General features: G+C 38.0%; 1 protein-coding gene and 3 long non-coding RNA genes across 5 annotated transcripts; 2 read left to right on the forward strand and 2 right to left on the reverse strand.

The window, feature by feature from the left end:
* Positions 1 to 11425: 11425 nt before the first annotated feature.
* LOC136991112 (uncharacterized) lies at positions 11426 to 24015 on the reverse strand. Its single transcript, XR_010883145.1, has 3 exons — positions 23979 to 24015; positions 13569 to 13689; positions 11426 to 11470 (listed from the first exon to the last, which is right to left on the reverse strand). It is a non-coding gene; the product is annotated as an uncharacterized lncRNA (long non-coding RNA).
* A 6654-nt stretch (positions 24016 to 30669) lies between these two features.
* Positions 30670 to 57629, reverse strand: LOC136991111 (uncharacterized). 2 transcript variants are annotated; one of them, XR_010883144.1, is made up of 5 exons: positions 57557 to 57629; positions 56600 to 56671; positions 48927 to 48978; positions 46165 to 46300; positions 30670 to 30959 (listed from the first exon to the last, which is right to left on the reverse strand). It is a non-coding gene; the product is annotated as an uncharacterized lncRNA (long non-coding RNA). The 2 variants fall into 2 exon arrangements; XR_010883143.1 differs by having other exon boundaries at positions 46165 to 46303.
* A 6224-nt stretch (positions 57630 to 63853) lies between these two features.
* Positions 63854 to 77219, forward strand: UFM1 (ubiquitin fold modifier 1). Its single transcript, XM_067291501.1, has 6 exons — positions 63854 to 63956; positions 64037 to 64093; positions 64414 to 64471; positions 70711 to 70750; positions 71165 to 71197; positions 75930 to 77219. Coding segments are annotated over exons 1-6 (258 nt in total). The 5' UTR covers positions 63854 to 63954; the 3' UTR covers positions 75998 to 77219.
* A 1486-nt stretch (positions 77220 to 78705) lies between these two features.
* LOC136991113 (uncharacterized) lies at positions 78706 to 81336 on the forward strand. The gene is made up of 3 exons (XR_010883146.1): positions 78706 to 78797; positions 79679 to 79885; positions 80448 to 81336. It is a non-coding gene; the product is annotated as an uncharacterized lncRNA (long non-coding RNA).
* Positions 81337 to 144179: the final 62843 nt, after the last annotated feature.

A 144179-nucleotide genomic window follows, 5' to 3' on the forward strand; every position in this document is an offset into this window, starting at 1 on the left:
GCAGAGAAGAGACAAGAATCTTTTTTTCATAAATGAAATTTTATAATTCTGACTTCAGTTGAATGGTTTGAACTGTATGTCTTAAACTTTATCACACTGGTAAGAAATGTCAGAAAGAGAACTATTAAAAACTGAATACTTCACTTTATAGAGAACAAAGGATGAAAAATAGAAACTCCAATGTGCTATAATGTGTGATCATTGGAAATTTTTAGCCTGTATGCTAATAAATTTACAGATCAGAACAAATTATTAGAGAACTTAAAATGCTTTTTGTTTTAATTTTTTTTTCTAATTAGATCTTTGACATGATATCTTTAATATCTTTACTTCAAAAACAAAAGTTACTAAGAAGGCTTTCCCATCAGTTTTGAAAGACTAAGCCTGTAAAAACAAACAAAAAATCATCTCAGAACTGCAAATTGTTTCTGTATCCATAGGTTTATCAAACTCCCTCCCAACATGAAGCATTTATTTTGATCCCTACATTTTAGATAAACAAATTAAAAATCACTTCTGATCATCAGTCTGCTTTCTTTCAGATTCCTTAGAGCTTATTCTCTAAGTTACAGTACAGGTAATTTTTCTAACTTACACTTTGAGAATTAATGAGCTGGCTTTGATGAAATACTCTGTCAAAATAACTTTTCCAAACTAGTTCCAAAGCTAGTTATAAATGTGATACCATTTCATTTTGGTGTACCTTAGAACATAATATTTTCTTTTAAAAAATTGACTGTAAGAACTATAAAGTAGTTGGCTATGGTCTCAGATTAGTCTTATCTTGTTTGCCTGATAAAGTCACACTGTAGAGAAGCATGCAAAGCATGTATAAGCAACCAAAAGCAATTCCATTACTGCAAGAAGTATAAAAGACAAAGCTGTTCTTTCTCATCAACACAGAGAGAAATAGATCAGGGAAAATGAGACATATGTCAATTAGCTTAGGAATGAGGTTCCTTCCCACCATTTGGCATCCACAGCATAGTTACTAAAATGTATTCTTAGAGCAAAAACAGGAAATGTAAAGAGTAACTGACTGAGAGATATTATTTTACAAGCTAATTAGTCTTTTTGTACATCATTAAGAGGGCTCTAAAGCCAATCTGCTTTAACAACTGTATGCCTCAGTAAATTAAAATGAAATCAAAATCGTGAAGACTTCTTCAGAAGATCTCAAAAGGCAGCAAGTATTTTGGGCTAGTGTCTGATATCTGGACTCCTCAGACATGCGTAGTCATGGCTATCTGCAGCGTTGGCACACTCTGGGACAGAAGAATATCTTTCTCCTGTCCTCTCATGGCACCCAGCCATAATCTCATCCAACATTTTTAAAAAGCCTCTGCTTTTTAGATTGTGAGCTAAAGCCAGATATAGAGTAAATTAGCCAACTTCCTCTAAGCTGTGCTCATTTATAACATAAACAAATTTGGCACCTGGTCTTATCTCTAGAGTCCATTAGATTTAATCAAGAGTGGATTTTCTCAGGAGCCAAATGAGCTAAATATTCTTTGTGCCATATGACTGCAGAGAATCTGTGTCTGTGCATATGGAGATACACCCTTTGCACAGTGCTGCAGCTACGTTCAGAACTAATTAAAGAGCTGAGCCTGCCTACCAGAGGGAATACATCCATCCCTCCATACTTAGCTTTAACGTATGGAGTTGTCCACAGAGGCAAACTCTAGAAGGTGATCAGCCACTGTTTAAACCCATCTTCCTGACCAGCTGTGGTCACCACCAGAAAGACTGTGTTAAATAACTTTTCAAAGACTTTTCTTTTTCCTCTGATAGTAGTTATTTGTCTGATATATATGCTTCTAGATTTACAATTTCATATCAGTTGTCTAACAAAGTGAGAAGGAGTAGGAGAAGGAGGAATGAAATTCTGATCCGCTAAAGCCACTGCCATTTGAACTGACTTCTGCAAAGCCAGGATGCTATTTATTTTGCTGAGGATCTTTGCAATCACAGGTTATTTCTGCATTGACAGAACAGAGGCAATTTTATCTTCTCTGTAAGAGCCTGTTAGCAGCAGACCAGTAGAGAAGATTTCTAGCAATCAGGATGTTGAATTTCAAGGAGTCAGAATAATAACCAAAAGGGCAAGTATTTAGCTTACACTGAGGCTTACTACTGCTGTCTGTAGAGGTATCTAGATCCTCAGTCCTGGACCAAGACTTCATTCTGGATTCAGTAGTGATGTGGTTGATTAAACAGCAAGGGGAGGAACCTGTAAAGTGCTGTAAATGCTCATGCTCATGACATGAATTAAAGCATGAAAGTTAAAAGAGCAGTTCCTTCTGGGAAGGGTGGCACTTTGCTTCCCCTCCTGCTGTCCTTCCCTGACTTCTCCTGGTGAATCTGACCAGGCAGGAGAATATGTTAAAACAACATATGTTGTTTAGCTTTCTTTACTGCCTTGTATTTGCCAATTCTTCCATCTGAACATGAGGAAAAACTTCTTCACTGTGAGGGTGACAGAGTACTGGAACAGGTTGCCCAGAGAGGTTGTGGAGTCTCCTTCTCTGGAGATATTCAAAACCCGCCTGGACGCGATCCTGTGCAACGTGCTCTAGGTGACCCTGCTTGAGCAGGGGGGTTGGACTAGATGATCTCCAGAGGTCCCTTCCAACCTCAGCGATTCTGTGATTCTGTGATTCTGTGAATTCATTTAAAAGGCAGTTTCTTAACTTTGCTTCTTTTATCCAATTTTTAACCTTTAACCATTTTTCTGAATTGTTTAATAAATGAAGTAAGTCCTTTATTGCCTCATCAATTCTTAATTACTTTTTTGCAAGCATTACAAAATGTCATCAAACTGCTTGATTTTCCACGTTGGAAATCTGTTGAAAAAACAATGCCTGATATTTTTCTTTTTAAAGACAACTGAACAGGATGACTACATACTAGGGTAGACAGGACCATTTTGATTACCAAGTCTGGCTTCTGGTGAAGCACAAACCAGAACATTTCATGCAGCCATTCTTGCACGAAAGCTAGTAAATTATCAAATCCATCTGTGACACCAGTGGTCAGTGCATGAGGGTTTACATAAAGCACACAGAGAGTCCATACTGCACCTTTTTGATAAAACTCAGGCAAGGAAGGCATAAGCTGTAGTATTTTGTTTCCAACTTTTTGATCCTGAGCAAATTCAAGCAGGGTGAGGAATTCAGGTGTAGTTTAAATAAGATTTAAGTTTAAGTTAGGGAGGCTCCTAGGGTGCCTTTGGTTCTCCTTAGACATCTGATACCTGCTGTCTCATCACGCTCTTCTGCTGGGCACATTCCTCGTGTCACTTCTCAGAAGGGAGGAAGGTCTTGAAGAAATTCTCAACTGACTGGACATGAGTGACCCTTTTTATTCCTCATTTACTCTTCTGGGTGATATATGCAAACAGAGGTTTCAACTTCATGGCACAGCCCTATACTACAACTTTATAGAACATTTTCTTTCTAGATTTTCCAGTATGCTTCCAACCACTGGATAGCAAAGATTTTATATGACATTGTAAGCTGCCTGACAATGTAGAGTTTCTAGACTACAATCAAATCAATGTTTAACCTGGTTCCCAATAAGATAAATAAATAGACCATGAAAACTGTTCAGACTTCACATTATACTACCTCATTACTAGGAGCCCCACAAGCCAAATTAATTTCTCAGATTTTCTATAAAATGCATGGTGATTTCCCCCTATATTTTTGATAAAAATATCAAAAAACTTTGGTTCAAAAATAAATGTTTGCAAGCCCTTAGACAAATTCACATTCCCCACTGTTCAAGTTCATTCTCTGATACATCCTTTTTTTAATCTCTGATTATTTTACTCAAGAATTAGCCTTATATATCAAATGTCAGGTTTTACAATCAGATTTTTGGAGTTCTGAGAGAGTAGCAAGATTTCACACATACTTTTCAACATTTTGCAGTTAGCTGGCTTGTGCAACATTGAAGAAGTGTTTAATTTTGTATGTTCAGCTGAAGACACTTCCACAATCCAATACTGCCTGTTAAAGTAGGCCCCAAATACTGTCTAACCCTATCTAAGACTTCAACCTTCTGTAAAAATATTCTTGGCTTGATTAGGGAGAAAAAGGTCTCTTTTTTTTGACTTACACACTTGAATGAATCCTAGAGGTGCTTCTTAAAATCAGGCTTTGCTCAGAGATAGCTCTACATGGGGTGCAGGAATTCTTGAAGGTTGACTACACATATGTTGTCTCAGATGAACAAAGTGAAAATGTTACATAATAGTTGAACACTAAAAAAATTCTTTAGCTCATAACTTCAGAGAAATTCCCACAAAGAAACAAGTGAAGACTAAACTGTAGCACTAACTGCAAAGAATTTCAGAAGATTGCTATTTCTCCTGAGTAGAGGAACTATTGAGTAATGATGGTCAATATTTAGAAAATAAGCTTTTTTGTTTGTTTGTTTTTTAACAAGGGTTAAATTCTCAGGAGAAAATTATCTGGAAATCTATAGGTGAAAAGAGATTAAGTAATTCAGATCCAGCAGCTGGGTAATCTTTTTCAGTGGTATGGCAATCAAAATCAACAGAAATCTGTTGATAAATGCAAAACAAGGCAACTGTTAAAAAGGATCTAGCTATAGAATTCTCCTAAAGAAGGTAGGATCCAGTACAGCAAGGGAACTTAAGCATACATCAAACTATAGACGGGTATACTGATTGTGCTGAAAAGTTTTGCTGGGTCTAGTCCACAGATTAGTTTGCTAAAAAATATACCTTAAGCAAAGAGGAGAGAACTGCACAGAAAACAGGAGGAGTCCCTTAATAGATTCTGAATAATAAAATAATTCATTCTAACAATTTTTTAAAAAATGTTGCTGACACACTCCAGGAAAAACAGTCTCAATTGCTCTGAAAACTATAGAAACAGGTCCAATGCTGCCTAAAGTATATATGTAAGAAATTGTGATGAGGAGTTCTCCCTTCAACTTACACAAAAGGCAATTTTATTCTTGCAAAGGTTATTTTTGGCTAACTTCTTCTGTTATTCTACTTTGCTATTTACAATATCCTAACTGAATTTATGTAAATAATAGAAAAATATTAAAGCAAATAATACTTTTGTACAGAGCATATTTTTAGCTCTGTTAACTGTCTGTCGCTATCAGGCTGTCAGCTACTCTGATGTGGAGGTGTGTTCTCAGCTCTTTCTGTTGAAGTAAGAGACATTGGAGGAGAAACAGCTGGGAGCATGCATATGTGGTCTAGTAATAAGGTCCATCAGCTCAAGTCACGGAGTCCTGTGATCTACCCCTGTACTAGAAACTGTCTCAGTATATTTTATTCAACAATGAGGTCAGGCTCAATGCATAAATATATTTTGCAAGAGGAACTAGTACCCAGGTTCTCCTTACACCTCTGACTGCCCTAGCTGTTAAGCTCAGCAGTCACATGTGCTTGTGCTCATTTTCTCTGTTAGCAGCCTGACATTTAAAGTGCTTTTGCAGCTGATACAATTTTGAATCTCCTCAAGCGGAGAAGAAAACTGAGCTTGGGTCTTTAGCATGCTCAGAGATTTCTCTACAAATGAGCTTTTGTAAACTGGGAAAGCATTGCCTCATCTCCAGATGCTTTTTAAAAACTAAGGCCTGTGGCTGCCCAGTTTCTTAGGGGAAAAAAAAAAACAAAAACCTTCAGCTGCTTCAGGGGATGAATCTGAGCTCACATCCTAAGCAGGAGACACTTCCTGGTATTACAAGATGCCTAAGTCCTATCAAACAGTAAGATTGAAGCTACAAAGGGGCCCTCTTCTCTTTCTGTTTACTCAGATAATTAAATTCTTTTGATCTTATTTTGGCTCAGTTTAGAACATCCACAAAATTACTGGATTCTCTTTCTGAGCTTCAGAAAATGTGCTCCTAAATGATATAATGTTGACCAAAGTACAAAGCAAAAAATAAATACATATTAGAGAATAAGCCCAGACCAGTCAAAAGAAAACTGTAGGATATTTTCTACATTACAACATACAATGTTAATATCCATTAACACTACAAGAACTCCCCCCCCCCCCCAAAAAAAAAAAAAGCCAACCTGGAGAAAAAGGTTGTTTTGGCTGTACTGCTGTGTGAACAATGGAATTCCCCAAGTAGTTATTCTTTTCTCTTAAAGGCTGGAGAGGTACTTGCAATTCATTTGGTATATCAGGTGAACTAATATATGAGCAAGTTTGGATATTTATTGATTTTTTTCTTGTTTTTTATCCATCTTGTTAGAAACAACAGAAAACCAAGCATAAGAAATGGTACTGTTTTGAGGAAGTATAATTGAAGAGGAAAAAAGAACTAAAGTACTAATTTACATGTTTTATTTTATTCTGTTGTTTAAAGTTTCATTTTTATTCATTCTGTAGAAATATTTCCTGACATCATACTAGGAAAACTGCAAAACTATCTATCTGTTGAAGCTCTTACAGAATACTTACTGACAAACACAAACAGTAAGTATTATTTTGCTGATAATAGTAGTATAATATGAGAGAAGAAATGCCCTACCACTTTCATTCAAATTCTCTTAAAATGCCATCTTCATCTTCATCCATATTTGGATCCCTTCAGTACATAACTGTGAATATTTCCATAAAAGTATTTCTATAAAACTCTTACCTATTGAACATCACAAACCAGTCTTGTACATTAAGATGAGCAGCTGTCTGTGACGAGAATCATCAGTAAAATAGTTTATGAGTCACTTTTTTATACTACCTACAGAATAGTTTTAAATAATTTGTTTCGATAAAATCTTTACTTTTTTTAATTCCAGAACTAAGTTATCTCAGTGTCTCTCCAGAAATGTTTAAGTGCAAGTGAACTGTTTGCATTGTTTTATTTTGTTATTTAATCTTCCTGCTAAAAACTTGAAAGATATTTCTTTCTAAAGCCAGTGAGGAGTTTCCCTTTCATTAAAAGCATAGTTTTCCTGTGTTGAATAGAACTGGATCAGATTATGTTAGGGCTTCACTTAGTACATACAGCATCTTTAGAATAAAGCTCAGTGTAATTGCAAATGTATGTTATTAGCTGGTCTGTTCAGCTATTCCTGGGTGTCTGCTTAAAACATGTGAATGCCTGGTTGTTTTTAAAGAAAAATATCATGCTGAATTTTCAAGGAGGTAATGAGGTTGGTCTTTTTTCTGTCCTGAGGGAAAGCAAACTTTAAAAGGTGGTTTCTGTTGACTTGATCAACAAAGACATTTTCTTGAATTTTGAGTACCTGCAGTTTCAAAACTTTATTAAAATGCTAACAAACTCAAAATCTGGTTCTCCTTTACTTCAGAGTGCATTTCTTAACTTCCCATTTCTCCCTATACCAAGTAAGGGATGGTCTCATTTTAAAACATTTAATTTATTATAGCACCTTTAGATAGTAGAGCAAGAGAAGTTAAGTTTCACTGGTTTCAAACAGTGAAAGAAGAAAAAAAAATCGAACAGAGACTGTAAACAGTAGGCATCCAAAAAACTGTAAGAGGATATTTGAAAACAACTCTGCAAAACTGGAGGATCCAATAAAGAAAGAAGTACCAGGTAGAGTTTAAAAAATATATTTTAAATTAAAATATTATTTTACTAAGATTCTATAATGTGGTTCAAAACCACAACAAAAGTTAATAGCTTTCTGGACTGTCAGGATGCTTCAGCAAGGGGAGGCAACTAAGCATCCAGCTACCTCAAGATTATGGCAATTATGGACAGGTAGAAGAGACATCTGTAAGCAACTGGAGAACGGAAGACTAAAAATCAATCAATCAATAAATACATAAGGCCTTTATGATATTTAGGAACTTCCAAAGTTGGCTGATGAGAAAATTTCAGAACCACAATTTGGGATGCAAGTAACCAACTTCCACCTAAATCCATTCTCACTACAGAAATCCTTTATTGAATCTAAATTTCAGTCTCTGGTTTGACAAATAAAAAATTCCATTTTAAAGCTTTTAACACAAGATGGAAAAAAATGTCAAAACCATGTGCCACAAAGTTCTGATCCATAAAATCTATGTCCACTTGTTCAAATTTATTGACAAAAAATGCAACCAAGTAACTTTAACTTCAATGCTAGAACAAGCTATCCTATGTTCTTCTGCAGCTAATATAAAGCCAGCATAAAAGGGTAATACTGTTTAGAGCTCTAGCCAATTTGATAAGAATGCAGTTTTGTGCTCCTGTCTGATCTGGATTACTTATGTAGAGTTGCATCATCTGATCGTGCACAAAGCCAGTATTAACGGTCACAGAAGGGTGGCTTTCATCCCTCTGATTACATCCATATTTCTCATCTGAAAATGTTCTTGAGTTCCCAGGTAAGCACACATCCAGGGTGGATCTGAGCTTCATCATAAAGCAAGATTCAAGTGCTCAGCTGCTCTCTCTCCCTTGGTGCTATGTACTGTGATTTCCAGTAAGAGAAATCTCCGATGTGTAAGGTGGGAACCTTGGCACAATTCACCACATTCCCCCACCTGGACTGCCAAGAGGCCCATGCTCCCGGTTGTATTTAGGCACTGGTAAGTCAAAGTGCAGTGCCTCAGTGATTTAAAATAAAAATCCCACTCTAAGAAGGATAGCATAAGGATAAATGCAGTAAAGGCTGAGGATTGGTCAGTTCCTGTTATGACAATGAGTTACATACTGATATTGCATGTTGTTTCTATCAAAACCACACATCACTAAACAGGGTATGGGAGAACTTGTTTTTATTTTGGTAAGGGCAAATTTTGTCTCCATATTCTTTTTGCAGATATGGATAAGATAAGAGTACAAATACTCTCATCTTGTTACACGCAGCTGCAACCTGCTTAGCAGACAAGACACGTAACAATAAACATAACAATATGAGAAATATCCAAGAGCTTGACAATTTTAAACTCACAGACCAGAGCAATGTAAAATGTAAACAATTTCATATTCAAATCACCAATAAATCTATGATTCTAAGATTATTCAAGAAAAAAAAATACTGTTCCATAAAGAGGTAGAAAATGCATGGAGTCTTCAGAGAGTGGGCTATCATATCACCTAATTTGATCTTGTGTATATCACATTACGAAATTTAATTCATTTGTTCCCATAATGAGCCCAATAACTCATGTAAGACAAAATGATGTCTTCCAGGAAAGCATAACATCTTGTTTGGAAGATAATAAAAGATGCAGAATCCACCACTTCCATATATAATTTGTTTTAGTGCTTAATTGTCATTAAGAAGCATTGCTCTATTTATAATTCAAATTCATTTAGATTCAACTTCTAGGCCTTAGGTGTAGGACTATCCTTTCTTCACTAGAGTAACATATCATTTAACAGTATATGACAGAATTTTTTTCCTGTGAAGTTACTTTTGCCTGGTAATTAGGTTTCTTTTATTGGTTTTCTTTAAGAACTTTACCAGACCGAGCTCTGATGAGAAGAGCTATTTTATTTGCTTTCACTGATTCATTGTCTTGGGTCTCCTCTGTTTTATCAATATCCTTGTAAACATGTGTATACCAGAATTAAACACAGCATCCAGCACTACTGGATTCACAAATGCAATATATACTTCCTCTGTCTTACTCATTACTCATTTCTTTGTAAACATATATTAGTCTTTTTCTTTTCTTAACGTGTCTCTGGGAGCTTATAGTAAGATAACGTTCACTGAATGTTTCTGCATTAGTGCATTAGTTCATATCAGGAATATACTTTTGAAGGAAATTGCCCAGTTTTTACCACTTACTGTGCTTTGGTTTGTCATCGTGTGGTCTTGGAGTCCTTTCATCCTTTTGGATGAAATTAAACTGGAAGATGAATTCTAGGAGGGTACCTAATACAATTCAGGCACAAATGGACATTCTGTCCTTGGTACAAGGTTAGAGCTAGTTCTAAGGGGAAAATATATATATATTTATATAGTGTGGATGTCAGATCTTCAACAGCCACTTTATCACTCTACAGATTCACTTCTGTGGGTTCACATTACTTGCTAATGTGGCTAGACACAGCCATAAACCCTGGGTCTTACTCAGAGTCCTTACTCTTTAGTACACAACTCCCCTCCCAAAGGCATGAGCTATAATCAACCTTCCTAATGTCTAAATGCATTTAGGGAAAACACAGTTTGTCTAAAATGTCATAGAGTAGCAAGTGATTCCTGCTTTCTTTTATGTGGTTTATTGGTTTCTTCAATAATTCCCATACTGAAAATTTTTGTAATTTGCAGATTTGATCTACAATAATTTTATATTGATTTACAGAACTTTAATAAAAATGTAGAACACAGAGCCTGGTTCTTTACAACGCATCTTGTGGCACCCATGCTCTGGAATGAGTTTCTTTCTGTAGGTGCCTCTTTCTCTCTACTGACTTAAGAGGAAGCCTAAAAAACTAGCTTAGCCTAGTCATCTAGCTTTTAGACATCTCAAATTAGCAGAGATGAAGTTCACACTTATTAATGTAGAAATATATCTTAGCTAACTGAAAAAGAGAGGAAGCAAGTATTTTTAGAGATAATATCCATTTAAAGTTCTCACAACAAGTATCTTGAATAGCATCCATCTATTCTTATCAGCTGTTTACTCTTGATGCTTATTGACAGGAATAGACCTTATCAAAAAATGAAAGATAAGACACAAAACAGTTAATAGCAAGCTCATGGAAGATGTTCCATAAATAAGGGTAGAAATCAAAAACATCACGGTGATCTTTGAATCTGTGATCAAGCTGACACTGCTGCAATGCAGTTGAGAAATGGGGCAATGAGAATGGGAAATTTATCATCACATTATTTGTTTAAATAAATGTTGGTAAACAGAAAAAAAAATTCTCATCAGACACAGCTGCCAAAGTAAATATCTAAAGCACAGTAATTAGCAATGATTAAACAGGTCAACTTTACTATCATTAAATCATTTGCTGTGACAGAGTCACTGTCTGTAACATTAGAGATTTAATTGTAAAGAAATTAACTCCAGGGTTGCTTACTGAACTGTATGAAAATATTTTTAATTAAAATTCAAATTGTCAAAAACATACTCAGATTTTTTATCTATTACTGCACGTTCAACTAATTTGACCTATAGCAATATTCTGGATAATGGTGATATAAGAACATAAGAGTGACTGAACTGGGTCATACCAATGTCCTTTTTTCTTACTATTCTTTATCCAAGAGTGGCCAAAGATGCATAAAGAAAAGTATAAAACAAAAGCAAACATATATTGTGCCTGATTCTCAGTGAAAGTTGTGTTCATGGTAGATAACTTGTGAGCTTTGACATTGAAGTCCTGAGACTAGTATGAGCATTATGGATAAACTATCTGAAGAACTGGTTTCTAAATGACTTCCATGGTCCATGGACAGACATGAACACCTCCACAGGGCAGTTCAACCTACCTATTTTAGACACCTACCTTTGCATGAGACAATTTACCTTCTCTGAATGTTTCTCTCTGCTCACTGAAAAAAAAAAAGGGGTAGAATGTCTAATTAATATATGCTAAACACACTTTTTAGAAGGTTAAACTGAGTATTTCCCCTCCATGCTACGTACAGCTTTGTCCCCCCTCATTCCTAGCAAAAGAACCAATAGGAATAAGGAAAAAAACAATGCAAGGTTTTCTAAAGCAAACCCATATAATGTTTATTTCATTAATAATGAAAGAAATATATAGAGGAATATGGACAGGCATATGGAGCTAATGCAGTGACCCCTGTGATAGGATTTCTCTTATTTTTTCATCTTGAATTGATCAAGATTTCATGGTCCAAGGTCCTGTTAATGTTGATTTCATGTTGTAATGGAAAGAAAATTTTTGGTTTTGTTGCCTTCTTGATATACAAGAGATTTTTTAAAAAATATGCAGTGGCTACAAAGCATAACAAGAATGGAGGCCACAACTACCAAGTGTCCTGGCCCTTCAGCAAAAAATTATGAAGTGTTGCTGATGGAAAAAAACAAATAGGAACTGGTAAATCAGTTTTTCCAGAGATTTTTTCTTTTTTTTTTTTTTGGTTTAGCTGCTTGTTTGAAGATGTCTTACCATTTCTGTGAAGTGTTTTATACAGATCACAATCCAAGAAATGCAATGGCCCATGAGCCTAGAGGGTGGTCATGTACAGGAATTTGTACGTTTCTGTGTTCTTTGGGTATTTAATTCACAGCTGAAAATCAAATAGAAATAAGTCTGCCACATGTAAGATATGTAACAGATTAGCTGGGATGGATTAGGAAGTCAGTCAAAGAGATTCAATTCTCTCAAAAGAGGACAAAAAGCTACTAATGACTTCATGCAGTACTATTTGGCTTCAGAAAGCAACACCAGAAGAATACTGCCAGATGTTTTCATTTTTGTTTAGCTTTGTCACATAAACATTTTTTGCTTGACCTTTTTTCCCTGCTTAGTGCAGGCCTCTCTTTCTGTAATGCAAATGTACATATTCAATATTTTTAAATACTTCTTGATTTTGATTACTCATCTACCTTCTCTAAACCAGACCTGTTTTCTTTTAAATAGAAAATAACTCTGCTACCATTTAAGTATCACTTCTTGAGATACATTAAATTCCACTGAATCAGTAAATAGCTCTTTAAAATATTGACTTGTATTTCATCAGATTTTCAAGACATCCATCATTGTCATTCCTCTGACTGCACACAGTAAATTATATAACAGAAACTGCAGGCTGAAATCATGCAGGTACAGCAATAAGAAAGTTTCTAGGCCTGTCTACTGGTTTATATCAGAAAATTAAATATGTTTTTTAAAAAAAGGTTTGTCTTATAATGTGTGGTTGTCATATTCTCATTATATTCATTGCTTACTTTCACATCTACAGTGAAAATGATAGCAGACAAAGAAATCTAAGCATTTTTAAGAAAATGACTTTTTTTCCCTCTAAGGTTCGTGCAGAGAAAACAGAAGCATAAAGGAGTGATAAGAGTGAACCAAGAGAAATAAAAGGAAAAACAAAGCCTGAATGATGGGAAGTTTAGGAAACCATTGTTAATATAACAGCAGAACTAGGAACTTCTTTCTTGGACAGCAGAGTACCATGTAACATGGGGACAGATTCACATAGAATCAACCACTGAATGTAACTCACTAATCAAAAGAAATTCTTCTTGCCCTTAACAACATTAACAATAATTCAAACCGGCTGTTAATAGTTTGAGTCTTATTTCTGTAAGTGTAGAAAAAAAATCTTTTTAAAATTCAGAAAGTATTTTTAAATCACTGTGCTGCATTAGAGTGATGGAACAGTTTTATTGGGCGAACTGGCCATCGGAGAGCAACACCCGCTGTTTGATGAGCCAGCCAGCTGATCAACATGCATTGGCTCCCCAGCAGGCCAGACAAGAAAGGGAAGGTGTTGCAGCAGAAGCGGAAAAATAGGTGACATGCAGTGGAAAAGGTGTAGGGCAAGAGAGACAACAGAACCCGAAACAGTAGGAACCAAGGGAGACATTGGGACAGACAGGGTGGCTGATGCTCCAAGAAGGTATGTGACTACCACCCACCTGAGCTGTGCGCTACATCTTCAGGGACCTCCTTACCTAAGCAAACGAAGTTACTGTTACTGACATTACTGGAGTTAGTGAGAAATATACAGGAACAAATCTTCCTCAGCTTTATATGCAGATCTCCGCAGTTTTGCAGGACGTGAACATGAGGATTCTGTTAAATGGAAAAGCCAGGCTCCTGGAAATGCTTTAAGCAATAATAATTTAAAAAAATCAAAATGATCCATGCCAGTTCTATTTGCTCTGCCCAACAAAGTCTATGTCAATTATTAAGTGAAAGAAATAAGCTTTGTTTTATGTATGTTCAAAGTGTTTGCTGATAGGTTGTTCATAAACATTTATTAAATGAAACTTAGCAATTCATTTTAGTCTTTGGAACCCCACTTCATTCTTGAAACATCTTTTCCTAAGCAAGTAGAAATCCTACTAGTTATACTAGACAGCAAAATTCTCTTCATAATTCAGACTGCAATCTCGCATCTGAATTTCAGGCATCAGGTGAACCAGTCTAACTTAAATTCCTATGTTCATATATAATAAATGGTGTCTCCAAAGACTTGTAGTGAGGGACTCTTCTCCCTAAATTTAACTGCCTAAATTCATTCAACATCACGTTGCTTTGCTTCAAACAGTTACCATCAGATTTAATCTTTATGTGGCACTGCGATAGAAAAGGGGAAGGAAGAGACACACAAATGGAGAGGGGATATATTGCAGGAACTGAGGTAGAAACAGAGGCTATGGCAATGAACAGGGGACAGATTGTGGTGTGGAAGGATAAAAAACTGTCACAGATCATGTTCCTAGGAGCATTTCCCCTTTGAGTAAAGAAAAAAACTGAAAACAAAATAACTGCTTGTCCCCATTCACCCACATATATTTGAGCAGGGATGAAAAAGGATGTTTTCTTCTTAGCCACTTGTGCAGGTATACATTGCAGAGCATGACTGAGCCTTCAAAAGACAGCACAAGAGCAACCTTTCAATATTAATGCTGAAAAAGATGACCTGGAAAGAAAGCTTTAGAGAGAGAGAGAGAAAAAAAAAGAAAAGGGCACTGTTTTCTACAGCATCTTCCACCTTTAGAAGGTGACAAGTGCAACTTGCTAGGCAATTGCTAAGCATCACTTCTTGCTTTTGAAACTTTGGTCTGATGCTATTTCAAGCCAAGTTCAAGTTATCTCTGGTAAATCTTAAAGGAACAGGTTGCTATGGCACCAAAGGTGCTTTCTGCAATTCATCGAGAGCAGTAAAAGATCTACAATGGCAAATATCACTGGAAAAAATGGACTGAGGTGCATTTTAGGAGCAGAGAAACTATCATAATAGCAGAGGAATGAGAAACTTCCTATAGAAGGATATATATCTCCAGCCACAAAAAAGTCTGTTCATAGGTAAATTTATATGGGGAAATCTGTTGCGGTTAAAGGTTGTTGACAAATTTCAGTCAGGACTGGGACCTGTTGGTCTAGTTAAGAAATTCCTTAAGTAAGAAAGATTTAAAGCAGTCTTAAATGTGAACTTCCACCCTCCCTAAAAGTAGCTTCTCTGATTAGTTTGACAGGGAGGGCTTCCTTCTGAATGAGCCCAACTGCTCTAGCTCTCTCTCCTGGTGGAGTTATTCTACCAGGCATAAAGTCCCCCCCTTGCAATCAGGGTATTTTGAAGGACAACCAGTATCCAAGGAAGCCTGGATCCAGAGGCCATGGAACAGTGGTGGGACTCTGATAGCCTGTCACGGAAATACCAATAAAGCCACAGTATTAGATAAAATGCAGTCCAAAAGAACAGACATTGTGAGTTTGGATGTGTTTTTTGAAAATTAATTTTTTCAGACAGTAGTGCCTAACAGGAATATTTGCCTCCAATTGATTTCTTCAATACAGATGATGATATACTTCAAAAATACAGAAAAAAAATGTAATCTGTTCTTAATGATGCCACTGAGATAGAAATAGATCTGGAAATACCACTTGAATATTCTTGTACAAGAAAAAAAAATGGAAAAAGTTATTAAGGGAATAATATGCAACTATATGATCCAAAGCTTAAATCTGAAAAGGATTTCTTTTCCAACATTTCATAGATACAACATTAGCCTGAACAACTCTCTGAATTTTCATATAAACGCAGATTGTTCTTTGATGTCAAATTATGAAGTAATTTTATGGGGTTTTTTTTCCTGTGGATGAGTGGATTCATATGAAGTTCCAAGAATTATTGCTAACCAAAAGGACTGACTGTGACTTTGACTTGTTCTTACTATCTCTAATAAAGTTATTAGAACTATTATAAATTACATTTGATATATCTTTATTTAATCAGAATTTGTAAAGTAGGCAAGGCTTAAAATTAAATTCATAATGCAGTGGGGAAAGTGATCAAGATTTGCTGTTCTCACAGAAGATCTAGAATTATCACAGCACGAATAAACAATTTTGTCTGTAAAAGATTTGAAAAGATACTCCTGAAATGTTATGTGAAATTTGAGATGGTCATTCTAACTAAAGAAGTCTATCTATATATAAACCTAGAGTTTCTGCTATTATTTCCCATTGGTAGGTGAATGGGCTTTATGTTTGGTATTATTTTTCAAAGGCACTGCAGTCTGGATTAATCCCACTTATTTCTATATTCCAGAATCATTTGAATAAGCAGCATATTTGCTCCAGATTTCCCATATAGGCACATCTAGATAACTGATTTGACTCTTGTTCTGGAGGTATCTCACACTTTTGACTAACATTGGAGCCAAGTGTGAATCTACTCCTACTCTAATCATTTAAATTAGAAATGAGGTGGGATGATTCTACATCAAAACTCTTCCTTATTTTTATTTATATTATTACAGCCTTGTCACCTAGCAGATAGTCAAAATGTTGAGTCTTGCAGTTTTTGTTCGCAGGAATATTTGGTGATGGGTCAGGTATATCTTTCATGCCATCTTGTTTGCTCATAAGTAATGTACAAAGCTGTATTTTCCAAGACATTTGGGTGAGAATAAAGCAGCAGCAGACAGCTCCTTTACTCACAGATCCAAGTTTCTTTTGGCAGGGCTCCACTAAAGAACAGTTTCCTTCACTTTTTCTCAAATCACCCTACAAGTGTGTCTCCAGTAATAATCATCATCATATTTTAGATGGGAAAATTTGTTTCCCTAATGTCAAAGATCTGTTCTGATAGGCCAGGGCTCTTGTTTAACTTCTAAATTTGATCCAGAATCCAGATGGCCACCATTGGGCATGGGGTCTATGAGGCTGTTTTTTAATCTATGAACTGTCACTAAGGTTCAACTTTGGAAAACTCACTTTTACTCAAATCTAAATGATTTAACGTCTAAGCACAGGCCCCAGTTTCAGAACTTGGATGGTTACAGAACTTCTTCATATACTCTCCATCAAACTTTTCTCCAATTTCTCCCTTTCTGAATTAATTCACTCAGGGAAAATAGCTTTAGGAAATATTTGTTTAAAAAGTGATTAATACAACTTCTCATACTTTCAGTAAAAATCTTTAACAAACACTTCCTTAAGGTTCAGCATTTAACTTAGGTTTCTCTTTTGTCTTTTTTTTAGAAATTTGTGTTCAATTTTAGACTAGATCACCTGGAAGTTCTCTCTGTTCACACAATTCCTAATCTTGTGCTGGGAAATACCAAGGAGAGAGGAATGCCTCCCCAAAACTTTAGTGGAAGAGAAGATAATTGCCCCTCAAATGAATTTTATATGAACACAAAGTTCATCCTTTATGTAACACACAATTTTGTATGAAAGTGAGATGCATATTTTATAAAAGAAAACAGAATCCTTGAGGACCATGCATTACAAAGATTTTGTTTGTTTCTTACAAGAACTTAAAAGTTTAGCTGTTTTAGAACTGTAAGCTGTACAATATCATTTCTAAATGACTGTTTGCATCATAAAACGAAGCAGAAGCTCCTTGCTCTGAGCAGCATCATCCTTTTGAAAGATTGTACAAGAATCAGAGATGACTTAAAGCTACAGCATCCTAGAGCAAAGGCTTCAAATGTATAGCACAACAAAGAACATTCTAAAACTGTTCTGCCTTAGGGAAATTAAATTCCTTCCGGAATATGAGGAACTGGCCTACCATCACCTTCCTTCATGAGCTGTGATGCCATACTTATCATGGTTTAAACATTGCCATGAAACTTGTATAAATAGCTCTCTTATCCATCCCTCTTCTTCCCAATGCAAGGCCCACACTTCGCACGTTTTCAGCAAAGGACAAACGCCTTTCTCCCATCATGTTGACCTATTTACCAAGTATAGTTTCTTAGTATATATTTTCCAAAATGGCATGTTAAAATATTGGAAGAGATCAGAAGCTTCAAATTAATTCCACCAAAGGTGGAGAGAGTTGCCTGACTAGTGATTACAAGCTGTGCAGGCAGGAATGAATTTATCTATCCAGTCATCACAGAATCACAGAATGTTTGAAGTTGGAAGGGACCTCTGCAGATCACCTAGTCCAACCCCCCTGTTCAAGCAGGGTCACCTAGACCACATTGCACAGGACTGCATCCAGGTGCGTTTTGAATATCTTCAAGGATGGAGACTCTTCAACCTCTTGGGGCAACCTGTTCCACCACTCTCACAGTAAAAAAAAAAAAGTGTTTTCTTATATTCAGATGGAATTTCCTGTGTTTCAGTTTGTGCCTGCTGCCTCTTGTCCTGTCCCTGGACACCACTGAAAAAAGTCTGGCCCCCTCTTGACATCCCCCCCTCAAAAAAATTTACGCACATTGATCAGATCCTTCTGGAGCCTTCTCTTCTCCAGGCTGCAGAGTCCCAGGTCTCTCAGTCTCTCCATGTATGTCAGATGCTTCAGTCCCTTAATCTTAGTGGCCCTTTGCTGGACTTGCTCCAGTAGCTGTATGTCTCTCTCGCACTGGGGAGCCCAGAACTGGACAAAATACTCCAGATGTGGCCTCACCAGGGCTGAGTAGAGGGGATCTGCTGGCAACACTCTTCATAATGCACCCCAGGATGCACTGGCCTTCTTGGCCACAAGGGCACATTGCTGCCTCATGCTTAACTTGGTGTCCACCAGCCCTCCCAGGTCCTTCTCCACAGAGCTGCTTTCCAGCAGGTCAACCCCCAACCTGTACTGGTGCCGGGGGTTATTCCTCCCCAGGTGCAGGACCCTGCACTTGCCTTTGTTGAACTTCATGCGGTTCCTCTCCGCCCACCTCTCCAGCCTGTCCAGGTCTCTCTGAATGGCAGCACAACCCTCTGGTGTATCAGCCACTCCTCCCAGTTTTGTATCGTCAGCAAACTTGCTGAGGGTGCACTCTGTCCCTTCATCCCAGTCACTGATGAATAAGTTGAACTGTATTGGATCCAGTATTGACCCCTGGGGCACACTGCTAGTTACTGGCCTCCAACTAGACTTTGGGCCACATATCACAACTCTCTGAGCTCTGCCTTTCAGTCAGTTTTCAGTTCACCTCACTGCCTGCTCGCCTAGCCTGTACTTCATCAGCTTCCCTATGAGGATGTTATGGGAGACAGTGTTATGGCGTTACTGTTACTGGAGTTTTGATCTAGATGATCTGTGTGGCATATTTTCTGAAGAAAAAGGAGGATAGCACACTTTGTTTCCCTAATAATTGTCTGTCAATAAGTTGATAATCAGGCTCAAATAGCCAGGAAAGATGGTGGATTGAACAAAAGAAAACAATTTCTAGTCCAGGAAAAAAGAGACTGTACCTGCTTAAGCTCACTGAATTGCTAAAAGAAAGTATTTATACCTCTGTAATGTTCATTTCTGTAATGTGTGAAAAAGAATCTATCTAACTTCACCTCTGGTCTATGTGACTGTGACTTTACCTGGAGACTTTCTGCTTTTTTGTTGTTTAATCTTTCTTTCCCCATTATTGCACTCTTCTAATTACTAGAGAAATAATACTTTGTCATAGGAAGGCTGCCACCGATTCCCAAAATGAAAAGGTATCGGTATTGGGGATCCAACTGTAGTGGCTGGGTGCTGAGACACTAGTGTACTCAGAGTATAATTGCCAGATTAGGATTCCATCTGCAGGTAGATCAGGGGAGAATAAACATCCCCAGAGGTGAGGTCCTCAACACGGAAAGCACATCTAACTGAACAAGTGCCTTCCCTGAATTAAGGCTATCCCTACCTCATCTTTCACAATCTTTGGTTGGCTGATTGTGCATTTGCTTGATTGTTTTTAGGTCTCAGGCTCATTGTCAACTTGACAACAAAAAATCAACCAATTAAGGATGGCTAGTTTAGATACCACTAGTTGTTTAAGCAGTATCTGACTTTTATTTTAGCCAGTTAATTAAACAAACCAATCCTTTCAAGTGCATGGATTAATCATGCTGTCACTGAATTGCCTGTTATAATGTTCTTCCCTCTTTCAGACTTCTTGTTTATTCCACATTGTGTCTTGTTTCCAAAGAGTTTTTAAATACATCAGGGCAGAAACTGATGTTGCTGTGAGACATGAGATGTACATAGCTGACCTACTTAGTACAATCATTGTTATGCATGGGAGTTTTATTCCCCTGAAAGGTCCAGCATTAAACAATGTTGAAAACTACCAAAGCAGATTTGTTTCCTCTGTTATAATAGATCCACATGTTCCTAATATGCCTGGTATCTTACAGATGGCATGTGTGTCATGTTTAATGTATTTTAAAAGGCATTTTTTCTGTGCAGCCTTTAGGGTGCAATCAAATAAACCCAATACACCCAAGACTAGTGTATGAAGACAATGCATAAGCACTTTGTACCCCAGGGCTGGCACTACATGTGGATCCTCCTTTTCAAAATTTTTAGATTTTGTCATAAATATAAGTGGTTTAAACAGGAAGTAAATGCTTATACCTGCCCTTTTTTTGACCTGAGTTTCTCTTGTAGGGCTCGACATTCTTGGTGCACATAAATAAAGATAACTAAAGATGCACAGGAGAAAAGATGAATACTAGAAACTGCTCTGTATACTACCTGGGGGGGAAAAAAATGATTGCAAAATTCAGACTGAATTACCAGTCTCAAAGTTATGAGCACTTTCCCCTGAATATAGCCATTGTTTGCTCTTCTTTTCTTTTGTAATTGAGTTTGGGTCTAAGTTTGGGAGATTCTGCATGCCATCAGCTCAATCAGGATCTTATAATTATCAGTCATTTTATTTATCCTGAGATGTTTTAAAGACAATTTGGTTCTGCATGGGGGGGAAAAAAATCACATAAATGTTCTTTTTGCTGTCCCACTGATGCCACTGACAAGGTTTCAAACATGCAAATTTCATACAATCTGTAGGGAGGGTAATATTTTTCATTATTGAAGATGGCTGGAAAAAATAGATGAGGTTTGGACATGCAAACATTTTGTCAGAGCTTTTATTAACTATATTAACTAGTCTGATAGTATTGTCACCCCAAAAGTTACATTTTCCTTATATTCTTTTACTACTGTGACCACACCACAACAGTAAAAAGTCTCAACTTGTTAAGTTAAAATCTGAGATTTGGATTGCTTTTGAATGACTCAAGATGTAGCGATACCTCGAAATAACACTGTCTCTGGGTATCAACCCTCTGGTGCTATTCTCTGTCAGTTAGGATGAGTATGTTGGTGCTTGTGTTGTGTCGTGCCTGCCATAGATCCCTGGATATATTACTGTGTCCTTCCTGCTTCTCTGCTTACTTGTCTGCCCTGGGTAGCCCAGGTGGAGGTTAGCACTGAGGTGGCTGAGGTTTCTGGTCTGAATAGCTACAGCAAAGATGGGAAACCTTGTTTATCCCTTCATTCCTTCATCTCCCTATGAACCTTCAAAGGAGATGGTGAGAAAGAAACCAAAAGACTACAGGGACTGAGTGATGTTTTCCAGTGTCCCCTTCCAGAAAAAGGCCTGATTTGAGGGGTGTACACCTTAGGATCTAGGCTTAAACCTGAGTCACCTTTTTTTCCAAGGTGAAAGGCAGAGGGAAGAATGGTTTGGTGCAAAGCTCTTGTAAAAACTAGAGTTAACTGTATGATGAAGATATAATCAAATTGTTAAATCAGAAGACTTCAGTGAGGCACAAAATGTTCCACCCCAACCAGCTGCTTCACACACGTTTAAAACTGAAAGTCCAGGAGTAGTTCAACTCAGTCCCAAATAAAGGCTGCTCCAGTTGACCTGATTCATTTAAGCTGAGAAATGAAAGGCTGCCAGCTTTGATATTAGTCCTGCCTGTTTTTGTTACAGAAAATAGTGAGCACTGACTGAGCCAACTGAGCTATCTAAGCATGGACTAACCTTCGACATTTCATTACAACATGAAAGCAAGGATCAACCTGAAGTCTCTGTTCTGGGTTTTTCTGATTTTTTTTTTCATTCAGCTTTGTTTTCAAAAACATAGAACATACTATATCCACTATCATTCACTCAAAATCTCAAGGAAGAAAGGGAATTCTCTATAACGTCCTCAGCAAAAGAGCAAGAAGTAATACCTTTGACATGTTATTCCCTCAAGATAAAACACCTCTCTATTCAGGGACCTTGGTTTTTTTGATGTTTTTGTTTGTTTGTTTGTTTGTGGGTGGTTTTTTTTTTAAAGCTGATTCTGGTAGTTGCCAGAAGATCAGACAAGTTATTAAGACCATATGGAGAAAATTATGTGATTATGTGGAAGATGACTATAGTATTGCTGAGCAAATGTGTAACTTAGCATTATAATCTTTGTTGTAGCAAATCCAATCCCAGCCCTTCTTTCACTGAGTTCTTGCACTCTCCATTTGTGCTATAGTTCTATGTTTCTCACCACATTTATTGGCTTGGAATTTTCTGGCAAAAAAAAATCTGCTGTACATATAATGCTGTACATTCACCACATACCCTTATTTTTCTTTATGAGAAATTCTCCTGTTTGCAGAGTAAAAATCAGGGTTAAAACTTTTCTTTCTTGCTTCTTTTTTGTTCAATAGTCAATTAATTTTCAGAGAGGATCAAAAGCTTCCTCTGCCTTTTAAAATAAATCAATGAGCACTGTTGAAAAGTCCATGAAATTACATATTGTTTCACATTAGTATGAAAAGAGCTCATCATGATTTAATATGAGGAAATCTAGATCTGCCACTTACTCGGAGGTGATGCATCTTGCAATTGCCTGTTTTTAAAAGCTGAAGAACGCAAAATGCTGGCTTACAGATGCAATATTATGAACAACGAAACTGGCTGCAGAATGTCAAGGACTTGGGACAAGAACAATCTGTTCAGGTCAGGTATGACTTCAGGACTTATTGGACAACTGCATGACCAGGTAAAGGAGTGAGCAATGAAGGTTACTACATGTATCCTCTGTTTCTTTTACAGGGAGATGCTCTTGATCTCCTGTTGATTGCTATAACTGTCTAGCATGTTACCTGAAATGGCCTTTGCTTTCAGGGACACTCTGTCCTTTTACCTGCCACCAAGAGAAAGTTAAGAGATGACACAGCCACAGTTTAGTTGGGTGGGATTCACCTCACCTAATTTTAGATGTTTCTAATGTATGCATTTATATCTTGGCTTCCATTAACAGGAGGCTTCATTTTTAGTCAACAGAGAGGAAAATGAACTTTTAAGGTGTTGTTCATTTGTTTTGCCAGTCAGTGCTGTTCAGCTACATGCTACATTAGCAGACAGACAGCTCTCTGATTTCAGACGGACAGCCACCATGTGGGCAGCCCTACCAATATGAGTAAGAGCAAGGTAAGGGCAACTAGCAAATGTTCTAGCCAGTCTTTGAGAGTATTCAGTTAAGTATTAATATTTATGACCTGTTTCATAGCCATGGGTACAATGTTATTGCTAATATGCAGCTTCCTGTTAACACATCGAATAAAACTCTCCAGAGATGTTGCTTTTAAGTAGTATGTGGTTTGTAAGGAAAAGTAATATCTTTTATTACACTGAGTTATATAGATGGATAAACATTCTAGCTTTCAAGCAAGCGAGGCCTATCTTCAGGTTTGAAGCACAAAATGCAAGTTTAAAGCTAAGCACAGGTTAAAAAAAAACCAAACAATCGCTCTAAGTTTAACTTTTGATGTCATTTTTTTATTTATATTTTAGCACTTGAGTAAGCATTTGACAGCTTGTGAGGTGGTAGGTGAGTGCAGAGGAGGCTGAGAAATAGGTATTGCTTTTAAAAATGCTTAGCAGGAGAGCTGAGAAATTCACAGTCAAAACAGCCTTAAGGGCCCCAAAACATGGGTTTATTATGTAAACTAGCTTTAGGTTATCCCATAGGATCTTACTGAGCCAGTAGGCTCAGCTATCAAGCTCAGCTCACAGAGATGTTTCCAAGTCTGACTGAGAGGGTATTTGAACCTGGGCTCAGGTTTTTAACAGTGTGAATAGCCAGTGGATTAAGGCTTCAGCCTACTGTTCTGACCAAGGTTCAATATGCAATGTGAAAGGACTCACCAAACTCTGGACTTGCCTTTCAGGAAGGGCCAAGCCTATATACATACACAGATAGTAAAAAAGAGGAGTTAAAAAAAATAGCCTTTAAAAATAGCAGTTTATTTAAAGAAATTAGATCAATCAGAAATGTGATCCATTTTATCCAGGACAGTTTGACATTTCAATTAGACATGGATAATTTACTTCTCCAAGTAATTAAGTACTTTCATATATCTAACTCTAGAGTATTTGAAGCATACAGTTCCATCACTGAGATGTAGCAGTTATTTATTCTGTACTGACATAGCATAAATAGATAATGACTAATGGCCTACTTAAATATATAGGTGAAAACTAATAAAAAAATAATGTACAGCTACAAAAAGACAGCAGATATGCAAACCCATGTTCATGCTCTGATAAAATTAATGTAAAGTATAACTTACAAGTTGTACCTGCAGGTATTATGGATAAGGAGTTATGACTGCCTCACATCTCCCCATCATTTCTCCATCAGTCTGACCACTTAATCTTGTCCTAAGAGGCCTCTATAGATTCCCTAGAAATGTCTTAATTATGAACATATTCTTACATCTTGTCCTCCTTAAGTCCCTCTTACACTCCAGAAGGATTGCTGCTAAAAATCAAGAATGGTCTCCAGTTGCTGCATTTCATTCTCCTACAAATCCTTCATTGGTGCTTACCTGAGTGATCACATCATAAGAGTTTTTCCCTGACCCAAGATAGCTGACCTGCTGGACAGGGACAACTGTTCTAGATGCCTTTCATCTCCTACAGTATTATAAGGACTTGTAAATATGCGCAACTGATCTACAAACCATCACTGTTACTAGAGTGCGTGGGCCTTCCATGCTCTTGAAAGTTAGAGGTGTCAGTGTTACAGCAAGGCTGCACACCCAAAGCTCTGCTCCTGGTGCTAGTAGTGCTTGGCCCAGACATCACAGGTTATTATTTAGAACTGCTCCTAGAAGATACCACTATAACCCAGATATGAATCAAGAGATCTGGGAGACAGAACGGTTATGGACGCACAACCATGTGTCCTCACAAATGGGTATAACTGAGTAAATAGTACCTTTAAAATGCATAATCCTGCTATTGCTGTTTCATGGACTTTACTACAGGTGTAAATATTCTGCACAACATAACTATATCTGGGCCTGCATCTCCATCATGAACACCAATCTGATGAGTTTTGATGATCATCAGACAACCTTCCAATGCTGTCATCCAAGGATAGTTTTCCACAAAGCTTCACCATAAGGATTCAGGGCTCATGGCATGTACAATGCTTGCATATATACTAGTGTTCCAATGGTTCATTTTCCATGGCAGGCAGTTCAGCTTTCTCTATTGACTGCAGTAATATCTAAAATGGGTACTTGAAGGTGAATACTCACACTTACATTATCCATCTCTCCCTTGGTAACAGCTGGCCATTCTGAGATGCCGAGCCAAAATTCAGGTGACTATAAAACTTTCACCTGCATCTGCATAGTCCCTGTTTCTTCAGCCTTCCTGTGTTGTTCTTGTACCATGGGCAGGGAAAGGCTGCATATAAAAGAGTGTGTATCCACAGCTGCAATACTCCCTTGGGTCATCTCCCATAGGGTTCTTTAGCTGATGTTCTCATTTGGTGTGGAGTATTGCTCTGACTGATGCGGGGAAGGCAATCCTAGGGCAGGTGAAAGCCCCTCCAGATGCTACTACTATGCTGTGCCGCTCCAAAGATCCTCTTCACCCTCTCAGCCCTATCAACATCACCTACAGAGCCACCAGCTGTGAAAATATGTCAGTAGCATAAGTAGATAGTATTTTGCCCTCATCTTTGCTCAGGGGAAGGATATGTAGGGATGAGATTTCACTAGGCAGAAGTGGTGTGGGCTCAGAAGCATGATCAGCTCCTGTCTGACTAGAGACAGCATGGATTAGAGAAAACTCCATTTGCAAATAGCAATGCCATCTGTATAAGGTACTCCATTCTGTGTCTCCTGGACCTGACTGAGCTTCAGCTTGTTCCTTGGTAGACTCGATTTCTAAACTACTGAGTCTGGAAACACATATATATATACAGAATAGTCCTTTGTTTATTTGCAAAAATGGATTTTACAAGGTCCATGAATTAGAAATTTAAGCTTTGAAAAGTACAAATGCTAGTGAAATGAGAGATACCATTTATGACAGTCTTCACACTGCAACAAATACATTATTATGTAAGTTTTCAAGTAATCAATGGTAGTCCAGATAATTCTTAGAACTTAATCAGTCAGGGATGTAATCATGAGTACACAACATCTATAGCAGAAAGCATTAAAAAGACAAACCACCTTCTGGGTAAGCGTTAAGAGACAGTGGAAGAAAGCCACAATATTCCTAATTATTGCTGGAATGGAAAAGCTTTTAAGAAATGTAATTACCCCAGTACTGATAACATCTTTTTTTCAATGATGGAATTTCTAATGTTCTTCAAGGCTATTTGTCTTTATGGAAAGATATTCAGCATCATCTGAGATGGAAGGCATAGAAAACTAACAGCTTAGTTTTAATATGTTACATTAGAGAAAAATAATATTACACTGCTAGGTTCAGCACCTAATGAACAAAACATATTGGCCATAACTGAAGTTACTGGTAAGCTCAAAATAAATACATTGCATATATATAGTAATGGTGACTGAGAAATAAACCATACCTATGCTTTTATGATTGATTTATTTTCAAAGCTTTCAGCCAAAGAACAGAAATGCTGAAGAACAACATTTGACCTTAGAAATGATCAAAAGTGTCTAGCTTAGAAATTCTCTGATGCAGTACTTAGTGACTCAGTTTGAATATATATAATCAGATGACTGCTTCTCCTTTAAAAATGTTGAGATCATACAATGCAAAAGATGCAACTTACTTGTGAGACCTATTCCAGTATCTCCCACATCTACCAGACTGACACTGGGGTACTAGTAAACCCAAATATATCACCAATTCCAAATTTTTCAGATCTCTATTTAGAACTGGTAATAAGTTCTACTTCTGTCTTCAACTATATGGATCATATAACTGATTCTCCAGTCATGTATTTTGAAAGATTATGCTCCAAAGCAAACACCTGTAACAATTCAGAGGTTTTTCGTACCTGCTGCGCATTTTACAGCAAGAGTCACCTTTTATCATGTTCCTTGCTTACCAGCAAGCCGGGCAATGAATCTGCCTGTAACTGCCCAGCAAGGGGAATGCAGATTCATTTCTAAAGCTAACACTGTCACAGCCGGCATCTCATTAGCAGTGACTACAGTTTTATGGCTTGGCTGAATTCAAGACTAACGCTTGCAGACAGTGTCCAAGGACGCCTGTGCAGTCAGTAGCCTCCCCATCTCCAATAATTGGGGGATTTATAAAGAAAAAGACGCTATCACATATCACTGCTTCTTTCAAATGACTGCATCTGTGAGGTGATGTTTCAACTGAGATGACCTTTAACTGTCAGAGGGAAGAGAATGCTGCAAAGGTTCCTATACAGGGATGACAGTTCCTGGAGGACCTGTGACATAGGAGCTGGTCATCTTGGAGGATATAAGCAATGTCAGGGAGTCAAGACTCACGGTATACAGAAGACAAAGCAAAGATGCAGTAAAAGAATGAGGCAAAGACTCAGAAAAATTGAATTTCAGTGAAACTAAGGTCAAGACGATATCTGGCTCATTGTATTGTGCAGATTTCAGAAGATGAATTCATCTCACCTGCTTCTAGGCATCTGGAATGTAGGACTTCACAGCTGAACTACTTAGTGAGACATCTTTTATAAGTGGAGAGAAACAGGCACTTCTAGGGAATTTTTCTCATCCTAAGATAGACACTTAAACTAGATCTGGTATTTTGTCCTAGAAATGCCTATTTTTTTTCCTTTGACTATGAGGATCCCTGGTTCCAACATAGCATCTGCATTTATACAAGATGAAACCCACTGAAGCTGTGTAGCTTCAGAGCACTGACACTCTTGAGAGCTTTGTCCAGGAGACAGTATAGACCAGCAAGCTGCAACACCATCTGATGAAGCATCTGCTATTGGACTTTCACAGTGCAGTGTGGAGAGATTTCACTTTGGCCCAGAAAGAAATGATGAACTCCTCAAAGATAAGTGCCAGATAGTCTATGGGTCTATGGGTCCTAAAGACTTTGTGGAATTCTCTTCCTGTGTAGCTGCAGACTAGTACACAAAGGATGAGATCATCATATAGCCAACTACATCTGAGGAAGGCATCTAGATCCCTTTATCAACAAGGGAGAAAAATAAGCACTTTCAGGGCATAGCTCATCTCCTCCAAATATGTCCATTTCACATAGAACAGACTAGTCCTAGAAAATTGATGTTTCTCTCCTTTGAAAATAACTGGAGTTTGAGTTGATAGCTCAGGTGTTGGCCTCTAGTCTGTAGACATCTAAAACTCGATGACATGAATCCTATACCAAGTTTGAGTGAAAAGTCTCCTTGACATCAAATTTTAACAAGCAGCAGAGGAGAGCTCAGAATCTGAGGATGTATAAAGACACAGATATAGGTATGATAAAGAAGACAAACTGAAAGAAACTCAAGTCAGAGCCCTTAATGCTGAGAATCTCTTTCTTCGAATATATAAATTTGTCTTTAGATGAAATGTACAGAATGAGATGACAGGTTGCTTCAACTGACCATAACGTAGATATGCATGAAGCTAAGAAAAATCAAATTGAGTTTACCAACATGAGGTAGAAACATGCAGTTACTGAAGGGGAGACTGAAGTTTCTGTTTTGCTGATTTTGTAGCACCGTTTGGAAAACAGATAGCTGTACCTCTAGTAATCCCCATAGCCAATCCACCAAAATAAAGTTTGGAGAAATATATGCGTTTTACTGGCTTTGACATCAGGAATCCACTAAGCTTTATTAAAAACTCAATAACTGTACTCAGTAAATGCATTACTGGGAACTACTATAGACTATTCAGTCAATATCAAAGACTGAGTACCTTATAATTAGCCCAGTTTAGTTGCAGCAATACCCCAAAAGAGAGAACAACCAGCTTCAGATCCTTAATATCACAGAGGAGAGCATTTTAAGATCATTTTTTGGTCAGAATGATTGGGGCAGTTCATCCATAAATCCAAGGATGTGGTTTAACCCAGCAAAATTGTACTAAAATCCTTAGCTTCATTTGCTTAAAGCCAAGCAAGTGTTTTCAGGGTGACACAGTGAGAATGAAAGAAGATATAGATGGACCTTATGAAGTAACCTCCATTCCAGTATCTTGGTGTTGGAGAGACAAGCAGACTTAACTAAGAGCTGCTTAGGAAAACTATGCAGCAGCTGTATTCCTGAGGCATATTCCATTTATACTGATTATTCCTATTTTTATGCACACTTAATATTTTCTTGTCTCTCTTCTGAAAGGGTTAGGACCCCTAAGATCCACTAGTAGACAGGATCATCTGCCTAGAAACTGCATCTCCAAATTGCCTTCTCCACTAACCCATTTACACAGGCTTTATCACTTGTCAGAGTTCCACTGACACCAATGGAAATGGGACATGGTCCATTCTTTGAATAATTAGATGCAAAATTTCCTCAGGAATAAAATTCAAACACCAGATGTAGTGAACAAGAAATGCAGTGAAAAGACCAGTCTCAGAATTTCTCTTCCAGCTTCTTGCTAAAGCCTGTCAAAGTGTGAAAGAAAGGTGAAGATATTTTGAAATGGACCACAGAGGACAGGGAGGGAGGCATGCCACTAGCAATGTGAAGACAGAAAATTGTCAGCTTGTTCACATACACGCTGTATGTCTAGAGAGGGCTATCTTATTAAGATCAAACATTTTAACTTTGCCTTTTTTGCATCGGGAGAGGGAACTTTGATTTGGGCGTTATTTCCTTGTGTATAGGCCTTTAAAATCAGTTATAAAGGTACTGATAGGACTAAAGATACTGAAAAGGCACAGAGGAAAAAAAATCATTTTTACAGAAATCTCACTTTTCTACTTAATCTTTCAGTGAATTAACAATAACATAATTCTTCAACATCACAAACATTATCTACATGGACTATGAGACTTAAAATGGGTGCTATATTTCAGTCTGCCTATATCTCTGTCTCTTAAAAGAAGAAGAAATAAATCAGCTTGTTTGATGATTAAACACAGGAGAGTATGTCAAGGATATTCAACCTGCTTTGGGGCCATGCCAGTAGCAATATTGAGGTAGGGAGTAAACATCTTGTTTACATAGCTATTATACATCTACTAAACGACAACTATTAAGAATAAAGAATTTTCCTTTTCCATAGAGACAGAAAACTGAAAAACTCTGTTTTAGTCACTTAAATTTTTGTCAGCTAAATTTTCTTCATACACTGTACTTTTATCTAATTACAAACAGCTAATTAAATAGTAACCTTCAATTTTATTTGCAGTGGTACTAATGGATAACATTATTTCAAATATTTTCATGGCATCATATGAATGTTACTCAAAAGATTTTGAGGGAATTACATTAACTAGACTTATACACTTTCACATTTAGTAGCCTAATTATTGTTGGAATCTCATTAGGATGATCGCTAAGTGGATGGAAATCCTTAAATAAGATTGAAAAACAGTGTTGATACAGTTATACAGGATATAAGGAACAATAACCCAAGAAGCCTAACAAGTTCAGACGGCTGGTTTAATTACTGAAGTACCGTGATATTTACAATTTTACATAAAGATAGCAAGCTGCTTTGTACACTAGCCATCTGTTTGCAATTGTTTTAGCAACAGCAACAGAGAAGTATGCCTGACACAAAATCTTTCACTCTTCCTTTGCTTCAAGGAGGGTACATGGCTACAGTACTAAAAACATTTCAAGGAGGGTCCTGCTGGACATACAACCTCTGGCATACTGAGGAGAAAGCTCAGGAACATGAGCTTTTCATGCTTTGCATCATCACTCAGCTCTGCTGCATCAGCTTCAGTCTGTCATGCATAGAGAAAGGGAGGAAAAAAAGGTGTTAAAACCACAGCCCTCTGCCAAACACCATGTAATGCTCTGTAATACTCGGCACTTTTGAACCTTTGTACTCAAGAATCAAAACGATCAGGTTTGTAATTAGCCGTTACACTCGTGTAAGGAAGAGAAGGTTTCCTAGTCCCATTCATCTTTTTGATCATCTATAAGGCAATAGTGAGATTCTAGCTGTTAATCTGTGCAATGTCTTAAAATAGTTCTTAACTCTTTTTAAAGTTTCAAACATCTTGAGACAGCTAGTGAACAAGCTGGTCGCTCAGAAGAAAATCAAATGGAGTCTTCTGTAAGCTGATGAAATTCAGTGACTCTTTGCCATCAGAAGTTCAAGTGGGCACATTACAGGGGAGCTAGAGCAGCAGTTGTTTTAGGGGAAAAGATCTGAACTGACACTCAAATTTCATTTCACAGGTTAAGGGAGAAATTTTAGGGAAAGGAGGCAAGCATCAGCCATCTGAGGGCTGAAATTATAAACCCTTCTTCAACCAACTCTGCTAAGTGTCGTTCAGCTGTCAACGTCATTTGCTTAGGTAAGGAGTAAGGTATCTACAGATCACTATCAGATCACTAACTAACAGCAGTATTCAAGCTACTCTTCATTGTTGCTGCATGTACACATAACAAACAAAGAAGGACTGGTGGAAGATGTGAAGGTCGGGGGCAGCCTTGGCTGCAGTGACCATGACATGGTGGAGTTGAGGATCCTGCGAGGAGGCAGCAGGGCACTAAGTAGGATCACAACCCTGGACTTCAGGAGAGCAAACTTTGGCCTCTTCAGGGACCTACTTGGAGGAATCCCATGGGTTAGGGCCCTAGAAGGAAGGGGCGTTCAAGGGAGCTGGTTAATATTCAAACATCACTTCCTCCAGGCTCAAGAGCGGTGCATCCCTATGAGTAGGAAGTCAAGCAAAGGAGGTAGGAGACCTGCATGGATGAGCAAGGAGCTCCTGGCAAAACTCAACCAGAAGAAGGAAGTATACAGAAAGTGGAAAGGGGGACAGGCCACTTGGGAGGAGTATAGGAATGTTGTCAAAGTATGCAGGGATGTGACGAGGAAGGCTAAGGCCCGTTTGGAATTAAATCTGGCAAGAGATGTCAAGGACAGCAAGAAGGGCTTTTTCAAATACATCAGTAGCAAGAGGAAGACTAGGGAAAATGTGGGCCCTTTGCTGAATGGGGTGGGTGCCCTGGTGACGAAGGATGCAGAGAAGGCAGAGTTACTGAATGCTGCCTTTGCTTCAGTCTTTACTGCTCAGGCCAGCCCTCAGGAACCCCAGACCCTGGAGGCAAGAGAGAGAGTCTGCAGAAAGGAAGACTTTCCCTTGGTCAAGGAGGATCGGGTTAGAGATCATTTAAGCAAACTTGACACCCACAGATCCATGGGCCCTGATGGGATGCACCCACGAGTGCTGAGGGAGTTGGCGGATGTTATTGCTAGGCCACCCTCCATCATCTTTGAAAGGTCATGGAGAACAGGAGAGGTGCCTGAAGACTGGAAGAAAGCCAATGTCACCCCAGTCTTCAGAAAGGGCAAGAAGGAGGAGCCAGGGAACTACAGGCCAGTCAGCCTCACCTGCATCCCCGGGAAGGTGATGGAGCAGCTCATCCTGGAGGCCATCTCCACGCATGTGGAGGAAAAGAAGGTGATCAGGAGTAGTCAGCATGGCTTCACCAAGGGGAAATCATGCCTAACCAATCTGATAGCCTTCTACGATGGAATGACTGGCTGGGTAGATGAGGGGAGAGCAGTGGATGGTGTCTGCCTTGACTTCAGCAAGGTTTTTGACACTGTCTCCCATAACATCCTCATAGGGAAGCTCAGGAAGTGTGGGCTAGATGAGTGGACAGTGAGGTGGATTGAGAACTGGCTGAATGGCAGAGCTCAGAGAGTTGTGATCAGTGGCACAGAGTCTAGTTGGAGGCCTGTAGCTAGCGGTGTCCCCCAGGGGTCACTACTGGGTCCAGTCTTGTTCAACTTCTTCATCAATGACCTGGATGAAGGGACAGAGTGCACCCTCAGCAAGTTTGCCGACGATACAAAACTGGGAGGAGTGGCTGATACACCAGAGGGTTGTGCTGCCATTCAGAGAGACCTGGACAGGCTGGAGAGGTGGGCGGAGAGGAACCGCATGAAGTTCAACAAAGGCAAGTGCAGGGTCCTGCACCTGGGGAGGAATAACCCCCGGCACCAGTACAGGTTGGGGGTTGACCTGCTGGAAAGCAGCTCTGCCGAGAAGGACCTGGGAGTGCTGGTGGACACCAAGTTAAGCATGAGGCAGCAATGTGCCCTTGTGGCCAAGAAGGCCAATGGGATCCTGGGGTGCATCAGGAAGAGTGTTGCCAGCAGGTCGAGGGAGGTGATCCTCCCCCTCTACTCAGCCCTGGTGAGGCCACATCTGGAGTACTGCGTCCAGTTCTGGGCTCCCCAGTACAAGAGGGATGTGGCACTACTGGAGCGAGTCCAGCGAAGGGCTACAAAGATGATTAGGGGACTGGAGCATCTCTCTTACGAGGAAAGGCTGAGAAAGCTGGGCCTGTTTAGCCTGGAGAAGAGAAGGCTGAGAGGAGATCTTATTAACGTGTACAAGTATCTGAAGGGAGGGTGTCAAGAGGATGGGGCCAGACTCTTTTCAGTGGTGCCCAGCGACAGGATGCGAGGCAACGGGCACAAACTGAACCACAGACAGTTCCATCTGAACATGAGGAAAAACTTCTTCACTGTGAGGGTGACAGAGCACTGGAACAGGTTGCCCGGAGAGGTTGTGGAGTCTCCTTCTCTGGAGATATTCAAAACACGCCTGGACGCAATCCTGTGCAACATGCTCTAGGTGACCCTGCTTGAGCAGGGGGGTTGGACTAGATGATCTCCAGAGGTCCCTTCCAACCTCAACCATTCTGTGATTCTGTGGTTCTGTGAAACACATTAAGTATCAATTTCAGCGTTTCAATGTTAAAGTTCTCCTGGGTTAAGAATATTTTCAAAGTGCTTCAGGCTCAGTGCTTGGGGGAAGGAGGGGGCAGAAGTGCCTGGGGTGGTATCTCTTTTACTTATGATAATGACTCTAAATTTAGAATCTGGTTGCAAAGGGCATGCTGCTTATTATCTTTATTGTCATCCATTGCAAAGACTGTGCTGAGCCATGTTTGGTTATAGATGTTTCCTGCTCGCTTAAAATGATGATACTTGTTGCTCTTCCACCACCCACGAGAAAATAATTTCACTTGGTAATAAAATTGTAATGACAAGACTATTACGATATTTTTCAGAGAAATTTTCCTAGCAGATGGCAAGCAATTCTTTTATACGGCTTTTGATATGGACCTGAGAACAGTGCTAGCTATTGCTATATTATATTTTGCATTCATAGAGAAAGGCAGAGATCTACTGAAGAATGAATGCAAGATTAGATGTCTTGTATACAGTGATTGCAGTCTGATTAAAATGCCATTTTCTTTCTTGATATGATTCATCTGGGCCTACAGCTTATTATTCACTGTATTGATCACCGTATGGATTGCTTTATTCCTCAAAATTAAAAAAAAAAAAGAGAGAGAGAGAGAAATGTCTGTAAAGTTGGTTAATATTCTCTTTGTGAAAACTTTGCGTATCTGGCTGCAAAATGTAGATTTCTGTGGGTAAAATTAGATCACACTCCACAATGTGAACATGATTTGTCTCCACCTGCCATGAATAAAATGATTCATCTGTCACCCTGAGTCTAGAGAGCGACTTCTGGGAGGGACAAGTATTGAAGGCAGATGTTCCCGCTCTGCAGATTCAGATGGGCAAATGCATCAGCAGGCTGAAAAGCATGACTTCTGGCAGGCATATACCTTAGCAAAAAGGTAAAATGAGGAGCATAAATAACGGGCTGGAACAGATGTGATGCTACTTGAGAGAATAGTTCCCTGGAATGTTTTTCTTGGTATAAAACACGCCTGAAGAAGTCCTCAGCCAACGTTTCTGACTTCAACAGCAGGCCAAACAGCCACGGGGGGTCAGAAAAAGCAGTTGCAAAATGCCAGCACCTGGGAAATGAAGTTTTAAGCTGTCCTCCCTACCTAGATAGTGTTTGCTGGAACTGCTTGTACTGTATCTCCTTGCCTTGTTTCACTTATCCAGAAAGGATTTTGTTTTCAACAGTTTTCTCCAACTTTTTTTGTTTGGGAATGGGAAGATGAAGTGGTGGAAATAATACAAAAGAGAAAAGAGATTTTGTTTGCTTGCTATTTGTCAATGAATCTACTAATACAAGATGACTGATTGTGCTTTGAAGCTGAGGTAAGATCGGTGAGGTTTTTCTGCCATTGGTATCTGTAACCTGTTCCTTATTCTATGTTCTCACCTGTGAAATTTATAATAATGGAGTTTTCAACAGTCTGCAAACACCACTAAGGTAACTGCAAAACTCACCTGTGCTTATTGTATAAACTGTTCAGTTGAAATACAACCTTTGACAATGACTTTTCTTCCAATTTTCTTGGTCCCCAAGTCTCAAAACACTTTACTAAAGTATCCCAAAGGTTTTACTCTTTAAAAACAAAGAACTTCAGGCACATTTTTAAGGATCTCAGGAAAGAGTCTAAATTGAAGGTTTTTCTTTTATACCAACTTTTAGGCTGAATAAGGAGGTTCTTGAGCCTTAGGGACCAAAGCTGAAAATCAGGAGATGGCTTTAAATCACTCTCATTGCCTTCAGACACTGAGGTTTACTTATCAGTAGGCAGAGACTGGTCAAAGAAAAAAGGGCACTTTGGGTTGTCCATGGTCTTAAAAGGACATTCTGAGAGCTAGGAACTACTGCCAGGTACCAGGACAGTCTCTTTTTGTAAGACAAACTTGATCCTCATTTACAGAACTTGGAAAAGGAAAAAGCTGTTCTTGGCAAGAGATGTTCCTCATTGACCAACAACACCAAATTTACACCTGTTTTTGTGCATCCCTGGAAAACTGCAAACAGCTTTATAGATTTAAATTAACTTTTTCAGGGTGACAGGGTCCAGAGCTCAAGCTGAATCTCATTTAAGTTGCAGGAGATTGCTCAGTTCAGATCAGTGCCCAGATTTTTGGATGCCAAAAATCTCTTTGGCTGAAAATCTGTTGCAAGAAGAGTTTCTCAGATTTCTTGTCCACCCTACTTCTAAATGAGAAGGAAAAAGCACTATAATAGCAACTTCTTTGTGTTAGGTTAACAGATTTTATTTCTTTGATTTACTGCAGTACTAAGAAATTCAGAGAATGTGGAGATCTGCAGCACTGGAGAAAAACAATCATTAGCAAAACATTCTTAGATGTAGAGAAATCACTAGTTTGCATTTAGATGGTGACTTAGGTTAGAATTATTTCTTGTTTTGAGTAGGAAGTTCTTAGGAACAGAAATTTCGTACAGCAACTGGGATGATTTTAATGAGTTAAATAAATTGTAATTTGCTAACTCACAAATTGAAAGACAGTATGAAGGTTTTTTAAAAATAACTGCCTGCTTTAAAAATGCAATTTTAAAGAAAAAGATACTGATCTTTATCTGTCTGTCATAAAATATAAGCATGAATGAATAATTTCTCACAAAGAAAGTGGAAAATTCCACAGAAGAGGTTTTAATATCATTTCATGATACAAGTAACTGTGAGGTGCTTATGTTAGATTTTATTTTGATTAGTTATTATGCAAATTATATCATAGTAGTCAACTCTATCATTTAGCTAGTGCTAGAACACTAGCTTGATATACCATATTTATTGAAATAGCCAATCATGATCTACTGTCCTGTAAATGTATTCCTCCTTCATTGACTATGCATATGCATTTGACATATACAAAGTATATATTAACTGAATTTTATTTATTAAAATACAGCCAGCCTGATTCTTATATGCCACCTTGTGGAAAATCAATGAAATCTTCATTTCCAGCAGCTGATACTGGAAATTCTGAACTCATAAAGAATTATTGGAAGTTATAGAACTAGCTATTAGAAAGAATGAAAAAATATTACTGCAACTAGATATAGTTTGCTGCTAATACATTTGAATAATTCTATTAGCTATAGCAAATAGTGGATGAGAAAAAATACCACATATTTCTGTCTGAATCTTCTTCCTAGCCTATTTTCACCATGAATTTCTTTAAATGAAGCCAAAATGCATTCCAGAGCCAAAACACATAAAAGGTGTCATTCTTAACCAATGGCCATAGAGGAAAATTTGTTAATCTTGTAGGAAGAGCTTTCCAGAAAACCTAACCCTTTGAACATATTTTAAAACCGTAATTATGATAGTAGATTTCTATACTAGATATCTTTTATTATATTTATATAGCTTCTCCGCAATCTCTGATTAGTCCTCAAACATAACCTGCTGGAAAAAGTTGAACATACATTCTTTACAGATTAATCAATACAAGATCTCAATGCTACATTAAAAAGGTTTTACAGTATGAAAATCCAGGTTCCACAGGCAGAATCAGAATGATTTCAGCAGAGGCAAAAATCTCACCTACTACATATAAAATTGAAAATGTTTCTAGTTTTACCTACTCCAAAATTTTGAAGTACTTTCTCCGAGTGAACTGTATGGCCTTTCAAACAAATATCTGAAAAAGACTATTTTGAAAAAATAAAAAATCAGCAGGATTATCATGCTTTTTCCTTTGTTTGCATTGATTAACCCAGGGAAATGGAAATAGAGATATTTTCTGTAATTTTTTAATTTTAAGGGATCTACTAACATTAAAAAAAAAAAGTCTAATAAAAAAATTCAGGAAAGTTTATTCTCCACTTTCCAAACAGGTTTTGCTCAAAGCCGTAAGGATTAGAAACTTGAATTTCAAAAATTATTTAAAATATATTAATGGTATTGCTTGTCACATGGTTACCCACAAGCAAATCTCTGGACAGGAGTTAAGAAGAATAACTAAGGAAGTAAAATGGACATCTTGTAGATCTTTTAAAAGACACTAAGGCAAATGATAGATAGCATCATAGCAGTGACAGGCTCAGATTGTAAAATAATGAGCTACCATGTCAGCTAGAATGACCAGCAAGTTTTTGTATCACATCCCAGATAACATCAAAGAAACAAATAGAATAGTACTGTGTTGAATCAGAAGATTTATATTTACTGGTTCAAAAAGAGTGTTTAATCCTGAGAATTTTGCCAGTTACCTTCCAAACTCAAACTGCATTCTTTGTCCCACCATATAAGCCTTTTTATTCTTAATATACACATTTAAAAGACTCTTGTGTATGAATTATATACTGACTATTAAGTAGACAAATTATGGTAAAGTTATTGGTGCTTTTTGATTTCTTTGCAAAAATTATGTAAATATGGAGTGAAAAGTATCTGATTTGCATGCAATTTCACATACTTCTTGGTATGTTCAGAGAAAAGATTTGAATTTCACTATGAACCCCTCAATTTCTGGGAGGAGGTTAGTTTGGGGATTTTTTTAACTTGTAATTTTCATAAAAGTACATTGCCAAAAATATTCCAGTCTCCCAAGGACTCTAATGAAAGGCTGTGTAGGTTAATGGATTAAATTGAAAATCCAGTGTGTTCAAATGTGAAAGAAGGGGGTGTGGTTTTTTTCTTTCAATTTCTTCACATCTTTTATTCTTTCTGAACCAAATGGCTTGCTAATGCATTTAGAACTCTATCCTGTTGAAAACAGCTGTGGCTCTAGCTGTGAAACAGGTCAACCTATCCATCAGAGTAGTTGCTCTTCCCCCACTTCCCACACAGGGCTGTTACCCTTTCCTTCCCAGACTCTGTATCACCCTGTTCAGTGTACGCAGAAGCCTGAAAAAGTTTGGAGCCCTTTTGTGGCCTTCCTGGCTAAAACGATAAATAATAATAATTTAAAGACTCCCCTAGAAGTCTGAAAATGCAGAAGAACAAATCTTTATTTCTTCCATTTGCCAGTGTTTCTTATGGCAGATGCAGCAAAAAGCCAAATCTTTTGCAAGTTAGGAGAAATTCTGAGGAAACTGAGGAGGGCAAACACAGTATTTAAATGCCAGAAAACTACAGAAAAAGACACATAAATCCTTCTCTGGAGGGCTAACGCACCTGCCCAAATGTATACCGCCTCCCTGAGCCAACTGCCTGAGCTATTGCAGAGGGAAAGAATTTGTTCCAAAACAGCTACTTTGCATGATATTTTATAATTACTGTACAAGTTGTGTAAATTGGTTCAATCCCAATGTTCCTGAGAGTTCTTTTTTGAGGAAGCAGCTCAAGATATAAACTAGAGATAATACATACTCTTTAAAAAAGGCTGTCTAAGGAATCTGGAAATCCCTTCTCAAGATACTATCCTGATGATATTTTGAGGTGGCCAGTTAGATTTGTCTGAAGAAAATCAGCAGAAGAACTAAAGGACACTTTCAGTCTTCACTTATACCAATGACTGAAGTATAAAACAACCTTTATATATCTTCAGTAATATGCCTGTGAAAGAAAGTTATTTTCTAAGTGGTGTTGAATCTTCAACTTAACAAATTGAAATATAATGTACTTATTTAGTTTCTGGTTCCCTGTGGCTTTGTGTCCAGGATTTAAAGTGTTTGGATGTGAAAGCAGAGACTAAATTCCCCAAAGCACCAATTCTAAACTTCTCGCTGGGAAACTCTTTGAGACAGATTGACAAACTCTCTTTTTGTCTTCCAAAACGCAGTTAAAATTGGTCATCACTAAAATGCTTCTCAGTGAGGCAACTGCCTTCTTAGGTAATTTATTCTTCTTAGTAACGGAGGAACATAAGAATCACCTAATGAAGAAACTGCCTGAACATGTCCTGGACATATTCCTTTCTAAATGTAAACTGTTTCAAAGAGCTGTCTTGTATTTGGGACCTGTGATCAGACCTGAAAAGGGCAAAACTATTGTGACAGAAGAGCATCCAAGATGTAATATTATCCAGGCACTGACCTCCTTCTTGGGATCTGCCAGATTATTTCCCTGAAGTATTCCCCCACTGAAAAACCACTGAGTTAGAAGGGCCAAACGATAACAGAAAGAGCTAATTTCATTATGAAGGACATCACAGTTTTGTGGACGATGGCATGTCAGAATGATTTCAACAAATCGCTTGAAATGGAAGTTAATATACTATACTGGAATGTGGGAGGTGGGCTCTTTCAAAAGACTGCAAGCAGCATCTTTATGAAATTCAAGAAAGCAAATCCTGGGCAGATCTGAAATGATCTCAACAGATCTCAAATCTTTTTCAGCTGCCCCCTCACTCCACCCCACCCATCTCTTACAAAGAAATAAACTGCAGTTTAAAGGTTTCAAGTCCACATACCTGTACATGCAGTAGAATTTGAACTGACCACTAAAAATAGCCTACTAAAATGCTCTCTACTATTACTTACTTTAGATGGTGAGTATTCAAAGTCACACTATCAAGCTTAACAGCATCAGAAAAGCTGGACATTGAATCGCTCATGCAAAAAGGTTTTTGGGGAGTCCATACAAGTCTGTAAAAAATGAATAATGACTCAACTGGAAAAAAATGAGTTGGTCAAATTATTTTCAGGGCCTGACCACAAGAAGAGCACTGTAAGTCTTAAAGACTTGTTGCCTTGTGAAATTTGCATAATTTTAACAGTTGCAAAAGAGAAAGTTTTGAGAATGATGGCTAGCAATAAAAGTTTTCCTGTGAAAAAGTCATACAAGAAGAATAGCAGGGGCTAGAGCAGGGCCATATAAACTAAGGAGTTTACCCCAGATTCCACTGAAAGAATGGACATATTCAAATGAAAGATGAATACTTCATCTTCTTCCATAATTTAATCATTTTTAATAAGTGTGAGGAACTAAAAATATATTCAAATTATGAACTCTGTAGATGCAATGAAGATACCAAACTGAAGGAACACTCTTCCATGAAATTATATAATTTAGTTTAACATGTTAAGATGACCCATATATATCTATGAGCTTTCTGCTTATGATTTATAGTGTAACAGGCAATCTAGCAGGATCTTTCAATATGCAGAATTGTTATAGAAAGGTCTGCTGAAATCCCAGTTATAGTCTGAGCAATAGTGCCACTTTCCCCTGCTATCTGGAAGGTTGATCACTCCCTTGTTCTTTATCCACACAAAGCAAGGAATGCCCATGGCAAGGCTTGAATGGCTTTTTATGTAGTGATCTTCAAGTAAACAAATAAAACTAGGCTTCATATATAAAATGATTGCATTTTTATGCAACCTTTATTGCACTATAAACAACGATTTTATAACAATCATTCTGGGTTTGGTCACTCTTCATATCCTTAAAACTAGCTACCACATAAATTCTCACTTCCACTGAGATAGACAGCCCCAAGATCTGTTATTCAAGCAATATTCCCCACAGATCATATTCAGAGAAGATAAATATCTTCCCAGTTCCTAGTAGCCCAACAAGTTGAGCAGGCAAGTGAGGGAACTTGCTCTGCCTTGAAATATGCCTTTGTATGCATTTCCTCAGTTGTTAGCAGGCTTGCCCATCCTACCTTCAGCAGCATGTTTTAGGAGATGACATTTTAACAAAACACTCTTTTTAGTTACTGATTTAGCCCTTCACAAACTTTCCCACTATGGTCTGGCTGTTTGAAACAAGTGATTTAAATCTTCTATCATTAAAAAAAAGTCTTTTAAACATTCAGAAATCACCTCTTTTGATCCAGTCTAAAGTTTATCCCCTAAAAACCATGGTTGCTAAGATATGCATGTCCGGAACATACACATTCAAGTTGCATTCCCTCAGCCTATTCTTAACTGCAGTAGTTTCCAGGGAACCAAACAGAATGTAAGAATCCCATTGGCATACAGGCAATTTTATTTTGTTCCTCATTTACTCTAATCCCCAGGACCTTCATTCCCTTCTGCCACTCAGCTGTAATTCCAATCTGCTTAATATGCTCTGTGCTATCTTGTCATTATAGGCAACATCTTGAATTTATCACAATGATCCTAACCTTTTATATTTTTACTAAGATCTGTTAGATTTTCTTAATTTCTGGAAAAGGCTGTCCACGTCTCAGACAAATATTGTAGTATTAGTCATACAGAAAATAGTCTTACTCCGCTACTACCATAGCTATTTCCCTGTGTCATTGACACCAGTGGCAAAAGTAGGCTCACAGTACTCTGTGGGTCTCTCTATAGCCATTTCTTTATAATTACTTGCATATTTGCAATAAATCAAAACTATTCCACTCATGTTTGGATTTTTTTCCCCTATCCAAACTTTTTAAAAGAGTTTGATTCATTTCATCAAATGTTTTTTCTGTAGCAAAAGAGAAAGCTCCTGGCCCCTTTGAACAGACACATTTAATATTTTCAGTTGTACTTTATGTGGGATAAATCTAGTGGACCACATTAATTCTTGACAGAACCTATGATACAGACAGGATAATACCTTGGAGACCTTTAACAATGGAGATAAGAAGCTGGAATTTCAGCTAGAAGGAGCTCAGGAGTTATGCAAAATTTTTGGTATGTTATTATGATTCAACTGTATTTAAAAAAAAAAGAAGAAGAAGAAGAAGAAGGCAGGTAAGCCTGGGAAGAAAGCTTATAGCTTTAGCTTAGCCTTGGACAAGTCACTTCCGAGAACCATAGAACAACTTAAACTGGAAGGGACCCCTGGAAGTCATCCGGTACAAATGCCAAAGGGGGTCAACTAGCTCAGAGAGCTCAGGGCCTTGCTCAGAGGAGTTTTTAGCATCTCCAAGGATGGAGATTCCTCAACCACTCTGGACAGCCTGTGCCAGTGTTTGATACCCTCCTGGTAAGATCTTCTTTTTCTAAAATCTGATCAAAACTTCCTTTCTTGCAAACTTGTGGCTATTGCCCTTTGTCTTGTAGCTGCACTCTTCCAAGAAGTCTGGCTCCATCTTCCCTACACCTTCCCATTAGGTAGCTGTAGAGAGCAGTAAGGTCTCCCTTTCACCTTTTCTTCTTAAGGCTGAACAAACCCAGCTCTTTCAGCTTCTCCTTGTAATCACGTGCTCCAGCCCCAACTATTTGGGCAGTCCTCTGCTGGACTCAGTCCTGTATGTCAATATCTTTCTTGTACTAGGGAGCTCAAAAGCAAAATATTCAAATGTGATCTCATACACATTGAATGGAGAGGGGTGATCACTCCTTTCAACCTGCTAGCTACATTACTGCTCATACAGAACTAATACTTCTCCTTTTCCCCTTCTATAAAATGGGTTCAATGATTCCTCTCTAAATTTCCAAGAAATGTTCTAAATAATGGTTGTCTCAGGATTTTAAGAATGAAATAAGAATGGGGCACTTTTTATATTGAGATACTTGAATATGATTAGTGAGTGTATGTCCAGATAAAAGAGGAAATATTTGATGGTGATATTCAAAGATGTCTCTTTGTGATGAGAAATACAGTTCAAAATTTGAAACTCAGAAAAGAGGCAGAAGAAATGGAATGGGGGAAGACAAATCTCAGAGTTGATATATTTAATATGGAAGAGAACTAGCTTAAATTATATCTTACCTTTTTGATACATGAGAAGATTTTCAAGATGTGAAACTAACAGGAGACTAATGAAAAAGGAGCTCCTGTGCATAGAAAGACAAATCTAAGAATTTTTATTGTAATACTTTTGTAAAAGTAGCCAATTTGAAAACAGTTTTCCAGTGGCAAAATCACCAAATGAATGAGAAGCATATGGGAAGACCAGTGTTTACCTAAGAATTAAATATTATTAAGAAAAACTATAAAAAAGAAATTAAGAATTTTTAGCTTGTTATGCTCAGTGATATTCATATGATAATTGTTCAACAGACAAGTAAAAAGTGCCTTAAAATCTTAATTTCTGAATTTAATTGCAAAAATTTAATTGTAGGTATATTATACTCCTCAGCATCTTCATTACCAGTGATGATACAGAAAAATGAAAAACAAACAAATGAAATTCGTGATTAGAATGCAGGGCACAGGCTGAGCTTGTAAAGCAGCTACTTCATGCTTATTCCTCCTAGTAATGTGACTTTCAAGGTAAAAATAATTTGTGAAAATGAAATAACTCAGAGAAAGCAGTTGTAATGGAAATTACAGTTGCACTGCATTGTGGAGATGCCCTGTTTATGTACACTCTCCACACTACAGCAAAACCATAATTTGTGTTATAATTGATCACTCTGAACATATTCTGTCTGCAAATATCTGTTTCATCAATATTCGTGAAATTAAGGAAACAAAGATGTAATACCACTATGGAACTCTGCAACCAGCATATGTTCTACTAACAAGTTTGCCCTTCCATATATAAGAACAGTTACCAAAAAAGACAGAATTCATATTGACTAGCACAACTAGATCCAAAATGTAGCATACTACATATAACTTCAGGTGCGGTATCACTGAAATGAATGAGGTCTTTTTAAGTTTCATTACAGTAATAAAATACTTTTGTTCTCAGCTCCCAACCCTGTTGATTGCTACTCAAATGACGAATAAATAACATTTCTAATCTGAGTGACCTCTGAATTTTCTTCACTTATATTTCAACAAGTATTTTAACAGGCTTGCAGAATTTAAATGTAGTTAAATGAATTAGTATGCATTATATTCAGTCATACCAATACCTTTATACAAATAAATGTGTTGCTGTGGGTGTGAAAGAAATCATATTCCCCTTACGAAAACAACTTGAAAAAAAATAAACCTGTACAAAAAAACAGGCTTTTCGTTTAACCTAACATTTTCAGCATTGACAAATGGGAATGAAAAAATCAGAAATGAGCAAGAAATCTCTGTAATTTGCAAATATAGAGGTTTTTTTAAAAGCTCTGCAAATAATGATTTGCCACTTAGCCTAAAGTTTTCCATAGATCTAGGTATGCTTAAAGCATCTAGGTTAAAATAAAGCAATGGCAGAAAGGCTGGGAAGGTTTTTTTCTTACCTTTAATATATTAGAACAGAGCCTGGAGGCCCACATCAGAACTAATTAGTTGGACAATGCCAAGTTTAAGAAGTTCAACAAGGGACATGCTTAACTATCTGAACATAATCTGCAGAGTCACTGAACTTGCAGTATCTGGAGCCTACAGAAATTTATGTTTTAGATAGCACTGCTATCTAAACATCTCTGGCTAAAATTGTGTAATTTCTCCATTTGTCTTCACAACACAATATCCCACCCCAAAACAGGATGGCTGATATTTGGTCACACGACAAAACCATGATATTTTTAGGTCAAACCACACTGAAAAGTTGAATGCAAGGGTTTTTCAAATTCGCCTGTCAACTACTCTGAATTAAAAAAAAAAAAAAAAAAAAAAACCACAGAGGTCACACAAAACTACCACTTTCAGGATTGCCAGTCTCAGAGTTTTAAAGCAAATCTAAGTCTCAGATCACAGTAATTTTCTGATTCATAATGAGCAGCTATGGTGTTAATGTTAAATCCATTCTTTAGGTGAATTTGTTAAGAATGACTGCAGGAAAAAGAAAAAAAAAAGATTTTAGCAAAACTAAGCTCTTCCTGTTGAATTTGACGTACTCCACTGCCATGTCTCAATTTCCCCGCTCCTCCTTCATTCAGTATTCCCCAGCTCAGGGAAATATGACAAAAAAAGATTATTGAGTATCATTACACTAAAATGTCATATCTTGCTGTCTATTTTAACATTTCTTGATCAATAAATTGTCAATGAAAAAAGACACTGATATTTAACTATGTGAAAAGAAAAAATATGAGCTATTACCAGACTTCTCAAAGGCCAAGCAATGGGATATGAAGGAAGCAGCCCATGACAGCGAGAGGTCTTAGCTGGATGAAGTGGGACAGAATATGCAGAGATACCATGCATTGGGAAAAGAAACAAGAAAACAGGTTTGAGGAAAATGTTCTTCTCATCTGAAGCCTTTGTCTGGACACTCAAAATGTTCTTCTCTCTCTTACAATGCAAGATGTAGTGGAAGAAGAGACAGTTCTGATCACCATGCTTTTACTTATTGGTAATATGAAGCTCTAGATTCTTTCTTGCTTCTTACCTGGATTGTCCATACCCACCTTTCCAAAAAGTTGGGACACAGAAAAAAAGGACTGCCTGTTATTTGCAGTTTGTACAAAACACAGATATTTGACAATGCAAGGAAATAGGCAGAAGGGAAGACTGTAAGAGCCATACCTAAACATCCTCTTGGATATGCTTTTTCCATCTGCATTCAATTTATCTTTGCTGTTGTAACAAAATGGAACTTGCTTCTCTGACACTTCCAGTTGCATTACTGCTGTCTGGTTTCTCTATGAAGACCGCTTTGTCACTACTGACAGCAGAGACCATTAGAGCATTTTACATATATGACTTTCAATCTCTCATTATAAATCAGAATTTTAGTTTCAGTCTTTAAAGTTAGGTTCTTAGCTACTTTGGATGTCAACAGTAAAATAAACTGTGTGTATGGCTCCAACAATCTGATGGCCCTGTTCCTTTGCAGTTACAGAAAAATTGCATCACATTCTTGCCAAGGTCAGTGAGTCCTTAGGAAATCTGCCAATGAAACAGTGCCCAACTAGGAGTGACTTTTCCAACTCCATCTACAGAACAATAAGGTAGAAGGACAGCTCCTTTGTTACATGTTCACCACTACAGCTTAGAACAAAAAGCCTGATTACATTTTTATAACACTCAGCATATTTGCTTTGTAGGTTTTTTTAAATGAATAATTGTGCTGTGTCATTTATCACTCCTGCACAAAGTTCCAGGTGCATCTTTTCCATTTCCATAGCAGACATAGGGTATTATGCATGATAAGACTGTTTTGTCCTGATTTTATTTAGACAAGATACTATTTTCCATTAGAAATTTCAAGAAAAAAAATACATAGCATCCAAGCAGAATTCTTCCACAAAATTGTTATGCAACTGCTAACTGATTTAACTGGTGTGAGTATTTAAACATATATTGGCTAAAATGATCTTTAGCACCGATAAGTGGGTAAAGACTGGATCTGGAAATGGTTTAGAGAATTGAATTAGTCCCAAACACAATTCTGTGTCTTCTTCTTCATTCTTACTTATTCTCCATTCCTAACAAAGTAGGATGTGTTTCCTAACACAGTGTTTCTTTTTCAGGCGGGAAGGTTTTATGCTGATGTTCTGCTCCTCTGACTACTGGAGAAGTTACTAAATCAAAAATTGTGAGTGAACTTCATATCACAAGGTACATACCTATTTTAATTACTTTTCCACGTGCTGAGAATATCTGCAGGGTAAGTAACACAATTTGGTTTCATCTAAAATCAAGTTAATGAGAAAGACTATACTTCTCAGGCTTTCCATGTGGAGAAAAGTCCTTACTAACAATAAAAAAGTAGGACTACTAAACTGGATAAAAACTATAGCAGCTAGATATACATCAGCATCCTTTCACACATGAAAAAACTTACAAATCCTAAATAAACCTGGATGAGTTAGTTACATCTGGATATTTAATATTGTCTCCTGAGGGAAAAAAAAAGCTGGGAAATGGACTCCTCTCACTTCCTTCTAGATAATTAAGGTGAACTTAGTTTTTAGACGGAGCTATTTTATACCTAATTCTCTGAGTCTGGAGACTTAACAGTGAAAAATTATGTTCTTAATGTTTGATGTTTGGGCAAGGAATTTCCAATTTTCAATTTCCATTCTTCTCAACTACTTCTATTTCAGTCCTCTTTTGCTAGACGGAAGGGCTATTTTACTGAAACATCCACATTTACTGTATTATTGTATTGCACAATATCAATAATAGTCAAGGAAAACCAATACACACAAAATATGATTGGAGAGACAGACTGGAAAGGCAATATAAGTAGCAATAATTAAGGTACAATAAGTAATAACAGCAAGCCATTAACTAAAAACATTTGGAGTGCCTTTCTATCTATAAAACATATGCAAGTAGATGATGACATACTCTTTTGTTCATTTTTTTGGAAGACCAGTAATTTGATAAATCATGCAAGGAGAATTTGACAGCAATATTCAGTATTTTCCATACCAAAACCAGTCTGCATTGTTAAGCTGTACTGCCTAGCCAACGAATACAAACAGGATGGAATACACAGATACCAGATAGACACCTTTATGTAGCATCCCTTTATAGCGAGTAAAAAGAAACAAGAAATTTTGAGGATGTGACTTATCTTAAGGTAAACATTTAAAATAGCACAGATGAATCTTACATTAGAAGAGCCCTCTTTTCTCTATTTACCATAATGGGAATCTGGAAAACCAGAGTGGGATTCAGTCTGAGGTTATGACCACCTAAATTGAGGTGTCTTAGCTCCTGCTGTAGTCAGTGGAGACCCAGACACTATGCCAGAGCCTAGAGAGTGATCCAGCAGACTAACCCCTAGATGCAAGTTTCAGATGCCTAATGCAGGCAGTTAGTGTCATTTTAGCTGCCATTGGGTATCCTGCCTTGCCTCCCACTACCATGCAAGAAGGATGCAAGTCTCTGTAAATTGTTTCATTTACCAGCCCCATGTAGTTGGCTTAGATCAACAAGAGGGTTTAAAATGGCAGTAGGCAACCTATTTTTAGGAAACTGAATCCTTTCCTACCTGAATGCTACTGCCCTACAACAACCTGATTACGTGAACAAAGGACAGCTTAGCAAAATCAGAAACTTCAGTTGGTTTTGCACCCTTTTTACAGCCAGAAGTGTGTGTGATGGATCATTCAGAGGAATTCTTGGAGACTCTGGAATAGGCTAGGAGCCACTTCAGTAAGATATACTGTACTTAAGAAATTTGGCTTTCCAAGCAGGATCTTCAGCTGAGGTGTCAGACTGATTGACCGGATATAGCTGAGATCCAAAAAAAGAAGTCCATGCAAACATGCAGCCATGAGATGTGCATGCCATACTACTCCACACTAAAAGGACACAAAAGCCCTTTGTCTCACCTTCTTTGCCTCGTTCCTCCACTTTAGATAACAAAGCAGGAGCTACTGCTTCCTGAAAAAAAATAGTTGATGAGAAAGTCATACCATTGCTATTAACTTTGATCTTATTGGGGAACTGGGTGAAAAAATCCCTTGATTTGATCAGCCAAGTGTTAATATGGGGTAAAATAAGCATGGTTTGAACAAGCACAGCAAATTGGTTCTGAATATTTCAAAATTCAAGCTAAAAAAATAAAAAAAACTAACTGAACTGTTGCCAGCAGCAAGAGTGACCCTCCCCAACCAAACAATTTGCAAATATTAAAAGTAGGATGTGTTCATTTTCAGTTTCTGTTAAACAGACTGGTGGAAGAGCCCAGTTGCTCAAGCATAATAATTTCAATGTCTTTTTAGCTGAATTCCCTATTTCATGCAGATCAAAACTAATTCTTTCTTTTTTTTTAAGGTTCTGTGGAAGCATGTCTTACAGTTCAATAAATGTGACTAGTGAAGTCTATATTTAGAAAATGTTTTTCTTTCTTTTTGTGGAAACTTAGTAGCTTCTAGCCTGAATATTAACTAAATGAAATTGCTCCTCCTGCAACTGTCTTTGGCTCTGTCAACTTTCATTATAGACTAGTGAGAATATTGTACCAACCTTCATTAGGTTTTCCACCAATTTGCTTGATCTTCCACTACCACTGTCTATCCCTCTGATCTTCATTATATTGAGGCAGTGAGGACATTCACATCTCATTTGACTCCCTATTCTAATGTGCTGAATCTTATTGCATCTGCTCAACAGTATTAACCGTAATCTCTGTCTCCAGTGAGACGCCATGCTTAGGTGTAGACTCAGGTTGAAAAAAATGGCTTAAAATGGCTGACTCTGTGTTCTTCTTAAAAGAACTGTTTTAGAGCTTAAACGTGTTTATATTCTTTACTGTGTGCATATCATTCTACCATCAAAATGGTTTCTTGGTACACTTCTGATTGCATAAGTCTGACCAAATAAAACATATGTAACTACTAAGCCTCTCTCAGGAGAGGCTGCACTTTCACAGTCATAATCTCTTTTGGTCAGCCCCTCCCCTGCTCCTTAGGATTACATAAAAAATACACATTTTTGTCCAGAAGGGGATCCTATGTACAGAATTCATACATATGGAATTGAATGTATGGAAAATGACTGACCCAATAATAAGTTTAAAGATCTGATGTCAATCAAAAAATGGAAATGCATTTTCATGAAAGTCAACCCCCCTTTTTAATAGTTTAGAGAGGAAAGTGTGAATGCTCTTTCAGTCTGTTTCCTCCACTTCTGATTTATATTTAATTTTTCTCTCTAAAAGTTAAGATCAAGATTCAAAGAAATTTCTACACTTGATTCATAAGCAGGTTATATTCCAAATTTTATAAAGTCATAAATACTGTGAGTGAAATCCTGGATCCATTGAAGCAAAATAGCAAAATGTCCTCTGACTTCAAAGAGTTCATGAATCTAAGCTGTATTCTCCTGTAGTAACATTTTCTTGAAAATCTAAATTCTCCTACAACTGGCTTGGAATTTCTCTCTATATACATGTTAGCATATACATTTATCTTTTTTTTTTATATACGTAGCCATATGCAGAGAGAGAGAAAGGCAGAAATATATATGCTAATACACAGTCTATAAGGTGAAGATTCTTTTTCTTGAACAACTTGAGACAAAGGTGGTTCTGAGGGAACATGCCAGTGTCTTTGCAAGGCTACACTCTAACATCTTTGAAAGGCTGTGGCAAGTATGGGATGTTCCTAATGACTGGTAAAACAGAAACAACACACCCACCTTCAAGCAGGGTAACAAAGATCTGGGAACTACAGATCAGTCAGCCTCACCTCAGTCCCTGGGAAACTTATGGAGTGAATCCTCATGGAATCTGTATCCAGGCTCATGATGGACATGAAGGCGCCTGGGAACAACTAGTATGGATTTACTAACACCAAACTGTACCTGAGCAACTTGATAGCTTTCTGTGATGAGATGATCAATATGTAGATGAAAGCAGTGGATGTCATTTACTCTGTCTTTAGGAAAGCCTTCTGTATGGTCTACCATAGTATTCTATAACCAAATTGGTGATACGATTTCAACAGGTGGACTGTAAGCTAGATGGAAAATTAGCTTGACTACTGCACTCAAAAAGTTGTGGTATGAAGTCCAACCAGGATCAGGTAGCGGTGTTCCTTGGGGGTCAACTACTGGGAAAGACAGTATTTAACATCTTTATTAACAACCTGGATGATGAGACAGAATGCCATCATCATGAAGCCTGTTGATAATACCAAATTCAGTATGCTCAAGGGCAGGGCTCCTATTCAGAAGGACCTCAACAGGATGGAGAAAAGGACAGAGAGGAATCTCATGAAGTTCAAGAAAGGGACATGCAGAGTCCTGCACCTAGGGAGGAATAACCCCAAGCACCAGTACAGGCCGGGGGGCGACTGGCTGGAGAGCAGCTTGGCAGAGAAAGACATGGGGGTCCTAGTGGACAGCAAATTGACCATGAGCCAACAATGTGCCCTTGTGGCCAAGGCCAAAAGCCTCCTGGGCTGCATTAGGAAGAGTGCTGGCAGCAGTTGAGGGAAGTGATCCTTCCCCTCTGCTCAGCCTCGGTGAGGCCACATCTGGAGAACTGTGTCCAGTGCTGGGCTCCTCAGTACTGGAGCAAATCTAGGAAGTTCCATGTGAATATGAGGAAAAACTTCTTTCCTGTGGGGGTAACAGAGCACTGGAACAGGTTGCCCAGAGAGGCTGTGGAGTCTCCTTCTCTGGAGATATTCAAAACCCACCTGGATGTGATCCTGTGCAATGTGCTCTAGCTGACCCTGCTTGGAGCAGGGGGGTTGGACTTAGATGATCTCTGGAGGTCCCTTCCAAACTCAACCATTCTGTGATTCTGTGAAAGGGCCACAAAGATGATTACAGGACTGAAGAATTTGATATATGGGAAGAGGCTGAGAGAGCTTGGACTGCTCAGTCTGGAGAAGAGAAGGCTCCAGAGGGAGTGTGTATAAACGTGTATAAATACCTGATGGGGGGTGGGAGGTGTAAGGAAGACAGCTCCAGACTCTTCTCAGTCTTATCCAGAGACAGGACAGGACAGGACAGGAAGAAATGGACACAAATCGAAATACAACAAATTCCATTTAAAAGTAAGAAAAAAACTTTTTTTACTCTGAGGGTGGTTGAACACTGGAACAGGTTGCCCAGAGAGGTTGTGGAGTCTCCAGCTGTGGAGATAATCAAAACCTGACTGGACATGGTCCTGAGCAACATGCTCAAGGTGACCCTCCTTGAGCAGGGGGGTTGGACCAGACAATCTCTAGAGGTGCCTGCCAGCCTCAGCCATTCTATGATTCTGTAAACAGTACTGTAACTAACATAGAAGGCTTCAGCATGTCAGAAAACTGCAAGATTACCTCTTTGCTATAACCTTCATGTTCTGAAAACCATATAAGCAGCTTTAACATAAAATAATTGACTCAAGAAATCAACTGGGTGTCTTAGAAACCAGCTTCTGCAGTGCTGATAGAGCACTTGATAAAACAGACCTCCATGGGCTTTGAAACAGAGTTAATCTCTCTGAAATGAAAAAGACTAGTTCAGTCTGTTAAAATATCAATACCAAACAGGAAAGGTTTTGTATTCTGTAATAAGTAACCGAACAAACACAATCAGGGAAAGTTCTACTTCAGAACATTAGTTTCCACACTTCTTTCTACCAAAGAAGTCAATAGGAGTTCTACCTGAATAACATGTTCTACCTCATGCTTTAATTCAGTGTAGATTTTGCAAGATAACAGTAGGAAATTCAGAGCAAATGCACTATTATCCAATCTTGGCTTTTCTGGCTAATCTGATTCTGTAGAATATGGCATAGACATCACTTACTACCTATGAATTCTGCTCAAAAATCTAAGCTTAACTAATACCTCTCAGACATTCTCCCCTAAAAGATGAACATTTGTAATTAAAAAATAAGTTTCCTAACTCCTCTAAAATCATCTGAAGCAATAATTCCCTATGCTGGAAAATAATTTTCCCCAAAAGACTCTCTCTCTTTCTCTAGCAATAATCTACCAAAAAATTACATGTTGCAGGACCATTTGAATAGATGCTACTTCCTTTTACTAACAAAATTTTACTAACAAAAGACCTACTGGGAACAGCAAGTCTAACAAACTAGTTTATTTGTGAGGGGATTTGTCTTTCTTTAATTGTTATTTTGCTTGTGCAATCATGATTTTCGAATCTACTAGCTCTTGCATGCTCAATTTTACGAATATAATTCTTATTATAATTTGTGTATAAACATTCATCATCATTTCATACTGAATGTTACATTACCACTTTAGTTTCTGACATCATCTTAAAATACAGAAATTTAGAAATACCAGATTAATTATTGTATTTCTTAATAAAAGCATACAAAAACAGCATGCTCCACTGTGTACTATATAAAAATAAGGAAACGTTAATATGATACATTTAATTATGTAATGTATTCGTTCTGTTTCTTCCATGTGGTATTTCTGCATTTTTAGAGTAGGTGTTCTCTGCTGGGAAATCTGCCCTTTTTATAGTAGACTGAATGTGGATATAGTAGACTGAAAGGAATAATTACAGAGGAAACACACTAATCCTTTTTTAAACAGCCTTTACGTTTCTTCTTCCATACAAGTGATTCATTCAGAATACATTGACTGAAACTGTATCATTGATTGCTGCATATGGGAAAACATACCAGACCCATGAGCTTACTACCTAGAGCAGACAGCACAATTTAAATCTTTTTAATGTAATAGGTAATGCTATGAATCTAAGGTTGCATAACAACCTTGTAGCAGTCATTTCTGAAACACTTGGCTTTCATATATTAAGGAAAAACAGATGGAAGGAGAGAATTTGTGAAGATCTGGTAATTTGTGAAATGAAAACAATGTGATTGGATACAGGGAGCACACCACGAGGAAGGCAGAGAGATAAGAGGCAAAAATATGCAGAGACAGAGTGCAAATAAGGTACAGACCAGCACAAGAGACTAGAAAGCAATGAGAAAATGTAAACAGTGCTAGAATTACATGGAATAAAAAATTTTAATTTGATACAGAACAGGAAGAAAAAAATGAATACAGTGGTACCAGAAGTTCATTGCACGGCTACAACAATAAAAGAGAAGAATGTCCAAGTGGAGACCATACCTATGTAATCAAGAATGAAACGAGAAAAAATGTAAAATTCAGAATTTTTTTTTTTAATCACTTGAGTCGTGGGTAGATTTTGCAAGTTAACATTGTGTTTGATTTTACCTCATACTTCTCCATTCTATTTTCCCTTAGTATGCAGTTTCAGTTAACTGACTTGGGTTCCTTCCATATAGGCAGGAGACAGGTGTTTCCCACAATTTTTCTTCATTCTTTTCCAATCATCTACTTTGTACTTCCTTTTTCTGTCATCACTTTCTTTCACAGGTCATTTCCTTTGAATCATTGCATTGATGTCTTCTTTCCAATCAATTTAGTTCATCGTTCTTTTGTCTTTTTTTCCATTTCATTTCCATTATTCAATCCTAAGCTACCATTTATCACACTGCTTTGTATTCTCTGTATATCACTCTGACCTTTTAATATACATAATCCTGATTTCTTTCTCTTTGGGAGTGTTCCCAAAACAATTCTGAAGGGAAAAGATTTAATGGAGCTTTCAGAAAAAGAGAATTATCTGCTAAAGTTAACAGGATAATAGCCCAAACTCCCTCCACAGGGTGAGAGAACTGATCTGAGAACGCGTGATGGGGACTCCAAGTTGGAGGGCATGAAGGGCACATAGCTGAATGAACAATTGCTTTACTTTTTTCTCTTTTTATAATAAGAAAACCTTGAAAGTTTAATTCTGGAAGTCTTTTATAAATTAAATCTATCATATTCTTTTTGAAAGCACCACTTTAGCCTCAGCTGATGTTATTCCTGAGATGTGAAACATATTTATTCTTTTGCTCATGTTTGTGGATGGTATTATTGTCTTTATCCAATCACTGTACTTATCGACTGAAACCCTATTTGCACTTTCTTGTTCTTCCATCTCTAAAGGGACTGCCTCTTTATCTGATTTTACTTTCATGCAGTGAATAACTGTTAATGAAGATTTTTTTGCATTGAAGATTGAAGTTACCTGTCTCTCCCCATTGTCTAATGAGAGAACCACAGAAAACAAAGTTGAGTTCAATTGAGTACCTAAAGTTATATGGGATGAATGGTGGGCCAGGGGCATGGGCCGGGATTGTGGAGATCAAGGACAGCTTATGGACATAACCATAGGGTGGAATCCATCTCACCAAACTTTGTTGTTCTACAGATAGGATGTCAATATGACAGCCAGTCACCCCAGGCTCTCTCTATAATCAGTTTGGAAAGAAACAAGCACTTTTAGGAAACAGTTCATCTTTTTAGAGATCTACTTTAGGCAGAGATGAATCATGCACTAGAAATACCTTCTTTGCATTGGCTATAAAGAGAGCTCAAGGGAACTAGCTTAGATATTTACAATGTTGGCACCAACATTTGGTCAGCTGAATCCTATCCCTTCTGTCACTAGTGTTGTATCTGTAATTAAAATTTATTGCAAATTAGAAGATACAAAAATCTTCATGTATTTTCTTAAGTCTTGGTAAACAGTAGTGTATAAGAGATGGCAGAAAGATATCTTGACCAGATAATATGCCTTATAAAGAACTGCAATGGAAGGCAAACAAAAAGTTACCAAAAGGGATTATACATTACTCAAAAACTCAGTTGGCACAATGCAGCTCAAGTCTTCGTCTGTTATTTAAGGGTCATTTTATGTTTTCTGTCTTGTTTCTTGATTACTTCTAACAGTGTTACACTTCAAAGCTTAAAGACTTTTTTGTGCCAATATGATAATTTTCTACTTACTAGGACTAATTCTGCTTTACGGATAATGGTCCAGAAACAAGAAGTTTCTCACTATGTGTAATATACAGGCATCTTAAATATTCAGATGAATTCAGCATTGTGTTATAGAAAGTACCGAATGAGAAGGCATGTTTCCTAGGTCAGAACATTCCAATTAAGCCTCTGATCCATTAAGAAGCCCACAGGAAAGCTACATGCAGAGAAATTCTTGGCTTTGTATCCAAAGAAATTAGAAGGCAAAGCCTGATAAACAGAGCCAAGATTTGAAGTCTGGTGTCCTGAACTATAACAGGTTAGAAAGGCCTGTTCTAGATGAAGAAAATTAAAGGTCATGTTTATCTTTTTGCCACACAAAGCAATTTAGCAATTTAGAAATCCAGATCTCACAAACACAATGTAGGTTCTCACTTCTCTTTCATTTCCACAGAGATGCACTACCTTCTGCCATCTCAGTAAATCTCTCTTCTAATCCCTTCAAACACTAAACTAGTGGTCTGTGTAACTTCATCTCCCTGTCAGTGAAAACTGTTCTCCTGCAGTAATACTTGCAGACTATATAAACCCTTTTCTGGGCTTGACATCAAAGAAAACAAAAAGAAGAGAAGGAAAAGTACAAGAGGTATCTTCATAACAAATGACTGAATAAAGAAAATATACACAAAATGACCTTGTTTAGAGAACTGTGAGGGATATCACAGTTGACATCTCATACTCACCCTGTTGGAATCACAACTTCCAGGACCTGAAATTAATTTCTTCTTAGATAGTCTCCTTCTCTTTGCCAGTCCCTACATTTAAAAATGGAAACATAATTTGGCTTTATTTTTTCCTTCACTTAAGCAAGTATCTGTGCATTTATATTAGTTAAATATTAACTGTGAAGTCACTAGAATAACCTAATCTATTTATAGTAAAAAATGTATCCCTCTCATAAAAAATCTAATAGGCTAGACACTTTATGAATAACTAAGTTGCAGTAGGAGCTGAATCAGGATTCTTCCTGGGTACTTTATGATGGCTGTTTGTGAAGGAGAAATTTTGGTCCCCCCCTGAATTCTCATGGACTTAGTTATGATTTCATTCTACACATGGCCTGCTTAAGATGTGAAAAAAAGAACATAAAAAGGCTACCCTGGTTAGCATTAGAGAAGTACCTTCGCTGGAATTGTACTGATGTTCTACAGAAGAGAAAGATACTACAATAAAAGCATTCTTAGCCTGAATTTATGCCTTTGTATACTCCTGTTTCGCTATAGCAGTCTGCAATATGTCTATGTATATTGTCCAACTCTCTGAATCATCTTGTAGTATAAATAAGCTATAGGACTGCATAGCTTGATAAGGGATGCAAGGAAATCAACACACAAGAAAGCTTACTGCATAAAAGAATCTGCAAAATTAGATGAAAATACATATTGGGTCATCTCAAAACAGCACGTTCATATCACAGAATTTGCTGCTTACAACAGGCAAATAATAAAAGTACATGTGTACTTGAGATTGGTAACTGTAGCTGATCAAAATATAACCCTTTAACAATTCACCAAAATATAGCCAATAAAATATTCCATAAAACCCTAAGCTGACTGTGTTTGCAGCCTGTACAAGCAAAAAGGATTTTCATATCATTGTTAACAATTGCGGAAAAAGGTTAAATCTGCTGATCTGGACACCTTTTCTTTAAATTCAAATCTTCCCCAGTATGTCTTCCCTTTGTCACCGGGGGGTTGGGAGTCCTCCAGATCTGATGAACAAAAATGCATTAGACCTCTTCAAACCAAAAGAAGGAACTTTGTTTCTTAGTGCATATTTAAAACATTATTGTTAAGGCTATGATTCATATAGAAACTACTTTAAAAACAAGTTTCCTGCATATAAAAACAAAATATCACATAAGCATTGATATCACTAACAAAGCTTTCATAATTCTTATCACAACAAAAAATATATAAATCGAATTGCAAGTAACACAAATGGACTACTGGAAAATTATTCACCTGGAAAATTATGCAACGTAAAAGTGATTTCAAATACATTCTGGAAAATAGGACACAGTACCTGCATATAATGATGTTGCCCATCTATTACTTATATTATATTTCCTAAAAAAATTCATATATAAGAAGAAAGACTGCCCAATTTTGCTTCTTCCAGATGTTTTTCCCACCAAATGCTTGTTATCCTTTTGATTTATTTTTAAAGATTCTTTAATAATCAAGTTTTTCAAAGCAACTTAGAAAACAAGCAAACCTTCATACATGGAAGAAGGAACACTATCTACTGGTGACAAATACATTCAGTGCTGATGCTTCAGAAGATCAATTCCTGGGTTGGTATACAGTTACCCATACTATCTAATAAACATGTAAAATAAAACTTCTGAAGTCTAGACCTAAAATTACGATCTTCTGTATGACTAATACGACATCCTTGTATGATTTTCTCATTTTGACAGACTATTTTGTAAAATATTTGGGACACAGATGAGAGAACTGTAGTAGGTTTTAAATTATTATTTTGTTAAGAAAAGTTATGAAAGTGTGTTAAATTGTATAATTACTAAAATTACACAACATTAAACTCTTTCATTCCTAGAGCGTTATAATCTTTCTCTTTGGCTTAACAGCTCCTCTTAAAAATCCTATGTATGCCTGTATTTGATAGAGAAGCCACTCTTTTTATAGAAAGTCACTGAACACTGACTTGTTACCTAATAGAAAATCGCTTTTGTCTCAAGTTGCAAGTCCATGAAGGTAGAAACACTCTGTTTAAAGAAGGTTAAAGTTTGCTCAGTGGTAGATACCAAGAGGCTAGCTTAAAGGGGCTAAATTTAATGTTGTAAGTTATCCTGCTATTTCTGTTTAAAAGACTGAGAAAACATAGAATCTGTAATTTTGTGGTCAAAATTCATGGCAACCCAATTACACCTGATGTACTCAAACCGAGCAGTCATCCTTGCCTAGCAGCCATCCTACCCACAGGTTGTAGCCTTGGAATACAGAAATGTTGGCAAAGACGAGAAAGGGGCACAAAGTCAGAGTTTCTATGTTCTGCGGCAAAAATGCCCCAGAGATCATGCAATTGTTACAATGCAGGAAACAATGCAATCATGCTATTGTTTCCTTTCTGAAGGGCTGCATTTCCTACAGAAAGCTCCCAGCAGAGCAACAGGGAGCAGAAGCCAGCTAACAAAGATGATTTAGCAGGAGTCTGTAGCTGAGAAAATGTCTCTGCCCGCTGGGAGGAGCCACGAGTCAGAGTTACCATCCATCAGCTTGACCTGGAGCAGGCGGGAGAGCCATGAAACACATTGCCCCGCTGAGCCAAAGGAGAGTTAATAGGGTGTATCCATCAGAGGAGATCCTAGTCCTCTGACTGCAGGAAGTAGTTTCAAGAGGAAACGCTATCTTGTGTTTCACTACTGACAAAAGGGGAAGATCTTATTGCCTCCTCCAGCTGCCAACCACAGCCATCCCGCTTCCTCTGCCATGCCAGCCCTGGTGTTCATCAAACCCTTTACTGAGCTGATTCAACACTCTGAGCCAGCAGGAAAACGCCCACGTCTTTTGCTGATTTGAACTGGTTCACAGGTGGATCCAGGGAGCGACAAGGCCAGTGCAAGCTGAACTGCAGGCAGGAGGTCAGAAACAGAGAATGGGGCAGATGTGAGGAATAAAATAGGACCTCTCTTTTTCTCATGGTGGTTAGAATTGCTCAGTCCATCTGGTGAAACTACAGACTCACTGAGAGCAGACAAAATGGGGCCATTATCCCTGTACTTAGTAGAGAAGTAGTTGGTTGGTGAAACACTGTTTTCCTTGTCTTCCTCTCTCCTTCCTGTAGGTCTTTGTCTTGCAATGCTTATTTGTTTAATTGTTTGTGACCATAGAAGAAAAGTTTCCTGAGTGCCAAAATTTAATTTTCTGAGTATATGCTTAAAGGCTTAACTCAGTGCTGTTTCAGTAAAGATTCCTGGAAGTTAAATGTTCCTTATTCAGTCAAAAGCTGACAACGTTAAGGGTACTTTTCGCACATAAGAAATACTGCATTGCATTTTTTAAACTTTCAGTTGAAATATTTCCATAAAGTTCTTAGGGCAGATACGTGTGTGGTAATCTTCCTCCACATGGGTGCTTGTTGTGTAGCATAAAAGATGCTGTTCTTTAATTGGCACATGCACTCATCAATGTCAGAAACACATGTAAGGGTTCAAAGCCCATTTATTTTAGACATACTGTGAGCTTCAGAAACATGGGAAATGATTTTTAAAAATCAAAACATTGCAGCTTAATTTTTATGACCAGATTCTGAACTGTGGCCACATTTACTTGTTGCTGGATGAATAGGGAGTGCGTTATGATTCCCAGTTCTGCAGGCTGTATCACAGGGCTGCTCTGATTTAACACTCACCAGTATATGGTATCTAATAGAGACTATAATAAGGGATGATAGGAAAAGAGGTAGGAGGAAAGAACAGGCTTGAAAAAAACTGTTTCAAACACATTTCTCCAGTGTATTGTACTCTACATTATCTTTTACTCCTCTGAAAGCGGGTAGAAAATACTGTACTATCAAAGAGTATTTTTCCTCCTGGTTTTTATGTAAGTAAAATAATTATGGTAATTATGACAACTCAAACATTTTTAATTAAGAAATTGGATTCAGGCCACAAATATCTAGTATCTATTGCCTCTGTACAAAATGTCAACCTGTAACTACCGAGGAAAATGACCCAGAAAACAACCCAGGAAAACAACCCCTTTCCCTCCCCCCAAAGTTTGTAATTTTACATGTTCCACCTTATTTCAAGAAAAAGAGTTTCTTCTCCTTCTAGAACAATTTCACCCTTCAATATGAAAAAAAGCCTGTCATACCGCTCAGGAAGTTAAACAGTGATCAACAGACCTCGTTAAGGCAAAACTGTTGTACCTTTAAAATTCTATTTCCTTTCCTACTGTTCTGTTTATTGCCCCTTTCAACACAATTAAACTAGGTCCAGGTAGGTGGCTATCTGTACATTACAGGTGTGTGAGAAGAATAGCTTCTCTGCAATACTTATCTCTCCTGCAATGCTATTTACAATTACAGGGATTACCCTGAAGTGCTATCAGAGGCATTTCAGCTCACCACAGTCACATCTTAGCATTCAGAGGAATATATTTTATGTCAATTTTTTATATATTTTCTGACTTAAAAGCTTTGTTTTACTAATGTGTTTACAAATTGCCAAAGTTCCCATTTGTTTTAATTGCTCAAATTGTCATTCCATTTGTCATTTACACAGCTAGAAAAGCCAAAGCTATGTCTCATTGCTATCACACAACATATTTAAGTGTGGGTAAATAAGAGCTGTAGGGAATACAAATTGAATAAAGAACCCCAGCCTCTTCCCTAGTTTCACTTATGTAGGGGAAAGAGGAGAGGCTTTGTTGGAAATGTGTATTTCTGGAGTGGAGGAGAATTTTGTTGTGTATAAATCCATTAGCGAAAAACAGTCACCTCTAATCCATCCCTGATTTGTTACCAGATGGGAGAGCAAGGGCCGCCAACTCTCCCAACTGACAGAGAAAAATCATACACATTTTGCCTTCTTTATTCAGTGTAAATTCTAAGAAAAATAACAACCCTGTTAGCCTTCTAAAAAGGTTTAGACAGTGCGGTGAAATTATAAATTTCCAGCACCAGACATGTTTTATTTCAATGTAAACACTTTAAATCCCGAACCTAATCTTCAATGCCCTCTGAAGTTTCCAGCAAACAAGGATACCATCCCACTCTTGATGCCTGCTCCATGTTAAGCTGATTTAAGGTGGAGTGCAATAGTACCGCTACCCAGATGGGCTTCCTCATGTCCTTCATTATGCTGGCTCAGAAAGCTAAACAGATGAAAATGGCCTAAAAGGAAAAATTAATTTTTCTGCCAAATCAGGAATTCCCGGAATTGACTCTCCACCTGGTCACAGGAGCACTGGTTTCTATGCATAGCAGAGAACAGGACTACATGGCCAGAAGGCAGGACTACCGCAGCTTAGATTTAGGTTGTTCTTAGCAGCATTATGGTACACATATACTCAAAATGTCTTTAAGCAAATAAACTTGGGTACTAGAAGCAGTCCAGCTTCAACATGGAGTTTTGGGTCAATGGGTTCAGAGGGAAAGTTCTTAGGGTGAAAGGCAAGTAATGAAGTTCTACAAGGATCAGTCTTTTATTTCACATTTGCATTAATGACCTGGGCACATAAACCAGCAATGCATTAATGAAAGCTGCAGATGAGAGTTTTATAAACTCAAGGCATAATAATATCACACAAAAATAACTATGTGATTTTGAAGAGGGCATGAATAAAAATGGGATGACATTTAGCTTTACAAGTGGAAGGTTATGCATTCAGAGATGACAATTGTTTCTAACTTAAGGTGTGCTCTCTTTACTTAGAAGCAGGGGGATGAAAAAGCTCTGAGATCACTAATGGATTACAAAACAAAGATGCACCACTAATGTAATACAGTTGTGAAAGGTAAATTTGATGAAATAAAAGTAAATACAGGAGACACTGGGAAATAGTAATGTCACCATACAAGTTGCTAGTGAGTTTCTCCTCATTCTTTTTTGAAAAAGCTCAGTTCTGTGTCCAAATGAAAGCAACAGAGGGGTGAAAAACTAAATTTCATAGGTGAGCATTGAGCCAGTCCTTAGATAAGAAATTAGTGACTCCAGTGTGTCAATTGCCTCTTCTACAGTATTTCTTCTACCACCTTATTCCCTAATGAGACCCCCAACCAACATAGACATGCCAAAGTGCTTGCCATGATCAGTCTGGCAAGTGTGAAGTGGTAACAAGCAGCTCAGTCCACAGTGAAAGCCGTTTTTCCTGCAGAACGTAGAGGCCGGAAGAAAAATGAAAGCAGTCCGGCCAAGCATTTTTTCCAGAATAGTAATATTTATAATACCAACAGCTGGAAATTTGGTCGTTACCTGTATTAACAGATGCACTCAAAAACAAAACAAAACAAAAAAACACCTTTGTGGTTTGCTACTCCCTCTTCATTTCTGTGCAATCTTATTTAGTCTTCAGAAGAAATTAGCCTGTCAAAAGCCAAAGCCAAGCAAAATTGGAAATTATTTTTCTCCCATAAAAGCATCCATCACTACCCAAAAGCATCTAAACAAAACTTCAGCTCTTAGCCTGCCCCCTCTCTAGCAAGCAACACGTGAACAGCTGGATTTTAAGTACTTTGGAGTCAGTGCTTTATTTGCTGCTGTGTTTCCTGTGTTTCTCTGCGTAGCTTCAACAAGCAACCATGGGACGTTTTGGTTTTCTTTTGTGAGTGACAGACTCAAACCCCAGGTAACCAGCCCCAATGACGAATCCCTCCCACATTAAACATTTATATATACGTATATATGTATGTGTATATATATAATATGTATGTATGTTTTATATATGTGTGTATATATATATGTTTTATATATACAAACACACATATACACATACATACTATACACACACACACACATATATACGCGCGCACACACAAACCCTGTTTAAATCCAGAATTCTTTTGCTCGCTTTTATTGAAAAGAGATGTGGTTCAGCCCTTTTCAAAGGCTCCTCAGCCCCACCCGCCCCACGGCGCCGCCGCCACCACCACCGCCCCGGCCCGGCCCGGCTCCACCCGCTTCTCTCGGGCCGCTGGCGTCACACCGCGACGCCAGCGGAAGCGCGGGGCCCCGCGTCTGGGCCCTGCCTCCTCGCCGCCGCAGCCCGCAGAGTGGCTCCCGCAAAGGCCTTGTTAGAAATGGCATCCCCATCTAGCAGGGCACCTCCTCTCTGCCTCGGTCTCCCCCCTCCCCGCGTCTCTGCGGCGCCGAGACAGGAATCCCTCTCTCTCTGCCCCGCAGTGGTCGGAAGACCTTTTTCTCCTTTTCCTCTTTGCTCAGGCGCGGCACGGGCAGCCCGGGAGGCCGGCACGGCGCGAAGGCCCAGCCGCGCGGCTGCCGGGGCTGACGTGTCGGTGGGGAGCGGCGGCGGCGGCGGTTTGGCCAGGCGCGGCCCGGCCCAGGGGGATCATGTGAGTGACGGGGCCGCGGCGCCCCTCCCCCCCGCCCCGCGCTCTCCGCGGCGCCCCTCACCCTGCGCTCTCTCCCCCAGGTCGAAGGTTACCTTCAAAGTGACGCTCACCTCGGACCCGCGGCTGCCCTACAAAGTGTGAGTGCGGCGGGGGGCGGCAGCGCGGCGGGGAGACCCGCTGCTCTGGGCCGCGCCGCGCCGCGGGGCCGGGCTGGGCGGCCGCGCCGCGCCGCGGAGGGAGTTCGGGAAAACGGGCGGCAGCACAAGCGTGAGCTCCCGAGCCCCGTGCGCTATGGCTGCTCGTGTTGCAGTCATTTCCGCTGTGCTTTCCCCTGAACGGGAAAGGCATTTTTTCCCTCTGTGTGAAGCGAAATACAGTTTTTTTGTTGTTGTTTGAAGTAGTCTGTAGTTTATCTTGGAAGTCACGTGATCTGTTTTCACTTAAATTGTCATTTCAGGCTGAGCGTGCCTGAAAGTACACCTTTCACAGCTGTCTTGAAGTTTGCTGCAGAAGAAGTAAGTAGAGAATGGTAACATTGTTTTTTAACTCTGAGTATTTCTGAAAACAGGGACTTTTTACTTGAAAAATACAGTGGTTAATTCGGCATAAAATAGCTTTTTTCCTGTTGCTAGATATGTGTGGATACGAGCATTACCAATATCTGTGTGGACTTGCCAAATCTTCCAGAATTCAAAATCTGGTAGTTCTTACACAATTTGCATATGTTAGCAGTAGATATAGACAGACTTTCAGTTTTTCTTTGTAATTAAATTAAACAATTTTATACTAGCAGCACAAAAATCTGTGATAGTGAACACAGATAAGTAAAACATATACTGAGCATTTAACATTTTAAATAATTTCTGTAGACTGTTCATAATATTCTTAAAAATTAATCAGAAAATTCTTAAGTTCTTTTCACATACAGTTCTAGTAGGCTCTGATTGTGGAAAGCATATAATTTCTGATTATAGAAGGCATTGAGATTAGGCACTTGAGCTAGGTTCAAAAAGAGACTTAAGCAAATAAGATATGGATACTGTATTCTTAGCTTCTGTGTGTTTGATCTTTCACGTGGAATCCAAAATCCAAAATTAGGTCCCTAAACTGCCTGTAAAGTATGCTTGAAGAGGCATATCCTATTTATTTCAGATTAAATATACAAAGTTTAAGAGATGTTCAGATAGGGGTAAATAGTAAAAATCGCTCAAAAACACAGTTGTTTTTATTGTCTAGTTAGCAAAAAGTTTTAACTAAGAGTCTGTTCCTGCAGTCTCTCTTTTTTTTAAGATAAAACTGTGAAATCTTGGGATATTTAAAATTAATTTGTTAAAGGAGTGAAATTGTAGTAAAATAAGTAAATAGGAAAGATAATGGATAAGGTGTCTTGAGTTTCCATATACTTTTAGTGTTATAACAGTATGTGACAAAAGTTCTTATGCTGGGGGGAAGCTATGGGTTGGTTGTCTGTTGTAACTTTTCTTGAACAGAATAATATATACATTTAAAAGACATTTGCTGGTTTAGTTGTCTTTTTTTTTTTTACTGTCAGTTTTGACATTATTTTTTTATGATCTGAATTAATGCAGCTGTATCAGTCAATTAAATTTATTTCATTCTCTGTGTGAGACTCACTTTAATACCATAGTCTGCAAGCAGCTTAAGGTGCTGTAAGGTGTTATATCCTCCAAAAGCGACCCTGGCTCTTGCTTTCTTCTGTTCTGTCACCCCTTTGAACACGCCAGCACAAGAATGCATACTGCCACATAGAGACTCAGTTTGGAGAAACAATGTGAGTTAAAACTCAGACCTTTTTACTTGCTGGGTTAATCTTCACACACATTTTTTCTCTAATCTGGATTCATGCCTTAGATGCTGGATGTTAATGGGTGATATGAGGGAACAAGGAAGACTGGGGCGGGACTGAGCAGCTTGAGATACCAGAGGTGAGGGGACACTTCTCCTGATGGGAGAGTTGCCGTCAAACCTGTTAACTTCATCTACTTATAAAACTGCATCTTTACAGTCAGTGATATGGTTCTCTGTGAAGTGGATTTAGAGAGGGATTATTTAAATATTCACATTTAACAAAACATTCCTTTAGTTTAGAATATTTTGAGTGTCCATGGGACCTCAGAGGACTGTGGATCAGCCCATTTTTATAGAATAATTGTAGATGTTTTTTGGATGCTTGAAAGAAAAATGGAAAATGTGTGATGGAATGGAAAAGAGCCCATTATTGTTAGTGCTCACTTATGTAATTGCATTAAATGCATATAGATTTTTTTTTTCTTTTTTTTTAAAGGAAATTGCAAATAATGCCTCTATTTCTTTCCCCTAAAACAGTGTTAAAGTACTTAGGCTTTTGTATCAGCTTGTGTTAGTGCTAAATAGAAATTAATGAAACAAACATATAATTGATTTTTTCAGAATATAATGCTGTTTTTAGTTGTCTTTGCTGATGTGTTACTGAAGCTTTTTACATCTCTGAGACAAGGCAGGACAAAATGCTTTGTAAATAGAAGGGGAAAAAAACATTCTTAGCTTCATTCCTGGGGAAGAGTGTACTTTATTTAATTTTTAATTCAGGCCCTTTATTTTTTCTGAATCTGGTGTTGAAGGAGAAAGAATTTCTGTCTTTTTATGTGTTTCACGTTCCTTGAGTTGAATATCTTGGCATTAACTTATCATATCACATCATGATCCAGATAACAGTTTCAGAGCATCTTATACAAAACAGATAGGGAAAGGTTCAAACTGTAGTCTGGATTTGGAGCAAAGATGTTAGTTGCTCTTCAGGCTAAGCGGACTGACAGTGTCCTAAGCGTCTAGAGCTCTTGGGGCAAAGTAGGACTTAATCTTGGGAGCTTTTGACTGTTAAGCCTTAGCAAATTTCCACTGACTTCTTTTTCAGAGTCTTACAGTTTTCAAATCAGAATTTCTCTGGAACAGTAGAACTAAAGTATGATATAGAATGTTCATACTGTATTTCATGTGTAAGTCACAATGGTTTGGATAGTTACAGTTTTTTCCAAGAAAAGTTTTCTGAATTATTTTCATTGGGCAAAACAGTATGTATTCCTTCAGTCTTTGCTTGGAAATGCATTCAAAGCATAACAAAGAAACATGTGAAAGTTCAATATACACAATTGAAAGTTGGCACAGTTAAATATGAAAGAAAAATGGATTAGATATGGGAAACTCTCAGGAAGTTTTATAGTTTGTAGCAGTCTCAGCCCTTCCCAACTTACATATTTGAATGTGATAGGTTGTATAATGCAAATTTAACTCCTTGAGTTCTTTTTTTTTTTCCATGTGTGTCTTATAGACTATATATAAAAACATTCATTGAAATATAGAGTATAGGGAACACTGTTCTTTTCAGTTTGCATCTATTTATAGATTTCTTCACAATTGTCACAGTGTATTGTGGCAGTATTAATGTTTTCATTTAGAATTTGTGGTACCTGTTGGTGCTTTTTTTATATACCTATCAGTTATTTAGTACATATTCCCTGAGTACACATTTGCACAATTCCACAAATGTAAGAGAGGTTTTTATTACCAAAATTGTCATCAGTTTCCAATAAATAAAGTTAAATTTTATTGCTTCATAAATATACATATTTTTAAAACTATTCTTTTTTATTCTGTTATTGTTAATAGATTGGTGCTAAAATACTGCATTGTAATACACTTACCTGCTTTATTGCTCCAAAAGGAGATGAATTTGTTGCTGTAGGAGATTTTTATCGTCTTTTTAAGAAAGGGATACAATTGTTGGCATAAGATTGTCCTCTTTTACTTATAATTTGATTGTAGATATTGACAAATGTATGTATTAGCACTGCAGAAAGTAAGTTGTGCAGTAGCCTCAGTTATTGATTCATAAGCCTTTTAAAGCGGACATAAGCTGTTTTTAAAAATGTGAGAATTTGGGGTAGGGGGCAGGGTTTGTTACTTTGTTACCCGTTCTGGTTTCAGAGCCAGCCAGGGATTATGAACTGAATATGGTATTTCTTTGCCACTTGAGCATCCATTTAACTTCCTGTCATAAAAAGCTTGTGTATTTTCAGTGTTGGAAGTGTATGCTTAGCAAGCACAGGAAGGATTTTCTATTTAAGGTCAAATAAAATATTAGGCATGTAGTAGTAAATCATGTTGCCCCCAAATTATGTGCAATTATTTCCAGTGGTAGTTTCCATTTGTATATTACACTTGCGATCTTTCTCACTGTAGTGAATACCTAGCTGGCAACTGAATGTAGTAAACACTATTGCTGTTTGGTCCAGTATTTTGGACTAAGATAAGTGTTTCATCCTCTTCTAATACAGTATCATATGAAAGAGTATGTTAACTACTGGATCTTTGACAGTTTTCCTGGATGACTGCCACATAGTTCTTACGTGCACCTAGTGTGACTGCATCAGATATGTTCTCCTCCTAAAAAGCAAAATGGCACAAAATGAGTGCAAATGTCCAATCTTCTGCTGTGAATGATCCATCCCTTTCAGGCATTGTCATATATCAAAAGAGATGGAGAAGAAATGAGCAGAGGCACTCAACATTCTAGAAATTACTTCTTTTTTTTTTTTGTCAGATGACGTAGGATGAAAGATAGGTGGTATCACCTATTTACATTAGAAATCTGTTTGTTGAAAAATAACTAAAGTATTAAATTAACCAGATGTTTGCTAGCTTGTTTGGGGTTTTCTTTGTGTTTTATTCCTTTACTTTTTGAACTGGAGATGAACTCATTCCAGAAAACAGGATTTAATATGATTGACATTAATAATACCTCAGTGTGCAAACCTTCTAAACTTATTTTCTCCTATTATGTAAGAAAATCTGTTAAGAGACTGTTGCTAAGATTGCTAAGTGAAGAAACCCAAAGTTAGTGATCTTTAGAATGAAGGCTTTATCTTTCCTGTGTATGATATGTACACATTAGCTATTATGAGATAGAATGTTATTTTTTACATTCTTACTGTTAAATATGTAGCCCTTATTTTATCAAGTTCGTTATTCAAATCTTGCCCAGAAAACAAGTTTATTTATTCATGGACCTTTCTACAATGACACTGATAACTAATTTATGATTATCTTTTTGCCAATATTAATGTTTTCATGCTACCCTGCAAGATGAGAGAGTGACATTATTTACCTGCTACGGATAAAAAGCTAAGAGAGATTAAGTGAAAAGATTTCTGCTAATTTTGTGTGTCTGATTGGAGATAAAAAAAAAAAAAATGTTTTCCAGTATGCTAAGAATTATGTACTGTATTCAAGCACAGTTACCATGAGCTTTAGGTATTGTGAGTGCAAAGAGTTTCTGCAGATCAGACCTCAAAATCTTGAGCTGAGCAATCAGAAAATGAGGAAAGTAGTCAATGACTGTCATTGAAAAGTATGGCTTAAGTGACATGCTTAGCAGATGGGAGAACTCTGCACATCTTCCTGGGAAACATTCAGTAATTCCTTAGTTAACTCCTTTTTCTTATGCAACATAGAGAGGAGGATGCACAGATACCTGCTGATTGCTGAGACATCAGCCTCTTACCTTAGAGGTTTTTCATTGTGCTAAGTAAAAGAAAGCAAAGAAGCAACCTCTGGTTCTCAGACTAAGTAGCATTGATTAACTTGTACCCACACTGCTTTACCCTTTCTATTCTGACTGGTCTCGTCCATGGTACAAAGGGCAGTATTTTTCTCTGGGCTCAGTCTGGCTCCCTCTAGTACTAAGACATAATTAACTTTGGCTTCTTCATCCCAGTTCAGATCTTCTGAAATAATTTGAAGCCTGTGTGCAATGCAGCCCCACTTGAGTAGGGCTCATACTGTGAAACTTACTGCATATGATGCATATGGGGAGAGGGGTAGCATGAAGACACATGATGGTAGTTGAGGGTACAAAGCCGCCTAGGCTGATGTCAGAAACCTAAGAAGGGAGCCAAATGGGATGCAGTCCTATTAGTGCTTCCTCTGCCCTTCCAGTAAATCCTGGAGTGAACTCTTCCCCATAACTTTGGCTAGGATTTGTCTTGGAAAGATGCAGTTGGAGAGGTCCAAACAGGGCCAAGGAGAAAAACAGGAAATCCATTAAAATTATCCAAGATTAGCTCAAGCTAATTCTAGCTTAATTCCCCTCTGTCCACAGTCAGGGCAACAGGAAGTTCTCATTGTGATTATCTTTGTGATGGCAATAGATGCTGAGTACTCACAGAATTGATTTTGTATGATGAAAGATATTCTCTCGATGCAGATTCTGTTTTTGCATCAGATACAATTTTTTCCCCCCAACATGTAATGTCCTTGCTTTAACTTTTGGTTTTGCAAATGCTTATATACGTCAAGAGCACTCAAGTGTGAAGTCTGTATGCGTATGAGTATATACATGTGTTTCAGGTTTAAGATTTTATGTTGCTCAGTTTTATTCCAGGAGATTTTGGCATCTGCATTCTTAGCCTGGTCTCTAAGTATTACTTGTTCACAGTGTTTGACATAACAGGTATACTTTCCAGAAGTTCATTTATGTTTTTTTTTTCAGTTGCTCCTTTGTATATAATATAATCAAAGCTAGTATTTCTTAACTTTGGGGATACTTAACTTTATATTTTGTCTAATGAATAAAAATAATTGCTTTTTTTTTTTTTACCCAAACCAGCTAAAATTATTAGTTTGAATATTCCCCATTTATTTTCAACTTTAATTATCTGTCTCTTATGTTATTTTGTCCTACTCTTATTTCCTTTAGTTCAAAGTTCCTGCAGCAACAAGTGCCATTATAACAAATGGTAAGAGTATAATTTTTATATTGTACTTTCAGTTAAGAGATATTGATAAAAGCAGAAACATCTTTCCTCTCACAAACTGTACAGACTGCAAACTGAACTTAATAATATTGCAGCATTATTTATACTGCTTGTGCAAGGGATTAAACCATTAATATTAATTTGAGTGGTTTTGTCCTAGCATATAACTTGGATTTTCTATGCTGAAGTTTTCTTGTCAGCGCTTTAATGAGACTGGTTTTCATTATAGGAAATAGCTGCTCGAAGGACTGATATAATAATTATATAGGTTATTATTTAGCATGTTGTATTTTTGAGCTGTCAGTTTGGTATAACAAACTGTCCTGATGTTTGTTTTTCCTTTCCCTTCTATTTTTCCCCTTCCCCTCACCAATAAAAAATTTAATTCTTTTCTAGATGGAATAGGAATAAACCCTGCACAGACAGCAGGTAAGTTGTTATTTATGGAGACCAATGTTAAAAAGCTCAATTATTTTTCTTTAATTCATGGCAGTCCAGATTGTTGTATATTTTAAGTTTTGATTTCTCAAATGGAGGAAATATTACCCAGTAATTGGAAACTATAGTCAGTGCTGTGTAAAATATGTTAATTCCATATAATTTTTCTTCAACATTTGGTTATTTAAGTCTCTGAAAGAATAAGGCATTTGTGATCTTCAGAACTTAGTTATTTAGTGCAGTTTTAAAAGAGCAATGCTGTATTACATGTTACTAAAATAGCATGTACTAGCCATATTCTTTTTTTCCCCCCTGTACCTAGTCCAGTAGTATTTGGTACTTCAGCAGTCCAGAAAAAGTACATTTAGAAAATAATACTCAGTTTCAGTGCAGGAACTATGGGTAGCATGTCTTCAAAAAAAGAAGAATGTTCTTGTGTGTAGCCCTCTTGTTCCCGTTAAGAAGTTTCTAGATGAGGAACCTGTGACTTACACGTGGAGGCCTACCATAAGTCAAGAGGTCGCTTCTGTCACAGAGAAGTATAAAACCTTTGCCCATCACCTCCTGGACTGTGTGGATACCTAGTACCGATTTTGAATGATACTAGTAGTAGTTTGTAGTCCAGAAGCAGTCTTCTGTCGACCAGACTTGTTTTTTAAAAGTTATGCTTTAAATTCATTTTGAAATTATTATGATAATGTAATCATGAGCCACTTGAGGCATGAGTTATGGTGGGATGGGATATCTTGTTGCGGAAAAAATGGTAATAACTTTCTACTAAGACGTAATAAAAATTGCTTTGGTGTTTCTTGAACACAGTCATACAGTGAAAACTGTGAATATTCCTGCTTGTAAATGTAATCAACAGTTAATGGAGACTTTCTTGCCACTTCTCTGTTGTTTGCATGGAGTCTCTGCCAGGTCTCGTTCCTTTGTGCCTTGTGTGTCTGCCAGATGTTATCTATCTTTTTGGATCTAAAGAGAAAATCAGAAAATGAGGTGTTATCAGTGTACTTAGCAATGTAAGATAAATAGTATAAAGTAAAACCCTGCAGAGCATATAAGAAGAGCAGTTGCTTGACATTAGCTTTGGGTACTTCTTGGAGAAGTAAAAAGATCCACTTAAGTGTAGTGACCTAATTCTGAGGTCTGTGGTTCTATCGACAGTATCTGAAAATCAAGATCGAGCAAGCTTTTGCCCTTTTGCTCCGCATGGGTTTCTCTCCTCCCAGAGCTCACCTTAGGACACCTGCTTTACCGTTTGACAGGTGTACCGCCCCAGTCAGTTTCCCCACGTGACACTCTCCCCGTCATGATCTCATGATCAAGTGTATTAAAAACAAATGATAAAGAAACAGGTGATAATAATGTAGATTAGGTACTTGATCATCACCAACCCGTAAGGCCACATCTTCACATGACTATTCAGGGATGCTTAGGCAAATCAGTCAGTTGCTTAAGTTAAAGCATACTTATGTAATTCCTTCTCTTCCCCAAAAGTATACTCTCATTTTGTATTATAGAGCCCAAGATAGTTGCAGCTTAATCCTTTGAAGCAAGTGGACCTAGAACTGCTTTACTCCTGAATGAAAGCACACAAATGACATTTCAGTATGCTTCAAGTTATGCTCATTGAATTCACATCTCCAGTTGACTAGCTTTAGCTCTCCTAAGTGCTGATAAATGTTGAGGAAATGTCCATCAGTACTACAGAACAGGATTTGAGTAGTCAAGGATCAGGTAAATCAAAAGCATCTACGTGTAAAATATTATCATCACAATCTTACTCTTACCTGCAAGTGGAAAAATAGACACATGGACTTTTAAATGTAGAAGATAACATTGCCCTGGCACTGCTGTGTGGTGTTGCCTGTAAACTGGGGGAGAGGGGTGAGGGAACAAACAAACCCAGGACTTTCTATAGTGATGAGTATATTCATCCTTAGATTACAAGTACATGTGGTAATTTAGATACAACATCATATTCAGCCATATTAATTGCTATCCCAAAAACTTGGTGTGAAACTTTCATTTTAAACACTTTTTGCATATTTTAAAGTTCCTGTAGATTGAGCAGTCATTTTAGTCTTCAGAAACTTCCCAAAATAAGACTGACTAGGAATAAAATCTTAATAATCCTTGTAGATTTCAAAGTTTTGTGCTGTTCCATTATTTCTTCGCCCTTCTGAGCAAAAGTAATGCCTCATTCCTCAATTTCATTCTTCCTACATGATTCTGCAAAACAGGGGAAATGAAAGTTGAAGAAGCAAGGCTTAACACTTAATTCCTGTACTGATTTCAATTTGAAAGCCTCGGTAGTTCAGGGAGTAGTATGCCATAACTTTAATAAATCCACTGTGATATTAATGATGGAAATGGATTGAGAGGCGAACTGTTGTCTGCATAAGGTGTATCTGTGGCCTGTTTTAAAATTTTAGAATTTTGTAGTGGACATTGTAACACAGATACTTTTCATCTAGATTAGTAAGCTTAGTTCTCTGGTTTGCCAGAGACAGATTTTACAGAATCACAGAATGGTTGAGGTTGGAAGGGACCTCTGGAGATCATCTAGTCCAACCCCCCTGCTCAAGCAGGGTCACCTAGAGCACGTTGCACAGGATCGCGTCCAGGCAGGTTTTGAATATCTCCAGAGAAGGAGACTCCACAACCTCTCCGGGCAACCTGTTCCAGTGCTCTGTCACCCTCACAGTGAAAAAGTATTTCCTCATGTTCAGATGGAATTGTCTGTGTTTCAGTTTGTGCCCGTTGCCTCGCGTCCTGTCACTGGGCACCACTGAAAAGAGTCTGGCCCCATCCTCTTGACACCCTCCCTTCAGATACTTGTACACGTTAATAAGATCTCCTCTCAGCCTTCTCTTCTCCAGGCTAAACAGGCCCAGCTCTCTCAGCCTTTCCTCATAAGAGAGATGCTCCAGTCCCCTAATCATCTTTGTAGCCCTTCGCTGGACTCGTTCCAGTAGTGCCACATCCCTCTTGTACTGGGGAGCCCAGAACTGGACGCAGTACTGCAGATGTGGCCTCACCAGGGCTGAGTAGAGGGGGAGGATCACCTCCCTCCACCTGCTGGCAACACTCTTCCTAATGCACCCCAGGATACCATTGGCCTTCTTGGCCACAAGGGCACATTGCTGCCTCATGCTTAACTTGGTGTCCACCAGCACTCCCAGGTCCTTCTCAGCAGAGCTGCTTTCCAGCAGGTCAACCCCCAACCTGTCCTGGTGCATGGGGTTATTCCTCCCTAGGTGCAGGACCCTGCACTTGCCTTTGTTGAACTTCATGCGGTTCCTCTCCTCCCAGCTCTCCAGCCTGTCCAGGTCTCTCTGAATGGCAGCACAGCCCTCTGGTGTATCAGCCACTCTTCCCAGTTTTGTATCGTCGGCAAACTTGCTGAGGGTGCACTCTGTCCCTTCATCCAGGTCATATGGTGTTACGATGGATTTATGTTCAAGCCCTAATGGGCTTGAACAATCTCTTCATTATGTGGTCTTGGGAGACCTCTAAAAAAAGAATGTATTGTGATGATACACTCTTTGAATTGGATTTTCTAATCCTCATTATGTTGAGTAAGTAGAATAGTGTTGGTCCTGATCCATGTGCCAGAAATGTGAAGTTTGAAAAAGGGGGAGTTTTGTTCCACTATATTAATAAATTGAACAAATGTTAAATATCTTAATCTTTTGTTATGAAAGCTCTCTGCATCCATGAAATGGGGTGTTTGGGAGAGAAATATGATGGTTCTATTTTTACAAGACAACATGAAGATGAATGAGTGTAGGTAGATATTATCAAAACCCAGTATTGTAGAAGTCCATATAGTATGCTTTATATAATAACATAAAATTATTGTAATAACAGTATGAAGTTAATTTAAAAAGTATAACTTGATACACTAATTAAATAAGGCATCACATGTTTAACAGTGTGGTTTCATTTTCAAATGTTACACATTTAATAGAAGAAATTAGCAATTTAATGACAATCCTGAATACACACACAAAATGTTCTAGAGCTGTAAGTTTTAGATACTTCTAACTTCTGTACTTTCCCTTCCTGAAAAGGCTATCATGATTAGGACTATACAGTAACAAATATGAATGAAGTCCAAGAATTTTTCATGCCACAGTAAGACCGACTTACGTTTTGAACAACAGCAGAGCCTTTCTAAAAGGCAGGTACAGTTGAGGTTCTGAAGTTAGAAGCTGATGAGAGTTGTACCACATAGAGAATTCAGAATGAGTATATGCATGAATGACTTAAATAATTGTGGAGAAGTAAAGCTTGTTTTCCTGGTCTTGAAACCATTATAATATGTGAGCAAAATCAGGTATATTCAAGTACAGAACTGCAAAGTTTGAAAGACCAGAGCTTATAAGCTTATAATATAAGACTCCGGGTTTGGTATTTTTACTTATGATTGAGTTTGGTACTTTTACTTACTTTACTTCTCTCCAAAGAATTCAAGAAGAGTTCTTTGGAGAGAGCAGATACAGGGAGGACAAGGTAAAATTCTGTAAGAACATAAATACATTTCTGATATATTGGAGAAATTACTACAAAGATGTTAAACACTGACCTCATGATATTGTTGTCCTTTAAATGTGTATGCCTTTTCAGGTAACATTTTTCCTGAAGGGCTTTTATTTGATATATATGTATCATATCTAACTTAGGCATGACCAGCTTTGTTTGTTTGTTTGTTTAGGAAACGTATTTCTAAAGCATGGTTCAGATCTACGGATTATTCCCAGAGATCGAGTTGGGAGTTCTTAACGACTACTGAAAGCTTTGGAATAAGTGACATTACCATGCAGCCAAGTTGTATTTATTTTGGAACTCAGCTAATGAATTGGCCTTCTTTAAAGCTATCAAAAATGACTCCCCAGGGTTTGATCTTCCTTTAAATAGAGATAAGGTTTCACTTTCTTCTTTAAAAGGTATTAAATCATACACTCATTCTTCTTTGACAAGTAGAAGAATGGACTAGTTATCTTCTTGAAGGAAAGATGGAGCTGTCCAAAAGTGGTACTGAAAGCAGAAGGGCAAGCCCACAACCACAATCAAAAGATTTAAAATATTCTGTATTTTGAGCCTACTCGGTGGAGAGATGTTTATGATTTTGCTACAAAGAAATTGTTCTTTACTGAGTGCTAAACATTTTTTTTTTTTTATAAACCGTGATACCTACTCCCACACTCAGAAGAACAGTTTGTCCCATGTTCAAATATTTAGCTCAAATATAAGGGAAATTTCAGGGATTTGTTACTGAAATAAGTGAATAACTGCCAGATGTTCCAAAGTAATTGTAAGATGCTGAAATTATTTTAGATAAAGGAAAATACAGGGATATCTGTGCTAAAATTTCATTTGACATTTAGTGAAATTAAATAAAATACAGTTTCATAGAATTTGAGATCTGATCTCCTCAAATGAAGTGCTGTCAGCTGAAAAGGGTAGCATCATAATTTGGGAATGTATAGGTATTGGTTAAATATGTCATTCCTTTTTCAGTAAACTAACTTTGTTTCTTTGTAAAAGTCTTGTTTTGTTACTGTGTGTTACAAGGGAACCATGTAAAATTCACTGAAATGTTTGTGTTCAGGTAATACGCTTGTTTATAAATTGCCTGAGGTAAACTATCAAATGTGTATTTTAATTAGAGAAATTAATACTGCTGTTTTTCTTGAACTGATAATATTATTTTGTAATTTAATATATTTGGCAAAATCTTACTCTTTTGCATTTTATCTGTCTTATTGAGATTGTTACCAATATAACTGTCCTGTGCAATAATCATGCTCCAAAAGGATGTTCAGATAATAGTGGCAGATGTTATAGAAGTACAAAATGCCTTTCTGAGTTGGCACAAAGTAAGCACATAGAGGAAAACTCTTCTGAAAGTGATATCTGAGAATAAACGTTTTCCAACTCTAAAATGTAATTGTAAAATCCTGGGTTTTCCTTTACTTCAATAAACAATATGAACAAAAAGAAAGTTGAAGCTGTTCGTTCCTTTGTTGTTTTCTTAATTAGATTTTGACAATAAATTAAAAACTCTGTCCTTTGACCTTTTAATCAACATGTGATAGTCAATGAGAGACTCATTTCAAGCCGAAAGATTCTTATTACACGGAATTCTACAGAACACTGATTTTTAAGGGCAGAGTTCATAGTTTCTATTAATCTAATGCCACAGTATAATTAGGATGGAGAAGATTAATTGCTTCTAATTATTGTCTGCAAAATTAGTGGAAACACCTGAAAAAACACCTGGTATTAGAATATAGCAAATAGGAAATTTCCTTTCCTGTCTAAAGGTGCAATATAGTTTTAGAAAGGCTATCATGGTTAAATGCAATTTGAAACTGAGATAATTTGATGTTTTTATAGAAGAGGGCTGGGTAAAATAATTTCAAGTGACTAACATTTATTACACTCTTATTTAGGTAAGAACACCGATATTGTAAATATTTGACATTTTGTGTTGTAAGTTTGTATATTTTTATATATATATATATAAATAATATACGTATATAAAAACATGTAAAGGAACTGCCCATTTGGAACAAAAAATTATCTTTGTAGTACTTTCTGTGTGCATTATGTGTTTCTCTCAATATGGGCTCTAAAACCTGAACGTATCTTTCCTGTTTGGTAAAGCAGCTTGGTATCAGTGGTAAAATGTACTTAGTAAGATATTTGTAAATTGTTTTGATGTTGGTAAGCTTTTTTTGTTACATCTATATTATGTGTCAAACATGACTTAGGAAGAATATAAGTGTAGGACAAAGCTTTCTAGGGCTTATGAATCTTCATAAATTATCAAAAGTATGCTGTATTCCCAAACTTTGTCTAACTGAATTTTAAGTCATACTTTGGAAATCAACTCTACCTGGAATTGATATTATCTTTGACTCTGATTAGAACCTGACTGATGTTAAGTGCAAGACTTCCTTTGTCTTTGATCAGCTTTGTCGCTCCTTTGGTGAAGATGTGAAGTCAATTTGAAGGTTTGTTTTTTTTTTCTCCATATTTTACATTTCAAATGATGGCTCTTTTATGTTAACAAGTTATTTCGTGAAGAGGAATTTTTGCAGAATCCTAGACCATTGATGTGAAAAAATCTCACCAAAACTTTAAAAGAGCTGTAAATATTCTTTTGATTTTATAAAATGTTCTAAGAGAACTAAATCTATTATTTGACAGAATTTGAAGAAATCACAGAAATTTATCTGGGAAGGAAGCACAGTGATTTGATGTAATACAGAACTGGAACAGTTAGAAAAGGCCCTGATAACAGTTCTGTCGGTAGTATCTGGTTTCTTCTTTGTATTCCCAAGCCACAAAATCCAACTTTATTCAGTGTTGGAGTTTAAAAGGCCATTTTCCTCTCTTGTTGTTAATTAGTAACTGTGAAAATTGTTCACAACAGGTCTCAAAGTTCAGGATTTTTTTTCTTCGTGTATAGGTCAATGGTGAAAACCCACCTCCCATTGCTGGTCCAGTGATTAAAAAGTGCAGTCGGAGTGAGAGAAGGAACTGTGCCAGTGTGACTGCAGATGTTAGAATGAAGGTACTGGGGGCACAGTAGCCTTTGTAGCGCAGCATGCAGGTAGTGTCAAATAGAGCAGCTTAATGGGGCAGTAGAAAAACTAATTCCTGCAGTCATCTTAGTAGTGCTGTGGAGACTGCATTTCAGCAATACTGGGTGAGTTCCAAGCTCCAGCTGAGTAAAATTGAGTTCATGTGCAATACATAGTGTTCAGATTTAAATACTGTACACCTAACTAACTCTGCACCTCAATAGCAAATTTCAGCCACTGTTCCTACTGAGGAAAGGTAGCTAGAGGGGAGTATTCACAAAGGCTAACATTATCCTTGTGAAGCTAATCTCTGCAGGCTGTTTCTGAAATAAATGGAAAGTGAGGTTCCTCCAGAGGGAGATTCAGGGTAGCTAAATGAATCTTCAGTTCTGAATTGCCCTCTGGAGAAGCCTTTCTCTCTTTACTGACTCTCGAGAAAGCCTTGAGACATGAGCATGCAGGGGCTAACGTTAACCTTTGAAAATGTCCCCAACAAGCACTTCTCCCTCCTCTCAATATTGTATGTTGTAGCATGGCTCTACCTACTTGTTGTTTGGCCTGGATGCTTAGCATATGATACAAAGTTTTTAGTGTCTTGTTCAAAGGTAAAATAACATGGAAAACTTGTTTGCATGAAAACAAACCTGCTTTTTCTCTGTCATATGCTTAGTTGAAGTCATCTCTTTTTTTGCTTTTTTGTTTTTTTCCATTTTAACAGCAAGTTCAGCAGTCTTGGTGGGAGGGTGAGGGAGGGCTTATTCTTTACAGAAAGCTTTGTCGGGTTAAAATTAGTTCTGTCTGCAAACAAAGAAGAATACACGTGTACTGAAGAAGAAAACAAAAGATTCTATTACTACATTTTTTTTTTCAGAGGATAGACTTAGTCTCCTTTATCTTCCTGAAGAGGTTAAGCATTCCTGGAAAGCAGATGTTAGAGGGTTTGAAATGCATTCACGCAGCCACTAATACAAAGACCAGCTGCAATACGTGTTCCTGTTTATTACCATGAAGAAAATTATGAGGCTGTGGGTGGGAACTGTCAGTGTCTTTCACTAATGAGAAATGCCAGATACTGTCTGTAAGTACTATCTGAACATTAGATGCTTTGAGATGTTGCACCTTACAACAAAATGATACAAACTTCAGAAACCTCAGATGTTATAAAGATTCACTGTGAATGAAAAGAAAAAAAATGGGGGTGGGGGGAGAACTTTCTTACACTGTTGTGATACATGATCACTTTGTAAATCCAGACTTGCACTGTTTGTCTCCTCATAGTAAAAGCCACAAGTTTTTAGTAGGTGCAGGCTATTCAGTTTGCTGTAACAAACCTCTCACAGATTTCAGCTGAAGAGCTATAACGTTATTTACAAGACAAAATGCAAGGGAGATATGTTTCTGAAGCACATCTTCTACATCTACTGTATGTTACAGCTATGGATGATCAAAAATGGCTTGGTATCAATATTCATTCATGTTCCTGATGTTTTGCAAGCATCAGACATTATTTTGAACTGCTTTTCATATCTAGTTTTCTAAAGTAGTTCGTAATCTTTAGATAGCGTACTGGCTTTAGATTACAAAGTGTTACTAGTTTTTACTATGGGCCAAACTTAAAGCTGTGACTTTCTATTTCTTAGATCATAGGAATAGAAATGCTTCTTCTGTACCAGTCTGGGTTTTTGCAGACCCTGAATATATCTGTGCATGCAAGTAACTGAACTGTGCAGCGCTTAAGTCCTTCCCTGAGGAAGCAGGACCTTGATATCTTTACTAATTGGTCAGAATAGCTGAGCTACTGCAGAGCACACAATGGTAAGTTGTGGCAGATGCATGCCAGTAATAAATGGCTACCCCCTTTAAATATAAAGAAACTACAGAACAGAGAAATAACTCCATAGATACATGGAGTCATCATGATTCTCTTGGAGCAATGAAGTTGTTATCCCACCTTCTATTCAAGGCAGAGCTGATGTCAAGCCTGATGGAACATCTTAGGGACCTAGTCATGCAACTCTTGTACAAGTTGCCTGTGGGAAGATTGCTTGTATGTATGGACTTTTCACTAAGGTAACACTGATATGAGCAGGTTCTTAGGATTTTCACAGGTACCATGCTGGCCAACTTATTTTCCTGAAATAGCTATTGGAATGAGCTACTGATTTCGGCCATTGTATCAGTTCTTCTTGAGTGCTACTCTAAAAGATTTTAGGTTTGTTCTCTGAATATTTTTTGTACGGACTCCAGGTCCAATTACAGGAGTAATTACCAGAAATTCAGATTAATTGCACACAAAAGTTGTTGGTATTTTTTTCCTAATAATTTGTTTCTGTTAGTCTGTAAAATAAATGTTCGCAGCGCAGCAAATAGAAGCGCAGTTTGTCTCCTGCTCACTTATCAAAATGAGATCAAAGTTGGAGTCATTAAGAGAGTGCTGTATCTTCTGACATTGTAGATTTGATTTTATGTCCTGGCACAAAATAATCTGTAAAGGGCTGTTTCAAAACAACTGATTATTAGCCAGCTATTACAAGCCATTGGAAAATGCAGTGAGGTTGCTCACTGTCTTAAGAGAATGAATAGTGAGAATTTTGCAAATTTACAGTGCTACGTACTGCAAACCAAGCAAATAGCCTTCAGGAGGTTGCTGTTCAAGGGCTTAAGCAGTTCTTGTAGCCACTCAGAAATATCCACTGCTAATTTAGGTCTCTCTTTCTCAAAGTTTTTATTGAATAAAACTAGGCAAAAGAGCTAATTTGGAGCTCTGTCAGAAATGTGTGTTAAGTTCACTGTTACCAAACATGCGTCCCAAACAGACTTCCTGCCCAAATGCATTGGTTCTTCCTGACTGTTCAGAGTAGTGTTACTGTCACAGGATTTTATCTGGGACAACTGCAGTTATATCCATGGGGGGGGTGGGGGAGTCCCTGAAAAAAAAAAGGTTTTACTTTTTTTTTTTTTTTAATGCTAAAGTGCAAACTTATATTGAATATAGTAAGCACACATTCTTACAGCTGCTACAACTTCAGTAAAAGCAAACAGTATTGAACTAACTGACCTGTTCAGGTCAGTGAGTTTCGGAACAGTGAGGTTCCCCTCGGTGCAGTCTAATGAGATACCTTTAAATGTAGCCTACTAGTTAATTAGTGACTCTTGAATCAATAATTCTTTAGGGACCTCCAAAATTAAATAATCTAGGAAATATGGCCTGCTGCTCTAATATGCATGACATAGAATCATATCACAAAAGTAATCCTACTGAAATGAGGAGGCTTCTGTTGCAATGAAAAGAAGAGACTGGTTCTATACAATTAGACAATTTTATGTATGAGATCAGATTCATACTTCAAATTTAATGTATATTTTTTTGCTTAACTTGCCAATGCTTTGGGTAAGGGAACATTTCTTTGTGCTGTCTGGCTCCTAGCATGTTAAGGAAGGCGCTCAGGAGGAAGTCTTGGTTGACAACCTGGTACTTTGGATACTTACCAGGGAGAGGAGGATTCCAGTCTCTGTTTTAGGAATGGTGTCTGTATTGTACATGCAACAGCCGGCAGATAAAACAAAGAAAAGGTCATAGGTGCAGGGAGAAGAACACAAACCTTCCAGGATGAATCCAGAAAGAAAGCTTCAAATGCTAAGCTGTATCTGTATTTGCTGTGGTTTTCTGTCTTTGCCATACGGACCTTTTCTTGTAGTTGCCTATATATTGCTTGCAAATATATATATATATTTGTACTCTGCTTGCAGAGTGCCCTCAGCTCAGGATAGCATGTAACCTACTGGTTTCACCATTCTCCTGGGAAATGGGAGATAGGAGGCTGACCTTCAGGATGAGGAGAAAATTGAACCTTCATCTTAATATCCTAGGTGAGCCCAGGCAACCAAACTATCAGGAGGTGGGGGGGGGAATGCACTCAGGGCCCTGATTCCAAGTTGGCAGCAGCAGAGCAAGGTCTTTGTGGTTTATAGAGTTTTTTGGACTTAGAGTACAAGAAGGGCACTGACAAACTGGAGAAAGTCCAGTGGAAGATGACCAGGATGGTTAAGGGATTGGGGCACATAATGTAGGAGGAAGTGCTGAAAGAGCTGGTTTTATTCAGCCTGAAACAAGGATAAGGAGCTGTTGTCTTCAAACACCTAATGAATGGTTCTAGAGAAGAAGACGACAGAAGCTAGCTGGAGGTGGACAGTGAAAGCAATAGGCACAAGCTGCAGCAAGGGAAATTCTGATTAATTATATAAGAAAAGAATTATTCACTGTGAGAGTGCCCAAACACTGGAACTGGTTGCTAAGAGAGGCTGTGGAGTCTACATTTTTGGTGATATTCAAAACATGATTGGACAGGGCTCTGAGCAACTGATGTAACTTTGAAGCTAGTCCAGCTTTGAGCAGGGGTGTGAATCAGAAGACCTCCAGAGGCACTTTCCAACTTAAGCTAGTCCCTGCTTCGTTCTTTCCTTGCTCCCTCTCTCAGCTTTTTTCTTGGTGGAGAAAGAGCTACATCTTGCTTTGCCTTAGGTGCCTGCCCAGGCAGTAGAGACATGGCACAGCCACAGCTCTTCCTACTTGACTCCTTTTTGCCCTCCCCACACTTGCATATTCTCGGAATACCTATGTATTCTGGAGTACCTGTGTATTCAAGGAGTACAGTCCTTGACCTCCTACTGTAACGGGAGTGACAGTAAAAGTTTGACCAAGCAGAGGGGGAAATGAAAATCTTTCCTCTACAGTTGTGCTGAAGCTGTGACAGTTGCATAAGTAATTTGGAGACTGATAGTTGAAAGGCAATACAAAAGCATGTGTATTTGTTATGATGTTAATATTAGACATTTTGTAAATTATATTTTTAATATTTAAGTCAGAAACAATAAGGCAATGTTGGATGTAGCTAATCAGCAGGGAGCAATGTTTATTGCAGAAACTTTCTAAATGACATTTTCCTCACTTAAGCGGGGGAGGGAATGTAAATAGCATTACTGTAATAAAATGCTGTCAGAGGATCCATGTTGCTTGAAAAATTAACATGTTTCAATTCACTTTTACATTGACATTTCTAGGTAGCAGCAGTGATTTAGCAGTGGAGACCCATTAACTTGTGACAGGGTTCTATTCCATTCTTATGAGCTCTTGAGTAGGATACAAATAATACTCTCTAACAGTAACAGTAACTAGGCATCTTTACCCCCAGCACGCGTAGTGAGAGATCGTACAAGCTCTCAATGTCAATAAGCACCACCCATGCAGAGGAGAAGATTATTAGTACATGAACAAGTGCACAGCACGTCTTGCCAACTGCACAGTAGTCAGCGTTATCCATTCTGGGTGACAATGAAATCAAAATGGTCTATTTATGTCAGATTCATTTAATTCCCACTTTTTGACTAAATACTGCTCACGAGGAATACATCTGTACCACAAAATAAGAGTGGGCCAGAGTGTGAGCTCAGGTACTGATTATTCTCACTTCCTGGCTCTGTTTTGGACCAGTCCAACTGTCTGCAAGACACATCTGCTTTAGAGAGGGATTGCAGGACAGTGAGTACCATTTGACCTCAAGCCCATGAATCTATCATTTAACAGCTAGTCTGAATTTTACCAATTTCATTTTTATTTGTAACCACATGGCCACAGAAACAGATCATCCAAGTTCACTGCTTTCAACCTTAAGGGTCAGGGACCAATGAAGGTTTGTGGGCTATATCTAAATATCTGCAAATGATTACAGAGGAAAGCAAATTCAGCCATGTACTTTTATGAATTAACCTGTAAATTTTAAGTTTCTTCTGTCCTGAAATGCCAAAGGAACTTAATAATACCAGAAAATTTTCCAGACACAAAAAAATGTTTATGAGGGATTAAAAAAAAAAATCCATAGAACTTAAAATGAGAGCATTTGGGTGCTGCAGGGACTAATGAGACTAGACATGACCTGAGCAGCTTCCTGTTTTTTTTTCTGTGGCAGTTCTCACCAAACTTTGATTGGTGACCACTGCCCTGTGGTTATTCCTTAGCCCTGCTTCCAAACACAGGCTGAAGAGGTGGTTGTGCTCCAGGAATCTCTAAAAAGCTCTTTACTTTTTTCAGTTCTGACCATTCAGTATGTCCATCTGTGTGGCTTTAGTGATGCTTCCATAATAGACATCACATCTTTTATCACCAAAGTAGTATAGACTATCTCATCTCTAAATGATTAAAATTGCAGTTTACATTGGGAAGCCCTTGAAGCTAAAAAAAACATACCAAGCATGTAAACTGCCTTGGACTCAGCTCTAAAAACAGTTAAAGGTATCAAAGGTAAAAAAGCTATTTTCAGCTCTCTGAAATGAAATGAAAAGAAAAACAGTAACTTTACTACTTTATACAGCGTCAGCTATCGAAGCAAAACACTTGTTCATTCATTTTCATATTGTGCCTTAAATGTAAATTTTCTTTTTAGTTTGAACTGTGATATCACCTTGAAAACAAAGTTTAATTAAATTGCCTCTGTGATATATTTTCATTGCTTGATGACCTAAAATTAGGACCACAAGAAAAGGATGTAACAGCTTCCAGTGTTCATAACAAAATTAAGATGTTTGTCAAGAAGCTTTAACTTAGGGTTTATCTAGTTAGTGGAAATAATTTTAAAGCATTCACAACCCTCGACAACTTTTTGTCTGAAAAAGAGTTGACATTTGATGATGACAAATGCAAAATATATACCCACTTATTAGCGCTCAAATATTAGTTTTCTAACGCTTTCCTGAAGTGAGTGAGGAAAATTACTGCATACAAAATCTTCTGCATTGTATTGCAATTTCTGTTCCAGTCTAACAGCTAAATTAAGACAAGCAATTACTTGTGTTATCAAGTGACAGTGGATTGAAACTTCAGTTCTGCTTAAAGAGGAAAGAACAACGACCATGAACTGGCAAATAAATAGTTATGATATCAGTAATATGTATGATTACGTACTTAAATCATGTGAACTTTTAGTTTCAGTATAAAAGAAAATGAAATATTCTTATGAACTGAATGGAGAAGATCTGCAATTGAAATGCACTGATTCTGCTTCACTTTGGTTTATCAAAAACAATGTTGGTACCATTTTATTTGATGTAGTGTATAAGACTATAAGTACAAAGAACTGTAACTTCTTTACACAATAATTTTGTAATTATTTTTGTTGTGAACAGGCTTACATGAATTACATGCAATTGACACATCTGAAATTTCCAAAGAGATCCACAGCTCTTCTGGAGAATTTTTCAGAGTCTAAAAATTGTAAAGAGCTGAAAGAAATTGATCTAGCTTAACTGTTGGTTCTGCGGTAGTTAAAGAATAAGGCAAGAATAAGTCTAACTGTACCATTACTTTTTTCTCTTAAACATCTTGTTCTTTGAAATTACCAGTAAAAAACATGCTGCAGTTTCCAGAGGTTTTCTGCTCCAGTGTTTACAACACTTACATTTAGAAAGTCTTTCCCAATCTCTGTTTTAATTTCTGAAAATTAAGCCTGCTTCTTCTGGTTCTCTCCCCAGTTGATACAGAGAACAAGTGATGTGACCAACTGCATCCTGTAGGTACCTATTTCTAGAGTATAGGAGAAGCCTAGTCAAAGAACTTAGGTTAAATGGACTACTAGCAGGTAAAATGGATTCTAATCAGGGAGGCTTTTACAGAAAACAAACAATTCCCTTAATGCACCTAATGACCAGTGCAGGTGTAGGAGATGATGCTTCCTGTTCTCTGCATATCACTGTTTTTATTAACTTCCTAGCTAGCCGCACTATTATTTGTCATAAACGTATGCAGCTCCTTAAAAAGCTGTTTAAAACTAAGCTGAAGAAAAAATGTAGACTGTGCTTTAATTAAGCTCCTGTCAGAGGTATTCAGGCAATAAATTAATTTGGAATCTTATAAATAGCTCTGTCAATTCAATTAATTTCTTGCATCAACATATTTAAAGATGTTAATCTTTCTTTGCTAAGGGGCTTTCTTTCATTTTAGTTAATGCTGCCATTTTCACACTTCATTCTTTTTTTTTCAACATTCTCTGCACATCTACCTTTTTATAAAATTCCTTCTTCCTTTGATTGAATCCAATTCAGATTCTCTATCACTATCTTTGCTCCATCTCAGCTCTTTGAATTCCGTTTTTCTCTCTTCTCTTTTTGCTGACTCCTTTCCACAGCTTCCATTTCTGTCATTTAATTTAGCACAATTAAAGTGGTCCATTCTTCTGGGTTGCTCTGAATTTGCTTTCTTAATTCCCAGTCTAGCTGATGCCATGGCTGTGTTTTTTCTGTCCCCCAGCCCCAGGGCTAATTTGGTGCATAAGAAGGTGCTGGAATGTTAGTGTATATAGCTGAAAAAGTCTCTTGTACTCTGAATACAGGTTCACCAAAACAAAACAAAACAAAATTTCTGGCATGCAGAAAACAGGCTCCAGTACTGGAAACATAATACATCAGTTTGGACAACTCAATCATTAAATTAGCTTTGTCTTTTTACTTTAATATTTGGTGCTTTTTCATATTCCCCATGTTGCTTCAGGAGAATTATGTTTGTGTTGCTTGAAAGGCAGTTGTGTGAAACAGGAAAAGGAGTCCAAGAAAAAATTTAAAAAAAGCTTCCTTTTGAGCATCTGGCAAATGGCTTAACCCAAAGTGAGAGATCAAAGAAGCTTTCCATCCCATTCCAGAATGGTGTATTGCTTGCTTTCTTGAGAATTTTATTGTTTCAGGTCATTGATTACCCACTACTCATCTTACACCAGAGGACTGGGAGATGCATGTTCTTCTAGATTCTGGTTCTTTTCACATCTGCAATACAGCATACTTTATTTTTTCAGAAAAATGTATATATATTCAGCTATTCCACAAAGCCCATTTACTGCTCATAAAAGTCAAAGGATAGACTCTTTGAGTTGGGTGAGCTTTGGATCAGGCCTTTCTATGATAGAGATCAATAGTGCTGCAGAGAGTGGAAAGGGAGAGAAAGAAGTTGTCTCTAGTGGCTAGAGTACTAACACTCAGGTAAACCTCACTTTAATTCTTGAATATGCTTTTGAGCTACTGAATGACTTTGAGGAAGCCATAAACTGCTTTTGTGCCTCATTTTTCCTCTAGTTTTCTTTTGGCTCTGTTTTTAATTTTTTGGTCTGGTTGCCTTCTTTCCTGTCATTTTTTTTTAGGATATTTTTTAAGCCATACTTTAATCCTATTATCCTACAAATCCACTATACACTATTATTTCTTGCTAACTACAGCAGCTGATAACCAGTATAGCCAGCTCTCATGCAGAGTGATAAGAAGCACAATAAATAGAGGCTGAGAAACAGAAAGTTTCAGGCATTTCAAAATATGCCTTGCTGCAGTAAAAGATTATAAAAAGCATGCCTGTTGGAAAATTAGTTCAGCTAAGTAGCACTCCTTATTCAAGAAAGTAACATAGAATTTTTTTCTTAATGGAGGTTATAAAAGAAAAAAAGAAGTTCTTCTCAAGCCCTGGGGGGCTTCTCATGGGAGGTGCACAAAACTGCTTCCTCCAAGGAGAGAGGCTCTCATGAAGGTTTTTGACTGATTGTATATGGGACATGGGCTCAGTTAGATAAGCTGATCTAGAAAAAGGAGGAGGTGAAAATATAAGGGGCTTCAACTTTCAAGTGTTCGCACGTCTTGGAGTGCCTCTAAGTCTACATAGATAACATACCAGCATCTCAAAACATCTGTGCATGAACTCCTGATATTCTGGCTTCTCCCCCCTCCCCTGCTGTATACTGCCTTTTCTGCCTTTTCTCTTGCTGAACAGTATCTCCATCTACTAATTTGCTCAGTAAAGTGCCACTGATCTCGAATAAGTGGAGCAGAATCGGGCAGGCTGATACCATCCCATCTCAAACATAGCACAAACCTCTCTCCCCTTCAAAGCTATGGAAGCTAATACATGGGTTTATCCTTAGAGGGTACAGCCCATGCTTTGCATCCAGGGGACACAATTGCTGGACGTTTATTATATTTTGCAGCACTCTCCTATTGTTAAACAAAACACACTGCATAACTGCGCAGTCTGTTGAATAGCAGCCCTCCTGTTATCAGTGCATTGTGGAAAGCAACCTATGACAGTATTAACTTTGAGCTTTGTGGCTGACTAGGTCAAACTGAGAGCGACTGATTTATTGCACGAATCTCCCTAGCAATTAAACTGCCTGCCATTAAGAAATGCTAACATACACCAACTTACAGAACAGTGAATTAATATGCAATGAATTAATGAATTAATATTCTGTTTAGTTATAATTATTTTCCATCTAGGACACTTAGAAGACCTGACCTTGTCTCATTCATAAGCCAGCTTCAATGGTTTAAGGAAAGAGAGAGAGGGAAGGAGAGATTAGAGCTGGTTCTCTTCCACCTCTGTGCCTCTCCTCTCAAACATTCCCAATGCAGGTCCCTTCTACACATCACAAAGGAAAGGTCTGTAAACTGTGTAAAACTTCCCCCACCCCCAAGAAAATATGTGCTTCCACAGAAGTATGTGAAATGTGATATAAAGGTTCTGTGATCCCAAGGATGTGATAACACTGTAGGATTTCCTCAGTTGTTTCTTGGCATATTTTCCTTCAACGACTGAACTGAACTACAGCCAAACATTTTTGTTTTAGAAATGAGAGCTAGATTATTTTGGCAAAATGTCTATTGCCAGTAATGGAAGCCCAAGGAACTTGTTATATCAGGAGAAGTAGTTATAGAAGGTAGATAATATCAAATAGGAGGACCTGAGACTGCAATAATTCTAGCATAGATGTGATTTATACACAGATGAGAAACCAAACAAAACAGTATATTTATGATGCCAATATAAATTGATTTTCTAGTGCAATATGTATACATTAGTCAACAAGATTACAGCAATATTCAGTTTTTAATTCATTGATGAACACTTCCTGTTGGCTCATACATTTTTAAGAAAAGATTTAGGAGCTGTCTTGTTCTCGATCATATTTTTTCATCAAAAAAAAAGTCCAAAGCTGATAGAATGGAAAAACCCTTTTCTTAAAATCCTATGACAGAAAAAAAAAAATCACCCTGCTGAGTGAAATGCTTCAAATGACAAAAACTGGTGTGTATACACTCGTGTGTATGGGAGGTATGGCGTGTTATTGTAAGATGGAAAGTAATTGAGGAAGAACTTACTTTATTCCCCTGGAAATATTAGGATTTATTTATACAATTCTGTGATTCCAGGAGAGGATAAAAGTGCATTCATTACGTTCCTAAGTAAAAGCAAGACAAAAGAATTTCATTAATCAAACCTTATTGATTTATTAAGTCTGCTTTCTGAGTACCGTTCTTCATTAGCAGAGGGCAGGTGAGAGCTTAAAAGAATGCTTCATGCTGTAACTTTCTGTGAAGGCTAATACCTTAAATGGCTACAAACTCAGTATATGTCTCTTGCTTCATTTGTCTCTTAAAAACATAAATTTTACATTTTGGCACTATATAAAATAACAGTTCTAAGCAAGACAGACATAGCAAGAATTAGCAAAGCTGGATTACAAAGTGTGTATATGTAAGGACCGGGCAAAACTTTCTGATACAGTATGTTATTATTAGTTACAGCTGGCTGGGAAATTTGATTTCTATCTAGAAATCCAGAATACATTCCTGTTTACAGAAGTTAATTCCTGAAGCTGTTTAAACCACAGGGCTCAGTACAGACTTTTGCTGGCAGAAATGCTAAACGTGGCAAGGAGTTTTCTTAAAACTGGATGGAGCGCTCTGCCAGCCTCTGTGGGCAGCAAGGTGGTCAAGACCTTATCTGCATGTCTGTTATGTGATAGTCTATGAGATAAATGACAATATCAAACTTCTTTTTCTCTCACATTTGTTATGTTAAATGATGCATTCATGTGGGCCATGAGACCCCTCTGCTATCCTTCCCTTCTGAGGAATTGCCCTAACCAGATCAGGCTGACCCAGATGTGTAGTGGAATCCAGACAAAAATAGAGAAAACAAGGAAACAGTCTTCTGTTTGTGATGGGACTTCATCATGGCAAAGGTTTACAGTGTCTGAGAATAGGAATGGTTCCTCTCCATTCTCAACAAAGTGGACCTGATTGACTAGCTCAGGTATAAATATCTACAGTTTGAGGAAACTGAATCCCACTGCTTTTGTCTGAGTTACAGATTTTTTTTTTCACTGCCCCATTTCTCCTAGACAAAACTGCGTTTACAAGTTTGATATGCATTCAACAAGATGTAGAGATTGAAGAAATAATATGTTAATTTTTGAATGCCTTAATTTGCATGTGAAAAACTGAGTTTAAGGGACTTGCTTGGTCACCTGGGATTGAGGAAAAGGGTGTTTTAGGACACAGTTTGATAAAAGACTTGGGCATAACCACACTTGCTTGGGCACCTGGACCCAAGATAGATTTCAAAATCCTCTTAGAGTCAGTACAGCTTAGTATGCGTCTCCCACCTGTAGCTCTTGGAAGAGGATCCTAAAGGATGTTATGCCTGCTAACAAGTTTTATGTATTTAATATTCTCAGATGCCCTCTGACCACTTTATATTTCTAATGCCGGAACATTCCTTTGAGCTTTTTGGGGTGACTTTGTATAACATAAACACACGGTTGTTATTCTTCTGATTTCTAATAGCAGTTTTCTTCAAAACCTTTCTTTTCTCATTCTGTCTTATGCCTCTTTTGTCAGCAATGCAACTTTTCCTTGTCTCTATATTGGGCAGCTTTTTACTATCATCTCCTTCCTTTTTTTCAGAAGAAAATCACAATTTGGAAAGCATGATTTACTTTTGGAGGGCCGTTTGCTTTCCACCAGAAAGGCCATGTCTTAACTGGTCAGTTAGGTCTTACTGATAAACTTAAGTTGCTAAATTGGTTGGTTGAAAGTTAGATAAAAACTTAAGATTGTTAAAGGGCCAAATACAACCAGTGTAGATTATTACTATGTGCTGGAGATGATACAACTGTACAATCTTATTAGATGTTTGTAGCTATGTTTTTTTCCCATCTTTGGGAATAAATGTCTGGTTTAGGTCTTGATACAACCGTTTCTGATCTCTTCTTTTGCTTGTCTTATCACTATTTCTTATTTTATTTTGATAAGAAAGAGTACAGAGAGTCTCACACACACTGACATCTTGATCTAGAACACCAGCATACCAGTCCCAAACCAGCTCCTCTCATACTTACCCACTACGAGGCCTGTGATTTCTAGAACATAGAGCTGTCATGCACGCCACTATACATTTCCTATCATGATCTAATTGTATGATCAGGGAGAAAATAAATGATAATTTCTGTGTTTAGTTTTTGGTACTGTGTTGGAGCTAGAAAATCATTAGTAGTTAATGCTTACATAGCAGTAGCACAGTAGAGGAGAGCCTCCTGTTCACTGCAGTCTGTTTTGATACACTGCAGTCCAGAGCACTACCTTCTAAGATGATCATTGTAATTAAATATGATTCCTCACATCGTAGTGTTTTCTTTTGCACACAGGCTGCTTGGCAATAAACTAGAGAAATAGCATCATACTTCTAATATCTGCTTCCATTTTCTTTGGAAATTAAATCTGTTTAATCACAAAACTAAATTCAGCTACATGCCTGCATGTCTTCTTTTCCTATGACATTTGCAGGAGCAACATTATCACCACCTAACATATTTCTACAAACAGAAATGAAGAAGGAATGCAAATCTTGTTAGAAGGAAATGCAGGTTAGAAATTACAACAGAGAAATTTTTTCTCTCAGTAGCTCTCTAATGCTTCAAAGCAACAACCACAATTCCCAGCCACACTTTGCCCAAACATCTCCTTGCTCTTTGCAAAAGTCTGAGCCTTGGGAAATGTCTTGGGTTTATTTTCATGTCACTCATAGTTGGAAGCTTTTAGTCTTTTGGATTTTTTAATCTGTTCCCACAGACAGTTTGTATTTAGTGTTGGACCTGAAGTGGACAATCCTCAATCTAACACTGAAGACATTTAGTATGTTGAAACACTTACCTGCAATTTTAACACCTATATTTATTTTAAGTCCCCTAAATGGATCATATCAGTGGAGCCCATTCTCTTTCCTCTTCTTGTTCATTATGAAACTAGTTCTTATAATTAATAAGGAGTTTGGGAATAGGCATATTATAACATCTTCCCATCTGAAGTTACTATTTTTTCCCTCCATTCGGATGATTTAAAAAGGGTGAGATCAAATTTGTGGTTTTGTTTTACTGAGCATACCAGACAACCATACCATATGGTACTATAGTATCCAGTATTATACAAATAGAGTTTATCTATCTCTATAGTGTACTATATGACAGTTGACACGATGTTGATGGAAGAACTCATTTATGCTGGAGTCAGGAATTCAGTCCTTGCTGGTCCTTGTTGCCCTTTGGACAATATCATTCTGTGCTGCCTCGGAAAAGAAAGCTGAAACAAAGTTTTTCAAGCTTTTAGTATAACTTTTTTGTGATGCAGGGTTTTTTCCTGCTTCCTGCACATTCTCCATGTTCATTACCTATTCTCTTCTCATGGGCAAAACAGTCTCAACTCAGGGAATTTTACTTAATATAATCTGTTACCAATTCACACAAACTTTTGATTACTGCTTCAGGTATTGAGGGAAAAAAAGAAACAAACAGTCAGGGAGACAGCCTTCCTCCCCCTTTCCCAGGCTCAGCTTCAGTCAAACACCTCTCCTCCCCCTTCCTAGTTTCAGCTTCCCATGTTGTGGCCGCAGGTTACAGTCAGTCCCCCACTGATGCCTTCAGTGAGGCAACGAGCAGCACAGGAGGTTGGGGTGGTGTGTGCAATGGTTTCTTTCTGCCACTCCTTGTTTCTTACTGCCCCTGGTTCTTCCACAGGCCACAGACCCTCAGGGGTGTCCCTGCTCCAACGTGGGTGGCCCATGGCCGCGGTCTCCTCAGAGGGGCAGATGCAGCTCCCCTGGCATGGAGCACCTCCTTCCAAGAGCACGCCTCCAGCCATGTCCCCAGCAACGTCTCCTTCCAAGTGTCTCCCCTCTTCCTCCTCGTGACTCCCTCCTTTCTCCTCCCCCCATGGCTGCCGCCCTCCCTTTAATATGTTTGCTCAGGGCTCCGCACTCCTGCAAGGGGCTGCGGCTGCAGCCTTGGACTAGAGCATGGGGCAGTGCCAGAACCGGCTGGAACCGGCTGGGACCAGCCCTGGGCGGCTCAGGGCGCCTCCTGCACAGGGCGCCCGGCAGCCGCCTGCCATCCAAACCCTGCTCTGCTGCCCAATGCACCTCTCTTCAAGGCATTGTTTTAGCCAAAAATCTACACTTTTTTTAGCTATTAGCTAGGAAGAAGCTCCTGTGGTCTTCAATGGCATAGACAGTTGGTTGTTTAATGTTTTAAACAGTGGCACACAAGGGAAGATTTCTGCAAATGAGGAGAGAAGACACTGCCATGTAAACAGACACTGACCTCTGTACTGTACAACACTAAAAGTCATGTGTTTTCCCCTCCATGGTCTAAGGACCTGAAACAGAGAAGTTATTTTTGAAGTAAGATGATATGTTAGGTTTTATAGGTACTTATAAATCTTGTGTTTTATGTCCATGGGTTTCTATTAAATGTTTTCTGTTCTTGTGCCTTGGCTCAACATGTTGTGTCAAGCAAAAGACAGGTTGGAAAGGGCTGAAGATATTTCAAGATACTTTACAGAAAACATTAAGCACTGCAAGTTGCCGAAACCTCTTCTTTCTTTATCGGTTCACATTTGTAGTAAAACACTCAGAAAGTGCAGAGCCATGTATTCAAAGGCACTTTTGAAAAGGGCTGGTTTACTACCTTTAGAAGCTATCCAGAATAGTAATGTTTTCTTGGCATCTGCTTTGTTGAGGGGTTCTCTTTATATTTTGAGGATGATTTATTTATTTTCTGCATGCATTTTGGGGCATGTGAGAGATGAGTGAAAGAGAAAGAAGTATTTTTAAGTAGTGTTCGAAGAATTTAATTAAAAGAAGTTAAATGCTGTGTTACTGAAAAACCTGGAGGGAGAAGAATTACCCGGGCAGTCTATATTCACATGGAATATTAGTTCACATGTCATATTAGTAAATCACTAAAATAATAGAAGTGTCACTGCAAGGCTTTACTACAGAAATTAAAAACAAGATAGATCAGTTGAATCTCCCTGAAGGAGGCGGAAAGAATAAGCATAAAATTCCTTGAAGGGTACACTTAATATTGTAATTATTGAAAAACAAATGAAGAAGGGCATTAGCTACCCATAGTGCAGGCCTATGGGCTAGGTATGTCCTGTTATCTCATTCACAGCTACTCAAAGCTCCTCTGTCTTCGTCTCCTCTTCTTCCTCCTTTCTGTGGTGCTCCTGCTCCAGTTCCCACCCCTTCCCACCCACCGTCCCCAGCCATTTTTCGGTGCCTTTAGTGGATGTGGGATAGCTCTGGATCAAGTGCTAGGAATTGAATTACAAAGGGAAAATTGTAAGGCAGTGTGAATTGAGTAGAAACTACAGCATAAGTGTGCTGTGGAGGGAGAAAGCAGTGTTGTGTGGCAGTTGGGGAAAGCACTACACTGTGTGGGATGGTCTCTTTGGAACAATTTTGTGAAAAAATATATTAACGTGAGTCTTGTCAAAAATATCTGGGAGTCACTTGTAATATCTAGCCAAACATTTGCCCTCAGAAGAAAATACGTTCCTTACCTCTGAATCAGGGGAGATCTGGAGGTCAGAATTGGAAAAACATTTTGGTTAAAGCAGCAAAAACAAAAGTTAGGAGCAAGAGAAAAACAAGTGGGTATTTTAAAATATAGTGTGGAAATTATCCTTTCTTTGTAAAGCGCTTTGAGATCAGGAGGCAAGAAGTGTTACAAAACCACTGTCTTATATTCAACTATAAAATACACCTCTTGGAACAAGCTGTCAGAGTGTCTGTCATGTTACAAATAATTGTTCTTGCATTATTTACTTCTGAGGGGAAAAAGGAGGCAGAGTCAAGATCCACTTAAAATCAATTATCTTAAACCTTAAAATGAAAATTCAGATTCTGAATTTGAAACCATTCGCTGTTCAGAGTGAAGACTGAAATGCAAGCAGTTGGGAGTGGGAACAGCAGAAGACTTTAGGTACTGGAGAAAAAGAGTGAATGATGATCCACCAAGTCTTCCTGAAAAAATCTAGCCATAAGTAAAACAAAAGGAATATGTATATGGACTGAGTAAAATTCCAGGAGTAGAAAAAGCAATCCAAAACTAAAGGATCCAACTTAGTCTTCTCCTCAGAGGAGACATTAAATCTTGTGTAGACTTATCAAATTATCAGTTTCATTCCTCTGCAAATGTTGGATTAGTTTTACAGGATTTTTCTGCTTTCATCGGACTTGGTATTAAATATCCCAAGAGAAGGGACGTTAAGCATTTATTTTGGGATATTTTCTATAGAGTGATAGAGCTAATTTCAAGGAAATGTTATTTAGACTTTCTTCTGCAGTCACTTTTAGTGATTCAGAAGTGCTTGGTTTCTGTGTTAGTTTATGCAATTTGGAACTCACTATGTTATACCATTGGTTCAATAGAAACATCATGAATAAGATAATGTCAGCAGAAGTCTCGTTCCAGTTGTCCAACCAGAGATATTTCTGGAGGGTGATGAAAGTACAGTATAAACTTACCAAGCACAGAACAGGAGACAATGTGCACGTGGGAAAGAGAAAGAGATCTGTGGCTCAAAATGAGCTATGGAGCTCAGCAGGGCTCGGAACTGATTTCAAAGCTTGGCTAATATCCTGCAAATGAGAAGCATTTTCATATTGAGGCTAAGATAAGATGAAGGAAAAATGTGTCCCTGCTTTTGTGCCATATACATTTCTCTTTCCTCTGACCACTCTGAAGCTTAGAGGTACTAAGGTCAATATGTGCTTACAGAGGTCTCCTTGTACTTCTCAGGACATCAGAAATGGAAAGGAAAACCCTCTGTGTCATTCATTCCATGACCCATAATGTCCATAATAACTATGACCTTGGTTATTGCCATGGCACTGTTGTATATTTCTAGATGAAACAGGAAGGATGACAAATAAGTTCTATGAGAGTTATTGTAGTCACTCTATTCCTGTTGAGTACTTTTCTTTTTCTTTATGATACTGATCAATAGGGTCCAAATCTTAGACTTGAAACAGCTAGGTCTCTCTTAAGCAGAGAATGATTTTACTCTGTAATGTAGATACTGCTACCAAACTAATTTCATTCTCTATTGTTTTTCCTCATTTTCCAAAGCGTTTTCACACCCACGTTCTACCACTCACTTTTTGTTCTGTGCCACCACAAAAAAAAGGAAGGAATTTAAAAGCTAATTTTCTTTATTTATATTATGCGATAAAACAGCAGGTAATAAAAAGAAAATCTTGAAGTCACAATAAGTATTATTCCAGAAATCCACAGAATTCAGGAAGATTTTTCATACATTTTAATACATCAAACACCATTTTATTACAAGATATGATTTCTTTCTTGTTAATACGATTTTTCTGTCAATGCTTTATCCTGCTTGTCTTATCATTTGTTTTATCATTTTACTCACAATCAGAGGATTATGGATTTTTCAGAGAGGTCTGAAAGCTTTTAACTTTTCCTGTGTTCTAAGAGCCCAGCTTTGACAATGTAAACACCATTTTATCCATGAACAGCTAATATCGGGCTCACAAAGACAGCATGTGTTTTGAATTATTTGTCTGTCTACTGACTCACTCACGAGTCTTAAATTACGCATCTACAGACTGGTAGTGTGACCAAGCCCTAAGTGTGTTATGAGTCTAACTCGTTTAGATGCCAATGAGAAATTACTAATGTGGAAGTCTAGAAGTTAGAATTACATTTGCTGGTGCAATATTCCTAAACTGGAGGGTTGTATCACAGCCTCCTCTTACGCATTACCAAGACTCGCCTTAGCTCCATGTTGAATAGTTGTGCCTGAAGTAGCTTGGAGAGCATGTCAGCTGATCAAATGCAGGTCACTTTAAGATGAGATTAGTCACTTTCTGAGCTCTGTTGACTATGTAAGTTAGATACCTAGGACTATGGGAGACCTTATGAAGCTGCAACAGGAAGCCTGATAAGGTGTCTTACAGCACCTCGTAAGATGCCATATACCTATGCTCATGCAATTAAATTCTGCCCTAGATCTCCACTGATTATAGTAGGTGCTCACATATAGACACCTGTATAGTAGCAGATAAATGTCTGAATAGGAATCTATTTTATTCTTCAGTTATTCTTCATCCAGCTTTAGTTATACAGATGCACCAGAGGAATGTATTAGGAAAGGTGACACATCAAAAGCTTCATGACCGGCATATCTGGAGTCAGATCTAAGGGTTATACCAACAAAAATCTTAGTTTTAGAAAATTCTATCAGTACTCTGTACCTTCAAACCCAAATGACCAGCAACAGTACTTGTAGTGCTCAAATTCCTTGTAGTGCAATTGTACTCCTTCCTTTATTCTCTTCCTCTGTACACTGCTCTTGCCTGCATGATGCAATAAAACCTGTTGAGACTGAAAGTACTCCTCAAGTTTGCAAGAGAACATTAGTATCTTTCTGTGGGGACATGGTTGCAGGAGCCATAAAGGAGATGAATGATGACATTAGGTTTAAGTGAGTACATATATTTTTTCATTTGGAATAGGAATAGAATGCTTCTGTCAGTATCACTGAGGCCTTTGTTTGTAGTAACGTTCATCAATAAGCGAAGAAATATCTGAACACCCAGTGAAAGAAGTCCTAGCTTTTTTTCCAGCTAAAACATAAAATGATTTCATTTAACATGTCATGGTCACCTAATTACCCTTTATTAAAAGAATTTCCAAATCATCATGTCATATTATTAACTGCCACCTGGTGCGATCATGAAAATTCCAGTACTTATAGAAATTTCGCATTTGTCTTCTAAATGGAATAGTCAAATATATAGCTCCCCTTTCCACGTGTCACCACTAGTTACTTTGCTGATCCAAATGACTGAAACTAAACACATCATTAACTTACAGACAATAAGAGATGACATAAAGTAAGGGTAGGAATAGAAGCTATTGCTTCTTCAATACACTAAATCAATCTGTCTAGGTTACAATGGCCTCTCTTGAACTATTTTCTCTTTCCAGATGTTGAACATTCTGGTGCTTCTCCAGATCTCAGATAGAATGAGAGAAAATCTAGACTGATGTATGGGTGAATTGCTAATACAAAAAAATGAGGAAGGGCTTCACTGCTTTCAAGGTCATATTTATAACATGATACAGTCCAGGTAAACCCTGCTTGCAGGATGATGTTACTGTAGAAGTCTTCAGTGCAGAAAAATGCTATTATCTTTTTATTATAAAGAAAGCCAAATTATTATTTATTCTATAAAAGCACATTAGCATTTCAGAAGATCATGTCTGAAATGCTTAGTGCATTTGCTGATTTTATTTTCAGTATGTATACATAGGGAAAGTCAAGACAAAGTTGTTTGCTCATTAAATCTACAGATGACTTTTAATGGTGCTTTTTCTTGTCTTGGATAACCTTATTAACTGCGTAAATTCTTTCCTGTGTGTATCAGGTAATTGAAACTAAACACTTTGGGTATATATAAATGATTTATTTACAGTGTCTCATCACTATGGTTGAGATTCATGTCCTCTAGATTTAGTCATCTGCAACACAGAACATCTGAGTTACTTTCCCTAGTTTATAGTCAGTGGAGAAAAAGAGACACTTTTAGAAGTACAGGTTTATTTCCCTTGATTATAAAAGAACTTCGTAGTGACTAGCTCAGATATGTTCATCGACATCATAAACATCTAACATCTTTGTTGCCAGCAAGGCAGGTTCCCACCGGCTCTAGAAGGAGACACCTTCAGGGAAACTTCAGTATGCTTGAAAAAAATTGAATACGTTAGGAATTCAGTCAACATATATATTCTTTCTTGATGTTGTTCCAGGACCAAGGGGCTATCCTGTCAAGGCGAAAGGTCATTTCTTTGGGCTCAGCCAACATATATAGCAGGTGCTCTTGAATTGCCATAAGTTTGGAGATGAAGCTATCACACAGGGTGGTTCTATTTCACTGTGGTTGATCAAGAAGCCTGGGGGAGCATGTCAGGGAACAGTCTAAGCTTTACTGTATTTATTGTCATGCAGGTAAAGTTGCTTTTCCTCTCCCTCCATTAGGGTTTTCCATAGTGATAGCTAACCTGAATTAGCTTTTTCAAAAGCAATGTGTGTTTTCATCTACTGATGACAGAGATTAAATGTAAGGTGACAGCTATTATGTACTCAGGCAAGTTGTATGCATTAATAATACATTTACCATTAGCAGATAGCACATGCTCTCTCTAAGGTCTGCATGAGTGATCTGACTACAGTAATAGCTGTTTTGTTGTGACAAAAAAGTCTTGTTTTTTAAATTATTTAATAATATCTTAGTAAACTGACTTTCACAGTTAATGTGTTTCTGATGTTCGTGCCCTATATTTTCTGGTACATAGAGTGAAACCATGGAGGAGAATCCCTGTTCTCCTCTTACTTTCATATGTGTAAACATGAAATAGCTCCATATTCAAATCAGTGCAGCTGCAAGTGAAAAATGGGAACAAAATAAGGAGGCCAGAAGTGTTCAGCTGAATATGCAGCTGCTTTCTATATCTGAAGTGTGCACAAAGGATTCCAGTTTTATATCTTGAGATGAAATTAGTAAATGCAGCACAGTCATTCCTAATCTAAATAATTTTTTAAAGGGCAATTTTGACTTCATGCAACAATTCACATTTTTAGATTACTTTCAGTATTTAGGAATATGATGAGAAATGAGTTTTGCTCCTTAAGAAAAAAGAAAATTTGTAGGCACTATTTTCTTTAGGATACAATATTAGCTGGGTATAGTTGGGATAAATTCACACAATATGTGCATAAAATAAAACTGTTAACAGAAAATTTTGATATATATCATTCATTAAGAGTACAAATTTTCCAATCTGGATACGTGACTTAAGCTGCCTATTTCAAACAAAATCTTTCAGTAATGTTGAAAGACAAAGCTGATGGAAAATACATTTTGGTCATTATAAAAAAGCTGAAACTCTTTCATGGAGAATACTCTAGCCATCCCAAGTTTTGCAGCAATGGCAAATATGAGATTCTGAGGGATTTTTATGGCAAGGACATGCTTTTTGTCATATTATGAAAATCACAGTTCACACATGATCAAGAGAAACTGATTTTAGGAGTTAAATATCCAAAGAAACCATCCTCTGTAGCGTCATCCATCTCAGTATTAACCAGACCCTCCTTGTGACATCCTTGATGTGTGGTATCATCCTCGGCTTTTCCATAATGTTCCCAAGTAGTTCTGGGCAAGTCACTTCATCTAGATTTCTTATGGAAAACTACTGACTGCATGTTCCTCATTTTCTGGGCATCTAATTTGAGATATTAAGGTCTGATTTTCAGCTGGATTAAGTAAAAGGCAACTGCAAATAAAGTCATGTTGTGTATCTAATGTGCCATACAACCTCATATGCTCTGAAAAATTAGGTTCTAATTATTTCCAAATTGTCAGTAAAAATTAGTGAAAGCATTTCATCTCATTTTCTTCATAACTTAGTTCCAGAGCAGTAAAACAGGGGTTAATATCACCTTTTACCTCTGTGGGGTGTTTGAAATGTATTGTATTAGTGCGTGCAGCCAGCTACAAAACAGTAAGAAGAAAATAAGAATAACTGCTCATTAATTTGAATATAGTAACTATTAACTCTTGTACAAAAAATGAAGGCTGGTGACCTTTTGATAATATGCAGTCATATAGTTAAAGACAAAATTGTTAAAAAGAAAATGCTGGCACTTTTCATTCTGTCACTTGCCTGCTTTTGAATACTAGGCTTTGTGATTCTAATCTTGTTCTTTTGATGTGGGGGTTGGGGTTTTGTTCTGCAGTTTCAGCTGCTAAGACAATAGACTCTACTTAGTGCAAAGTCTCTGTTTTCATATGATGACAAGCAGGAATTGTGTTATCTTAGGACACGGTTTTAGTAAGGGACAAAAAGAGACAAAGGAGTCCCTTTCTGTAGTATCCATGCAGTCCAGATCATCTCTGCACTGTCAGAATAAGCGGCCAATTTTTGTGGGAATGTAATTCTAACCTCAAAGGACAAGTGTATGTTCTCCATGTGATTAAACTTCTGGTAAATGGAAGTTCAACCACATTACTACTTTTTTTTTTTTTTTCCTTGTAGTGTAAGCACATGTGCAAACTTGTGAGCATGATACCTACCATTCGTTCGCTCTTTTTTAATAACCTGCTTGTACTATAATTTATAATATGAAATGTAATCTTAAAAACAAAATCCAGTGCTTTCATCTTCCAGGATAGTGTTCTAACCACTGAGGTGCAGCTCAAGATATCCTGTCATTTACTTTGGAGGTCAAAGGGATAGGTTTGAATCCATGAACTAAATTACGATTTCAACTCAAGTCTCCCACTGCTTGGGTGAGTGCTAAAACAGGCTGTGATATAAACGATGAGTTTTATGTCCTCCATCAGTTTTAAAAGAGAAGGGAATCTATTGCTACTTTCTCCGCAGAGCGTGATCTTGCCGTTGCATGTGAAGAGTCTTTGGAAACTGTCTGGTGGATTAAGACATTATGGAAACAAGGAGGATTAGGTTTGAAAGTGAGCTAGGACGGGGACAGTTCTAAATAGACATGTAGCCTCACAGGGACGTCCAAGCAGAGCACAGATGCCTCCAGCTTTCAGATGAGGCAGATGCTTAAGATAGATTTAAGATATTATCTGGGCCTAGATATTTAAATTCTCCCCAAATTTTCCTTTCTCTGCCTACTTTGGGTTTATTGGCTCCTACCCTCTGCTATGAATCTGCAGTGTTCTAGGTAGGTAAAATTTCCCAGACATGTCAGCTGAAGTTGGCTGGAGAAAAAAAAGTCAGATCTTGAGCAACCTCTGCTGATTTTGTTGGCTTAGCTAACCTAGGCAAGCTGAAGATTTGGCTGTGTATTTAAGAAGAAGGGGTGCTGTCATAGCCTGCAAGCAAGGATGCTATCTCTGTATTAGGTTAATTTTTGTCACTATAGTTTACAAAACAGGTACAACTGGCTTTTATCAGTCCAGCAGTATAACAGTTCAGGCTGTCTTCTTGATAAAGTATTTCTCTGCTTTACTTTACGATGGGCTTTAGCAAACAGCACACAGGTTAACCATTGCTGAGATACATTTTCAGAAATTCCGGAGTTTATAACAACTGCTTGTAGCTCTTAACCAACATGTTATTTTGCATGTAGTAGTAATGTTTTTTGGTCCATACTTCCTACGTGACATGTAAATCATTGCACTCCTGACTTGCAGATTGGATTTAGGAGACTCCAGTGTGACTAACTGGAATCAATGTGTATACCCACATAAATTATTAACCTAGTTCTGCTTAGGATGGTGAGTACTTACAGTCACAAATAACCAAGGTATATTGGTATCCTAGATACAAAAGTGGCTTAATGATGTTAATCGCAGTTCATGTTGGATCTTTCCATATAAAACCCACACAAATAGCAAATAAAAATCCTATATTCCCCAGGCCCATTTCAGAAAGAAAATAGTGATATAATGGAAGTCTGATAAAAAGGTTCCAGAAAATGGAGCCAAAGGCATAATTTCTTCAAATTAATGGCATTCAACTTTGTTCCTTGTGTTTTTTTTTTTTTAATTTTACTCTCAAATAAGTCATTGTACTAAAATTTCAGGTCATTGAGAAACCATTGCTTTTAAATCTGTTAGCTTTCGTCCCACTCACCAACCCCATCAGTCTCAATTGCTTGGTGGGTATAATTTATTTTAAAAGTGCACTCTGCTGAATAAATCATATGACGTATTACACACTTAACAGTTGTTATTTGTATCTATCTTCCCTTCACCCTTTTTTTGTAGAGCAGTGTTTTAATCCATCCTAAGGAAAGAAGGAAAGGTCAAGAGAAACATCAGTGATTGCAAAATAAAATTGCTTTGTTAAAATAAAAGGGAGCCACAAGTTTCTGGCAGTAATCAGAGAGATTTGACAGTGGAGCCTGAAAGGGAGAGGTTCAGGCACTTGGGAACAGGCCAGGGAATAGACAGAGAGGAAAAAAAAGAGAAGAGCAGGAGGCCTGAAGCAAGCTATTGAATATATGGGTTTCCATCTGCCCCACTCTCCCACCTCCCCTCCAGAGGTGAAAAGCCTGTGGGGAGCAGGAAGGGGTTAGTCCTGTCCTACAGGAGTTCCTACTCCTGTCTTGCTGAGAGAGACTGCCCCCAGCAAGTCGGTAGCCTGTATTTGTTAAAGAAAAGAAGATCTTATTAAACAGCCAATGTTTAATTTAAAAAAAACACAATTTTAGGTATTCTTAACATCATGAAGCTTGGCCCAGCCTTACAAGACTATGATAAGATATGTCTCATGGCAATGCCCCAAACGATGTCAAATCCAGATCTTCACAAAAATTGAAAAGTGCTTGGACTTAACATTCCAGCTCAGGCTCAGATCTAATTTAACTTCAACACAATAACAGTAGCTTTGGGGAAATTTGTGCTTTTGTCACAAATGAACACCATATGAAAAGCTGCAGTTCCGTGTGATTCTTGGTCAAGGCACAAACTATTTGCAATGACCCACTGGTTTACCAGGTCTGTAAGCTATGAAAAGGATGTGATGGCTCTGTAACAAGGCAACTTCTCTGCCATTACATGTCCCAAACACTGCAGCATGTGGTGTTAGCAGGGACAGGGGAAAGAAAACCCCAAATTACCCCAAAGTTAATTTACCCTGTTCAGACAAGGGTTGTGGTAATAAGAATTCAACTTGTTCTCTACAGAAGCCACCCCTTGCCCAACATACAGACAGAAATCACCCCCTTCTTCTCAAAAGAGTTGCAAAAAGTTTATGACTCCTAGAAATTGTCTAGTTTACAGTCTTCTTACAAAGCAGAAATTTAAACAAGCCCCAAGCCTGCAGATTTATGTATATCTTTACACACCACTGTGCATTCCACTGAAATTAATGAGATTAAATGCTGTGTGTATAGCTAAGTCCATGTATAAGGTCTTTGTTATATCAAAACCCTGTTTATTTTTTCAGACCGCTCATTTTCTTTTTTAAGAAGCAAGACTTGAAGGTTTAAACAGGGTTTTTAAACAGGTTTTGAAGGGAGATATTTGAAACTGAGCTTTGCTTTGAAATTTGGAATGTTCTAAGATTCCTGTGTACATATCTGTATGGCCTGAAATAAAAGGAAATTGTCTGCTAGGTCCCTGTGAAGTGAAATTGCAGAGCTTTGCAGGTCTTGGATGAGGTCTTTATCCTCCACCCTAGGTAAGATAAAATGTGGTCCTTTTACCCTTGCTGGATTAAAGTATTAAAACAATGTGCATAGTTTAGCTAGGGACAAGAATTACTAGACATTACAGGAGACAGCTGTAAGAGCATTCTTCAGATATTTCATACCATCCTTGGCATACAAAATATGCTGGAGACAGAGCTGCGGTGAGGAAGAGAGGCATTTTGGAGACAAGCCCCAAGACACAAAACTATGAAGATCCCAGGCAATGCACAAAGGAGATTACTAAAATTTATAGGTTACATATGTACAGCCTGACCTACTATCAGACTTCAAATACTTCCTTATTACAACATATCCTCACAAATAGATGTCTCTAGCTGGCTTAAAAATTAAGTCCAGTGTTGGAGTTCCAGCCTCCGGAAATATTGGCCAGCACTCACAGTTACAGTGGAAGCAGCTACACTGTGGCATCATGAGTAGCCTGGTTGTTCACACTTCAGCCAGTCATGAAAAGAGCTGGTTTTCTGTCTTCTGTTCTTCCGGTTTTCCTAGTGCAGAGCTTGAGGTGTAGCCAAACAGTGCATTAGCACTTCACTCCACCTTGAGCTTCAGACCACACTGGTATCTGTCCTGCTCATGGTGGATGAAGATTCTTGCAAATAGCACAATTTCCTAGTGGCTGAATCTGTGTTCTACAAGAACATTGTGGGCTCTTCTTTTTCTTTCTTCTTTTTTTTGCATATGAGTTTGTTTTCTTACAATGTGTGATATGTGTTTATGCATATTTAACCACTTCTGCTTTTGCATAGGAGACCTGCTGGCAGATAGAAGGGGACAGAGAACTGTTAATACCAGAATCCTCCCTGCATTCAGAAAGGAGTTGAGTCACAATAAAAAGGTTTGGATGCTGGAGAATGCTGAAGCTTAACTGATTAACTGATAGTCCATGTAGACAGACCTATAGAGAACTCTACCACCAGCTAAATAATATCAGGAAGAAGATGAGATCAAGGGGCAAAGACTGCCCTGGTCATAAAAGCTGAGGTTTAATGGAGTATCAAAGTGGCTTAAAAGGTACATTGATCCTTTTCCACAGCTGCACAAGTCTCGATGTGGCTCAAATTCCAAGGCCTCTGCTCTGACATGGTCTGATTTCTGGGGGGGTTCTTTTTTCTTTTTTCTTTTTTTTTCCCTAGTTGGCCCCATTTTCTAAAGCTCAGAGGTATTTGGTTTCACATGTAAGGAAAGAGGCAAGTATCTGAAAAAAAAAACCATGCAAGAACACTGAACTGAAATTACATTCTTCTGCGATAATATGTAGCTGATTTTAAAAGATATATTGCAGAAAAAGGACAACGTACCTCACACTAACATCTGAATCACTTAATACATTTTCAGTCTGATGATGCTGAGCACTTAGCTTTGTTAGTTCATGTCTCTCTTGAATGTGAGACTGTCTGCAAAGCAACAGATCCATAAGAGCTGACCTCACTGTGTCTACAGTGCACTAGAAATACTAAAATGATTTAAGTTACAGTTACTAGTGTTACAGCTACTAGCTGGGGCAATGCGATTATATGTGTTTGGGGCTGATTCTATTCCCAGGACAAGCAATTTAAAGTAACTGAAGAAAGGTCACTATTTCTGGATAAGGATGCAACAATAGAAAAAAAAGAGTGGGCAGTACTTTCAAACCATCCTGGAGGCAGGCATAAGTAACAGAGAGGAAAAGAGCTGTTCCAAGGGGATCTCTTTGTCAGTAAAATGCTGCACAGATCAATGATATTTAAAACATGGGTCAGATGTATTGAGATCACTGCTTGCATAGAAATTCTCCCAAACAAAAATGTCTCTACCTTTCTTATTAATCCAAGTTAAATTGTTGTATTTAGAGGGAAATACACAGTCCCTTCAGCTGTTGTTGGTGTGTCAGTCTCAATGTCTCTGAGACTCTCTGTGACACATAATCCCACTGCAGCCACGCTCCGTTACAGAGATCTTTGCATAAGATCTGCAGTAGAGTCATTCTTTTACATTTCTTTAAGGAAAATTCCCTTCACAAACATTTGGGCAAGCAATATCTTCTCACTCACCTGTGTAACTAATAAGCCATTTGCCACTGTTAACAATTCATTGTACCCCTTTATACGCAGATAACTAAATCAAGTACAGGTCTTCAGTGTTAAATCTGTTGTTGTACAGTTAAGTGCCAAAGGAATATAATTTGTTCACAAACAATGATGAAGAGAGAACAGTTTTGAACCTTGCAAATTCATTGTATATTCCACTATATATTTAGATAACCTTAGTTTAAAAGGCCCAGGCTTCTAACACATGGTAGAATGTGCATATCTTAAAAGGAGAGATACGGGGAAGATAAAAAAGCAGGGGGACTTCAGAAGCTTAGTTTCCTGAGGTTTTGTGACCCGTGGTTGCAATACCCAGTACCTAATTAAGTGTAAGTTCCTATCAGTCCTGTTCCTGACACTGGATTAGTCACAAGGTCTCTTTCCTGAATTATCTGATGTCTAGTAAAGTAGTTGAACTGATACTGCAGTCTTTCTTGGACTTAAAAGGTAATTTATTCCTTTGTGTTATAAAGAGGTTTATTCAAGAATTATTGGTGAGATAATTCCCATATTTTCTTAGATGACTAAAAAGTGTGACAGATACCTTGTGGAAGACAAATGAAATGTTAAGTAATTTATCAGGTATAATATGCCACTACAGCAGTTTTTATGCATCTTTAGATAGACAAACTAAATTATGTCTGTCATCTCTTCTCAAAATATGACTTCTTATCAGGAGCACACATTCCCATTTATTGGTTATTCACATAAAAAGCTCTTAGGTGTTTCCATGTACTATCTATTCAACTTTGTGTTCAGCCATTACCTATGCTGGATCATTAGCTGCTCTGTCCCTGTCGTGTCATCTATGTGTTCTGCCCACCAAACATAAGTGTTATTAGCCTTACTCTTCCAGAGACTTCCCACAGTCTACTAGCTCCCCCACCCCACATACGATTCACTTGTTTGGTTGCGTGTTTTGTCCTGGGGGACTTTGTTCTTTGAAGATATTCAGCAGTCTTTCTTCCTTCTTCATAGATATCTAGGTTTCAGACTTGCACAAAACAGACTTTATTGTTCAGGCACTGAATTCTGAGGTATGTTGTACCCTTTGCAGAACAGAAAACAATTCAGCATAGCCTTGGTTCATGAACTTCAAGCACATTTGTTGTTTTATTGATCTCTGTAAAAGCACACAGGAAGCAGCCAAGTACAGCACTGAACCAGAACCATGGATAGTATGTTAATTAAGTAAAAAACAAAATGCTTTATAACAAAGTATTTAATTCCCAAGTTCCTCTAGGGAGTCATTGTTGAAGGTACACACAGGTCTTTTGCAGTCACTCTTTCTCTTCATTATCTGCTTGATTTTCTATTTAAAGAGTCCCCACTATTCTATCAGCTGGTGCTAGTGTTATCTGCACAGTCCACACAGCAGCGGAACTATCAAAAAAATCCTAACCCAAAACAGTAACCATAACCTGCCCTATTTTTTAATAACAGTTTCTCACATGCTACATAAAATTGTGACTCCAGTGATGAAGGTGGAAATGGGGACTTGCTAAGAATTAACAGTACAAGTGTTGTAGAGGAAGCACCTGGTGTAGGAGGAAGCAATTGCAGAACTGGTGTTTGAGGAAGGAATGAGGCAGGTAGGGAACGAGTCAGAAAGGGGATCAGACACTTGCCTGAAGGAGGGATAAGAAGTGGTTGAGCTGGCCACTGAGTGTTGGGAGTGTGGAGTTGTTTCCTTGTATTAAGCTTTAAATGAATATTTGCAAGATTATGAGAGCAAAGCCAAATATTGATCCAAAGCCAAATGTCCATTTCACCATATTTATCAATGCATAAAGGCTTTAGATAGTATAGCAACAGGCTTCCAAGAAATGCTCAATAGAGAATGATAGATAGGCTGCCTCAAATCTGTTCTCACTTTTGCATGAGATCAGTCAAATATCCAGAGAGAAAATGTAATCCCCAGTTTGGAATTATCTCTTCCCATGAAGTATATAACAAACATTTAAGCTTCAGAAGAAATTACTCTAAAATATAACTGTTATGAGTACATGAAAAAAGACTGGATTGCATTTTAGTTTAATTTAAAATAACCATGTTGTTATTGGATACATTCGGAGTAATAGAAAATTAAGTGTCCCAAACTAATGATATATTGCTTCTATTTTTCAGTTGATATCCTCTCTCCCACCGATTTGAAGAGTCATTTAAAAAATAGTAGATATTTCTCTAGAAACATCAAATTTCAATTTTAAGGACTCATGTATATCTACAATGTATTATATGAAATATATTGGGGAATTTGATTCAAATGCTGTTACAGTGCCATCTGCTGAAAAGCAGCTGAGACTAAAGAGCCTTTGGCAATTCATTCTTGCTAGGAGCTCTTTAAATTCTTCATCCATCCTGGGTGCTTTTCAGTCTTTAACACCCTACAATATCACAACACAATCTGTAGTCCCAATACAGGAGGAGCTGTAAACACTACATTTAGATATCATTAAGTGTCAGGGATTTCTCTGAAAGGTATGCATGTACCAAATAAGAACACATTGGTGATGCTTAAGACTCAAACTGTCTTATATATATGCATGTAAACAGACAAGTATCTATGGGTGTATAGGCACAGCTCAAGACTTTTACTCTCTCAGGTTGACTCTGATAAAGAAACACAGGTCTAAACTCATTAAATGCTATTAACTCTTATATTTAAGAAAACATCAACTGAAATGTGTTACCTAGTAAGTTTTTTTAAATGCACTCCAGTTTCCAAATCTAGAAAAGCTTCTCAGGCATGTGAATAAGCCCTTTAAAATGAGCAAGACAGGCTGTATGGATTAAGGTAAGCTTTGATAACAGCCTGAATTTGGGGCATGAATCAGCAGTAGTTGGTCTGAGATTCAGGTTGGTTTTTAATTACAGCTGAATACTTTTGTGCTGCCTGCTTTGTTAAGAAGATCCATCCTTCATTCTTTTTACATTTGTTTATAAATTCCTCTGGTATACGATTAAAAACAGACTTCTGTCTTCTCAGTCCACAGTAAATCAAACAGGTCTCATCTAAGATCTGGTCAATAAGTTCAAAGCAATGTGCATTCATCTCCACCAGAATTCCACTGGTTATTTGGTGTAGAGGTATTTGTACTATATCCTGTCAGTGAAAATTAGGTGATTTTTTTTTCACCTCAGAGTGATGTTTAGAAATGCAGTGTATTTGGCATTATTCTCCTGCTTGAAAAAATTGCAGTGGTCATTCTGAGAAGAGAAGTAACAAAAGCTATTCAAGCAATGAATAACAAGTTACACACTGACACAGTGGACATTTCATAAATAACCAAAAGGCTGAAATTCATTTGCATAAGTTCTTCCATGAATAATTTAAACACGTAAAAGCAAAGTCAATCAGTAATTCACTGAAAGAGAAAAAGACTGAATTTCAATTAACACTGTCAACCGGCGTGACTAAATCTACCCACAGTTAACCTGTGTAGGACATGCGGATGTTTTGCTCTTAAATACTGCATGCTGTCTCAGGATCTGGCAGGTAATGATGCTCAAAGGTGCTTGTAAAGGTGTACATGTGGGCCTTTTTGCTAGTAAGTGATACTGGATCTGAATTGCCCAAGTTCAGCAGAATTAAGTAATTTCCAAGAGCCGTTGTTTGTGTCTTCCTACTTTGCTTTTTCAGGGTTTAAGTTCATATGTAACTGGGTTCAGAGACCTGAGCTAATCTCCCTAAATTCCTTCTGTGATTACTGTAGTAAGACACAATACTCCAGAGGGTGAGCCAGACACCAGAATTTCAACTCCATGCCTGAACTGTGTTCCGGAAAGCCTCTCTCTCTGCTCTTTCTCCCTTTTTGCTATGGAGGAAATGTAGGTAGATTAACTTCTGGATGCGCTCTGAATGTCTCTTCACACTCTTCTCTCCCATATGTCTTTCCCTGTTTAAAGCCCTAGTAAACAGCATAATGATAAAATAGCACAAAGAAATGCTTTAGTAAATGCACCTTATTTAACTCCTAGCAGACTCTTTCAGTAGCTACCAGCTGCCATATTGAAAAATCACAACCAGCTTGGGGCAAGACATTCAAGAGATGTGCACAAGTATCAGGAAGTTTTTGAAAAACTTGACAGATGCCTGTGTCTGTAGTCATCTACTTATTTGGAAATTTGAACTCAGATTTCAAAAAAATTGCATCCTGAGTCAAGAAGAAATACTGAGCATTTTGCTGAACAGAGCACTGTCTTCAATATGTATAAAGATATCATCAAAGGAACTTTGTGTCACATTGATCTGTTGACTGGACATGATGGGTTCCATGGGTTCTCATTAGTTTAGAGATTATTAATCAACTGAGTCTTTTTATTAATCATATCCTAAAAGAAGGCTGCTTGGCTACTAAACAAGTAGTTAACTTACAACTGCTGCATATGCTGGGAGCTTTCTAAGGACTGTGAATTGACTATACTCTTGCAGCCAGCCTGATCCTATTCCCATCTTTTGCTGCTTGCAAAAATGGATTATGTCCAATGGGTTTCATTTTGAAAAATGCTTTAACTTTTACTTTTATATTGTCCTTAGAATAATAGTAACAAGAGCAAGCCTGGCTGCCTGTTTTGGCTCAGAGAAACAACAGAATTATAAATGCAACTGATGGAGAAAAAGAAGCATTACTCCAGCAAACTCTGAAATCTCCCAGAACACTGCAGTATTTAAAGAGAAAAAAAAAACAAAACAGATACTTCTGTACTATGACCATTGCTTAATATGGTGTCTGAGCCATATTGTTTGTTTTCATTTAGATTCGGTGACTTTCACACAATTTTAGGACAAGATCTAAAGTCTACTAAAATTCTTTGGACCAACTGGTGTTCTACTCAATGTTATCCTATTTTACAATGATCAAAGAGATCAGTTATTTGGCTGTGGGCTACAAAGTAACTGGAAATCTTGATTCTGAGTCCTATTCTGAGATATTCTGGAAGATTTTGGGTTTCACCCGACAATCATCTTGAGAGAAAAGATGATCAGGTAGGTAAGATATTGGTTTGGGATGCTAGGGACCAGAGTTCAATGCTGTTTTCTCCATTAGGGTTCTTGTTTGATTTGTTCAACTCACAGACTATAAATGTGTCAGTTATTGTAAAGTCTTTTGAGTCTAAGGTGCAAAGTCTGATGAGGAATTCAGTGCACCTTACATATAACTACATATATTAGCTGTGATCCTTGGAATAGGCAGATCTTTAGTGGCTATATTTCTATGTGCAGTGAAGGTCAGTGTAGATCTTTGTGCATCATCTAGCTGGTTAATTTCTTCATTTCCCCTTCAAATGGGAATAATAGTCTTCACTACCTCAAAAAATAAGTTGTGCCTGAAAAATATGCCAACATTTGTGAGTTAATGGCTACAGTAGACCATTGGCCTCAAATATTCTTCAATAGATAAACACTCTCAAACTGTCCTACAGGTTGACGCAGCCCATTCTATAGGTAGGTATGAAAACTGAAGTCTTTCATTTTAAGTCTTGTCAGAATTTGTTGTTTTATAAAGACAACAGACAACTTTATAAAGATATCTTTTAAGAAACACCCTGGAGATACTCCTATTAAAGGGAACAAGTCATGTCAGCTTTACTTGTATAGGTTACAGGCTTATTGAATTGGCAAGTGATTTCTTAATTGATTCTGGAAGCATATGCCAGGGCCCAGGCATTGTTTGTGATTTCCACCAGCTCTCCAGAATGCTCCATGTTCTTACTCTCTGAGCCAGCTCCTGTCCTGAATTACATATCTACAACCCTGCTAGCTTCAGGGAGATAAAAACTCAGGGCTGTAAGCTCCCTGTCACTTTTCAGAGAGCCTGCTTTAATCCCCAACTCTGAGTCTAGGGCACTTGCACTCCATCCAGCAATTTTAGAAAAAACACACAACTCAGAGTTTATCAAAACATCTTCCTCCTGTGTTATGTATTACAAGTTACTAGAGGTCAGGAAAACAGTGCTTAAAAAAAGGTCGCTCACTAATTACCCAAGTGACACTCCTGATTATGCTTAAGAAATTAGAGTTCTGTTACTGTTCTAAATATCACTGCCGCAGAGGTTTTTCTAGTGCTGTACAGAGGAATCAGGAGTTAGACAAAAATGGGAGATACTCTTCTACACTGGGCTTCTCCAGAACGCTGTAGGCTGTGCCATGCATTCAGGCTATGCAGCAGACCAATGTGTCAGAGAAGAAAAGTCCAGATGAAATGTACTTGCAGCTTCAATTTCAAAGTCATGGTGCATTCCCTTTTGAGTAAAACCGAACATCTGTAATCTCTATAGCCATCCTTGTAGAGCATTGTCCTCTTACCTGTCTTTCCAATGAGACCTTACTGATGTTTGCCTAAGGCAAGGTTTGGCTGGAGTAGCAATATCTTTTAGAAGACAAACTAACATAATTGGGCTCTCAGGAACACAAGCCCTTCTTTGACTATGTGCTCAAAAAACTATGTATCAGAAGACCCCTGTGTTAAGTGGAGGTTTTTATTTAATCATGTTTTTCTCCGACTTGATAGAGGAAAGATGTGGATCACTAGCAGAGGCAGGTGAAGTGGAGATTTTTACAACCTGGATTAGGGCTCTTTAGGAACATTTATATCGTTTTTGTTCAAACAAATCAGATTCATTAAAATTTGCCTGCTTCTTATTCAACAAGGATTTATAGCAAACTGCTAAATAAGAGATATCTGAGGACCCTGGGCTTTCACTCTGGCAGTAATTGGGGATGTTATTGGCCTGGAATGCAGCTGGGCTTTGGGTAACACTCATTAATCGTTCTGACACAGAAGAACTGTGAAAGTACTAAGGGCCCAGGTTTGGATCTTTTACTTGACCTTTGTGAATTTTTAAAAATCTAAACTCTTTTTTTTTTTTTTTTTAATTTTAATGCAGTGTTCTTAGGTGAAGATTTGCCAAGAGACACAGAAGACTTTGGCCTTCCCATTAACAGCCAGTGTGCTGTGCCCCCCCTCACAATGTGCTGAGGTTGCAGTTTTAGACTATATCTTTTGCTGGTCATTCATGCATATCTTACAAAACATACAAGTATAGCATGCCTAAATAAAATACTGCTTCCTGCTCCAGTGCAAAAAGAGCAGAATTTAACTTAGAAATTCTGTAGAATTAATTTTTAAAATTAGCTTTCAATCCTAAAATTGAGCTCTCTACTAAGACACTAAAGATAATGCTATTTTCTATATTGCTGTAGACTTAATAGAAACAAATTCAAAGGCAGAGTAGTGAATATTCACATCAGCCCCCGTTACTGGCTGCCAATATGAGTTGAAGGATTTCCAAAATGGACTCACTGGTAAGTTACAAATAATTGCTGACATAATGAGTTATATCAAGAGTAATTAGATCCACCCTGCTTGTACTGGCTTTGATGTAATCTAGTGATATTCTCTTGCTAACCAGATGCTTCAATATTCTGCTGGAACAGGACCTCAACTTCGGTTGCAGAATCTGTGTTGACACTCAAGCCAGATTCATCCTAAATTATGGGATATATAGGCTCAATTGAGATATATAGTAGTAGCAGTAAAAAAGAAAGGGGGTTGGGTTTTTGTGGTTAAAATAAGACAGATTTGGTTTGGATAATTCCAGTCCCTAAAGAAGGAACATGTCTTTGCCATGTTTGTATAACAAATTTCAAGGTAAAAACACATTTTAGCAAAACCAGTGTTTCCCACTCTTCATGGACATATTAAGCATGTGCTGCATTTTACACTACATTTTACTCTCTGTATTAACCTGAAGAGATGTGTATGAATAGAAAGCAAAAGTAAAGATCTGATCACTGCTAGTGCATGAGACTTGAATTGGAATGATGGCTCTATGTAGTAAGCTCTAACCACTTGTTGCTAATCATCTAAATTAATGAAATTAATAGAAAAATATGCTAGTGTATATGCTTTTAAAGCTTTCTAAAAGGGTGAATTTTCCACTTTGTTTTTCGAAATTCTATTTCCATGTGTTGTCCAGCTCCTTGTACATTTTCATAATAGTAATATTTAACACTGCCATAACAGTTTATATTTTCCTAGCTACATGCAAACAGTTAGTGATCTGCATCATATTGACACAAATTAGGCCCACATGTGGCCTTATCACGCACATGCAATTTCTCCATCATTTAATCTCAGTCCTAAATGACAACTTTGGAATTCTCTGCCTCTCTAAATCTGCATTTGTCATTGAATTTAAATGGATCTCAAATCTATAAATAACTGCATCAACCCTGAATATTGCATTCAATTACTGAGAGTTTGCTGCTATTCGCATGACAGTCATGCTGGGCTTTCATGCTGTTTGCATCAGCAAATCTCTTCTTTCTAAAACAACCTCCTGTATGCATGATTAACAACTCAATCTGAGGTTGAATTTTTTTAAGCCTTTTCTCTAACATGTCTAATAGAGTAACTTTTTAAAAAGGTACCACTGGTGACCTGTAGCTATAACTCAACAACTGTTCTTTTTAACAAGACTTTATTTGGGGTTACAATGGTTAGAACCAGGCTTGAACACAAATTGTTGGTCTGTTTAGCAGAAAGCAAATTGAAAGGTAACACAGAATTATAGTGAGAATAATAGCATCTCCTTACAGGCAGACAGTGCATGTAGGTGCACAGTAAGAGAGGGTCAGGTTGTGAAATACTTATTTCAGGCAATTGCTACTCCCTACTGGGAGCAAAACTGGCCTCACTGGTTGTGCCTACAGTGCTGTTATAGAGTGGCCCTGATCTGGGGACCATGAATGAATTTGCTGTTTTCTCTTTGGCTGTAGCAGCACCCTCAGGCCTGGTTCTGGGGAAACACTGGTGTTTCTACTGCAAGAATCTCCCCCAGTGCTGATTGTGCCACAGTACACAAGAAAAGGTGCATCTCACCACCATGGGGCTGCATGTTAGCACCCCGCACCTGGGCAAGGAGCCTCATCTAGCCTTTCTGGGCTAGCAAAATATGCCTGATGCTCAGGAGCCATCATTATGGGGGGGAGAGCACTGCTTAGCAGCTCCTCATCATTATCTTATCTGCTGCAAGAGATAACGCATTAAATTTAGATTGCTTATAGGGTGGTGTCCATGTGTGGAGCCTGGTCTTCACTGTGGCCCATGTTTCAGGTCATTAAGGACAGTCTGTGGGTCACTCTTGGAAACACATTAGCTACTTCCTAATATGAACATTAGGTTCAAAGTTCAGATTTTAATAGATAAGAGGAAGATGATAAAGAGCAGGAAAGCTCAGAGGCTAATGTTGGTTTACACGTGCATAGACAGTTCGGTTGAGAAACACAGACATGCTTGAAAGGATCTTGAAGATCTGTCCAGAGCTACTATCTGATAACGGTCTGCAACATTTATTTGCAGCTGACCAATGCTATGGAGTAAGGGCCTCTGCGCAACATGGGAGATGATTGTAAGTGACTTGCCCAGACAATCAACACATTACAACTGCTACCTGCAAATAGGATAAAATAAGAATAAAATCATATTTAAATTAGGACAGAATGAGATCTTTTCACTCACTAAAAGGTATTATAAAAAGCAAAGGTACAGCTAGAGTGAAACATGAAGATTTTAACTGGCTCTCCAAGGTTTCTTTCCTCTCTTCTTTTTCTCATATATGCCTTGTTTGTGCACAGATTCCCTTCTTGTTAGATGTGTACATGTAACCCTAGGTACATGGTGGTTAAGGCAAACAAAGTCATTTATTTTTCAAAGGCAGCGTAGGAATAATAATAAAATAAAACCCAGTTGTGACTGGGTGAGAAAGGGAGAGAGACTTTTGACCTGCATTTGTTTTTCAGTGCCTGGTTTGTTTGGGTAAGCATTTCATCATTGCTCCTTAAAGGCATACCAGCTTGCTGGGAGGGAGAGATGTGCCAAAGACCCATGTGCTGTTCATGTTCCACTTCAGATCTTCTTCAAGAGCATCAGTGGGGACCTGACCTACTCTCTTTTCTTTCAGTGAAATTCACTTCAGTGCAAAGAAAGGCAAACAGGGCCTAACTCAAAAAATTTCCTTTACTCTAAACCCAAAACAAAAACAAATAAATGTGCTATGAGGAGAATGCTTCTCAAGGCGCCATTCCCATTATGATTTATAAACAACTGTCTAATTTAACCAAGTGTGCTATGTGTCTGCTGAAAATATTTAGAAGATACCCTTGCTGTTATGGTAATTAAACATGCATGAGATGGAAAATAATAAAAACACAAAAATAGTCATGGTTGCCACAGATGACTAATAAATATAATAAAGAAAGCTGCATTTAATAAGTAAACCAAAGTAATATGGTGACAGTGGGGCAAGAACATAAAGTCTGCAGAAAATAATGTGCTGTGCTGTAAAGAGCAACAAAAACTTAAGTCTAAAGGGCACAAAATAATGATGAATAACACTGAATGAGAAAATAATTTGTTGGTGAGCAAGAGACTTGAAATGCTCAAGGCTACATGAACAGCGTGATTATCCACAGTGATTACTGCATTTTCTTATAAATCTTCACAATGCCAGCGGCATTGAATTCCTTTCTAAGACCAGCAGAGCATTACACAGGAAGAGTGATCAGCCAAGTCTTTAGATAGAGTAAGGGAGAGATGAGGGTTGCATCACTTTCAGATATTTTCCCTCCAGGAACTGTGTCATAAAAATAATTAAGCTGAGCAGGGATTTGTCTCCAGGATGGACTTTAAGGAAGAATGGGAGGGAATCCTAAAAGACTCCCTAAAATAAGATCTCTCCCAACATATCAGTCTTGTTTTAGAAAGTTTAGTTCTTTCTTTTTATTTATAGACTCTTTTTAAAGTGTTATTTCTTTCTTGCTAAATGTGAATTTCTGACTATAAAGAAAAAGATTAACCTCTTCCTATTCCCAAATGTAGTGTAATTATTTCCTTCTACTTAGCATGAAGTATTAAAAAATGGGGGGTAGCAGGTGTGTAGATTTGTTTCGTGTGACACAAAGATTAATAGGCCAAACTTCAGATGCCTGAGAGACTGTCAAATGCTGAGCAAAAGCAAACTCAAGAGGTCTCACAGTTATCCTTTTATACTAGATATTTTTAAGGTTATTATATCTTATTTTTTTATGCTGCTGGAATAGTACTTACTTACACAATAAAAATCTTCAAAATGACCAGGAAAAGAAGCATTTATACCTCACAATGATTTCCAGCTGCTATGTAAGTATACACAACTTAGTATACCCAAGTGTGTACAAGTATATGTAAGTATATGTAAGAACTTTTAGTTGAGATAATTAACAAGTAAATTCAGAGGAGAGACAAGGCAAGTGAATCCTCAAATTGTTTCTCCTTCCCCCCTTGAGCTTCATAAGTATTGTTACTGACACAGCATTTAATTGTTTTTATTCCAGGCACAGATCTACACAGATCAAATGTTACTTGTCATAGCATTCTGGTATCACCAGGCAGTGACCATGTACATCATGTGAGAATTTGCTTCCATATTTAAAAGTTCTCAGTTCCTTAATTTCAACAGTCCTCATCAGAATAGACAAATTCGAACTAGGATCTGTCCTGCTTTCAAGCTGGGAGCAAGAAAAAAATCCCAAACTGTCTGGGTTTGCTGACTCAAAATAACCTCTTATTTTTTCTAATTTTTTGGTGTTATGAAGGGCAACACTATGCTTTAGTTTAGCAGAATTAGTCCAGACATCCTCTTGAATACTACACAGCAGAAAGCTTATGAGGAAAGCTGTTGAAAAAGTGGAGGCTTTAGTTTTGCAAAGATTCATGCTACTGCTTCTTGGGGTTAAGTGTGTCAGTTCTGCATTTCATTGTCAACTGAAATGAGCACAGAATTCCAGTGGAGTTCATTCCTATTGTCTTCCTCCTGAAATCTTCTCAAATGGCTTTCGCATTTGTTTTCACTTCCAATCAGATTTTTTTTTTCCTCTTGTTCACAAGAGACAGAGGGAGAGGGAGAGAGAGAGACAGACAGACAGACTCTTGATGTGCTGCTGGTTAGAGCAGTGTTTCCCAACCTGTTGGTCATAGTCTACTAAGGACATGCACTGTACTGAAGGGGAGACAAGGAGCAAAGCTCAGCTTAACCAGCTCTGCCAGGCTGCTTAGTTCAGCCCCCGGCCAGAGCTACGATTCCTGTGAGAAGGCAGAGTCACAAAGAGGTGGCCCACGGCATAGCCCGGGGAGGCAAAACTGCTGCAGAGGTCAGAGGAAGGTGAGGAGGCAGCACTGAGAGGATGTGTAGCTTGGGATTTGGGAACACCAGAGCAGTGCCTGGGATCGGGCAAGGCATGGTGGCAAGGACCAACTTAGCCTGGGGAGTGAAATGTGGTAAAGCAGGATAGGACAAAGGCAAGGACTGGAAGAAAGGAGAAGGCAGAAACACCAAGAACTCTCTAACCATGGCTGGCAACCAATAAAGTCAGTTATTCATATGGAATATGGAAGTGAAAGGGTTAAATCTTGCTCCTGATCCCAACAGGGAGCTTTTACACTGGGTATCTAACTTCCCACTACAGTGCCCCACTCGGCCAACCTGGTTCCGAATGGGTATTTTTCACTGCAATGGATACATTCCTGGAAAGGATTTTTTTTTTTTTTTCAACAGTTCTGCGTTTCAGTTTTCCCAATCAGTTCTAGAATATGGCTGCAGAGCTGGTTTTGGTAAATAGCTGTCATCTGCCCAGGCTTGCTCAGGGCTGGTTCCAGCTTTGCATGAGGCTTTAAAAGCTTTTTTGAGTCACCTGGTCCAAATTCGGATTTTGCAAGTTTTACTCTGTGCTGGTTGGCTCAAGTTTGATGGTTATGTTACTCTACTAGTTAAGTAGAGTTAAATCAAAATAAAATAGAGTAACAAATAAAAGATAATGTTTCTAACAACACTTTAAGGGTTTAAAACAATGACATGGAAAACTACAGCTCATAACCCTTCTAAAAAGGTGCATTTATCCATGGATTGCAAAGCTAGCTGCAGGAAAAGCTTGTTATCTGACAGACACAAGATTTCCCAGATCCCATGCCAGAGTGCACATGCAGTGGAAAGAATCCAGACATGCGGTGGAAATAGCTTGAGATTCAACAAACTGAAATAAATGTGGTGTGTTGGGACAGATAAAAACTGCAGTATTTCAAAAAGAACCCTCCAGCTTACCCCATTTTGACAGACTTTGAAAGGATTGCACTTAAATTATCCAGCATATTTCATGTACATGCTATACATTAGTTCAGATTACATATATATAATTACATTTTTCCTTGCAAGAGCTGAATGAGATTTCAAATAGAGAACTCTTAGAAAAAACACCTTTTCTTCCCTTCAAAAAGAAACATAATAAAACTTGGAATATTTAAACTTTACTCAAAACTGACAAAGATAATATTCATTAATGACTGTAATTTAGTTCATCATACTAATATTAAATTAAAGTTCTCATACTAATCCTGGTTTATAGGACAAAATATCTTATAGAAAACTTTTGCATTCAGATAAGGTTCTTAGGAACACAGTGGTTCTGTCTGTGTTCTCTGAAGATCAGGACCAGAACAAATCTCTCCTCAGTCAGTTTTCTCAGTTTCTAGGACTAATTAAAAGTGTATATATCTACAAGCTCTGAGGCTGAGAGTCCAGGTCAGAACTGTAATGTGTTATGTGGGCTATATTTCCTTATGCTATGTTTAAGCGTAACTACCATCCATGCCTTTAATACATGCTCCCATACAGTGTTCCTGACATTAAACAAAAGCCAAAAGAATAGTAACTGGCCTACAAGCAAAAAACAGCAAAACTGGTAAAATGGATTGATAAAGGTCGTGGTACAGAAGTTTCAGTCTGGTATACAGCAACATTTAAAAACAGGCTGACTTCAGAGTATGTCAAAGAATCAGAGATGAGAGGGGAGAAAGAAACTGAAAGAGGCAAAGAGAACCCTTGGAGAGCTGAGTTTGTACGTATTGCTTCAAGGAGGGGAAAGTGGGAATCAAGGGGCGTTTTCACTCTACTTTTCAAAATATAAAGTGTGATAAAGACAAAGACAGTAAGCTAGAATAAGAAAATGAAATTCTTTATAACCTTTGGAGGAAAGAAGAGGTTATTGTATCTAAGCCCACCGTTGAACCACATATGCTCTGTAATACACAGGCTGTACTGTAAGCCCCCTTACCATGGAAAAATGGCAATAGACACAGTTATTAACTCTGACAAGTCTTGCATTTGCTGTGATGCCTGCAAAGATCTGACATTAGGGACTGTATAGGCTCCTTCTTCAAAGGTGAGAGGAATTATGTCATTTTGACCTGAGGCATCTATATTTACACATATTCTATTTATACTGAGGCATTTCAGTTCCAGTCTTGCATCTGGTATTTATTTACTCCCTACAAGTCTGGCTGTGAGTTCCTCTGAATAACTCACTTTTTCTGCCAATGTGATTATTCCTAGTGATTTCAGCAACACTAGCAGGTGGTGAGAATAAGTTCTGCAGTACACATAATGGTACTAATATCTCCTTGTCTAGAGTTTTGTCCTCCATGGTAAGGGCTGATTCTAAAAAAAATTTTTTTGTCATGTTCATTTAGAACCTTGTTCTTTTTTTTCTGTCTTTCCTTGGTTTTCATAGGTTTAAGGTATACCTATGGGGTTAGGTGTGATATGAAATGTAAAAAGCCTCAGAGTTCTAACTAGGGAAAAAGTAGAAAACTATTAACTTCCATGGAATATTTTTTCAATATGTTTTTATACTGAAAAACTCTAAGGAAGCAGACAATTTCAAAAATAATAAAAAAAAAAAGGTTTCTGTGGAAAGCCATGTTTATCAAGTGCAGTATTTCCGACTAAGTACAAATAACAATCAACTTTATTAAAAATTGGGCCCTGACAAGACAGTCGTTCAAAACACTGAGGACTTTTGACTTTCTATGAACTTTAGGGAGGAAAGTGGCTCTGAAAATTGCACATGAAATATTTGGAGCCTCACACCACAGGATTTTGTTAGCGAGTCTACTCTCACTGTTACATCTATTCCCTACTATATAAGTGAGTTACATTCTTATTCTCCTTGCACCATTCAGATGACGTCAGCTCAGCTTGACTTTTTGCTGCCTTTATCATCTTTTTTTTGAAACTTCTGATTGACTGTAATCTTTTTTTTTTTTTCCCCTCTCTCTTTTGCTTGCATCATTCTTCCCCATTTCCAGTACAGGGTATTTGTTATTGCCTTTTTCCTTTTGAGCAATCCCTCTTGAATACATATTAGATGCTTTTTGATCCTCATATCCTCTTTTTGCTGAGAAATGGCTGTCTTTTCAGTCACTCACTACTGTGAGTTAGGTACTCAGATGGGTGAGCAGGCGTAGATCAGCATAACTCCCCCACCCTCACTGCAGTCACTCTGATTTATATTAGTGTAGGATCTGGCTTAAAATCTAAGGGTGCTTCTTGTGTTATACCTGAAGAGCAGCATCATTATGTTTTCTCTTCCCAGATGCTACTAACATATAATTTGAAAATGAAAAATGGGTTTTATAAAATCTTTTAGGTCCCAATCACTTATGATCTCACATTTATATTTGGGAAGATCTGTAGAGACATTGGATAGGAGATAAAATGAAAACATGTACCCTGCAGCTTGTGAAATCAATAGAGTGAATGATCTGTCAGATCACAGGAGTACAGTTCAGGACATGGCAGAATTTCTGTTGCTTTGTGCCGTCATACTGTCAAAATTACTGTGGAAATATTAAACACAGCCTAGAACAAGCAGCAAAGGCTCATTACAAATGAGCTGAAATGTACTTTTGAACCTTAGTGGAAAGGGTGACATTTCAGAGTATTCCTGTAATACAGATCAGGGTTTCAATGACTGCAATAGCACTTCCCAACTTATCTTTGGGGAAAAACCAATTGCATTTGATGTTGTTTCAAACACAAAAGCCTTTCTAGTGAACATGATAACCCTCTCCATGGCGTAAAGAGATAAAAGAGATCTGAGTAGCTTTGTGCAATGGCACTATGGGATAAGGTTCTCGTTTGCTATTATTCAGGGGATATGAGCATTAACAAGGGCAAAAATCTTTGAATGCCTGCCTAACCTTTCCCCACTAAAAACAGGTGGACAGAAAATGTCAGATTAGCTGTGCCCCAGAATATTAGAGCTGATTTCAAACATGCTGAGGAAGGTGGGGGAGGAAGAATTGCAGTTTTCTGCTGGTGAAGGCCACTACCAAGCTATCAGCCTCCTGAATAATAGGGAGCAGCACACCGTGACTCCTAATCTGCAGTCATCCAGTCTCTGGGGAGATGCCCACATGGCATCTGTGCTGAGGAGAGTGCCTATCCCTCACAGATAGCCTCCCCCAAGATGATGTGAAGTATTGTTATCTGGGCTCACTCACCCACTATAGTGGGCAAGTAACTCATCACCGTAATTTACCCCTCCATAAACCATTTGGTGATGCTGCTGTGGAAACCACATAATATTCTCTCACTCTTCATTATGTTATCAAGTTCTAAATAATTCATATTTATAAAATTCTTCTGATGAGGGAATACCCATAAATCTGAAATAATAAATACTTTTTCAGCATATCTCATTTTTCTTCCTCTGTCCTGCAGCCAGGAAAACACTGATAAAAAATACAGGAAAGCCCTTGTTTCTCACAAGCCTGAGATAAGAGGTATTGCTCCCCTCTTCCCTATTTTGAGTGCCTTCATTTGTTAACCATGCAAAATTGTGTTTGCCTGTGTTCCTTCAGCAGCACAGCATAGCTGCATGGGTCACCACAGAAGTAGGATAAATTAATTCACACTGAGCTCCGTGATGCCATAGTTCAAGTGCACCCAAGCTTCTTATTTTTAGCTCTGACTATACTACTAAATACCGTATAACAGGGCTGCTCTTTGGTCTTGGAGGAAAGTGGCACAGCACACTCATAACCATATGAATAAACTTTCTGTCCCAAAAAGTAGGCTGGTTGTTACATTTGCGCCTATAGCAAGATATACAATAAGATACAAGCAAACCAAATCTGGATTCTACCAACAGCATACCACTATGTTTCAATAGTAATAGCATACACTGGTGTTCCCCTGGTACGCCCTAGAAAGCCTTGAACTGTAAGAGCTTTAATGATAATTAAGTTATTTCTTTCAAATATCTATTTCATGATCACCTCACCAAAAGACAATGTTTTACTTGGAAATTCCTCTATCAAGTATTTTACAGAGATTGGAAGATAAATGGAAAAAAAATGACAGAAAATTTATTCCACTTTTGGGACATCTTTATGTTGCTAAGGACCTGTGCTTGGCTTAATGTTCAGAACCACCACATGACACTTCAGTTGTTTACCAAGGATAAATCTTTTAATCTACTGGATATCCTTAGCACTGTATTCAGCAATTGGACAATGAAAACAACTGTGGCATCATTAGCAGTCTGCAGTACAGTACATTAAAAACTCATAGAATGTGAAACTTGATAATGAAAATTGATGAGTACCTAGAGCTTTCAATAATGGAATCATACGCATAGATATTCTGTTGTTTTAGTCTTACCTATATTGGTAAGAATAACACCGTTTGCTGTAGAAAATGCATTTTTACATTTAATAACCTAATTACACATTTTATTTTGCTCTCAGGTTTGGTGAACTACTAACAATCAGATGTTTCCAGTTGCTCTTACTAAATTTAGCGGAATTTACTGGAAGATTCCTAATATTAGTTTGGAATTGTCTTCCTTTTAACGTCCCCTTTTTTTTTAATATCGTAGCAATAGTACTATTTTTAATGGTAGGATAATATCTTGTATTGTGGTCAAGCCATGTAAAGAAAGTTACACACTTTCTCATGCCACAGCACAGAAAATTCCTGAGATATTTGTGTCAGCTGGATCATCTCAGATAACAGTAAAAGTCTGGGTAAATTCTGCAAATATTTCTGTGAAATTGATGGAATTTATGCTGAATGCATTGTGAACAAAGAAGGACTTGCGATTCTGTCTCTTTGGCATTTTATGTAGTTTTCATAAAGGTTTAAAAAATCCTTTATTACCTAGTTCAAATGGCTATGGATTTTTAAATACATCATGACTGTTCCATGGACATATCTCTGGGCTTATATTGTGAATTATATAATCTTAAACCAGTACAACTTCTGTCAGGCTGAAGTGCATTAGTATCTGTCAGTCATAATCAGTTTTGGCCTATCTGTGCGGTATTTGCTGAAAATGAACTCTTCACAGATTTTGCAGCTTCATTCCTTGAGTGCCAGATTGGAGGCTGGCTGGGTAGTAATCAGTGCTTTGTCATCTAAAGGACCATGGCCAGATAAGTTAGAGAAAGGCAAGACCTTACCCACTACTATCCCATGGAATGCAATAACTGTCAGGGCTGCAGGACACCTTTTCATCTTGGAAGTAAACGTATGACACTTTCTGCCCTATACAGGCAAAACTGTCTATACCTTGGTACTTCCTTCTCCCAGGCTGTCAGAATCAGGACAAATCAAACAAGTCAATACCTACATATCTCCTTCATGGCCCCTTGTTTCCAGAAACAACATAAATATTCTGTGTATTCTCAACTACTCTGTTTTTCATGGAATCAGAATAGTTGAAGTTGGAAGGGACCTCTGGAGATCATCTGGTCCAACCCTCCCTGCTCCAGCAGGGTCACTTAGAGCAGGGTGCCCAGGACCATATCCAGACAGCTTTTGAATATCTCCAAGGAAGGAGACTCCACAGCCTCTCTGGGCAACCCGTTCCAGTGTTCAACCACTCTCACAGTAAAAAAAAAAAAAAAAAGTTTTTTTCTTATATTTAGATGGAATTTCCTGTGTTTCAGTTTGTGGCCATTGCCTCTTGTCCTGTCACTGAGCACCACTGAGAAGAGTCTGGCTCTGTCTTCTTTACACCCTCACTTCAGATATTTATATATACTGATAAGATCCCCCTGGAACCTTCTCTTCTCCAGGCTGAACATTCCCAGCTCTCTCGGCCTTTCCTCCTATGAGAAATACTCCAATCATTTAATCATCTTTGTAACCCTTTGCTAGACTCACTCCAGTAAATCCATGTCTTTTTTATACTGGGGAGCCTAGAACTGGACCCAGCACTCCAAATGAGGTCCTGCCAGTGCTGAGTAGAGGGAAAAGATCACCTCCCTCAACATGCTGGCAACGCTTTTCCTAATGCAGTCCAGGATACTGTTAGTCTTTTTTGCCATGAGGGCATGTTGCTGGCTCATGTTCAGCTTGTCCACCAGGACTGCCCACATCCTTCTTTGCAAAGCTGCTCTCCAGCAAGTAAGCCCGCAGTCTGTATTGGTGCATGGGGTTATTCCTCTCCATGTGTAGGACTCTGCACTTCCCTTTATTGAACTTCATGAGGTTCCTCTCTGCCAATTTTTCCAGCCTGGCAAGGTCTCTCTTAATGGCAGCACAACCATCCAGTATATCAGCCACTCCTCTCAGTTCCTTATCATCAGCAAACTTGATGAGGGTGCATTCGGTCCTATCATCCAGGTCATTAATGAAGATGCTAAACAGTATTGGCCCTAGTATCAACCCTGGGGAACACCACTCGTGACTGGTCTCCAGCTGGACATGCTGCTGATCACAATCCTCTGAGTCCAGCAGTGCAGCCAGTTTTCAATCATCTACCTCATTGTCTGCTCATCTACCCCATCATCAGCTTGTCTATGAGGATGTTGTGGGAGACAGCATCAAAAGCCTTATTAAAGTCAAGGTAAACAACATCCACTGCTCTCCCCTCATCCACCAAGTCAGTCATCTCCTTATAGAGGGCTACCAGATTGGTTAAGCATGATTTACCTTTTGTAAATCCATACTGACTACTCCCAATCACCTTCTTGTCCTTCACGTGTCTGGAAATAGTATCCAGGATTAGTTCCTCCCTCAGTTTCCCAGGAACTGAGATGAGGCTGACTGGCCTGTAGTTTCCTGGGTCATCCTTCTTGATCTTTTTGAAGATTGCAGTGACATTTACTTTTTTCCAGTCCTCAGGAACCTCTCCCAATCACCATGACTTCTCAAAGATAATCAAGAATGGTTTCTCAGTGATGTCAGCCAGCTCTCTCAGCACTCTCAGGTGCATCCCAACAGAGTGCATGGACTTGTGTATGTCCAGTTTGTTTAAGCATTAACATGATCCTCCTCCAACAAGGGTAAGTATTCCTTGTTCCAGACTTCCCCTCTGGTCTCAGGCACTTGGGATTCCTGATGGGCAGTCTTGCCAGTAAAGACTGAGGTGAAGAAGACATTCAGCACCTCTGCCTTTTCTGTATCCTTCATCACCAGGGCACCTGTAACATTTAGTAGCAGGCCCACATTTTCCCTAGCCTTCTTTTGCTGCTTAGGTGCTTATAGAAACCTTTCTTTTTTGCCTTTCACATTCCATGATACTTCAACTCAAGGTGGGCTTTAGCTCTCCTAACCCCATCCCTGCATGCTTGGACAAAGTCTCTATGTTCCTCCTGAGTTGCCTGTCCCTGCTTCCACCTCTTGTACACTTTCTTTTTATGTTTGAGTTTAGTCAGGAGCTCCTTGTTCATCCATGCAGTCGTCCTGCTTCTTTTGCTTGATTTCCTGCTTGTTGGGATGGACCACTGAGTTTGAAAGAGGTGATTCTTGATTATCAAACATCTCTCTTGGACCCCTTTTACCTCCAGGGCTGTATCCCGTGGGACTCTTATACACCTTATTCTACATATTCTATTTTGTTTGGGTGGGAGGACCACAGTAAATTAAACTACCCTGACCTGTTTTGCACTGTGAGGAAAATCAGAAGAATGTGCTGTGTTGTGGAGTGCCTGTGAAAAAAAGAAACTGAAATTTGGGCCTTCATCCTTTTAGGCAGAGCTGAGAGAGCCAGTAACGCTGAGAAAAGCTGCACATTCTCAGAAACTGCCCCAGCACATCAGTAGAAGGTGTGAAATGTCTGTCTGTCACCCACACCTCTGGGCTGACACATTTACCTTTCTCTAACTGTTACATAATGTTGAGGCTGCAACACGGTAACACAAGCACCATCCCCTTACAGGACGACTTCCTAACACCAAGGCTGCCGAAACAAAAACAAAAAAGTTTAGGATTGTATAAGAGACAGTCTGGGCTTTATCATTTAGGGTGTTGCTCCAAGACTACCTGTAAAACTAGTGTGTTTGTTGCAGTTTTCCTCCAAATAAGTGGGTAACCATGACAATCCACATCGAATGTAGATGTATTTCCATTTGATAATGCCAATGAAGTTTTAGTTGCAGCTTTTTTTCAGGTAAGGGAGTCTTACACATGGTCTGCATAGGCTTAATCACCTAGGAATACAGACACAATCCGCTAGTCTAGGTTCATGAAGCTTTTGAAAGGAAAGGTTATTGAGTGTGTGTGTGTTTGTGCAACGGTGTTGAAATAAAACAGTGTGATTTCAATCAGGAAAGCAGTTTTCATAAAGACAAAGAGATTTAGTTGTCATAGATATTTTTATATACCGTATCATCTAAAGGTTATAGAAGTAGGTTTTTCATCAACTCTGCAGGTGAATGTTTTAAGCCTAGGAATATAGAGTGAAATCTTGACCACAGTAGGTGTTTTACCCCTGACTTAAGAGAGATGGGATTTCACCCATAGACACTGGATGAGAAAAGACTCTGTTAAGTCATAAAATATGCCTTGTAACTTCAAGATATTCTTAGAGTACACTTTCTCATTTTATTATTTACCAAATGAGTTTTAAAAGCATGAGGTGAAAGGATATCTATTGATTGTTCCCCATATCCTCCAAAATCTGATATTTTTCGGGTTTTTTTTTTGGTCAAACTGTATTTTCTTAATTTTTTCTTCTTGCTCTTGGCTGTAGCACTATGTACCAAGGAAGATACTTCCTCTCCTTTTCATGAGTGCACTTGAAATGCTTGTCCCTTACCCCGTTTCCACTGCTACCTGTACTTGACACTCTATTTTCCTCTTCATTGCCTGAAATCCCAGCAATTTGTCAATGCTTCGAATTAATACAACAGCTCAGAACATCAGCTGATGTAAATTCACCTTGATTTCAGGGAAACTATACTTTTTTACGCTGATGAATCAAAAGGCCCTGGTTTTCCCCAATGATGAAAATCACAGCCTAATAGAAATTAGGGACAAAACGCTTGCAAATTTCACTGAAAATTATATTAGGGTTGGGGGAAGGTTTGAAAATGAAACCATATATAGAAATTTAAAGTGCTGCATGACAAAATAGCTAGAAATATTTATCTTTTGTGATTATATCTCTTGTAAAGTCATGTCTGATCTACTGACCACCATCACCTCCAGATCCTTTTCCTTATTTCATATTTTAAGACTTTTTTCACCTATTAAAATAATGTCTTGTTTAATTCAATACAGTAGAATTATACTCTTGAATAGGAAGTATAGTAAAATTATACTATGTTCTTTACAGAATTCTGCTCATTTAGAAAATTGGTTACCCAGTCTCTCTTGGCAAATACTTAATATTTTCTCTTTGAAATTAGACATTACACATGATTCCAATGAAAATCACCATGGGAACCATTCATTATTATATAGCTGTGACAGTTTGAGGGGAGGGGGTTGGCCATCAAAGTATAGCTGAATATTAAGTGCTGTACAATTCTCTTTTATTATGTCAGAATATAAAATTCAGGTCTGATTTTAAAATAAATTATATATTTCTTCTTTATAATAACTCTAAGGAAGTGAATGAGAAAAAGAAAGAGAATGGTGGTATGGGGAAGATAGATACTTAACAAAGAAAGCTAACTGAAGCAAAGCAAAGAACATGTAATGTATAAAAACTATTGGGTTATGTTGTATAGAAGTCCTACATATGGATCAAATTTTTGTTATATCACTTAACTTACTAGACTCCTTTTCTGACAAGATGCTGAAAATTTATAACATCTAAAGCTATGAAATACAATCAAGAATTTATACATTCAGTATTATCTCTATTAGATTAATAAATACAATATTCCAATATATATAATATTCCAAGTTGTTATGACAATACTATACTTCAAGTAAATAAATTTCTGCTGCCAAATTCTTTCTTATATATGTACCATCTATCACACATATGGAGCCCATTTCTGCTTTAACAGGCAACAAAAGCCCCAAGGCTACAGTGAAGTTACAGGAATGTAAAAGTGAATCTGATGTGTTAGATATTTTATTTATAATACAGAATCTGGGCCTGTTTCTCTTCTATAAAGCAACTTGAATAGTCATTTATGTCTTTGAAATAGCTGTAAAGTATTAACAAATTGAGAGCATTATTTCCAGTTCCTAACACTGGGCTCTGTGCTCTACACACAGGTGACTGACAACTTGTGATACTAGACAGTGATGAAGCTGGAATACCTACAAACAGCTGCCTTCTAAAAAGTATTGTTTCCTGATGCCATCAAAACAGACTGGTTCAGTATTACATTTGCTAGCTCTCTTAAGATGCTTTTTCTTTGCCAAGTATTTTATGTAACCATGGTTGGAAGCACTTAGAAATTATCTGAAGAAATACCTTTACAGTACCCATGTCCTGGACATTGACAAAATACATCTGAAAACCAGTTGCTGATTAGAATTCACACTGTCAGCACTCAGCAGTATCTACCTGTCTGTCTATCTGTCTATCCACCTATTAAGAATTTGTTTATGGCCAGAGAAATTTAACAGTCAGTTCCCTGTAGGATTCATTATATAAAATATTTCTATATTCTTGCTACTGAATACAATAATTACAGTGAAAACTCTAAGGTTTCCAAAACATGTCAAAAAAGTTCTTTCTGAGTCATTTGTCTGATAATACTCCAGTACAACCTGTCCTGGCCCTTCCTTTTGATTACTGTTGGTTACTCTGAAGTAGTGTAAGAGATTTTGATCTGCAAAGAACACAGTCTGAGCAAACTGCTGTGTAAGCATGGTTTTCGGAAGATTGATATACTCTGATTCCTCAAAGCACATTGAATTTAAGACTGGCAATAGGTGTATCCTTCTGTAGGATACAGAACCTAATTCTGACTGGGATCTCTGAGTGCCAGAGCAACAGAAAGACAGTGCAATTTTTTTTATTTTAACATCATAGGTTGATTGGTTTGTTCCTCATTGGCTTTTTTGTATAATTGTCCTTTTCCCATTTCTCTGAAATAGCTACTTTCAGATTAGACTTTTATCATCCCATGTCTTTTGTTCTTCATCACCAAAATGTGCACATGTTGTACCATGCACTTAGGAATGTGCTCTTTCCATGAACGGTTTCTCTGGTCTTGTGTCCCATTCTTCTAAATGCTTTACGACATTAAACAACATTGGTCTTGGCCATCTATAACTAATCAGTCCTCTGCCTTAGTAATGATTCACAGTCTCAGAAAATGGGACTCTGCCTACACGAGGAAAAAAAGGCACTCTTTCCCTCCTCCCCCCCCCAGCAGTATTAGTGTGGAATGTAGATGCTGTAAAGAGATGAGGTTTGAGCATGGGAAAGGTTGTTTTATAGCTTTAAAAAATTGATGGGATCTAAGAGCTAATAGTGTAAAATGACTGGAGTGCTCATCTGTTGACTATTAGGCCCAGTCAGCTTTTTAGAGTGTCCAGCTGTGCATGTAAATGGGCTTTAATGTTGTTATTGATGAGACTGTGGGCAGAGCAATACTGCTAAACAAAAGGAGGGCTTTAGAGTGGCTGGTGTCTGAGTTTCTCCAGAGAGAGTAGCAGGATTTAATGTGATTAGAGATTTGTGGTTGGCATTGAGCCTGAATTCAAAACCACAGGCGTTCTCTCTGCCACAGCAAATACAGGTTCAGAGTCCAGAATCCTTTAGCATCTGGGAGGGTAGAAAATAGAAGTTAAGCCTGAGCTGCAGAATTGGATAATGGCAGAGTGAATCTACTCAGCTGTTTAGGACCACTTCTTATGCATTGCTCAGACATAATTTGTTATTCATGAACTGAGGGGTTTTGCCTGTCTACCAAATGCAGAACAGGATGTCTAAGAAGTTTTTACATCTAAATTGTGATTTTGTCCTTGTCTTGTGAACTGCAGATTAGGCCCCATACACCATCTTAAATGCTCCCTTTTGCTGCAGGCAATAAGTTTCTGTAGCTCCCAGGTAGGAGCAGCCAATATTTTACCTCCTCCTGCTGAATACTTATACTGGCCACTGCTGACAAGAAACTCTATGTGTCCTAGCTGACTGCTCACACAGTGTTAAGAGAGGAGGACCATGCTCTACCCTCATGCTGAAGGCAACATCCAAGGGCAAGTGAAGAGAGGGGGGCTGCAAGACTTTATGGTTATATCCATGATGCTAAATAAATACACTTTAATAAGTGATTACTGGGCATAATATTAAGTGACATGGATGACTGTGTCCCTTCAGGAGTAAAGTGGCCATGTACTCTACAAAGAACTTGTCTTTGGGCATCCACTGGGCCTCATCTGGTGCTCCTTGGCCTTAAGATATAACTATTTATGTGCATGTGTTTTGTTCAGAACATCTTATATAATATAAGGGATGTGCTGCAGCCTGTCAAGGTGGCATTTTTACAGCACAAAGTAGATGATTCATGATGCAATACCGTGGTGCATGTCATGACAGCATGTGTGGGTGTTTCTGGAGGCAAAGACTTATGGGGCAGTGTCAAAAGACTCAGCAGGGCAAGGAGGGCCAAGCCTGGTTGTCCAGGCGCAGCGAGGGCTGGCAGGGCACAGCCTCACCAGTCAGGGCCTGTCCTGCTGCCCTGTGAGGGAGCTGGGCAGCTGGGGGAAGCCAGGGGCAGCACCAGGCATTGGGAACCGCCGCGGAGACAAAGACAGGATTGGCAGGGCCCATGGCTGGACATCAGCGCCACTGTGGTTTCTCTGGGGCAGGAACTGACAGCTGCGGGCTGGGCTGAAATGGGGTCCTGGGCCTGGGCGGGGTGGACGGAAGCCTTAGGTGGGGTGGGCAGGGACAGTGAGGCATGTTAATGCCCTCAGGGCCCTGACACTGGTGCAATCTTATCCATATTGCTTTCTGGAGGTGATCAGGAAAAAGGTATCCTTAGAGCCACACTCAGCTTTTATTCTGGACCAGTCTAGCTCAGTTATTTTAAAAGGGAGCCTTGGAGTGAATGAGCATTTCTCAGACTTGAACATCAGGGGAACAAGATCCAGACAGAGTTTGCAGGATAAGCTATCTCACAGTAATTCTTGATTATTTTTCTGCTCTTTTAGTTTTGATTTCCAGACTACGGATGGGCATGTATTCTGTATATTTTTATGAATTTCTGCTAAACCATTTTGATGCAAATAAAATTGCTTTAAACTAACTACCAAGCTCTACACTGTTGGCCAGGCTATTTTTGCTCTCTGTCCTCACAGTTACCTGCTGGCCATGTTCCTGGGTAGCTGAGCTTGTAGATCTTGGTGTGTTTCTGTACTTTTGTGATCATTCAAAGACACCAGCCAAGTCTGGGAGACAATATCTACCCCAGCTGCCTTTACAGCAGTGCCACATGACTGTGACTAGTCGGACAAGGTGGTATTCCTAGCCAAGACCTTAATATTGCTTTTTCAAGGGCTGCTGGTGAAGAAGTAATCTGTAGCTGGTGGAGGAGATTTTTTAGTATCCCATGAAACTGGTACGGTACCATTTCTGTGTTCATCATCACAAATAAAGACCTGTCTCAGTAACCCCATTAGATCTCCAACATGAGCAGAAAGTTGGGGCCAGAGCAGTTGTAAGACCAGCTACCAGCCACCTCCCCAAACTCTTTAGCTTTGTGGGCAGAGGTACTAATGAGGACAATAGCAATAACATATGGCGCTTATGCATTCTGAGTCCTATATTTTGGAAAAGTGCAAAATAAGATGTTATTCCTCCACTCTGCCTCTCTTCTTTTTCTAATTATGTGGACTCACAACTACAGTGGGACAAATGTGCTACCATGTGTCTGCCCTTTCCAACATGTTTGACCATCCTGAATGTGTGGGATCCTCTGTGCCTCAGAGAAATACACGGGGCTTTGTTTAAAACTGAAAGGAAGCATTTCTTTCTATCATTTCATTCACAGAAATTGGGAAGAATTAAAACTAGTTAGGGAAACAGCTGTCATGAAGATTCTTTTCACAGAAGATGGAAGAGTCTGAAATAAATTGCCCACCAATGACTGAACAAGAGCGAGAAGAGCTTTTTGGCAACAAGCCTTTGCAAAAGGAAATTGAAATTAAAAAGCTTTTCAGTTTATCTCATTTTTAAGTAGAACTTTCCTTTACAACTCATGCAGATGCAAACTTCTGCAGTGATCACAGAATAGGATCTAATCATATTTAGTACAATTAGATAAAAGATACTGTAGGTTTATGGTTTCCAGAGTCTTACTGATTAGTAAGACTGAGATTCTTAATCGATAATTATTACCAATTCAGACTGCTTGTCTCTCTCAGAGAGTAATAGTTGCCCATTGATATATTTTGTATGATCTTACAGGAGCACAGATATTTCCTGTGTGTTTGCCAAGCTCTCTGCAGAACTCATTTCCCTTAATTCAATTTTATTTGATCGTCAGTGGGCAAATAAATCCCTCTCTTCCATTTTTCTGTATCCCGTGTCTTTGAAGAACCCATTCTTAGTAGCTACAATGTTTTGTTTTCATTTTCAGCTTCAGGCCACATTTTCTTAAAAATTTGCCTGAAAATGAATTCTAAACACTTTTTTGGCAGTACTAATTTTTGAATATTTTACTGAGAACTGAATTTTCTCAGTATTTGAACTAAGAATTTCAGAAATACTGCCAATATTGAATAAAATATTAATGAAAGAATAGATCTTAGACAAATGACTGCTATTTTGAGCATCTTAATTTTGGAAGCAATTGTCCCAGATGTCTAAGTAAGAGCTCTTATTTATCAGACCAATGAAGGCAAAAGCCCTCTCCTTCCCTTGCATCATTGTTGTTTCTAGTGAGAAACTGGAGAGCTTCTTACTTGATTCTTGATCCAGCTGTGGCATAATCTGCTCTTCTTTTTCATATTGCCAGATGAATGGATCAGGCAGGATCTGGTTCTGAACAGAGCAGCTGCTTCATAAATCAAACAGATTAGCAGCCTACATTACAAATTGATCCTTAAGACTAACCTGCTGCAGCTGAAACTGTTCCATCTATTATTTGGTAGCAGTGACAACAATGACAATGGGCCAGTTCAAGCTCTGTCTGGTTATAGAACTAAAAAATGCTTCCATTTACAAAAACATATGACTGACTAAATGTTACTGTTACACAATGTTTTCCTGTTTGTTGAGACTGCACAAAGTTAAAATAGAATTATTAAAAAAAAAAAAACAGTTGGGGAAATTAAACATCTGACTGCTTAAATCTGGCATTTACTGAACTCCTGTTGTTAGAGAAGCCACACAGGAATGCAACCTTAAGATGCAAATCCTAGGAAATTGTGCTTCATGGGTTTTGCTTATTTTTATTTCATCCCTGAATGTGTATAGGTATAGGAAACTATGTTTCTAGCAAACCATTTCCCTTACAGTTTTTAACCCGTAGTTCAAAATTTTGAAGTCTCCTCATCACTGAGAATGAGACTCGAATGAACTGTAACAGCAAAGCCTTTTCCTTTTTTGAACTGGTTTTCTGAACCAATTTCTGAGTGGCTTGCTTTTCAAAAATATCTACAGCTAGGCAAACACCAATACATATCAAATCACTGTTCCTTTAAAAAATGTAAGCTGAATTAGAGGCTGTGCTGACAAGAAATTGGACACTGACAGACTGAGAGAGGCATTTGTTCCAGTATGTTCTTATAATCATACTAATATGTAGGATGAGGGATTTTCAAATAAAGTTTGATGAAATCTCTTTCAGTGTTCACAGGATTTAGGTTTTTTGCAAAGACATTTATGCTATTACTATGCCAGGCATGTCTGTTCTCATTTATAGCAAGGAATGTCTAAAGACATTTTATGATAATTGATGCAGAATGGTAGTATTTATAGCATGAGTTTGTTTTTAATGCTGGTGGATTCAGAAATTAACCACATCAGGCAGCAAGATCTCCCAAAGTCCCATATGAACTTGCTTCTAGTGAACACATTTTGTAAGCTCTTGAACATCATTTTCAGTTATTATAAATTGCTCAGCTTTACCAAATTGAAATACAGTAAAGTGGCGTGACGCCTAGAGCAGGGAAGAAAGACTCTGATGGTGGAAGAGAAAGGCAGAGCAGGCTAACCCTCTGGGGCATGCCCTTTGAGCCTTACATGGTGTGCAAAAGAGGGGTCCCAGAAAGGATTTAAACAGGTACTAAACATCCCCCCCATCACTGAACGCTGCAAGCAGTTTGCTAGTGAGAGAGAGAGAGAACTGTTTGTCTACAGTGCAGAGACAAATATGTCACCTCCTTTCTCTTCTTCTGGTTTTGTTTTCGAATGAAAGTGATTTGATGTCTTTCATTCTTTCTGTTGAGCTCAGTTCACCCAAATGCCTTAGACATGCTGAGAGCATACTTTCTGTATTATCACCTCTAGGGAGGTAAGCACAGTTTAATTGCTGTATTGCAGAAGAGCATTGGCAGGAGCTTGGGACACAAAATACTTCTGCACAAACACATAAATTTAGATCTTAAGGGATTTTTCAGGCTAAACAGAACAAGCCTGTAAATGTTTAGGCCAAATCAAGCAGCTACTGGTTGATGAGATTTTGGGATTACTTTTTCAGATCTAGGTACCCAATTCCTCTCAAATCTGTTTTTATTAAACAGTACTGCTATGGTACTATAAAGTAGCCGGTATCCATCTAGATAACTAAGTATGTATCACTATGAAATTAATGACAGTAACAAAATGACTGCTGATTGAACCAGTAATGGACTTTATCCATGTAACAACTTTCAGAACTACAGTAGTATCCTTATTCTAGAGGTGGTGCTTTGAGGCATGGAATAAATTATTTCCTTGAAGGATTTGCTGCATATCAGTGCTCCACAAACTGGGTTCTCTAAGCTATTTCATGCACTTTCATTCATCTAAGCCCCTTTCATTTGCTATGGACTGAGACACCCAACTTAAGAAATGTGAATTAGCTTGACATCTGATGATAACCTGTTTCTGTGTGACTGAGCTATAATTTCACGCAAGAGAAATGCAACTGAGGTAGCAAAGAAAGTCCCAATTCTGTGACCTTACCACTGAAGTGTCTCCCAGGAAGTATAACACTTCCTGGCTTTCAAATATGTATGTCCACGTTTTCCTGTAAAAAATATTCAGGCCTAGTGGCTCCAGATGTGTGAAGCATCATATCAAAATATGCCATATTACTGGCCTGCATTGAGTAGATCTTTATTTTATGATTTTTATTCAGAGAGCAGATTTCAGTGTCAGGATTTTGAAGAGTGGCTATAAACAGAATGGGATGTTTTGATGATGTGCAATAGCTCCAACTCTAATAGAATTAAGAGGAATAGTGAGTAGTATCAACATTTTCTTCTTCTTCTTCCTACTGACTTGTAGTACAGGCTCTTCTCTGTCATGTGATGTGACAGTGTAGCTCTATCTCATTCATTTTGAGGCTGTGCTCATCCCTGCTGCACTGCAACAGAGCAGAGCTAGGAATGAGCTGATTCTAAAACATTAAAAGAATTCTGTTACTATTCATCAGTTACACCCTGGCTCTATAGGAAGACCAGACCAGACTCCATTAGAACATCTCTATTTCACCTCCTGTATGAATGAACTAAGAAACACTAGCATAGTCATAGTTTTGGATATTAGCATTAATACCTTGTCCTTTTAGTTCTTTAGTGCTTTTATTTCTTGAACAGCTGGAGGTCAAATGTTTACGTCAACTGATCTTTCCCATTTAGATATGATGCTGATAATTTTTCCCTGAGATAAGTACTAAAAATTAACATTCCTGTGCATGAAACATCATATTTCCTTTTTCCCTTCTGCCTGGAGTAGATGAATTGTAGATGATACAAAGAAATCATATCCCATGTTGGAAATTGATAGCTTACCATAACATTGCTCATGGTACTATAATTGCAAACATTGCAGCACTGAACATAAAGTATGAGTTGCTCTGTGCTTTGGTTTAGCTAGGGTTCCAGAGGAAAATGAGCTATAAAAATATGGTTTTACCAATTTCAAACAAAATAAGAAAATGAAAATTCTGTTTATGAGGAATAAATGAGAACTGAGAATTTAAAATTTCACGTGTAAATATTTTTCTTGTCTGTTTCATGCATTATTCTAAACACATGTTTGGGGATAGCAAAGGTTCTGCTCTGGAAGTTGGAGATATGTGCCTGTGTGCGTGTTGAAACTTGGCATTGAAATCACAGGCTCAGCTGTGCCTTTATCTTCTTCTAATAAAAGACATTTGCAACTGGGTAGCCTTTTTCTCCTCTCCATTATTAAGAATGATGGGAATTGAAATAGGAGTTTGGAAATAGTCCCTTACAAGCACAAGAGTAGCTTTAGCTAAAGCATCAGCAGGGACAGAAGTAGCTCATATGCAGTATTCACAACTTCCAGGAGCAAAGGATTGAGTCATGGACACTTTAGTCCTTGACCTCCTTGCCCTGCCTTTTCTGCACAGCAGCACAGAGGGAGACAACACCTAGAACTCATGATCACTTAAAACTAAGTTAGTGTCAGCTGAAAAAGGGAGCCTATTGCCACTGTCTAGCAACCTGGCATTAAGAGTTTGTACATTTGCACCCACTTGTGCTGCCTCTAATGCTGAAAATTAGCTGTGATCTTTGGGAATCCATCCCACATTTATGCAAATACAGTTCTCATTGGCAAAAATGATCAAGGCTACAACAGCCTTTGCACTTCTCAACACTGTGGTGTTTGTCCATCAAAATTATCTAGTAAGGAATTAGTAGTTGCTGGAATTCCTTTTTGCAAGGGTGCCACAACAGGAGAAATCTGCATGAGCCCCGCCTTCCACAAGCCACCTACAGGCCCTACGGACTCACGCCAGATTACTTCTCTACAAATATAGTGACATGCACAAGCTGTCTGTGGATTTAACCACCAGAACATAGCTCAGTACTTTCACCAACACAGAAAGAGATTAGTGGATCCCTTGCTTCCATCTCTTAAATCCTGACTTTCTGTGTGAATATTTTACTCCCACTCTTCTCATCTAGAATTCTCTCTCTTCCTCCATTTAGTTAGGTAAGAAGATGCTGGTTTCTTCTAGAGAAATTATATATCATTGTAAAACTTGACAGGAAAGGAGCTTCTGTGGTTAATTAGTTTAAAAAGGAGGATCAACTTCAGATGCAAAACACATCCTTTAACTATACACAGCTTCAGCTCTCACAGTACGTGAGCACACTCTGTTGGATTGTTCTGATAATGACTGTGCTCAAGAAATGGGCAAGTTATTTAAAAGACTTGAAACCTTTGTTCACAGGAAGGATCAAGGAGCCAGCCTAAAGTAGCTCTCTAATTAAATATATTCCAAGATAAAGGTTCTGAAACCAAGCTCTCAAAATATTAAATGCAGAGGTGGAACTTGGATTGCTATTAGTAGAAAAGGCATCAAAAAAGGAGATTTTCAGTATTAGTCAAAAGTCATATTTCTGTGAATGTCAGAAAACTTCAAGAGAGGAATGAATCGTTTCATTTCAAAGTCTCTGTTGGTTTCTACATAATGAAAAATGTTTTTATCAATGGATTCAAGTTGATGAAAAACCTGATTTGATGTGACAAACACATTTCTTTTTTCCTCAGGGCTAAGAACTGTGGAGATGTGTATGTTATAGGGGCAGACCACTGATCTAATTCACCCTAATATCTTCCTGATTTAACATATGGGGAAATGTGAACAGGAAGTTTTCTTTTAAAGGCCAGACTTTGAACTCCCATTTTGTCCTGGTGAATGTACAAATGTTCCCAGTGAGGTCATGCCCAGCTTTCAGGTCTCAAATCACTCCTTCTTACTCACTTCAGGATGGGTCTTGTGGGAGCAAAACTGATTAGACTTCAGATAATAGCCCCTATAGGCTAGCATCTAGCATTGCAAATGCAAATGTTTTGCTGAATAAGGATAGGATTAAAGTTCATCATGTGCTTAAGCACTTACAGGGCTTTAATGGAACCAAAGAGGCCCAGCAACCCTTAGAATCATACTTATTTAGAAATTGATATTGCAATACAGGTGTAGTATCAAATGTGCTTCATACTGTAATTGCAGCACATTTTCTATTCAGTATGTTTACTTGAATTAAGGATAATCCAGTTTGGGAAAAATTTCCAGCATGCATTTTTCTTAAGCACTTCAGTCTCAGTAATTAATATAATTAGAAAACAGTAACATGTAGAGAAGCATCTTTTTTCTTTAAAAAATTAATAAAGATTATTTAATGAATTTAAGGTCAAATCAAATGCATCTCATTTAATTTTAAAATCATATTGCATATGATACACTATAGCAGGCCCATACTGTAGCCAATATGACAGAGCACAGCCCTGTAGCAAGACAGTCATGCTCATTTGCATCTTTGCTGAGATAATATTTGAACATTTTTTGTATTAGTGATTAGGTCATATCTTTTTTTTTTGATCTGGAGTGAGAGAATCAAATCCAGGGTGTGTGGTCCAGACAGGACCTGAATATCCTCCAGCTATTTCCATTACCTTACAGCTGGTAAGATTAAATGTGTACTGGCAGTTTGATTTAAAATTCATTTATTCTCTCCTGTTTTATTTTAACTCTTAAATAATATTTTATTTCAAAAAGTTGGCTGGTCTATTCCTTATCATAAAGAAAAGGCTTCTCCAACTATAAGGACCATGACCCCATCCAGCCTCCACATGATAAACAGTTAATGGAATACACTGGCCTCCGTCAAAGAAGTGGTGAACTGTGAGATTTGACCCAGAATAGGAAAGGGCAAGAGATCTCGTCATCTTACATGACTTCACACTCATACTCTAGTCAGGGCACCAGGATGGAGCCAGGTCCCCATCAGACCTGGCCCCGTCAACCTTCTTTGTTTCCCATGAATGGCAAAACCTCAACTCAAACTCCTGAGGGGTAGCATGGAAAACAAACTGAAAATGCCATTCTTGCATTTTAACAACACAGATGTAGGGCTGAACATGCTTCTCAGCAGAGACAGCACATAGCAGAGAGGCATTCCCACTTCTCCCTGAAGCTCAGCCATAGTTGCCTTTGCAGAAGATGGCTCTCAGCTTAGAGGAGTTGAAAACAGTAAGAAGAGAGATGAAAAAGAGATGTGGAACGTAGTGCAAAATAGATATTACATCCAGTGCCTGATTAGACTGTCATGTACTTTTAGGCTAGAACACAATGAAGAGGAACTCACTTATTTTATTTTGGTTTAGTCCAGAGATGCTTATTCCTATCCTAGCAGATGTTCTGTGGGTTCCTCTGTCACATATGAACTCCCAAGTCTTCTATGACAGTCCCGCTGAGAGAGGCAGACTAGTGCCATCTCTGTGAGCTGTGCCTTGATGTGCGTTACTAGTCCCAGTTCTACAAACGGGAATTTTTACAGAGTGGAGGATTAGTCTTGTGTTCAGGTTTCCCTGCTTTCTCTGAGCTTGAGACTCTTGCTACACAGAGGGGCTGCTAAGGTTTCATTATAGACTTACTCCATTTTATAATGTTTGCAGAGTCTGCCTCCTGTAATTTTGTCAGCCAGAATCAAAAAGAAGGCATATGCTGTTGTCTCTAACTGTCTGTCATAGACACTTTTGTCTTGTTTTCCTTAATCTAAAATAACAGTAATTTTGCCTGAAAATATATGGTTCTAGGGAAGAACACAATAAAGCTCTTTCAGATAACATTCTAAATATATTTCTTTGTAAGTTTGTACAGCTATATTGTCAGATAAGGATTTAAGATCTGCAACAATTCTGTTTTTATTAAAAAAAAAAAGAAAAACCTTGCTATTCACTTCAAAAGAGGAATTAATTTTCATAGATTTTAACTTGAAATACATTAGTATTTTATAAAGTCATAACATACTGGTTAAGAATTTTAGTTCCTTCTTTCTTGAAAAAATAACATTTTTATTCATCTTAACATGGATTATACATGCACATTCATAGTGATTATACATGCACATTCATAGTGCTGGTCATTTTCTCTTAAGTAAAAAAGGAAAAGAGGGATTTGCATTGTTCTTCTGAAAAATACATTGGCATGGAGATTACTGTCTGTGCTAAGTCTGGTTTCTTAGGAGAAATGTACAACAGTTGAAACTGTTCCTTAAAAGGCATAGATTCATCTCTCGGTTCACTCAGTAAATGTTTCACCACTGACTTCAATAATAGTTGGACCCATTTCTATGTGGACTGCACAGAAATCTGAACTGTCATTGGTTCTGTGTGTGCTTTAATTTTAAACAGCAAGTGATCAACTACATTTTAAAATGTATTAAACTTTATAAGATATAAATACATAAAAAACAAACAATGTTTGAGACACATTTATCTTTCCTAATTAACCACTTATCTGCAATAGCCTCACAATACGAGCTGTTTGACTTCCTTACAGTTATGTAATTATGATGAAGCTGGTACTGACAGACATCAGTCACTTCAACTTCAACTGACAGTAGTGCAATTAAAATTCATGTTAAATTCAGTCATTTTTAAACAATAAGAAGTACTTCATTATGAGTATTTTTTTCCAGTAAACATTACAAAGTAATTATAATTATGCATATTGCTTATTTAGGATCCACTACCTCAGGCTGATCTTTAATTCATGTATGTTATGTACTAAAGCAATTTGACTCATCTGTCTTCCCAAGCACAGCTGGGTGAACAAAATTCACACTGCTGAAAAACTAGTGAAAAATCAGATTTTAATGGCTTGCAAAGAAGCGTTTCTCATATTCACCTGAAAGGATGAATTAAAGCTAAATATAATCTATCTTGGAAGAAGAAGTATCAGTAACTCTCATTCTTTTCCCAGTGAGAAGGGGTATTAATCTGCCAGCACAAAGAAAAAGCATCTTTACTTATACCTGACCTTGATAAATTATGAGCAGGAATCAGGAATTTTCAAAGGATAGAATCAGCATAAATCTACTCCTTTAAAGGTCAGTTGGGATTTTTTCATTAGGTTCCTGTTCTTGCCATTAGGCCAAGATGGCATTTGAATACTGTCAGTATATGGTCACTCTTCAGTGCATATGGTGGGATTTTCAGAAAAGCATGGTGTCTTATTAGGATATCAAAAGTCTGTGTTCAAATTCTGGGAACAAAAAATATACATGTTGCTCTAACAACCTGCTTCTCTAGTTTTTGTCTGTCTCCATCCAGCCATGTATGTTCATCTTCATATATTGCAATACTTACCTATTTGTTCATCTTACCTAACTTCAGATGTCTACAATGTACAGATCTGTATCTGAAGAGGTCATCTAGACTCTCTGTGCAGTCAGTGGAGAGAAGCAGGCATTTCCGTAGCTCAGTTCATCTGGTATGTTATAGCTATATACCTTAAAATGTGAGGCAGCTTGTTCTTTCCTTTGACTTTAAAGGAACTCCGAGATACCTAGTCAAGATGTAGACATTTACATTGTCAGTGTCTAAAGCTAGGTGACTGAATCCTATTCTTGAGCCTTGAATCAAGAGGACCTCCTGTTAGATATCCCAGATAAAGGGAGAGATTGATATACTAGGAGAGGCAGGTCCCTCTGAATGGGATCAGAAGCATCAACATGCTGCGCAGGAAGCTGCCTATAACTAGCCAACGGGGAACTGGTCAGGCCACACCGGAGAAATATAGACACTCTGTCCGAGCATGCAGGGGTAGGGTTAGGAAAGTCAAAACGCATCTGGAGTTGAATCTGGCAAGTGACATGAAGGGCAACAAAAAG

This window comes from Apteryx mantelli, chromosome 1 (genome assembly GCF_036417845.1).
Source record: "Apteryx mantelli isolate bAptMan1 chromosome 1, bAptMan1.hap1, whole genome shotgun sequence".
Lineage (NCBI taxonomy): Eukaryota > Metazoa > Chordata > Aves > Apterygiformes > Apterygidae > Apteryx > Apteryx mantelli.

What these genes read in the sequence shown, in the direction of transcription:
- UFM1 (XM_067291501.1), top strand. An exon ending in CCGCGGCTGCCCTACAAAGT is followed by an intron (nt 64,094 to 64,413) that starts GTGAGTGCGGCG and finishes TTGTCATTTCAG; the next exon opens with GCTGAGCGTGCCTGAAAGTA. An exon ending in TGAAGTTTGCTGCAGAAGAA is followed by an intron (nt 64,472 to 70,710) that starts GTAAGTAGAGAA and finishes TATTTCCTTTAG; the next exon opens with TTCAAAGTTCCTGCAGCAAC.